The following is a 144179-nucleotide window of genomic DNA, read 5'->3' as shown; positions in this document are numbered from 1 at the left end:
GCCAGGATGGTCTCGATCTCCTGACCTCGTGATCCGCCCGTCTCGGCCTCCCAAAGTGCTGGGATTACAGGCTTGAGCCACCGTGCCCGGCCCTATTCTGATTATTATAAACCTCCTAAATCCAATGGTAAATGGAAGCAGTAACTAAACAAAGAAACAAATGATGATTTAGCAGAGACCAGGTCTTTTCTGGTTCTTTTGTAGAGAAGAAAAGGGATCTGTGAAGTCAGAGTTGGGGAAGTGAGGATGTACAGGTGAGGGGATAGCTTGCAGAGTCTAGAATCAGCAGGGAGCTGCCTCCCCTTCTCCTCTAGGCCATGGGGCAGAACCCTCCACATCCCCACTCTCCTCCATCAACTACATTATATAGTCCCACTGAAACACGCAGGTCTCTGGATAAGCTGCTGAAAGGGGACATAGACATTGGAAGTCAGAATGGAACTGATCTATTTGGATTTGGAAATATTCATGAGTACCAGACTTACAGATGATATTGTTTGGAGCATTATGGTGCAACATCCATAAGGTCTCTGGGAAAGCCTGCCTTATATTCCCACACAGAGGGTACAACAGCAGTAAACTCCATGACAGAATGATATGCCTATCCCTGCGGTCGGGGTCAATGTTATAAATAACTTTTGCCACTAGCATTGTCCTGACCTGAATCAGGATGTTAAGCATTAGTCTAGGGACAATGTGTGGCCAGATATAGCTTTGATTTGTTGGTGCATGTCTTGTAGGGCTATCTGAGGCATTTCCTGAATTCTTAATTATAAAGCAGTTTCCCCACTGCCAATCACAACCAGATATGATGACAGGTTGGCTAAGCATATATATTTAACAGACTACAGAGAGAGCTATGAATACTCAGGAAAGTAGTGATAAGCCCTGTCCAGTTCTTGAGACTGGATCAGCTTAAAGAGCTGTGTCTCATCCAGGAGGCGGCATTACAGATGGGCTAGGCCTCTTGCCTGTGATGGAGGCAAACAAATTTTTAATAAGAGGCATTTCTATGGAAACAGAAGAAAAACAAAGATTAATGTTGGGCACGATTTATTCAGATGTTAGACTCAAGTACCGTTAGTTATAGAGGAAGAAGGAAGAGGCAATCTGACACTTTTTTCTCACCTGTATTAGAAGGAATAAGCTTCAGTTTGCAGGGCTTCAGGAAAAAGGTAGTAGCAATTTCATTGAGTCCAAGTCAGAAAAGTAAAAGAAAAAATTGGAAAACATTAGCTTGGGGACTCATAGCCCAGAAATAATTTAGGACTCAGTCCAAATTGTAGAAAATAATAAAAACTCAACAACAGTGAACAACACTAGAATCTAACAATAAGTGTACTACATTTTTTTCCAAAACATATTTTTTCTCTCTCCAGTCCTTGTTTTTACTAAAGACAAATCATAGTAGGACAAACGTATTTGCAAAATAAATTTTAGTCTTAGTATTCTTGGCCTGAGTGTTTGCATAGTCAGCAAGAATAATTATTTGTCATAGAGGCTCTTTCTAAAATTGGCTTTGCTGGAACTTTATTCCATAAGGAATCTTGGATTAGACTTTCGAAGCCTTGAGCCCAGCCACGGATTCATCTGTGCCTGCAATACTTTTATGGTTTGGGTGAATTCCTCACCTCAGGTCTCAAGACACCTTGGGGCTCCTAGGCCTGTCAGAGAATAACATTCTTTGCTTACCACAGGTCAAAAATCCTATACAGGGACTGCATAGACAATGTATGAGGCCAGTTTTTCCAAGGGGCTTTTATGGGCTTTATAAGTCAACTTTGATTCCTTAAAGCAGTATGAAAGTGTGCCATTCCAACCAAAGCCTTGGTAAAGTAACCAGTATCTCCAGTTGTGTCTTGTTAGAAAAGAAAACAGATTCTTATTGAACTTAAGCAAATACCTTAAGTATACTAACAGTTTTCGAATTCTGAAGAAAGCAAGTAGAGAGAAAGAAATGTGTTTCAAGTTCTGCTCACAGGGGTGTACTTTATGCAATTGTTAAAAGCTGCAAATAGCTCAAAAGAAAAAGCTTTTCTGGACTCTGGAAAACAAGAGTTAGCAATGTTTTAAACAAAATGCCATAAAAAGATTTTGGTCTTCTGTTAGTTCAGCCTATGTAATCAACTCTTGTTCCACTCAATATTCATGAACACATTAGCTCTCTATGGGAGTCTTGGAAGTTTTTCCTCTATTCTGATGCCACAGTCTCTGAAGCTATCAGAAACCTGCATTCAAGAGCAGCTCTCAAAGTCCTATAGCTGATTATAAAATCATTTGAAAATAATCAAAGTAAAACAATTGTGGACGACAAAAGTTTTAGAATAACCATGATTAAAGTCTGAACATCTCTGTGGCATGCAGCAATTTAATATAACAATTATAATTATTACTTATAACATATATTGAGACATATCAGAATTGGAAGTATCTTATACAATTTTGGAACACATACCAATAACACATTTATATAAATATAGCCCAAAGAGAGCTGAAAACCATTTTGTATTTGACAATACTTCCTGTATGATTTTAATATACGGAACAAGCTGAATATGTCCCTATTGGACTTTAGGGGACCCAACATCTAAAAGTGTTAACCAGATCAGGAAAGGGGGCTTAATTTAGAATCTGACTGTGGAAAGTTTGTCAAATATCAAAGGTTTAAACACTTAGTATTATAAAATAAAATTCTAGGTCACCATTAATAAAAGGGAAAAATCTGTTCTGATGAATAGAGGGGAAACAGCTTTCCAAACAGGACCCAATAAAGATGCATGAAGCCAATTGAATCTGTCTTCTCTCCCCTCGCCTTTTTTCTGTCATTTATTCCAAAGGTAAACAAAAATATTTCACTATCGTTTAATATTACATGCAAATCTTGTTCAAAAAAGAAAGCTAAATTTCACCTTTGTTTGCATTAATGTACTATTAACGTTAAACCCAATTCTTAATAAAACCTTATAAACAAAATCTATCCAATCTTAATTAGTTTGACTATAAGGTAAAATTTCCAGAAACCTTTTATAACCCTTTACAGCTTTCTGTTAAACAGTAGATCATTTCTCTAAGAAAACCCTGTTACTCAGACACAGGGGCCCAGATTCTGGCCCTGCATCAGTGTGTTTTTATTTCAATGTTCAACCCACACAAAAACTAAATCATCCCCCTTTCAAATCTTAGGCAACTTGCTTATACCCATTGAACTTCCTTTATAAGATCCACCCTTCACAAATTCTTCACGACTTGCTTAAACTTTTAGTTTCGTCCCATTACTCCTTTAGGTTAGGACAATCTTAACCTCTGAACAAGACAAAATTACATTCCCTTTAACAAAAACCATGTTTCCATGCCTTCTTATAATCTTTTACCAAAAACACATTCTACTTTCCTTATACATCTTACCTGTAAAACTATTTTTCCAGTAGTCTCAAGTACATATTACAATGTTAACTCTTAGCAACTTTTATTGTTGGTGAAAAACCTGGCGAGTAAGCAATTTTGACCATTTATAAGATTGCAGAACACATGACTTTCCAGCCTAGCAAGGGGACCTGGCTAACTCCATATGTCCCCAGGCCTTACCTAGGATCTAATTGCTGTAAAACAGGCAAGTCAAACAATTACTAAAAGTCATAGAGGCAGTTTATGACCTTAAAACATCTAGCAAACAGTATCCGATCTGCCTAATTTAGACCAAATATCTAAATTTTGAAGATATTTTTGTTTTACTTTACCAATAATCTTTAAACTGTCTTTATTTTTCAAAGATTGTTAGAGACATTGTGACTTAAAAGGCATTAAAGTCTCTATTTTTCTGACAAAATATTTTATTTAAGTGCTTATCATTCTTAAGCCAATAAATTAGACCACTGTCATATATTCTGGTAGCAAAATATCACACACATCATATATAAATACACAGATATGGAGACGATTTGGTAGGGTGACAAAAGATTAGATGCAAGAGGAAGGAGGAACAGACAGGAGCAGGTGCAGAATTCAACAGATATCCATCAACTGAGGAGGTTTTAGAGGCAGAGCAGGAGATTTAAAACAATATCTGTGCACATATAGTCCAAATAGCAGCCTTAATTAAGTTGATTTCGAACTACAGATCTCTCCAAAGGAAAATCATTTTAAAATCTTTTATTACTAGATTTTAGCCAAGAGAAATGGCCATTATTTCTGGCTTTTGAATTCTTTTACCTCCTACATGAAATCAATAAGCCTTAACTAACGGTATGACTTTACCACAGGTGCATGAAGTATCTTCAACGAGACAGCAAGCCGTTTTTACAAGATCTAGAATTGCTGCAAAGGTAGCTCAGAGAAAAGAAAATTTCAAGACAGGAAATCAGAAGCTGTCCATGGAAGGAAAAAGAACCAATAAATGGCAAAAAGTCACACACACAATGAACGGGAAAGGACTAATTACCTAAGCTGGGAATTGAACCCAGGCTGCCAGTGTAAAAGAGCGAAAAATCTTAGCTACTGAGCTATTGCACAAGGTGACCACTACTGCTTCTTCCCAGGAGTCTAGAGCAGTCATTTTTGAGTTTGCAAATGATTTTAACCATTCAAGAAAATTAAGACTAGATATAACACAATCATGTGTCCTTTTTAGACTCAAGAGTCAAAGCACTGTAACTTAATAGCGCAAGGACTTTAAAGACAATACAGAAAGTTACATGGATACAATAACCTTTTCAAGTCCATACTTTGAATTAGCTTTTAAATAACTTTTGAATGAGACAAAATTTTTTTTTGTCAATAAGAACATATTTTCCTTGTCACATTTTCTATAAAACTAGGAAGCAAGAAATTCTTTTTTTGAAAAAGTGAAAGCAATTTTATTAAGAAAGTAAAGGAATAAAGAATGGCTACTTCATGGGTAGAGCAGTGGTATGGGCTGCTTGATTGAGTATATTTATAGTTATTTTTTGATTATATGCTGTATTAGTCCATTTTCACACTGCTATAAAAGAACTTCCCTGAGACTGGGTAATTTATAAAGGAAAGAGGTTTGATTGACTCATAGTTTTGCATGGCTGGAGAGGCCTCAGGAAATGTATAATTATGGCAGAGGGGGAAGCAGGCACCTTCTTCACAAGGTGTCATGAGAGAAAAGAGCAGGGGAAACCGTCACTTACAGAACCATCAGATCTTGGGAGAACTATCACAAGAACAGCATGGGGGAAACTGCCCCCATGATCCTGTCACCTCCCACCAGGTCCCTCCCTTGACAGGTGGGGATTATGGCGATTACAATTCGAGATAAAATTTGGGTGGAGACACAGAGCCAAACCATATCATATGCTAAACACGGGGTGGATTATTCATGAGTTTTCTGGGAAAGGGGTGGGGATTTCCCAGAACTGAGGGTTCCTCCTCTTTTTAGACCATATAGGGTAACTTCCAGACATTGCCATGGCATTTGTAAACTGCCAAGGCACTGGTGGAAGTGTTTTTTAGAACGCTAATGCATTATAATTAGCATATAATGAACACTGAGGATTACCAGAGGTCACTTTCGCTGCCCATCTTGGTTTAGGTGGGTTTTGACTGGGTTTTTTACCTTATGCTGTTTTATCAGCAGGGTCTTTGTGATCTGAATCTTGTGTGGACATTTTATCTCATCCTGTGAGATAAGAATGCCTAACCTCCTGGGAATGCAGCCCAGTAGGTCTCAGCCTTATTTTACCCAGCTCCTATTCAAGATGGAGTTACTCTGGTTCAAACGCCTCTAATGTATTTCCCCCCTCTCTTTTACAAGGGAACCCTTAATCCTAGCAGTTGTAGAGGGACAAAAATCCATTTTCTGTAATTTTCAGGCCAAATGGGGCGATGACATTCCCGCCTAACTACTGGGGTGTCTTGTATCCAGGGTAGAGAGGAGCTCAGTGAGAAAACATCATTACGCTGAGGGCCATTCATAACTCTGAGTTCTGACAAAAGGTGATATCTGGAAGATTAATATGTGATCAATTTAAGAAAACATTGAGTAAGTTTACCTACCCAGCAATTCTACACAGAGTACAGCAGGAATATATTCCACAACAGTGAAGTAAAATAAGCAAAATTATTCTAAGTAAACTAAAAATATAAGGCATTCAATGAACTGGGCAACTGTTGGGACCATACTGATATGGGGTTGCTAGCCAATTCCAGTATGTGCCCAGAATTAGAATATTGATCCAGATTTTTATAGTACCCATCCCTCTTGTTTCTTCTGAGCTCCAGTCAAAGATCACTGGTTGATTCACAGGAATAAGCAGGGTTAGTCTAAATTGCAGGAAAAAAAAAAAAAAACACTGATGAGACTAGAATCTAATAACAGGTGTGCCATAGTTCCTGAAACATAATTTTTCTCTTTCCAGTCCTCATTTTTATTAAAAACAAATCATAATAGGGCTAATTTGTTTATAAAATAAACTTTAGTCTCATACTTGGCCTGTTCATTTGTATAAAGTGCAGCAAGAATAATTATTTTCACATAGGCTTTTTAAAAATTGGCTTTGATGAAACTTCGTTCCATAAAGAATCTCAGATAAGACCTTTTTTAAAGCTGAGCCCCAGCCATGGGTTTGTACTGTGAAATGCCTATATGAGTCAGGTAAATTCCTCTCTTCTTGAGGTCCCATAATTTTGGAACACATATCAATAACATATTTATACAAATAAAACCTTTACACATTAATATAGGGAAGACTTAGTTTTCCAAACAACATGTTTCTTTTCTTTCACCTCTTTTTACTATAATTTATTCAAAAGGCAAACAAAAATCTTTCATCATTTTTAATATAACATGAAAATCTTGTTCAAGAGAGAAAGCCAAATTTCACCCTTTGCATTGGTGTACTATTAATGTCAACCCCAATTCTTAATAAAACCTTATAGACAAATCTATCCAATTTTCATGCCTGACCATAAGGTAAGATTCTCATAAACTTTTTATAACCCTTTACAGATTTTTGTTAAAGAACAGATCAGTGCTCTAAGAAAAACCTATTGTGCTTTTATTCCAATGTTTAACTTATGAAAAAACTGAATACCCCTTTAACTTTAGCCAATGTTCACACATAGAATTTATTTTACAAGATTAATCTTTCATAAACCTTCCATACGTTGCTTAAAAGTTTGTTTTCTCCTATCAAACTTAAAACAAGACTTTAACCCTTTAATCTAGGCAAAAAAAAAAAAAAAAAAATCCACATTCCCATGCCTTCTTACAATCTTTTACCAAAAACACATTTTACTTTCCTTACACACCTTGCATGTAAGACTGTTTCCTCAGTAGTTTCAATTACATGTTACAATATTAACTCTTAGTAACTTTTATTTTTGGTGAAAAACTTAGTAAGTAAGCAATTTTAATTATGTACTAGGTGTGGGGCTTAGGACACCAGACAGAAGTGCAGATAAAGTCTGACTCTTTTCAGCATTGCTAGGGGTCATGGCTAACTCCACATGTCCCCAGGCCTTATGTAGAATCTAATGGCTCTAAAGTAGTTAAGTTGAGCAATTTTCAAAAGTCAAAGAAATAATTTATGACCTTAAAGCATTTACCAAACCTAATATCTGACCAGCCTAATTTAGACCAAATGTCTAAATTTTGAAGACATTTTTATTTTACCAATAATCTTTAAAACTGTCTTTATTTCTCAAAGATTACTAAAGTTATGTGAACTAAAAGGCATTACATTTTTTATTTTTCTGACAAAATATTTGATCACACATCACACACACACATACAACACATATAAATACACAAACAGTCAGAAGATTCTGTAGTTGTAAGATTTTTCATTTGCCCGTTTTTGTTTCTCAACTGGATTACTGGCTTCAGGGTAGAGCCCTTTGAGGAACAAGGCCAGGAAACCATTCGGTTTCTAGGGTCTAATAAGCAGGCACAGCTGGAAGGCAAAACAGATCCCCCAAAATTAAGGGTCCCATTTTTATATCAGATCTTAGATCCCAAAAAGGAGAGAATCGGCCCATCTCCCATAAAAGCCCATAACTGCCATTAGCCAGCCCTAAAAGTATATTTCCTACTTAGTAATTAGACACCAAAGTTCTCTCACAATGCAAAGTAATTTCTGATACCCCCAAATGTCAAAAACATCAGATAACACAATGTAAAACAGAACAGGGCCTCAGATTTTGAGAGAGATCTATCCACTTTCAACTCTTGGGGTTTCATGAGGAAAACAGAGATCTCTCCCCAAACAGGGTGTGTGGCACCTCTTCTGTTTTCCCCAAGGAGTCCCAGGCTGTTAGAAATTTTCTTAGGTCCTCTCATGTGTACATCAAGAGGGGCAAGAAAACAAAATGGAGAAAAATGACTTTTCAATTGACTGAAAAGAAAAACTTTTTCTCAAGAAAAACAAGATTTGAGGAAAAAACATAAAGGCCTTTTTAATATACCCATAGCTTGAATATCCACTTTTAATTAAGCTGACTTTTAACCATAGTGCTCTTTTTTAAAAAGCCTTTTAAAATTTCTTATTATTCGACTTTTAGCCAGGTAGAATGGTCAATATTTCTGGCTCTTGAACTTTACCAAAGGTAACCTCCCAGGTGCTCAGAGAAAGGAAAATTCAAGAAGGGAAGTCAGAAGTTGTTCATGGAGTGGAAGAGAATCAACAAATGGCAAAAGTCACACAGATATCAACCAAAAAGACTCATTCCCTAGACTGGGAATTGAGAGCCTAGGCTACCATTGTAAAACGGCAAAGCCTTAACTGCTGAGCTACAGCATGGAGCAGTTTCCATTGCTCTTCCCAGGGGTCTAGAGGCAGCCAGTTTTGAGCTTGCAAAGGTTTTTAACTGCTCCAGATATTTTTAGGGCTAACTATAACATGAACTCCAAAATTCCTCTTCCCTGGATGGTGGAGACTAAGAGAAAGTACCACCCACCTGGTTACAAAGTCAAGCTCCCAAGAACATAAAACAAGATGAGAGGGAAACTTCATCCAGTTTTTTTTTGTTTGTTTCAGGGGCCACCAACCAGGAGTTTCAATATGTGGTCTTTGGGCAAAATGGCTGCTCTGAGTAACAGAAAATATAGGAAAGGGAAAGGAGAGAAAGAGAGAGAAGGCCGGGTGTGGTGGCTCACACCTGTAATCCCAGTACTTTGGGAGGTCGAGGTGGGTGGATCATGAGGTCAAGAGATCAAGACCATCCTGGCCAACATGGTGAAACCCCATCTCTACTAAAAATACAAAAAATTAGCTGGGCATGATGGCACACACCTGTAGTCCCAGCTACTCGGGAGGCTGAAGCAGGAGAATCGCTTGAACCCGGGAGGCAGAGGTTGCAGTGAGCCGAGATTGCGCCATTGCACTCCAGTCTGGTGACAGAGCGAGATTCTGTCCCAAAAAAAAAAAAAAAAAAAAAAAAAAAGAGAGAGCGAGAGAAGCATTCTCTGCTGCAGGGTGGGGAAGGTGAAGAGCTCAGGGAGGCCAGAAAAAGACCTACTCATTGCAGCAACACTGAATCAAAAGTTCAAATGGCCACTTGTCAGTTGTGAGGGGATCTTTTCCAGCAGTCCCATCAGCTCTCAAGTTTTCCCTTTTGGGAAGGAAAAGTTCCCCATGTTCCATGATCTTGTATATGCCTAATCCTGTCACCCACAGTCGTCAGCAAAGAGTATAAGACAGATTAATCCAAAGAGAATAGTGGTTAACATCCCATAATGCCAAATTCATTTTTAAAAAAGAGGGACTTTACTGAGAGGGGCCTTTAATTCTCTAAATCTTAGGAAGGACTCTAACCTTCCTAAGTTGGGCGTCGGACCCAAGTTTGGTCAAGAAGCCTTGCCTTTTATTAAGACGGGCCTTTAACCCTCTCTATCTTAGGAGAAACTATCCTAAGTTGGGCCTCTAACTCAGCCCCACCCTTTACCCAGGTAAAATGAACCCCACCGCTTACCCAAAATCAGCCAGTTGGTGCTGCAGTCTATTTCCTTTGGATCAGGGGGTCTCCTCAGTATAGTCCCTTTGTGGTTTGCCAGGAAGATATTACTGGAAAGGGGTCCCAATCCAGACCCCAAAAGAGGGTTCTTGGATCTCACACAAGAAAGAATTCAGGTCGAGTCCACAGGGTAAAGCGAAAGTTTATTGAGAAAATAAAGGGATAAAGAATGGCTGCTCCATTGGCACAGCAGCCAGAAGCAAGAAGTTCTGAACTGCCTATCAGATATTACCATTTTATAGATGAGAACCAGTCCATAATTTTGGAACATGTTTCCCATATAATAACCCTTTCTTAATTGGAAATGACCCAGACATTCAACAAGCATCTACAATGATTTTAAGATCTTAAATCATACAAAAAAGTTTTACTTAGAGGCACTTATCTCATTTATATGCATATAATTCTCCCATTTTTAACCGTTTACTTAGATTACTTCTGAAAACTGAGGTCTTACACAGACGTAGTCATTATTGAAAGTCAATTCCCTGTTAACCATTTTAAAGCTTGTGAACATCAGGTGTTCATCTAAGTAAAAACCTTAAAGTTAAAACACATAGGCATTTTGTTAACTCAGAAGGTTCAGCTATTTTCCTCAATATTAAATGTCTTATTTATCAAAAATTACACAAAGATCATTCTGTCTTGGGCTGGGTTTATAGTTTTATAACTCTTATGCCAAATTTTGGCACCTAATGATATCTGGCAGAGATAAATATGAAACCGCTTGATCAATAAACTCAAACGAAAATGTATGTTGACAATTCTTAAGATATTTATATTATTTTTACCAATAATTTAAAGCCAGCTTATTTATTAAAGATTTTACTTAGTTTATGAGTACTTCTTAACTCTAAGCCAGTTTGGTTCTTTGTGACCACAATACATAACAAAATACATGTACATATGCATAAACATACACATACACACTCATATAAAGCAGGCTTAAAATAAACAGAGAAGATACCACCTGGCTGCCTTCTGCAAGGGTGGTATGAGGTAGGGGGAGAGAGGGGAAGAAACAGATGAGAGAATAAAGCAATGGAAAGGGAGCTCAAGAGCCCTCCTGCAGCCATTGAGTGGTGTGGGGTTGATACCTCCACCACCGTCATTTATCTCCCATCAGGAAGAGTCTCAACACCCTAAGTCTGCACAGTGTGGGATGGTTCCTCCTACTTCTGCAAGTCACTGGTCAGGCAAACAGTTTCCAGCCAGAGGGAGCTAGAGCTGCCTGCAGCTGAGAAGAGTAAAGCTGTAAGTGGCTCTCCAAAGATAGAAGGGTGATGTTGGAGGTAGAGAGGAAAGAAAGAAATCAGGGCCCATACACAAAGCCATATATTCATATATGCAAACAGACAGCATGCTTCCAAACGAGTTCCCAACCAAGGGGGCTGGGTGAGGTCCTGAATCCCTCTCCCCAGTTCCAAATGACTCCATGGGCTGTTAAGTTCAGTCCAAGCACATGTCCCATGGTGTCACACATACAAATAAATACAAATACATTAAAATGCTCAAATGGTGTCACTAACAGCCAGGTCTTAAGTAGAGCAGGGCTTCAGTGACACCCCAAAAGAGACAGAGGGCCGTCAGGTGCACTCCCAACCAAATTACCCAGTTCCAAAGTTTGTCAGCTCTTTCTCTTTTTCCCCCAGAATTCACTTCCCTTGCACAGGCAATGCATTGAAGGCAGCAAATGTTGTGCTGGGAGTGGGGAGCAAAAGGGAAATTTCCCCCAAAAGAAAGCATGTTTTGCAGCTGCTGGGAAGCTCCCTAATGCTCTCATCATGGGATCTGATAGCCATGAGCAGCTGGCACTCACAGGTGACCCCATGTCTCACCCGATAGCGAAACCGGGTGGTCAGGCACAGGTCTACCTGGAGCACAGAGCATGTCCCTGTATCGGCCACCAAAAATTGTAACCAAAAAGTGGGTTAGTCGCTTGCTGCATGTAGAGTCCAATGAACAAGAGTGAGTCCTAGTACTTTCCAGAAAAGTGAATTGATTTCCAAAGCTAGCTTGGGGGAGTGCACAAAGTGTCCAGCTTTAAATGTACTGCTTCACCTTTGGAGCAAAAAGTGGGCATTTCTATAACGTAGGGGAGGAAATGAGCAAGGGCTTGCAAGGCTCTTCTGCTAGCCTTATCTGTACCTTATCTAATGGGCAGCTGAGTTGCCACCTTCCTGGGCAGAAGTAAGTTGTAAAAGTGGCTAAGTGGGCATGCTTTGGGCATGTCCTCCTGAGGTAACACCCTGGAGATGGGAGTTCCCTCTTGGAGCACATAGATGAACTTGCCCTGTAGGAAATGTCTGGAGAGGGGGAGGTGAGAGGTTATTTTGCACTTGAAAAAGGGCTAAATGGGAAGTAGGAGGAAAGGGGAAAGGAGAAAAGAGAAAAGAGAAAAAAACTGTTGCTTAGAAAAACAGGAGTACTCAGTTACAGTTGTGAAACTGCCTTTACAAAAACTATATCAGTGAAAAAATTATGACAGTGAAAGAGATCTGATCTAGCCCACCACCCATCTTGCCTTTTCCTTAGTTATTCCTGGGCCTTGGGGCTGAACTAACTTTGGAAGACATTTAGGTTATAGTTTAAATGATAATAGCTCTTCCTCAAAACTCAATCATTGTAAAGCTAATGGAAGGCCATCAGACTAGGGGTTAGAGAGGGACCTGATTCTGCTAAGGTTTAGACATACATTGCCAGCCATTCCTGCAGATAACACCACTACTGTAGATTGACCTTTTGAGATATCTTTTCAGGTTTTTTGCATGTCTGACACCCATGGCTCAACCTAGACCCACCAATCCCATTCCTGTGGTTCCACCCTGAGGCAATTCAGCATGCAGGAGGACAGCTTTCACCTCCTATGATTTCATCTCTGCCCCAACCAAGTAGCAGCAAGCCTAGCCACCCCCACTGCTTCCCCCAAACTGCCTTTGAAAAACCCCCAACCTACAAGTTTTGGAGGAGATTGATTTGAGTACTATAATAACTCTGTCTATCATATGGCGTGGCCCACCTTTTGACTATTAAACTCTTTCTTTCTTTTTTTTTTGTGACAGAGTTTTGCCCTGTCGCCCAGGCTGGAGTGCAATGGTGCAATCTCAGCTCACTGCAACCTCTGCCTCCCGGGTTGAAGCGATTCGCCTGCCTCAGCCTCCCGAGTAGCTGGGACTACAGGCGCGTGCCACCATGCCCAGCTAATTTTTGCATTTTTAGTCGAGACGGGGCTTCACCATGTTGGCCAGGATGATCTCGATCTTCTGACCTCGTGATCTGCCTGCCTCAGCCTCCCAAAGTGCTGGGATTATAGGTGTGAGTCACCATGCCTAGCCTAAATTCTTTCTTTACTGCAATACTGTGGTCTTTCTTTGTGCAGTGGGCAGGAAGAACCCCTCAGGTGGCTACAGTTGCACAACAATGTGAATATACTTAACACTACTGAACTATAAACCTAGAAATGGTTATAAGATGGTAAATTTTATGTTATGCATTTTTTACAATAAAAAATGGGATGTTACAATAAAAAGTGGGATGCAACATATGCACACCTTTGGGTGGTCCCCAGGCGTGCATACATTGTGACTGTACATGCTAGTATATATGTTACATGTCTTACATCTCCACCCAGGGGTGTGTATGTGTATATATATATATAACTATTAAAATGAGCAAAACGTTACCTTTAGGGCAAGCCAAGTTGAAGTGCACGTGCTTACTGCTGGAGAAAGTCCCTACTGAAGTTATGTCCTGCCAGGGCCAGATAAGCCTAACTGCAAGTCCAGATACGGCCATTGTTTTTTTCTGATTGCTAGTGGGATAAGGTTTCCAGGACTTCCTTACTTTGAGGCTGCCTTTCCTGCTCATGTCTGTCTGTCTGTCTGTCCTGTCTGCCTATCTATTCTAACGTCTGTCTGTCTGTCTATCTATCTATCTATCTACTCTAACATCTGGAGGTTTTTTTTCTGTCTTGTAGATGGAAAGATCTTAAATAAAATTTTAGCAGATTGAATCCAGCAAGTATGAAAAGAAAAATTTACCCCATGACCAAACTGGATTTTCCAGTAAGGCTGTTGATGGTGATTGTGAGTCCTCAGTTCTTGTCTTCTTGGTTTAAAGAATTTAAGCAAGAGACACACAGCAAGGGAGATACAGCCATAAAGCAGTTTACTGCAAAAGTGAAAGAGAACTCTGAGAGCTGAGTCAGAGTGGGCTGCTCAAGAGTGAGACAGCCCTGTCTGACACTAGGGAAGCTCCCTTTATGGGAGTTTTACATGATTATTCATAAGAGGGTGGGAAAGGGCCTTGCTAGTAAGTATGTTATGGGTGGTCCTCTAGGTGCACATGTTCAGTAGCTGTACATGCTTGTTCATACACCACATCTCATTAGCATCTTAAATCTCCACCCAGTAGTGTGTTTTTCACTAGTATAATGAGCAAAAAGTCAGTCCAAGGACAAGTAAAATTAAAGTGCATGCTTTCTACAGGCTGAAGTCCTGACTGAAGTTAGTTCTTGCCTAAGCCAGAGGAGCATGACCACAAAGCAAGCATTGTGCTAACACATCCTGATAGACATGGCTACTTTCTTGACTACGTCTCCTACTTCAAGGCAAAGATGATTAATGTTAGTACATCTATCCATTTATTTCACTACACCAAGAAATAAAGGAGAAAATGACAAAATCACATCAATGGATACTAAAAAAGCATTTGACACAATTTGGCAGTATTCTCAAACTAAAACCAGACTAAAATGGGAATATGAAAATTCAGAAAAGATTACAGACTGAAAATCACCCGGAAGCCTATTACTAAAAGGTAAAATGCTGAAGTTGCTACCAATAAAACTAGTAACAACATACAGTTGTTCCTATCACAGCAGTGTTTTGAAAAAAAGCTCTAGCTAATGCAATGAAATATGAAGATAAAATAAACTGATTATATATTAAGAAAAGAGAGAGAATCATTTTTATTTGCAGATGATATCATTGGAAGGGTGTTCATGCTATACAGTAAAAGAAGTTGTGGCTTCCCACCTCATAGAGCAGAACAGTGGTGCTTCCCTGGGAAGAAATGGCCTACCCTGCTGTTAGAGTAGGTAGATAAGCAGATATGAGCAGAAGAGGATAGGGCCCCAAAGAATGTCAAGTGACTCTCAGTTGACTGTCAGGTGGTTGTCAGGTGGCTGATGACAGGGAGGGGAAAATTTCCTAACAAACAAGAGACATCTTGAGCTTATGGGCAACAATTTCCCAATAAGAACTTAAAATGGCCAAGCTTGATCTTCCTCTGGGAACATGTCCAGGCATGCACAGTAAGGGGCAAAATGGTGGAGTCTGACCTGTATATGATCTTCCTCCAGGGGCACTAGACCAGTAAGTGAAAATTGCCCTAAGACAGCATGCACATAACTTCAATCATCAAATGGCTCACGCCGTCCCTCCCAGATACTGGCAAGTCACTGTGCCTGTGGTGATTAGCCAATGGCCTGTCCAAGGGGAAGGATGAGACTGGGAAGAATCAGGAAATGGTAACTCTATATTATAATTATTACATAAGAGCCCTGAACCAACAATCAGGTGGGGCATTCCATCTTTTGAGTTGCTTGCTTGGTTCCTTTCAAGTGTACTTTGCTTCAATAAACTCTCATTTCTGCCTTAAAGCTACTTCTGTCTCTCGGCTGAATTCTTTCTCTCAAGAAGACAAGAATTGAGGACTGTAGACCCGGCCCAGACTCACTGCCAGTAACACTTCTTTGGGTAGACTTCCTGGTGGACAGATTCATCCTCTCCTGGGTGATACTACTGGATGTGAAAGGATGCAGTGGGAGTGGTACAGTCCCCATCTAGGAGATACCATGAGGAGAGAGGGGAGATAAATCAGAGTGGTAATGTCCAGTCCCACTGTGTTGGTGATGGGAGGAGAGGGATGGGGTTGAAGTGAGAACCCAAACATCCTCATAATCTCCATCAGCCCCACCGCAAGCCATCTTAACTGAAATAATAATAGGTATCAATTAAATAAGTCTCAAGTTGATATGGCTACTAGTTGTTTTCTTTAATATGAGTCAATGAAAACATCTTTTAGAAAATTCTGTTGTTATAATTCCTATGGAAGCATAGTGTTAAGACACATTTCTGACCCTGCCCCAAAACCAGTTTGCTTCCTCTTAGCACCTCAAATAGAAAATTATGGAGATGCCAGTGCCTCTCTGGGAGATGTCAGAGGGGCAGAGGTAAGAAGAATCCATATATCCCCTCAGTGGATGAACTGCTACACATTCTGCAAACCCAGTTCAAGTACCTCCTATGAGAAGCCCTCCCTGACTGTGGTAGGAGACTCTATGCTAGCTGAAGGACCCTTTGACCCAGCAAGTAGGGAAGACTTTTTTAAAGGGCCTGTTTCTAAGCGCTGGTGTCCTCTATCTTTGTGCCCTCAGATCAGTCACACCCTTTTTGGAGCCCAGTTCAACATTCTGGACATTAGAGGGTTAGAGTCTAATTATCACATAGTTCTCTGTCTTTCCTATAGCCCTGGACTGGATAATTTTTTGTTTGGTGAATGATATGGTTTGACTGTGTCCCCACCCAAATCTCATCTTGAATTGTAGCTCCCATAATTCCTATGTGCTGTGGGAAGGACCTGGTGGGAGATAATTGAATCACAGGGGCAGTTTCCCCCATATGGTTCTCATGGTAGTGAATAAGTCTCACGAGAGCTGATGATTTTATAAGGGGTTTCCCCTTTGCTTGTCTCTCATTCTCTCTCGTCTGCCACCATGTAAGATGTGTCTTTTGCATTCTGCCTTCCACCATGATTGTGAGGCCTCCCCAGCCCCATGGAACTGTAAGTCCATGAAACCTCTTTTTCTTTATAAATTACCCAGTCTCAGGTATGTCTTTATCAGCAGCATGAAAACAGACTAATATAGTTAACAAATAAAAGAAGAAATTGAATCAGTGGAAGCTTGCTAGCACACATACACATATCTAAAAATGTTTCACGCACAGGAGAGAAAGAGGAGAAAAAGAAAAGGAAAGTGATCTAGTGTTATGTTAAAGGTTTATACTGAAGTGTATGGATGAAATGATATGAAGTCTGGTATTGACTTTAAAATACTCAACCAATGGGGCTGTTTAACTAGGGGTGGAGAAGTGATGAAATAAAATAGAATGTTGATAACTGTTGCAGCTGAGTTTCGGGTACATAGGAAGTCACTATTCTATTTGCTCTACTTTGGTGTATAGATACATAAAGTTTACAGTGAAAAGGTTTTAAATGAAGAAAAGGATGGAGATATTCACAAGTAACAATATTAACATTAGACAAAACAGATTTTGAAGTATAGAATTTTAAAAGGGATAAACAGAGGGAGTTCTTAATTTAAAACCATGCAAGCCACCAATAAGATGCACCAATCGTGAGCATTTATATGTGTGTGCATGTGTGTGTGTGTGTGTGTGTGTACTTTTGAAATACATAAAACAAAAACTGACACAATGGGGAAAATTTTACGAGTATTCAGTTACAATGGAAGAATAATATATCTCAGACTCTTGTCAGAAACTGACAAGATCAAATAGATGAAATATACAAGACACAAAGACTGGAATAATACAATCAATAAACTTGGTATTTGATATAGCTATATTCAATCTTTATTTTGTACTCAAGAGAATGCACATGTTTTAAACATGAATGAGACACTCTTAAACATCCTTGCACTAGACTACAAAATAATAAATCTTTAAAATGATATCACAAGGCAATATTCATAACCCACAATGAAATAAAAATGGAGATAAAAGCAAAGAGACGATAAATATTTCAAATACCTGGACATTAAAAACACTCACATACAATTAATACTTGGGTTAAGGAGGAAATTAAAATGGATTACCAACTACCTAGTACTATGAGAGCACTACATATAACATCTCTGGGCTGGGAAGATTAATATACTTAAGATTATATCATAAAATGCATTTATTAGTAAACAAGAAATTCTGAAGATGAATTATCTAAACTTTCAGTACACACTGTAGGAAAGGAAAATGAAATATCCACAAAGGGGGTAAATAAATGTTAAAAACAGAAATTAATAAAATAATGAGCAGAACATTACTAATCAAGGAATTGCCTATTCAGAACATACTGAAATACTCTCTTATATCCATTCATTTGGTAAAAATAAAGCAGTTGGGCAAAATTAAATGTTGGTGAGGATCTCTTATACACTTTTGGTGGGAATATAAATTAGGGAAACCACTTTGGAAAGAAGTTTAGCATTTCCTTCTATAACTGGACATTCACATACCTCATCACACAGCAAGTCCACTCCCAGGAATAGCCCCAAGAGAAGCTCTTGCCCAGGTGCCCCACAAAATATGTAAAAGGACATTCATGAAAGCCTATTAAGGACATAAAAACCTGGACACAAACCAGATGCTCACCAAAGGAGTAAAAATTAACAAACTACAGTAATAGTTAACATGAAGGGATGCTAAGTGAAAAAGTGTAAATTGCCAAAAGATTATATAAAGTATGATGTATTCATTACAATATTTTATTATGAACATTTTGGGACATAAAGAAAAGTTAAAAGAATTTAAAAGTGAGTATGCACAAAACCACAACCTAAAAATCCATAACCAATATTTCAGTATATTTGCTTTATCTCATATCTATTCATATACATATCTTTCTTTTCATTCGTCAACCCATCTTCTTTTTTTGATGTATTTCAAATTATGTTACAGTCAGCAGCACACAACACCCCTAAAATTTCAACATGCATATCATAAACTAGAGTTTAGTATTTGTTTATATTCTAAGGCGAAATTTACATACAGTAAAACACACAACTCCTATGTGCACTATTTGATGAGATTTAACAAGTGAACACAAACTTCTGGTTTCAGCTCTGACATGTTAAGAGCTTGGAAGTAATCACTCCCATCCTTGCAACAATAATAAAGGCTGAACAAACTGAAACTCAGTGACTTTTCATAGGCCCTCAGAGAGTTTAGGTCACAAGGCAAACTGCCACCCCCAAATCTGGAGAGACAGACAAATACAGAGAATCACAGCTGAGATCAGCTTACTTTACCTGGAGCAGAAGCTGCTGGATCCCTAAGCAGATAGGAACACTTCACTGGTGATTTTGACAAATTGCTGGAGGCTGAGTATGAATTAGCTTGAGAATGAGAAATCTCTTACAGAGGTCTCACGCTTTCCTGGGTTTTACCTCCAGGAAGCCAAAAAGGTCCTCAGGTGACGATCTAAAGACAATCCCCTCAGGTTTCTGCCAAGAGGAGGGTAGGAGGGTAAGAGGGTTCAAGTTGCCATTTTGAAACACACTGAGAGCTTTCTCTCTAACAAAGGACTGCTCTCTAGGGGAAGAAATTTTTCCAGAAACTTGTCTACCTGGGTGAAGGGCACCCAGTCAAAAATGTCCTGTATAATCTAAGGGGAGAAAAAAAGGCTAAGAAATACTTCTGAAGGTCACAGCCCAGGGACTAAGGCCCACAAAAAGAGTGAGATTTAATCATAAGATAATGGAACTTTCCTCTCTTTCACTCCTTACTACTGCAGTATAATAACAGCGAATTAAAACCGAAAGAGCTGCAAGACACAGACCCTATTTAATGAAGGAATTCTTAGGGAAACTCAAACACACCAGGGGAGGGAAGAAATAAGAAAGCTGGAGAAACCTGAAGCCTCTGGCATCTAGAACTACAGCAAACATTAAACACAGACCAGCTCTTAGATTAACATAAAACCTCATATTAAACATCTGTATTTGTTAGATACCTAATACATCATGTCTGGCATTCAACAAAAAATGATAAAACCATGCTAAAAGGCAAGAAAAAATATAGTCTGAAGAGGCAAAGCAAGCATCAGAACCAGACTCAGATATGACACAGATTTTGAAATTATCATGTAGGGCATTTAAGAGAACTATGATTAATATGTTAGAGGCTCTAATGTAAAATGTGGACAACATGTGAAAACAAATGGGTAATTTAAGAAGAGAGATAGGAACTCTAAGAAAATCAAGAGGAAATGCTAGAAATAAAAAACACTATAACAGAAATGAAAGAAAGGCTTTCGTGGGCTCATAAGTAGCCTGGACACAGCAGAGGAAAGAATCAGTGAGCTTGAACAAAGGTCAATAGAAATGTCTTAGACTGAAAAGCAAGGATAAGAAAAAATGAAAAAAAAGCACAACCGAATATCCAAGAACTGTGGGATAATTACAAAGAGTGTAAAATATGCACAATTGGAAAGCAAAAAGAACAGAAAGGAGCAGAAGAGAAATATTTGAATAACTAATGGCAAGAATTCTACAAAATTAATGGCAGGCACTAAACTGCAGATCCAGTAAGCAGGATGTCTTAGTCCATTTAGTGTTGTTATAAAGGAATACCTGAGGCTGGGTTATTTATAAAGAAAAAAAGATTTATTTGGCTCATGACTTGGATGATTGGAAAGTTCAAGATTGGGCATCTACAGCTGGTGAGGGTCTCAGGGTGCCTCTACTCATAGTGGGAAGCTGGCATGTGCAGAAATCACATGGTGAGAGAAGAAGCAAGGGAGAGTGGGTAGGTGCCAGACTCTTTTTAACAACCAGCTCTTCTGGAAACTAATAGAGTGAGAATTCACTGATCACTGAGAGAGAACATTAATCTATTCACAAGGGATCCACCTCCATGACCCAAACACCTCCCGTAAGGCCCCTCCCCCAACACTGGGGATCAAATTTCAACATGAGGTTTGGAGGGAACAAACATTCAAACCATAGCACGGGATAAATACCAAAACAATCTACACTAGTCATATGATAGTCACACTGAAGAAAACCAACAACAGAAAATATTGAAATAATCCAGAGGATGGGGAATCTTACCACTAGAAGAACAAGATTAAGAATTACATTGGAGTACCTGTTGGAAACCATGAAAACAGTAAGAGAGTGGAAAGGCACACTTAAAGTGTCAAAATAAAAAACCCAACAACCTAAATTCTAGATCCAGTGAAATTATCCTTTGAAAATGAAGGAGAAATAAAGACTTTCTCAGATAAATAAACACTGAAGAAATTCATTGCCAGTAGATCTGCCTTGCAAGAAATGTTGAAAGGGGTTCCTCAGAAAGAAGGAAAATAATATAGGTCAGAAACTCAGATCTACTAGGAAGAGTGTCAGAGGAAGAATAAAGTTAAAATAAAGTATTTTATTTTTCTTATTCTTAATTGATCTAATAGACAACTGTTCAAAGTAATGTATTATATGATTATAGCATATTTATAAGTGAAATAAATGACAGCAATGTTATAAAGGATGAGAGGAAGGAATTGGGAATACTCAGCTATAAAATACCTGTACTACCCATGAAGCAATACAGTGTTAGTTGAAAGTGGACTTAGATTAGTTGTAAATGTATATTGAAAAGTCTACGGCAACTGCTAAAAAATTCTTTTTTTAAAGTGTAATTGACAGAGGAGAGAGGAGAGATGATGGAATCATATAAAATGATTAATTAAAACCAAAGAAGGCAGAAAAAAGGGGAAGATAAAAAAGGAAAAAGTATAAGTACAATAAATAGAAAACAGTTTAAAAGATGGTAGATAATTAAACTACATCAATCATCACCTTAAATGTTGTATTAGTCTGTTTTCACACTGCTATAAAGAACTGCCCAACACTGTGTAATTTATAAAGGAAAGAGGTTTAATTGATTCACAGTTCAGCATGGTTGGGGAGGCCTCAGGAAACTTACAATTATGGCAGAAGGTGAAGCGGGAGCAAGGCACCTTCTTTGCAAGGTGCCAGGAAGGAGAATGAACACAGGAGGAACTACCACACACTTATAAAACCATCAGATCTTGTGAGAACTCACTCACTATCACCAGAACAGCATGGGGGGAACCATCCCCATGATTCAATTGCCTCCACCTGGTCTCTCCCTTGACATGTGGGGATTATGGGGACTACAATTCAAGATGAGATTTTGGGTGGGGGACACAGCCAAACCATATCAAATGTGAATCATATAAATACACCAATTAAAAAACAGGGAGTGTCAGAGTGTATAAAAAACCAAGACCCAACTATATGCCAATCTATAAGAAGCCCACTTTACATATAAATATACAGATAGTTTAAAAGTAAGGCGATAAAGAAAGGTATATCATGCTAACACTAAGTTTAGAGCATTCTAATTTAGGAACATTAAACAAAAACATTCCTAAATGAAATATTAGCAAATAGATTCCAATAGTACATTAAAATAATAATAATATATCTGTACATCTATTACGTATCAATAATTTTTTTAAAGAATAATACATCATAACTAAGTAGGACTATATTAGGATTAAAGGGGAGTTTTAAAATTTGGCAGTATATTAATGTCATATTAACTGAATTAAACATAGGCAAAATTCATTGAGAGAAAAACCAATACACAGGAATTTAATAACATGAAAGCATGCTCAACCATCCTCATACTAAGACAAAAGTAAATTAAAACGACACTTGAGATGTCATTTCCCACCTCCCAGACTGGCAAAATCTAAAAGCTTAACAACCCATTCTTTTGGTGAAATTATTAGAAAACTAATACTCTTATCTATTGCTGGGATAAGTCAAAACAATACAATCCTATGGAGATGAATGTGGCAATATTCAATAGTTCAGGTGTTTCTCAGTAGAGCTCAAATAAATCAATGAAATCAAGTCATCAGCATGATTCCAGTCACTAGAATCAAGAAGCATGAAGATATTAGATTAGAAGTAAGAAAAAAATGTGCTTTCAGAGCCAAGATAAAGATCTGAGGACCAGTATATCTGACATACTGCAATTGGGGAAGAAAACTGGAATTGATGAGTATAGATTATGTGTCCAGGAGTTCTAGTAGAATATTATAGCAGTACTTATTTATGCAGCCAACAGACACATGAAAAAAATGCTTATCATCACTGGCCATCAGAGAAATGCAAATCAAAACCACAATGAGATACCATCTCACACCAGTTAGAATGGCGATCATTAAAAAGTCAGGAAACAACAGGTGCTAGAGAGGATGTGGAGAAATAGGAACACTTTTACACTGTTGGTGGGATTGTAAACTAGTTCAACCATTGTGGAAGACAGTGTGGTGATTCCTCAAGGATCTAGAACTAGAAATACCATTTGACCCAGCCATCCCATTACTGGGTATATACCCAAAGGATTATAAATCATACTGCTATAAAGACACATGCACACGTATGTTTACTGTGGCACTATTCACAATAGCAAAGACTTGGAACCAACTCAAATGTCCATCAATGACAGACTGGATTAAGAAAATGTGGCACATATACACCATGGAATACTATGCAGCCATAAAAAAGGATGAGTTCATGTCCTTTGTAGGTACATGGATGCAGCTGGAAACCATCATTCTCAGCAAACTACTGCAAGAACAGAAAACCAAATACCACATGTTCTCACTCATAGGTGGGAACTGAACAATGAGATCACTTGGACTCGGGAAGGGGAACATCACACACTGGGGCCTGTTGTGAGGTGGGGGGAGAGGGGAGGGATAGCATTAGGAGATATACCTAATGTAAATGATGAGTTAATGTGTGCAGCACACCAACATGGCGCACGTATACATATGTAACAAACCTGCGCATTGTGCACATGTACCCTAGAACATAAAGTATATATATGTATATATATATAAAGATTAAAGCACACACACTAAAAAAAAAAAAAAAAAAAGAAAAAGAAAAAAAGATAAGTAGGCTGGGTAAAATCTTACAGCTTAGTCATTTTTAAGCTACTTATGAATATTTGGTTAGAGTCACTGTGTTTTGGCTATTCATATTTGAATGCATGAAGAAATGTTAATTCTGTGTTAAAACTGAAAATTAAAATTTATTCAAAAAAAGAATATTTTAGCAAGCATTCATCATTTATTCATTGCACTGATATTTCTTAAGCACTAATTGTGTGTTATGCAATGTATCTGCAAACAGAAAAGCAGTAAATCTGATGCTGGGACATGACTATAATTATTCTCAAAAAAATCCCCTACATGGACAGGTAGGGAAAACTCTTTAACAAAAAATGCCAGCTAATACGGAAAAATAATAGAATTAGAGAAGCACATTTTGCCACCCTAAAGTTAATAATTATTTTAGGCAAAGATCATCAATGGACCCAAATTAAGGCTGTTGAGGTAGAAATAATTTGGAAAAGGTTTACTGGAAGCCAAATGTGAGAATCAACCCAGGAAGACACACCAACAGAGTTGATCATGTTCAAGTTTGCTATAGGCTGAAAAGCTTTTATGGGAAAATTTAGAAGAAGGGAGAAGGACTCTTCATGTCAGAGTTGTCCTTTTTATTGGAGGGTATAATATAGAGGTTATAATCATTAACTATAGATTAAAACACATAGGCTAAAATGTTCTACACGTAAGACAAGCAGTAAAACTTTATGACTTAGCAAAAAATTTGTAAAACATCATGATTTAGACACAAATTAGTGTCCTTTGTAGAGTCAGTAAGTTATGTATTAATCAGTTTGTCAATAGCTTGAGGAACTCATACGATTTTTTACTCCAGGGACAGGAAGTAAGCCATGAATTCTAAGACTTCCCCAGGTGGGTTAATTTGGAAGCCTGCTAAATGTGACCTGTTGGTTGTAAGTGCTAAAACCATTTTTGCGAATGCTTCTTGGGGAACAGATTACTCACAGGGTTCCCAAAGAATGACCCTACAGCTAAATACAAAGGGCAGAGGTGGCTTTTTTTACAATGGAGAGATTTGGTGGACCATCCCTTAACCAAGAAGTCAAACTTAGTATAATATTACCAACAGAGTGAACTGACACATGCCTCCAGATATGACTTACCAAGAGGGACACAGCACCCATGTAGTTTTCTTTTCCAAGTCATTTGGCCTGAATCTGTTTTTGAGAAAACAGTTAGAAATGCAGAACCATCTGTAACTGTAACCATCTGTAACAATTGACATCAGCCCTTCAAAAATATTAACAATGTGACAGACAAAAAAGGCTGGGAAACTATTATAGGTTAAGACTAAAGAAGAGATTAGAGACTAAGGAGATATGACAACCAAATGCAATGCATGAACCCTGTTTGGATACAGGATGTTTTTTTTAAAGTTGTAAAAAAAAAAAATTGGAGCTAACTAGAAAGAAATGGAATTTGGACTGTATAATATTTCTGTATCATTGTTAAATTTCTTAGGTGTGATGAGATTTTTTTGCTGGGGAGGTGTCATGGAACTGTTCTGTATGCAGGTGGTGGCGATGGTTACACAAATCTACACATGAATTAAAATTTATGAAACTGGGCTGGGTGTGGTGGCTCATGCCTGTAATCCCAGAACTTTGGGAGGGCAAGGCAGGAGGATTGCTTGAGGCCAGGGGTTTGAAGCTGCAGTGAGCCATGATCGTGCTACTGAACTTTAGCTTGGGCAAGAGAGCAAGACCTCCACTCAAAAATAAATTAATTAGGCTGGGCATGGTGGTTTATGCCTGTAATCCCAGTACTTTAGGAGGCTGAGGCAGGAGGATCACTTGAGGTTAGGAGTTCATGACCAGCCTGGCCAACATGGTGAAACTCCATCTCTACTAAAAAAATACAAAAGTTAGCTGGGCATGGTGGTGGGCACCTATAATTCCAGCTACTCAGGTGGCTGAGGCAGGAGAATGGCTTGAACCTGGGAGGTGGACGTTGCAGTGAGCTGAGATCAGGCCACTATACTCCAGCTTGGGTGGCAGAGCCAGACTCCATCTCAAAAATAAATAAATAAGGTAATTAATTAATTAAAATGTACACCAAAAAGTCAATTTTACTGTATGATAATTAAAAAATAAAAATTTAAATAGTTTTAAAAAGCCTCTCAAATTTCTTAGGGGTGAGAATGGGCTTGTGGCTATGAAAGAAAATGTCGTTATTCTTAGGAGAGTGGAAATATACACAGATGATCCAAATGAGAAAAAGCAGAGACTTTTCAGAGCTTACTGTAGTAAGGTATTGGGCCATTATCACTTGGCATTTGTCAAAGACTCAAAGGCAGGCAGGAGAATAAGAAAGCTTAATACATAGTAGAAAAAGGGGAAGGCTTCAGGTGTGTCCTGATTGGAGGGTGTTGGAGTGCACAAGCTGGAGGTGGACTGACTGAAGTGGGGCATTCTATGCGATTGATTTGGGAGGTAGATTCGGCTTTTTCTGGTTGGTCCTGAGTTGGAAATTGGGTTAAAAAAAATGAGAAGCTGGATGTCATCAACCAAATCCTGACCATCTGGGCTGACTGCTACTGAGGTTGTGGTTTGGCTTCCCAGGCTTATTGCTGCAGAGGTTGTAGGTCAGGATTCTATTGTTATATATGGTCTGGTCATTGCCTGTTTGTATATTCATTCCCTCAGGAGATACATGCTGAGGATATATCCTTGAAGGAGCATGATGTCTGCAGCTTACTGTACAAAGGTATTGTAAAACAAACACGGGGGAGTCCTCAGTTTCTCTGTTGCCTTCTACCTTGCACCTTCATCCTTTTTTGCTATCTCTCCCCTGCCCCCATGAGTTCTGACTAGCAGATAAACCACAATGTTTACAAAAATAATACTCTGAAAATACTGTTCTGAAGGGTTCTGACTGAGCAAGGGGCACAAAAACAGGAACGACCCTGCCACCAACTACGAGTTTCACTTAAAGTCAAAAACTGCTACCCAGGCCAGGCATGGTAGCTCACAACTATAATCCTAGCACTTTGGGAGGCTGAGGCAGGAGGATCGCTTGAGGACAGGAGTTTGATACCAGCCTGGGCAACATAGCGAGACCCCGTCTCTCTCTAGCATGTGTGTGTGTGTGTGTGTGTGTGTGTGTGTGTGTGTACACACACACACAGCTACCTAAGCCAAAAGCAAGAACGCATACTCCACTTTCCCTCATAAAAACCCTGACCCTGCTTCAATCAGGACATTACCTGATGCACCTCAGCTGAATAAAGCCTTTAAGCTCTATAGCAGTCACTTCAATCATTTTCTTTTGACTCTGTTTTTAAATGATGGGGCCTGTATATATGCATACAGAAATATAAGGCAAATATGACATAGATGAACAGTTGTTACTCCTAGGTGGAGGGTATTTGAATATTCATAGTGCAATTCTTTCAACTTTTGTGTAGGTGTGAAAATTTTCCAATAAAAAGCTGGGTGTAAAATAAATAAGGTATTATTGCTTGCTATCTACTGAAGTATGTAAATGGTTGTGGCTATTGGTCCTGAGGTCACTGCTCAGCCATTGAACCTGATACTTTTCACAAAGTTATCTTTGACTTCTGTCTGTGGAAAACTTTGTAAAATGTTTTCCCCTACTAAAGGGAGGCACATAAGACAAGAGTGACCAGGAGACCTTGCCTGTGGATTAATTCTTGCATCCGCTCTAGGACACAGGTGCTCATCATTATGTCCTTAGCTGCAGATATAAAAATACTCAGATTTTGCATTCTTTTTGGTTTTCAACTGGGTACCCACATAAATGTAAAGAATGCCGACTGACCTCTCTATTTAAAGTGGCAGTTCTGTAAATCAGTATATGGAAGAAATATCTGCACTCCTATGTTTGTTGCAGCACTGTTTACAATAGCTAAGATTTGGAACCCACCTAAAGGTCCATCAGCAGATGAATGGATAAAGAAAACATGGTACTTATACATAATGGAGTACTATTTAGCCATAAAAGGAATGAGATCCAGTCTTTGCAACAACATGGATGGAACTGGAGATCATTATGTTAAGTGAAATAAGCAAGGCACAGAACGACAAACATCGCATGTTCTCACTTATTTGTGGGAGCTATAAATCAAAACAATTACACTTACGGAGATAGAGAGTAGAAGGATGGTTACCAGAGGCTGGGAAGGATAATGGGGAGTTGGTGGGGAGGTGGGGACAGTTAGCAGGTACGAGAAATATAGTTAGAAAAAATGAATAAGATCTACTATTTGATAGCACAATAGGGTGACTATAGTCAATAATCACTTAATCGTACATTTTAAAATAACTTAAAAGAGTGTAATTGGGCCGGGCGCAGTGGCTCACGCCTGTAATCCCAGCACTTTGGGAGGCCGAGGCGGGCGGATCGCGAGTTCAGGAGATTGAGACCATCCTGGCTAACACGGTGAAACCCCGTTTCTACTAAAAATACAAAAAAAAACAAAATTAGCTGGGCGTGGTGGCGGGCACCTGTAGTCCCAGCTACTACGGAGGCTGAGGCAGGAGAATGGTGTGAACCCGGGAGGTGGAGCTTGCAGTGAGCCGAGATCGTGCCACTGCATTCCAGCCTGGGCGACAGAGCGAGACTCCATCTCAAAAAAAAAAAAAAAAAAAGAGTGTAATTGGATTGTTTGTAACTCAAAGGATAAATGCTTCCTGGGATGGATATCCCATTCCCCATGATGTGCTTATTTCACATTGCATGCCTGTATCAAAATATCTTGTGTGCCCTATAAATATATACACCTACTATGTACCCACAAAAATTTAAAACATAATTTTTTTTTGAGATGGAGTCTTACTCTGTCACCCAGGTTGGAGTGCAGTGTCAGAATCTTGACTCACTGCAACCTCCACCTCCAGGGTTCAAGCAATTATCTGCCTTAGCTTCCCGAGTAGCTGGGATTACAGGTGCCTGCGACCATACCTGGTTAATTTTTGTATTTTTAGTAGAGACGGGGTTTCACCATTTGGCCAGGCTGGTCTTGAACTCCTGACCTCATGATCCACCCGCCTTGGCCTCCCAAAGTGCTGGGATTACAGGTGTGAGCCACTGCACCCAGCCAATTTTTTTTTTTTTTAAATAAAAACTAAAAACATAAAGTAGCAGTTCTCCCAGCATTTCCAACTCATATCACTCCCCTATAACATCCCCTCTTTAGCAGTTATCACCTTTGTAATTTGCTCTTTTAAAATGCTCATTGCCTCTATTCCCTGCTAGGATGTTAACTCCATGAAGTTAGGGATTTGGGGACTGTTTTGTTGCACCAAACATCAAGTACCAAGAACAGTGCCTGATGGTCAATTCATCAAGTATATATAAGTTCTCCATCTCTTTGTTATTTCATGCATTACTTATACCAAATTAATTTTATTATAGCAGTCATGTCATGCAGAGATGCCTGCAGAGTCTTTTGGGGAAATCATTAATATTTTAAGAAAATGACTCTGATGTGTGTATTTTGCTGCCCTCTACATTGTATAATAAAGGTACTAGAAATAAAGCAGTTGATTACTCCATATATGTAAGAAGCAGAAATCACTGCGGTATATCAGCATGAACAAGTAAATGAACAAACAGTAAACAAATAAAATAATTTCTGATACAAAGGAAGGCTATGAAGAAAATTGAAGCCTGGTGAAGAGCTCGAGTGTTGGGATAGACCAGGGAAGAAAGACCTCTGAAGAAGAGACATTTGAGCAGGTAAGTGACTCGGTAGAGTGACCCATGGAGCCAGGGGCAGCAGTAAATGTCAAGGCCACGGAGCGCCTGCCTCCCTGTTCATCCCACCACTAGGTGGCATCTCTGGGCTGGAGCCAAATGTTTTCTTGCCCCATTAAAGGGAGAGATGCCACTTTTCTCCATACAGATTTTTTCTTTTTATCATTTAGATATTTATCTGTATTAGTCAGGGTTCTCTAGAGGGACAGAACTAGTAGGTGAGATATATATATACACATATATATATACATATATATATGTGTGTGTGTGTATATATATGAGTTTATTAAGTAGTATTAACTCACACAATCACAAGGTCCCACAATAGGCCATCTGCAAGCTGAGGAGCAAGGAAGCCAGTCTGAGTCCCAAAGTTGAAGAACTTGGAGTCTGATGTTCGAGGGCAGGAAGCATCCAGCAGGGGAGAAAGATATAGACTAGGAAGCTAAGCCAGTCTAACCTCTTCACGTTTTTCTGCCTGCTTTATATCCTGGCTGTGCTGGCAGCTCATTAGTGGTGCCCACCCAGATTAAGGGTGGGTCGGCCTTCTCCAGCCCACTGACTCAAATGTTAATCTCCTTTGGCAACACCCTCACAGACACACCCAGGATCAATACTTTGCATCCTTCAATCCAGTCAAGTTGACACTCAATATTAACTATCACATTATATAACATATTAGTTTTCCCAATTAATTTAAATATTTAGTTACTTTTAATTATCTAATTAGCTATGATCGTGCCACTGCATCCCACCCTGGGCAACAGAATGAGACTCAGTCTCTAAAATGAATGAGTGAATGAATGAACATATGCACCTACCACCCAGAAGAAAAGGTACAGACTTGATGATAACCTCTACCTATCCATGGAGTCCCCCGGTTCGTTGCCTTGCCCCCACCCTCAACTGAGGTAAATATCATCCTGAATCCCAAGTTCATCATTTTAAAATTTCTTTTAAATGTAATTTTATTGCAACTACACAAAATCCTAAATAGTTCATATCCTTTATATTAGTAGCTTTTCTTTTTTAAGAGACAGGGTCTTGCTCTGTCACCCAGGTTGGAGTGCAGTGGCACTATCATAGCTCACTGCAGCCTTGAACTCCTCAAGAGGCTCAAGCGATCCTCCCACCTCAGCCTCCTGAGTAGCTGTGATTACAGGAACACACCACCACACCTGGCTAATTTTTAAAATTTTTGTAGTGACGGGGATCTCACTTTATTGCCCATGCTGGTCTTGAACTCCTGGCTTCAAGAGATCATCCCATGTTGGCCTCCCAAAGTGCTGGGATTACAGGCATGAGCCACTGTGCCCAGCCTATATTAGTAGCTTTTAAGTTTATAAAAGTGTGTTAAGCTTTATATAATCTTTTGGGATTATAGTTCCTCCCCCTTAATATTCATTCATATTGTTGGGTGTTGTTCTAGTTCATTCATTATGACTCCTGTTGATGAGCATCATTTTTGTTTCCAGGTTTTCCTGTTGTGAACAGGATGCCACGCTGGTATGGTTTGAATATTTGTCCCCTCCAAAACTCATGTTGAAATTTAATCCCCAATGTAGCCGTATTGAGAGGTGGGGCCTTCAAGAGGTGACTGAGTGTTGAGGTCTCTGCCCTGCCCTCATGAATGGATTAATCCATTAATGAGTTAGTGGACTAATGGGTTATCATGGGAGTGGAACTAGTGACTTTATAAGAAAGGGAAGAGAGGCCGGATGCAGTGGCTCACGCCTGTAATCCCAGCACTTTGGGAGACTGAGGTGGGCAGATCACAAGGTCAGGAGTTCAAGACCAGCCTGACCAACATGGTGAAACCCCGTCTCTACTAAAAATACAAAAATTAGCCGGGCATGGTGGCACATGCCTATAATCCCAAGTACTCAGGAGGCTCAGGCAGAAGAATCGCTTGAACCCGGGAGGCAGAGGTTGCAGTCCGCTGAGATCGCACCACTGGACTCCAGCCTGGGCGACAGAGAGAATCCGTCTCAAAAAAAAAAAAAGAAAGAAGAGGAAGAGAGACCTTAGCTAGCATGCTCAGCCCCTTCCCTGTGCTACCTTGGGACTCTGCAGACTCCCTACCAGAAAGAAGGCCCTCACCAGTTACAGCCCTTCAATCTTGGACTTCTCAGCCTCCAGAACTGTAAGAAATAAATTCCTTTTCTTTAGAAATTACCCAGTTTCAGGTATTCTGTTGTAAGCAACAGAAAACAGACTAAGAAACATACATATCCTAGGTTTCTTGTGCAAGTGTTTCTCTTGGCTACATTCATGAGAGTGGACTCACTGGATTGTAAGGTATGTATATATTCACTGTAGGAGAAAATGCAAAAATATTTTCTAAAGTGGTTGCACTGATTTACATTCCTTCAACAGGGCAAAAAGATCCTGTTGGCCCACATACTCTCCAACTCTTGGTATTATCAGACTTTTACGTTTTTGCAATTTGAATGGGTATAAAATGTCATTTTATCAGATCTTGATTTGTATTTCCCTAATCACAAATAACTTTGAACATCTCTTTATATGTTTGCTGGCTCTATATTTCCTTCTTCTCTGAAGTGGTCTAACAGAACTTTTTCTTGGTACCATTATGACATCCAAGAACACTAACAGTGATTCTTGGCACTCTATTAGAAGTGCATGCATGCCAAATATGCTTCCACTGATTCCATTTCTTCTTTCATTTATTCATTCAACAAACATTTGCCCAGACCAGGGATGCAAGGGCAGAATGACAAGCTGGGATAATCAAAGTTCAACTGCTATGGTTCGAATGTTTGCCTCCTCTGAAACTCATATTGAAATTGTAACAGTATTAGGAGGTGGGGCCTTTAAAAAGTGAATAGGTCATGGAGGCTCCATTCTCATAAACTGATTAATGCTGTCACTGAGGGAGAGGGTTAGTCGCCTCAAGAGTGGGTTGTTATAAAGTGAGCCCAGTCCCTTGTGCTTTCTCTTTGTTCATACACTTGCTTGTCCTCTTGTTCTCTGCCATGGAATAATGCAGCAATAAGGCCCTCATCAGATGCTGGCACGACGTTTGACTTCCCAGTCTCCAGAACTATGAGCCAAATAAGCTTCTTTTCTTTATAAATTACCCAATCTGTGATATTCTGTTATAGTAGCAGAAAATGGACAAAGATACCAACTCTCTATGGACTATAAAAATCTGCCTTGCTATTCATCAGGATGGAAGAACAGACACATATAAAGCCAAATGCAAAATTCACAAGAAACATTTCTTCTAAGGACATGCTGCAGTTGTAATGCCATAAAGAACCCCTACTTTAAATGCCTATTGCTTTCTTAGTCAATGAGAAACTTTGTTCTCTACAATCATAGACTATCAGAAACTTTGCTGTTTGAAATGATATCAGTAAGAGTGAAACATCTGACTCATGGGAGATTCTAAGTCACTATCAGACAGAGAAGCAAGATTCAATTTTCAACCCAGGTGCAAAGCTTTAGGCAAGAGTTATCTGGGGACACAAAATTCTACATCTAAATTGTTCCCAAGGAAACAGCACTCTGGGTTCACTTCACAGTTGAGACCTATCAATGACCCTTTACATACAGCCCTGCTTTACTTTGAACCCACTAAAACACTGCTTCATTTAAATTTCATCTGAACTCCACTATTCCTCAAAATCCTGTAAGAAATCTATCTTTTCCTTTGCTTACTGAGCTGCCCATGGTGCCCCTGGTGTGCAGTCTCCCTTATTGATTGCTGGATCTGTCAGACTACAAATTAGTTTGAGGCTAACTGGACTAGGACACCTCTAACCTTCAAGATTATTAAACCGAGGACCAGAGGGGATAAGACTGGATTGAGAGCCCCCAGCAAGTCCACACTTCAGCCTACACCAGGTCCTCTCAAAATATTTTTTTCACCTGAGGATTCAGAAAGGCTTTCAGGAGGGCACACACACTTCTAGCTGTCAGGAGGATTCTCTGGAGGAGGAGATATTTGAACTTGGTTTTGAAGGATAAATAGGCATTCTTAGGTGAAGGGCTGCACGACTTCTTCCCCTTCTGCTCCAGTGACATCTCCCAGAGGGCAGTCGCATCTCCAGAATTTACACATTGGAGGTGGTATGGGGCAGCAAACTGGTTGAAGGGTATAAGCAGAGCCTTGTATTAAAGCTACATTTCCAAAGTAAGGGCACCATGACCGCATATATTTTACTTCATGAGGAAATAAAAATAATAAAGTTTCCTAAATATTTCTATTGACATATTGCATTGGACTAAGGACACATTAAAAATTATTAGTATTGATACATAGTCCCTTTTTAGTTGGGGTAGATGGAGTGGGAGATAAGGTAGATTGCTGGAGCATTCAAACCCCGCATCCAAGCCCCACAGGCACAGCAGGAGGGGAACCCAGCACTCTGAGTTCTCCCCTTTTCCCACCTCATGGCATATCCTAGGAAGGCTTGCACAGCCCTGATTTCTCCTCCTCCTTCCCTTGTGGTATGTCCTAGGAAAAGCCTGTAACCAGCCTGACGTCTCCACGCTTCTCATCGTGTGGTATCTGCCAGGAGATAGCCGCAGCCGCCCCTGATTCTTTCCAAGAGGCCCTTCAGTGTCTCGGAACGGTATGCCACAGATTCGTAGACTACAGATCCAAAGACCCCTCCTCCAGTTAGCCCGCCCAGAGAAACGTCCCCATCCCTGCTCCCCGCCACCAAAGGGACAGCTCCACCTGAGTTTAGAGCAGACAGCCTACTCTGTGAGTTTAGAGGTGTCCTCATCCTCAATACGGAATGGACACTCCTCCAACATGGTGTACCCCATGGGGAAGCGCGACGTGGGCGCGGCCATGTTCCCCACCTGACCACGCCGCCGAGGGTCACCCAACGACCCAAAGCACCACTTCCGTAACTTCTCCATGTTGACTCCTGGCTAACAGCAGCTTCAAAGGTGGTTTTGCGCACGCGCGGACCCCCCTCCCTTTCCCTCACCCATGCGAAGTCCCAAACCCCGAAAAAGGGCGGTGCTAGGGGTAGTGACCGGAAGCGGCTGCGGTTCTCGCCGGTTCTCAGCCGGGGTTTGATAGTTGTCAGGAGGATTCGACGTTCAGTGCCCAGGGATGTGGAGGTGATGGGGGGCCGGGGAGGGTGAGTGCTGGGCGATTCTGTGTGGTCAGTGATGGAATCGTTTATCTAACTTGAGTTAGATGATTCGCTCATCATTTTGCAGGCTTTTTTCTAGTATCACCGTTAAGGTCTTAAAGTTCATTCTAAGCCCCATGGGGTTTGGAGCATTATGTTTTTTAAGAGTGTTAACTTGTATTCATTTGTCTTTTACCCAGGAGTTATTCAAAAGTGGGGTTTCAGTGTGCAAAAGTTTATCGTTGTAATGGATTTCTAACCTTAGTTTTCTGTGTTAGAAAAATATCTACGTGAAGCTCATTCCTTGAAATATAAGGAGACTTATGGCCTAGTCGTGATGAATTTTTAGAAACGTTCTGTATATAACTTGAAAATAATATTTAATTATTTAGTCGTCAGTTGTGTGATAGAAAATCTAATCTATCCTTTTTTGTCTGCTGCTTCTATTACTTTGAGGAGAGAGAAATTCTCCACTGTGATGGTGATTTGTCTATGTCTCCTTACTGCTGTCTGTGATCCACTGTGAGTTACTTTTATATAAAGTATGAGACTTAGGTCGAGGTGCATTAATTTGCTTATGGATGTCCAGACTCGAGCACCATTTGTTGAAAAGACTATCTTTCCTCCATTGACTTGTCTTTCACAATTGTCAAAAATAAGTTGGCCATACTTGTGTGTGGGCTCTTTCTGGGTTTGCTCTTCAGTTCATTGTCTATGTGTCTATCCCTCTGCCAGTACTACCATGCTGTCTTGAATTGGATAGAGTGATTCTTCTCACTTTATTCTTTTTCAAAATTGTTTTAATGCCTTTGGTTCCCTTGCCTTTCCTATATGCATTTTAGAAAATCTTGTCTCTATCTACAAAGCATCTTGCTTGGATTTTGATAGGAATTACATTAAACTGGTATACCAACTCGGGAAGAAGTTAAGTCTTAACTGTGTCAAGTGTTCTAATCCCGTACATAGTATGTCTCTCTATTTATTTCGATCTTTTAAAATTTCTGTAAATGGTGTATTTTAATTCTCATCACCCAAGTTCTATACATCTTATTAAATTTATACCTAAGTATTTAATTTTTTTTGCAGTGGTTGTAAATGGTGTTATCTTTCAAATTGCTGCTTATATATAGGAATATAATTGAGTTTTGTCTGTTGGTCTTGTATCCTGCAATCTTGCTGAGCTCACTTATTAGGTTTTACTCCTTTTTTGGTAGATTCCTTGGGTTTTCTGCATGAGCAATCATGTCATATACAAACAGGGATAGTTTTATTTCTTTCTTTGCAATCTCTATACCTCTGCTTTTCTTCCCTTACTACACTGGCAAGAAGTTCCAGTACTATGCTGAATAAGAGTGGTGAGAGTGGACATCTTTGCTTTGTTTTCAGCCTTAGGGGGAAAATATTCAACCTTTTACCACTAAGTATGATTTTAGCTGCAGGGCTTTCTTTTTTTGGACCCTCTTTTTTGAGCTGAGGAAGTTCCCCTCTATTCTTAATTTCAAAAGTAGTTTTTATCATGAATGGGTGTTGAATTTCATCAACACTGTATGAATTTTTATGATCTTGTGATTTTTTTTTCTTTTTTAGCTTGTCAGTATGGAGGGTTACGCTGATTGATTTTTGAATATTGAACTAGTCTTACATTCCTGGAATAAACCCTACTTGGTTGTGATGTATAATTCTTTGGATATATTGAAGGAATTGATTAGCTAATGCTTTTTTGAGGATTTTTGCATCTAAGTTCATAGGAAATATTTGTCTATAGTTTTCTTTTTTATACTATCTTCATCTGGTTTTATTTTTTATTTTTGAGACAGGCTCTCACTCTGTTCCTCAGGCTGGAGTGCAGTGGTGTGATCATGGCTCACTGCAACCTTGACTTCCCAGCCTCAAGTGATCCTTCTGCCTCAGCCCCCTGAGTAGCTGGGACTGCAGGCACATGCCACCACACCCAGCTAATTTTATTATTTTTTGTAAATGGGGTCTCACCATGTTGCCCAGGCTGGTCTCAATCTTCTGGGCCCAAACAGTCCTTCTGTCTCAGCCTCCCAAAGTGCTGGGATTACAGGTGTTAGCCACTGCTCTTGGCCTTGTCTGGTTTTAGTATTAGGGTAATACTGGCCTCATTGAATGAGTTGGGGACTATTTTCTCCTCTTCTGTTTTCTGGAAGAGATTGTGTAGAATAAGTACTAATTTTTATTTAAATGTTTAAATATTTGGTAGACTTCTCCGGTGAAGCCATCTGGGCCTGGAAACTTCCATTTGGAAGCTTTTTGATCATGGCTTCAATGTCTGAAATAGTTATGTCACTATTCAGATTATCTATTTAATATCATTTTAGACTATCTACAGGTTAAGCATCCCTAATTCAAAAATCTGAAATTCAAAATGCTTCAAAATCCAAAACTTTCTGAGTGCCGACATAGTGCCACAAGCAAAATTTCACACCTGATTTTGTGACAGGTCACAGTCAAAATGCAGTGAAAACTTTGTTTCATGCACAAAATTATTAAACATGTTATATAAAATTACCTTCAGGCTATGTTATAAGGTAACATAGTGTACATGAAACATAAATGAATTCTGTATGTATACTTGAATCCCATTCTACAAGATACTTTGTTATGTATATGCATATATTCCAAAATTTAAAAAAAATCTGAAATCTGAAACACTTCTGTTCCCAAGCATTTTGGATAAGAGACATTCAACCTGCATTTAATAGTGGGTTAATTGTGGTACTTTGAGTTTTACAAGGAATTGGACTGTTTCATCCAAGTTGTTGAATTTATGTGCACAAAATTGTTGTGGTATTCCCTTACTATCCTTTTAATGCAAGCTTGTCCAGCCCGCGGTCCGTGGGCCACATGTGGCTCAGGGCAGTTTGGAATGCAGCCCAACACAAATTTGTAAACTTTCTTAAAATATTATTGAGAGGTTTTTTTTTTGCAATTTTTTTTAAGCTCATCAGCTATCGTTAGTGTTACTGTATATTATGTGTGGCGAAAGACAATTATTCTTCTTCCAGTGGGGCCCAGGGAAGCCAAAAGATTAGATACCCCTGTTTTAATGGCTGTAGGATCTGTAGTTACATCTCTGTGTTTCATTTCTAATATTGGTAATTTGTGTCTTCGTGTCTTCTCTCTCTCTCTCTCTCTTTTTTTTTTTTTTCACAGAGACAAGTGAACATTTATTTTTGTGCCTTTCTTCCTATGTGTATTCCAAGTCTTTTTCAAAACAAGGCTGCAGAAATCTCCAGATTCAATTATGTCCCTGGGCTTGGTCGACTGCTGTAGGAGTCTTAGGAAGCCTTATACAAATGCTAGAGTTACTCATTAACCAACATTAAACCCTAGGATAGAAGATGCAGCAAAGCAGGACTCCTTCCTCCGTGTAATGTGCTGATTTCAGATGAGGCGGCAGTCAATGTAGAAAATGCTGGAATTTTTCCTTGGAACTGGACTGTGATGAGAGGTGCTTGCCATGAACATAAGCTACTGTCTTTTCTTTTCTTTCTTTCTTTTTTTTTTTTTTTGAGACGGAGTTTTGCTGTTGTTGCCCAGGCTGGAGTGTAATGGCACAATCTTGGCTCACCGCAACCTCCGCCTCCTAGGCAGGTTCAAGCAATTCTCCTGCCTCAGCCTCCTGAGTAGCTGGGATTATAGGCATGCGCCACCATGCCTGGCTAATTTTTGTATTTTTAGTAGAGACAGGGTTTCTCCATGTTGATCAGTCTGGTCTCGAACTCCCGACCTCAGGTGATCCGCCCGCCTTGGCCTCCCAAAGTGCTGGGATTACAGGCATGAGCTACTGTCTTTTCTTTGACCCTTCCTTTCCAGTTTTTGAAGGTAAAGCGGGAAAGAAACTTCTCTGAAGATACTTGATAAAAATTCCCCCCCCAAAATAAAAACACATGCTTCTACTTCACTGATACAAATTTACTGCAGTTTGACACCTGGGTCTAGTTCAGCTGGCGGCTGAGCTGATTGATGTGTTCACCCAGATAGCCAGGTGTGCCCATCTCCTTGAGGAAGCCCACTCTGTTTTTGGTAGCATGATGGGCCACTGAGAGGTGGAAAGGGCTCAAGAACCATGAGATCTGGAAATGCTTCCCTGGGAAGCCAATTTCATGAATGAGGTCTTCCAAGCAAATAACACCAAACTTCCCCAGGTGCTCCTCAATCACTGTGTTGTCTGTCAGAGGGATGATCTTATTCTTGACCTTGGCTTGTCCACGTTTAAAAATGAGTTCGCGAACAGACTTCAGATTTGGAAATGCCCAGGTCACGTAAGTTTCCACTGTATGCAACATTTTTATGTTCTGGGAGGTAACTTTTACAAAGACACCACTAAAAATTTTCTTTAGGCAAAGTCTTGCAATGGTTGTCTGCACCAATAAACTCACGCCATCAATCCTTTCGATGCGTACAGCAAAAGCCAAGGAATGTTTATCTGGCAATTCCAAGGCATGAGGTTTCACTTCTAGTCGTCTGAGACACACCTTGTCACCTTTCTGCCACCAGGAATCATGTAGGAATGATTCCAGTCACTGAAACCTGAGCCCTTTTCCTTTTCTCTGCTCCTTCTTTGCCAAAAGTGCCTGCTTTGCCTGGGTGGCTTTGAGGGCTTGATGAGCCTTCCTCTTTTTCAGGAGATTTTCTGGAACCAAAGGGATTTTTCTTTGCTCTTGCTCTGCCATCTTTCAAGTCGTGTCTTCTCTTTTTCAATCTTTGTCAATCTTGCTGGAGGATTACAAGTTTTATTGTTCTTTTCAAGAGACCAGCTGTTGGATTTATTTTTTTCTATTGTTTTTCTGTTTTCAATTTCGTTGATTTCTGCTCTTGTATTTATTACTTCCTTCTGCTTAGTTTGAGTTTTCTCTTCTTTTTCTAGTTTCTTGAGGTGGGAGCTTAGATTATTGATTTAAGACCTTTCCTCTTTTCTCATATAAACATTTAGTGCTATAATGTTCCCTCTCAACAGTGCTTTATCTGTACCCCACAAATTTTGATGTGTTACATTTTTCATTTTCATTCATCATGTTTTAATTTCCCTTGGGACTTCATCTTTGATCCATGGATCATATAGAAATATATTATTTAATTTTAAAGTATCTGGAGATTTTCCTGTTATCTTTCTGTTATTGACTGATAGTTCTATGCTGTTACAATCAGAGAACATACTCTGTATGACTTCAATTTGTGGAGGTGTTTTATGACCCCTGGTATGGTCTATTTGCAGAATGTTCAACAGGTGATTGAAAGGAATGTGCATTCCATTAGTGTTTGGCTGGGGAAGGCTGGGTATCTTCAAAAAGGTTTTCTGTTCAGTGAGGTCACCTTTTTCCTGGTCCTTTAACAGGAATGGCTTTTCTTGGAGCCATTTTTTTTTTTTTTTTTTTTTTTTGGCGGGGGGAAGCTGTTCCTGTTGATGGTTCTGAGTTGTAAGTTTCTCCAGTACCTTTTGATGATGTGTGGGAGGATAAAGGAAAACCCAGGGAACTCAACCACTGTGCTGTTCAAGTCCTGAGGTCTGTAAGCTGTCCTCCTTACCTTTCTACCTTTCAGAGTCTTCCGATTTGTGTTTGTTGTTTCACTTAATTTTTTTTCTGGTCTCTTCTACATGTACTAGTCTCTTCTTTCTTTTCTATTTTTTTGCTTTGTTTTGTTTTTTGATAGAGTCTCACTCTGTCACCCAGGCTGGAGTGCAGTTTGTGCGATCTCAACTCACTGCAACCTCTGCCTCCTGGGTTCAAGCGATTCTCCTGCCTCAGCCTCCCAAGTAGCTGAAATTACAGGTGCGTGCCACCATGCCCGTCTAATTTTTGTACTTTTAGTAGAGATGGGGTTTCACCATGTTGGCTAAGCTGGTCTTGAACTCCTGGCCTCAATTGATATCAGCCAGCCTTGGCTTCCCAAAGTTCTGGGATTACAGGTGTGAGCCACCACACCAGGTCTCTTTTCTTTTCTTATATTAACTTTATTAATTTGCATTTTACTAGGGAAGCGCTTGTTTTATGGCAGTATTAAAATGCATTGCTATACAGTTTGCATAATGTTCTGCAATAACTGCTTTAAACACCTTCCTATCTGGGAAAGATTTTCCTCTCATTTCAAATACATGTATATGCGTGTGTGTGTGTGTGTGGTTTCTATGGTTTCAAGGCTCTTCCATGTTGTAGTAGGTATCCATACTTCTTTAGTACCAAATAATAATATTCTATTGCATATATATATATGGCAAATTTTGTTTATCCATTCATCAGTTGATGGACAGATTATTTCCACTTTTTGGCTATTATGAGTAATGCTATTGTGACTATTTGTGTATAAGTTTTGGAATGGACATATGTTTTCATTTATCTTGCACAGACATGCTCTCCTAATCAAATGGAAGATTTGGGTTTTGATTTATATTTTCCTAATGACTGATGATGATAATTATGTTATTCCTATATCTATCTACACACACACACACACACACACACACACACACACACACACACACATTCTTGACTCCTTTATCTGATTTGCTAGAGAGTTTTTTAAATGACATTGGTCATTTCCATTTGTTTATTTATTTTTTTGAGACAGGGTCTCACTCTGTCATCCAGGCTGGAGTGCAGTGGTGCAATTGGGGCTCATTGCAGCCTCAACTTCCCAGGCTCAAGCAATCCTCCCACCTCAGTCTTCCTGAATAGCTGGAACTCCAGGTGCACACAACCATGCCTGGCTAATTTTTCTATTTTTTTTTTTGTAGAGATGAGGTTTCACCATGTTGCCCAGGTTGGGCTCAAATTCCTGGGCTCAAGTGATCCTCCCACCTTGGCCTCCCAAAGTGCTGAGATTATAGGCATGAGCCACTGCGCCCGGCTACATTGGTCATTTCATTTCTTTTTTTTCTTTAAGCCTCCTATATTTATTTGATTTAGTTAAGGTTTTATTTTTATTAATTACTTCCTGGTTTTGGTTTTTGTTTTGCTTAATTTTGTTTTTTCTAATTCTAATGTTTTAGGTTGAATATATAGCTCATTTTGGGGTTGTATTTATTTTTAATTAAAAACAACGCTATTTAAAGCAGTAAATTTCACTCCAAATACAATGCTGTATTCCGTAACTTCTGGTAAAATTTGTATAGCTTCTGTATTGATTTCCCACTTTGATCCTGGGTTATTTAGGAAAAAGTTTCTTTTCTTCCCCTTTTAAAAAGATTTATTTAGGTATATTCCAATACCATAAAATTCACCCACTTAAAGTATGCAGCTCAGTGGTTTTTAGTATATTAACAGAGTTGCACAGCCATCACCACAATCTAATTTTAGGACCTTTTCAACACCCCCAAAAGAAATCCTGTCCTCATTAGTAGACATTCACCATTCATGCCAGCCACCTCATACTCCCAGCCCTAGGCAACCACTAATCTATTTCTCTCTGTGGATTTGCCTATTCTGGATATTTCACATGAATGGAATCACAAATATGTGGTCTTTTGTGACTGGCTTCTTTCACTTAGGGTAGAGTTTTCAGGGTTCATCCATGTTGTAGTATTAGTACTTCTTTTGTATTACCAAATGTTATAATATTCCATTGTGTATATATGCCAAATTTTGTTTATCCATTCATCAATTGACATCAAACATTTGGATTGTTTCTACTTTTTGGCTGCTATAAATAATGCTGCTGTGAATATTTGTATACAAGTTTTGGAATGGACGTGGGTTTTTAAAAATTTCTCTTGCATAGATACCTATGAGTGGAATTTCTGGGTTATATGGTGACTTTATGGTTGATATTTTGAGAAACTGCCAAACTGTTTTTCAGAATGAGTGTACCATTTTACAATCCAACCAGCAATGTATGAGAGCCCCAATTTATTCACAGCTCACCAACACTTGTTATTGTCTTTTCTTCTTATGTTAGCCATTTTAGTGGATATGACATGGTTTCCTAATACATGAAAGATTTTGGTTTTGATTTGCATTTTCCTAATGACTGATGTTGTTGAACATCTTATGTTACGATCAGAGAATGTAAGCCTGTCAATTCCCAACATTAAAACATTTATCAGATTTTTTGGTGGCCAAGTTATTTGAAGGAATTTTGTAAAAGTTCCATTACTATAAGAGAAGAAAGTATATTTTTCCCTCTTGTTTTGGTATAACATCCTTTTTATGTTTTTAAAATTTAACTTGTTCATGCCTTTTATTTTATTTTACTCTTTATTTATTTTACTTTCACTTTTCCTCTTCATCCCATTCTTACTTCTGTTGTCTTAAGTTCCTCTTCTTTTTAAGTAGATATTTTTCATTTCTTAACAAGAATGACTAAATCTACAGTGCCTGTACTAATTGATCAGAATAAAATTGTACCTCAACTTGGACACAGAGACACTAGTTCCCTCAATGAGGAAACAGTTTTGCCTCTGGATATTTTTGAGTTAATTAAAAAATTTTAGTCCCAGGCTATTAATATTTTTCTTATAGCGTGTCTCTTCTGTCTCAAGAAATTTTACTTAACTTTTTTATTCTGAACTCAGGGTCATATTTTCACCATCTGTTAAACAGAACCACATTTATTTTGAACCTACCATGGAAAAGGTATCATGTGATATAACCTTGACAACGTGAACTTTGGAGCCTGGTAGACTCCGAAGTCTTAACACCACTAAACCTCTAATTCTGTATGCATAAAATGAAATAATAATGATTTTAACAACACATAGATGAAAGGTTTGTTGTGCAAGTTACCTGCTTCTGCACATTGCATGCTTCCTTATAACAATACTTGCTAACATGTATTAAGTGTTTACCTGGGGCCAGTTCAGTGCTAAGTACCATTGAAACATAATCTCATCTAATTTTCATAGCCACTTGAGATAAATATTTCAAATTCATTTTGAAAAATAAACCTGAAGAAGCTTTTTCATGTTCTCATAGCTAAAACTTGGCAGAGCTAGAATTTAAACCTTTATTACTTTTAGTCCAAATCTCATGCTCTTGCTCATATTCTATTTTAATTGGTAAGCAGAATATGTGTTTCTTGGACTTTATCTACCTCACAGTATCCAGTGCAGTGAACTGTACTTTGGTTCCCCCAGGAGATGTCTGTGTAGTGAGTGCTATCTGCCTCTGATCATATGGACGCTGTCTTTCCAGGGTTCTTGGAGTCTCTGCAGAGTCCCTGGGCCAGATCTCATAGTGAAGGCTGCAGGATCTTCCTTCTGACCCCAGCAGTCCCCATTGAGTCCACTGATTCCACTGGAATTACAGAGTTATCAGCAAGAAAGCCCCAGGGCTGACGTCCAAGTCCGTCGGGAACATGCCAGCTAACGAGGACGCTCCCCAGCCAGGGGAACATGGCAGTGCCTGTGAGGTGAGGAGGAGGAAGAGGTGCCCAGGGGTTGGAATTCATCCAGAGCCCTGAAGGAAAGATACTATCTCATAGTTTTCATTTCTAGTACTTTTTTTTACCAGGCAGGAAAATTTCCTCCACCCCCATTTGTATTGGTCATTTATTTCCCTTTTGTGAATTTCCTTTTCCTGTCCATGGCTGATTTATTTATCTTAGCTTATGGATTTTAAAAGAGGCTTTTGAAAATACTCAGGTTAATAGCCCTTTATCATTCTTGCATATTTTTATGAATATTTGTCGCCACTTGGTAATTTGCAATTAGCTCTTAGTTTCATTTAATCAAAAAGTTCTCTAAGTCTTGTTTAAAAAAAAAAAACAAAACCTCTTCCATGCTTTGTTTTCTGCCAGATTCCAGCTCCCCAGAAGCAAGCACCTTTACTCTTTTTGATAGATAGTTTTAAAGAATGTTTGGGTGTTATCTATTGGCTTTCCACTATGGAAGATAGAGATTGAGCTTTTCTTTTCTTTTTTTTTTTTTTTTTTGAGATGGAGTCTCGCTCTGTGGCCCAGGCTGGAGTGCAGTGGCCGGATCTTAGCTCACAGCAAGCTCCGCCTCCCGGGTTTACGCCATTCTCCTCCTCAGCCTCCCGAGTAGCTGGGACTACAGGCGCCTGCCACCACGCCTGGCTAGTTTTTTGTATTTTTTTAGTAGAGATGGGATTTCACCGTGTTAGCCAGGATGGTCTCGATCTCCTGACCTCGTGATCCACCTGTCTCGGCCTCCCAAAGTGCTGGGATTACAGGCTTGAGCCACCGCGCCCAGCGAGATTGAGCTTTTCTTTACTCCCCCACTCACATACCCGTTTCCTAACCCCACCTCCCTAAGATAGGTATATCATTGTTTTGGTGAGATTCATGGTCGGTGTTGATCATTGAATCCCATGGTATCCATGCTGTGATGACTATTTCTGCACAACTTTTTTCTTTTCCCTGGAATTAACAATTTTCTGTCTCAGTCATTTGTTTGCATTACTATATACATATCAATCATTCAACTCCAAATTCTTCCCTGGTGTTTAGATCTCCTTTCTATATATTCAAACACATTAGGTGATAATCACAGTGATAATAATTAAAAGCAGTCATACAACATTTACTGCATGCCAAGCACTGTTACACGTACTCTACGTGTGTTCACCCATCTTCACAACAACCTCATGAAGTAGGTGCCATTGTTATTATTATCTTTAGAGACAGAGTCTCACTCTGTTGCCCAGGCTGAAGTGCAGTGGCACAATCATAGCTCACTGCAACCTCGAACTCCTGAGCTCAAGTGATCCTCCTACCTCAGCCTCCCAAGTAGCTGGGACTACAGGTCCGAGCCACCATGCCCAGTAAGTGCCATTATTATCCCCATGTCACAGAGGGGAAAAGTGGGGCATAGGAGAAAACTGGGGCACAGAGAAAAACCATTTGGCCCAGGTTTACACAGTAAATAGCCAGTAAAAAGTAGGGCTGCTCTCACTTCTGGGCATCATTGTCTTCTCTTTGAAGAAATCTCTCCTGGAGCTTGACTTGCTAAAGTCTGGACTGGTGACTTTCTTAGTTTGATACAGAGCTGTTACCTTGGTGTCTTCTCTTTATCATCTCCCAGGAAATCCCCTTGACTTCTCTCTTGGGTCAGATCTGTTTCCTGGAGCTTGTGTCTTCCTCTTTCTTGGCTTGCCCCTTCATTTTGTGGGGAGCACATCCTGCAGTATATCCTTGAAAATGGATGCCCGACAGGTACATTTTATGAAACTTTGCATGTCTGAAAATGTCATGCAGAAATATATTTACTGAATACATATAACTGTATAAATTTATGTGTAGAAATATAAATATGAATGCCATGGAAATATACCTATTTGATCCTGACACTAAACTTGTCTTTTTGGCTGAGAATAGAATTCTAGATTGGAAGTAATTTTTTTGTTTGTTTTGAGATGGAGTCTCACCCTGTCGCCCAGGCTGGAGTGCAGTGGTGTAATCTCGGCTCACTGCAACCTCCGCCTCCTGGGTTCACACCATTCTCCTGCCTCAGCCTCCCGAGTAGCTGGGACTACAGGCGCCCGCCACCACACCCGGCTAATTTTTTTGTATTTTTAGTAGAGACAGGGTTTCATCATGTTAGCCAGGATGGTCTCGATCTCCTGACCTTGTGATCTACCCACCTCAGCCTCCCAAAGTGCTGGGATTACAGGAGTGAGCCACCGTGCCCAGCCTAGAAATCATTTTTATGCCCTGTTTGAAAGCCCGTCCAAAGTCTTCCTAGGCCTTTTCTACTCACACGCACATTTTCTCTGCTTTTCTAAAACTCTTTTTATTTGGTTTTCGATGCTGCTTTGTAAAAATTATTTGCTTTACTGATATCCATTTCTATCTCTTTTGCTGTCCCTTTAGTAGTATTTTTTTAAAAACTTTATCTTCCAAACCTTCTTTTCTATCTCTTATTAATGCTGTTATATTTTTTAAGTAGCTCTTTTTGTCTTCAGAATATTCCCATGCTATTTTTGTTTTATGGATGCAGCATCATATCATTCTAAAGATATTAGTAGTAGTTTTTTAAAAAACGTAATTTTTTGAATAGTAATATAGAAAAATGACTCAAAAAATTAAAGACATATAAAAAGCTATACAGGTTAAGTATCCCTAATCCAAAAATACAAAATCCAAAATGCTCCAAAATCCAAAACTTTTTGAGGACTGACATGACATTCAAAGGAAATGCCCATTTGGATTTTGGATTTTCAGATTAGGGATGTCCAACCTAAGTATAATGCAGATATTCTAAAATCTGAAAAAAATCCAAAATCCCAAACACTTCTAATCCCAAGCATTTTGGATAAGGGCTACTCAAGCTCTATGGTCTAAATTCTCTTATCCATCTTTCTCCTGTCTGCTCAGCTCTCTCTAATACATATAACCAGGTTAGTTAGTTTTTCTTTGTATGATTAGGGTTTCTTTATGCAAATAACAGCAGCTGAGAACACATTCTTTTCTCCTTTTTGTCACAGAAGGTAGCCAATTAAAGAATTTTTTTTTTTTTTTTTTTTTGAGACGGAGTCTTGCTCTGTCGCCCAGGCTGGAGTGCAGTGGCCGGATCTCAGCTCACTGCAAGCTCCGCCTCCCGGGTTTACGCCATTCTCCTGCCTCAGCCTCCCGAGTAGCTGGGACTACAGGCGCCCGCTACCTCGCCTGGCTAGTTTTTTTGTATTTTTTTTAGTAGAGATGGGGTTTCATCGTGTTAACCAGGATGGTCTCGATCTCCTGACCTCGTGATCCACCCGTCTCGGCCTCCCAAAGTGCTGGGATTACAGGCTTGAGCCACCACGCCCGGCCAAAGAAATTTTTATCAATTTTTGTTAATTTAAAATATTTCCGTGAAATATAATATGAATTATAAGCAATGCTGCTAGGAACATTCTTCATCATGTCTCCGTGCACATGTGTACACCCTCTCTTAAATATATACAGGGGGGTGAAGTTAATGGATCATAGTTACACTTAAAAACGTCTTTATTGTGAAATATTACATACCTACAGAAAAGCACACAGGACAGACGTGTATGGCCGAGTGAGTTATCCTTCCATAGGCCTAGAAAGAGTCCATAGTTAGCATTCCACAATCCCTCTACTCCCAGAGCTAACTACTACCCTGACTTTTATGATAATCACTTCCCCAAGGAAAATCACACCTGGGCGCGGTGGCTCACACCTGTAATCCCAGCACTTCAGGAGGCTGAGGTGGGTGGATCACCTGAGATCAGTCAGGAGTTCAAGACTAGCCTGTCCAACATGGTGAAACCCTGTCTGTACTAAAAATACAAATATTAGCCGGGCATGGTGGCAGGCGGCTGTAATCTCAGCTACTTGGGAGGCTGAGGCAGGAGAATTGTTTGAACCCAGGAGGCAGAGGTTGCAGTGAGCTAAGATCGCGCCATTGCACTCTAGTCTAGGTGAGAAAAGTGAGACTCTGTCTCAAAAAAAAAAAAAAAAAAAAAAAAAAAAGAAGAAAATCGCAATCCACAGAGTGGGAGAAGATATAAACAACAGAGGACTTATACCCAGAATATATAAAGAACAACAAAACAACAAGAAAAAGCAGAATACCCACTAGTCAGAGGCCTTCTTGAACAGATATGTAACAGATGAAGATATTCAGATGGCTATTAGACACGTGAGACAGTGCTCAATCTCATTTTTCATCAGGGAAATGCAAATTTAAACCACAATGTAATACAACTACCCCTTACCACCACCACCAGAATGGCTATAATTTAGAACAGTGACAATGACAAGTGTTAGTGAGGAGGAGGAGCACTGCTGATGAGAATGTAAATCGGTACAATCTCTGGGGACCTTTTAGCCTTATTCATCCATGCATATGTAGACCATATGAGGAAACAGTTCTAGGAAAACACCCACCAGAAATCCTTGGCTGATGCACCAGGACCCATGTATAAATGCTCACTGTAGCATTACTTGTAATAGCCAGAAACTGGAAATAATGCAAATGCCCATCAATAATAGAGTGGGGCCAGGTGTGACAGCTCATACTCATAATCCCAACACTTTGAGAGGCTGAGGCAGGAAGATCATTAGAGGCCAGGAGTTCAAGACCAGCCTGGGCAACATAGTGAGACCCCATCTCTACCAAAAAAAAAAAAAAAGAAAAATTTTAAAACATAGAATGGATAAATAAATTGAACATAATGTTGAGTGAAAGAAGGTAGACACCAAAGAATTTATTGTGTTTCAATTTATATGAAGTTTTAAGACAGGAAAAGCAAAAGCATATAGTATAGAGGGGTACATTTGTAGGTGATAAAACTTGAAAGCAAAGTGAGGAAGTGCTCACCATCTGAGGCAGAATAGTGGCTTTCTTGACCAGGGGCGTTGCAGGGAGGGAGGGAAAGAGGCATGAGAAAGGCTTCCGGCCAAGGAGCTGGCCATGTTCTATTTTCAGATTGTGGTGGTAATTAAGTTGGTATTTGCTTTGAATGATTAGTTAAGGTGAATATTTGTTTCATATGTTTTTCTACATGAATATTATGTTTAATAATAATAATCTTTTGAAAAGAAAAAATGTACCCTCCAATTTTGACCCCAGTAGCCCATATATTCTTTCCCAAGGCAGATACAGATAGTCTGTCCACACAAACATGTGCAATAAACTGAAATATTAGCATACAAAATTTCCAGCACTTGCTTTTCTCCCTTAACAATAAAGCTTGGTGATTATTCAGTGTCACTACATGTAATGAGTTACCTCATTCCTTTACTAAGGCTACGTCTTATTCTATTATATGAATATATCAAAATATGCTAACCAGTTTTCTATTAATAGACATTTAAAGGGTTTCTGATCTTTTGCAATTGTACACAACACTGCAGTGAATATCCTTATACAAATCTTAGTTAGCACAAGAGAGAGTATGTTTAAAGAGAAATTTCTCCAAGTAGAATTCCCAGGACAGATGATATATACATTTTACTCTTTTCATTTTGTTTTGTTTACACATTTTTATTCTTAATAGATATGGAAAAATTGCCTGCCTTGTGGGTTGTGTCAGTTGTATGAGTGTCTGTTTTCACCATACCCAAGCAACACAGTGTCTTGTCATACTCATTTTTTTTTGGCCAGTCTGGTAGGTTACAACACAGTATCTCAGTATAGATTTAATTTGCATTTCTCTTATGGCCAAGGTTGAATATATGTGACTGTGTTTAAAGAGCCATTTATATGATTTTTTTCTGAGACATTTTAAAATTTCCTTTTCCCATTTTCTTCTATTAGGTTGTTGCTATTTATGGAAGGATGTTACATGTGTCCCATTTGTCTTTTAAATGAAAATGTTAGTGTTTTCTCTGTGCATTGAGTTTATGAATCTTTTCTGTTCTCCAAGTTTTGTATCATAACTAGAAACGCCTTCCTCATTGTTCCCCGTTGCTCAGCGGTATTTGGGGAAAAAAAACCTCTTGTATTTTCTATTTAATACTTAATTGTTTTTATTTTTTACTTTTACAGCTGCGACTAGCTGGATTCTTTTTGCTATTGTTGTAAAGCCTTAGCCAGGGATCTATCTTAATTTTTCTTCAAAATGCCTACACATTTGTCCCAACACCATTTATTGAATAATCTATATTTCCCCCCCAACATGCAATACTACATTAGCATATACAGGCATACCTTGGAGATATTGCAGGTTTTATTCCAGACCACTGCAATAAAGCGAGTATCTCAGTAAAGAGTCATACAAATTTTGTGGCTTCCCACATAAAATTTATGTTTATAGTATGCTATAGTCTATTAAGTGTACAATAGCATTATGTCTAAAAACAGCGTATATACCTTAATTAAAAAATACTACTACAAAATGCTAACAATCACGTGAGCCTTTGGTGGGTCATAATCTTTTTGCTGGTGAAAGGTCTTGCCTTGATGCTGATGACTGCTGACCGATCAGGGTGGTGGTTGCTGAACATTGGGGTGGCTATAGCAATTTAAAAAAATAAGACAACAATGAAGTTTGCCGCATCAATTAACACTTTCCTTCCTGAAAGATTTCTCTGTAGTATACAACACTGTTTGATAGCATTTTATCCACAGTAGAAATCCTTTCAAAATTGGAGTCAGTCCTCTCAAACCCTGCCCCTGCTTTCTTTCAGTTTATGTAATATTCTAAATCACTTGCTGTCATTTCAACACTGTCCACAGCATCTTCACTAGGAGTAGATTCTGTCTCAAGAAATCATGTTCTTTGCTTATCCATAAGAAAAAACTCCTCATCCATTGAAGTTTTATCATGAGATGGCAGCAGTTTAGTCATCTTCAGGCTTCACTTTTAGTTCTCTCGCTATTTCCAGCATCTCTGTAGCTATTTCCTCTAGTAACGTCTGAATCCCTGAAAGTCATCCATGAGAGTTAGAATCAAGTCTTTCCAGACTTCTGTTATTGCTGATATTTTAACCTCCTCCCATGAATCATGAGTGTTCTTAATGGCTTCTAGAATGATGAACTGTTTACAGGAGGTTTTCAATTTACTTTGCCCAGATTCATCCAAGGAATCACCATCTATGGCAGCTATAGTCTTACAAAACATATTTCTTAAATAACACTTGAAAGTTGAAATTACTCTTTGATCTATGGGCTCCAGAATCATGTTGTGTTAACAGGCATGAAAACAACATGAATCTCCTTGTACATCTCCATCAGAGCTCTTTGGTGACCAGGTGCATTGTCAGTGAGCAGTGATATTTTGTAAAAAATCTTTTTTGTCTAGCAATAGGTGTCAAGAGTGGTCTTAAAATATTCAGTAAGCTGTGCTGTAAACAGATGTGTTATCATCCAGGCTTTGTTGTTCCATAATTCTTTTTTTTTTTGAGATGGAGTCTCGCTATGTTGCCAGGCTGGAGTGCAGTGGTGTGATCTTGGCTCACTGCAACCTTGCCTCTGCCTCCTGGGTTCAAGCAATTCTCCTGCCTCAGCCTCCCAAGTAGCTAGGACTACAGGCACATGCCACCATGCCCAGCTAATTTTTGTATTTTTAGTAGAAACAGGATTTCACCATGTTGGCCAGGATGGTCTCAATCTCTTGACCTCGTGATCCGCCCACCTCGGCCCCCCAAAGTGCTGGGATTATAGGCATGAACCACCGCCCGCCTCGGCCCCTCGAAGTGCTGGGATTACAGGTGTGAGCCACCGCGCCCGGCCGATTTGGCATAATTCTTAAGGATCTTAGGATTTACAGAATGGTAAATGAGCATTGGCTTCACCATTTTTGTTGTTGTTTGTTTGTTTGAGACAGGGTCTCACTCTGTCAGTCAAGCTGGAGTGCAGTGATGTTATCATAGCTCACTGTAACCTTGAGCTCCTGGGCTCAAGGAATCCTGCCTTAGCCTCCTGAGTAGCTGGGACTACAGGCATGTGCCACCATGCCTGGCTAATTTAAATTTTTTTTTTTTTTTAAAAGAGATGGGGTCTTGCTGTGTTGCCAGGACTGATCTCAAATTCCTGATCTCAAGCAGTCCTCCCACCTCAACCTCCCAAAGTGCCGGGATTACTGGTGTGAGCCACCATGGCTGGCTGGCTTCAACTTAAAGTCACCAGCTACATTAGTCCCTAACAAGAGAGTCAGCCTGTCCTGTGAAGGTTTGAAGCCAGGCATTTACTTCTCTTCTATAGTTGTGAAAGTCCTAGCTGGCATGTTCTTCCAATATAAGGCTGTTTAATCTGCACTGAAAATCTGTTGTTTAGTGTAGCCACCTTCATCAATTATTTTAGCTAGCTCTTCTGGATAACTTGCTGCATACAGCTTCTATGTTAGCACTCGAGCACTTGCTACTTCACCTTGTGCTTTTTATGTTATGGAGATGGCTTCTTACCTTAAGCCTCATGAACCAACCTCTGCTAGCTTCAAACTTTGCTTCAGCAGCTTCCTTACCTCTCTCAACCTTCGCAGAATTGAAGAGTTCAGGCCTTGTGCTGGAGTAGGTTTGGTTTAATTAAGGGAATGTTGTGGCTGGTTTGGTCTCCTTTCCAGACCACTCAAACTTTCTTCATATCAGCAATAAGTCTATTTCACTTTCTTATCTTTCATGTGTTCACTGGAGTAGGACTTTTAATTTCCTTCAAGAATTTTTCTTTTGCATTCACAACTTGTCTGATTGGTGCAAGAAGCCTTGCTTTTCAGCCTAGCTTGGCTTTCAACATGCCTTCCTCAGTAAGCTCAATCATGTCTAGCTTTTGATTTAAAGGGAGAGACATGTGACTCTTCCTTTCACTCGAACACTTAGAGACCATTGAGGGTTATTAATTGGCCTAATTTCAATATTGTTGTGTCTTAGGGAGTAGGGAGGCCCAAGGAGAGGGAGAGACAGGGAATAGGCCAGTAGGTGGAGCAGTCAGATCACACACAGCATTTATCAATTCAGCTCACCGTCTTCTATGGGCATGGTTTGTGGTGCCCCGAAACAATGACAATAGTAACATCTAAGATCACTGATCACAGATTATCATAACAGATATAATAATAGGCCGGGTGCAGTGGCTTACACCTGTAGTCCTAGCACTTTGGGAGGCGAAGGTGGGCGTATCACGAGGTCAGGAGTTCAAGACCAGCCTGGTCAAGATGGTGAAACCCTGTCTCTACTAAAAATACAAAAAAATTAGCCAGGCATGGTGGTGGGTGCCTATAATCCTAGCTACTCAGGAGGCTGAGGCAGAGAATTGCTTGAACCCAGGAGGCAGAGGTTGCAGTGAGCCGAGATCACGCCACTGCACTCCAGCATGGGTGACAGAGTGAGACTCTGTCTCAAATAAAAAATAAACAAATAAATAAATAATTAAAAATAAAAAATAACCACATCTTCCACCTTAAAAAAAAGAGAAGAAACAGATATAATAATAATGAAAATGTTTGCAATATTGTGAGGATTACCAAAATCTGGCATAGAGACACGAAGTGAGCACATGCTGTTGTACAAATGGTTCCAATAGACTTGCTCTATCAGGGTTGCCACAAACCTGCAATTTACAAAAAACACAATAATCTCTGAAGTGCAGTAAAGTGCAATGAAACCATGTATGCCTGTACATACATTCCAAGATATAACTCTGAGTATATTGGGTATATTTCTGAACCTTATCCTGTTCCACTGAGCTAATAGTCATAATCTTTATTATTCTAATTCCTCTATATTCGTAATTTCTTCTAATAGATGATAGGGCTGTCTCTGATTACCCTTTTTTTCAGGAATTTACTGCTTTCTTGATTGTTTTCTTTTTTGTACACAATTTATAATTCACTTACCAAATTTAAAAATAATTATATTGCCATCGTAAATGAACTTGCATTAAATAGGGCCATTTGCTTCTTTATGATAATTCAGATTTCCTACTAAAGAATTGAGTATGGGCAGTGTGTTGTGGCCCATGCCTGTAATCCCAGCACTTAGAGAAGCCGAGGCAGGTGGATCACTTGAGGTCAGGAGTTTGAGACCAGCCTGGCCAACACAGTGAAACTCTGTCTCTACTAAAAATACAAAAATTAGCCAGCCATGATGGTGCACACCTGTAATCCCAGCTACCCAGGAGGGTGAGGTACAAGAATTGCTTGAATCCAGGAGGTGGAGGTTGCAGTAAGCTGAGATCACGCCACTGCACTCCAGCCTGGGAAAAAAAAAAAAAAAAAAAGAATTGAGTATGTTTGCTTTTTTTCAAGTAATCTTTGCATTTCCCGTTAATGTGTTAACATTTTCTTCAAGCAGGTTTTGACATCAGTTTTTGTTTTTATTTTCTAAATGGAAAAAATGCAAATATATATGAATGTATAGCATTATAAACTGAAACTAAAATTACAATTATTCCCATAGAAGAGAGAGTTGAAAGAAAGTAAGTGAAAGGAAAAGCAAATAATCCTATGATTCTCTAATTCTTTTTCAGAAGAATATAGATATTGGTAGATCTTGGGAGAGAAACATGCATATAATTTTGGTCTTATGTTGGGATGAGTGATAAGACGAAATGTAGAATGAATAGTAATTTTCAAATGAGCATTAAGGGGGAAAACACCAAAAATTTTATGTGCCAAGGAAATTAAAGGAAACCAAAAGAAATATTTAAATAGCAGAAATCCATCCTAGTGTTCCAATAATTACATATGGGTTAAAATCATTCATTAAAAGAAAAACATCATCTGATAGGAAAAAACAACTGAAAATTCCCCAAGGTCCAGCATTATTTTATAAATGTGAGTTACATTTGAAATTAAAAGACCCAGCCAGGCGCGGTGGCTCATGCCTGTAATCTCAGCACTTTGGGAGGCCGAGGCGGGCGGATCACCTGAGGTGATCTAGACCAGACTGGCCAACATGGCGAAACCTCATCTCTACTAAAAATACAAATATTAGCCAGTGCTCACCTGTAATCCCAGCTACTTGGGAGGCTGAGGCAGAAGAATTGCTTGAACCTGGGAGGCAGAGGTTGGCAGAGGTTGCAGTGAGCCGAGATCACGCCACTGCACTCCAGCCTGTGTGACAGAGTGAGACTCCTTCTCGAAAAAAAAAAAAAAAAAAGACCCCAGAAAATATGAAAACAAAGGGGGATAGAAAATGATAGACTTGGACAAAAAACACCAATAGAAGCCTGTGGCTGCAATTTTAAAACCTGAGCAGAGGGAATATAAGGTGAAAAACATCACAAGGTATGAAAGTAGATGGTTCTTCAAACTGTGAAATATCAAGAATTATAACATTTATCAACACATATATAGCTAATGATATATCCTTAAACTATGTAAAATTAAAACTAGGCGAAATAGTTAATTCGACCACTAGCCACTTTAACCCACCCTTTTCAGAAACTAGATGATGAAGCAAAGAAAAAAAGCTTTTAAAGCTTTGCTGTAATATGGATCATCACACAGAGCATGAAAGCATGATAAAAATAAAAAGTAAGCAGCTAGTGAAAAATAAATATTCTCTATACACATTAAAATATTTTACATAAATATGTTTAAAGAGAAAGCATAAATCATCTTACAAAATACATACAAGTAAACATCAGGAGGCACATTTCAAGGTTTATGCAGTAAAGCTAAACTTACAGGTGGATGGAAAATTATAGACTTGAATGTCCATTTATTCCTTTCCTATACCCATGAACTTTCCTTCCTGTTAGAAAGAAATGATCTTTCCACTGAACCCTTTCCCCTCCCTTCCAGTTATCTCCTCTCTTTCCTATCACATCACTTTTCCCCTTCTATGCTGGGCCATTCTCACAAGCATGCAACATGCAGAAATATTTTCCATCTGAAAAAATCTGCCCTTGATCCCTCATCCACTCCCAGCCAAGGTGTTTCACCAGAGGAATAAGTAATTCCTGCAAGCTTACTGACAAAACCTGTGACTTGCAAAAAAGTTTAATGTCTTCTCCTTTAGGTGGGTTTTGGGCCAGGGACATGTTTCCTCAAACTCGGGCGAGGCTGGGGATTACTCCCCTATAATCTCTGTGATACACTTCTTTGCAGGTCCTGGGAATCTCAATTATGCAAACCCCTGACCCTCAATTCCTCCCCTTTTATTCTGTAAGCTGCCATTCTTACTACCAAGGGTCTCTCATAGTTTCTGCCTAATGTTGTGGTATAACAGCCTGTCAAAGAGAACATCAGCAGTTACTTAATTACTTAATTACATTAAGCCTTACTTGTGAATAGTGATGGAACAGTTATAAATGAAATACCACCAAGTAGAATCCATCAATTCCTTTAAAAGTCACTCATTCTGACTATGTGGTCCAATATTATAAAATCTATAATCCACCATATTAACATGTCATCAGAGAAAAGCAATGTCACAAAATTCAACATCCATTCTTGATTTTAAAAAGTATCAAAGTTGAGCATCCCACACTTCCAGTTCCTTCCCCAAACTCACCCTAGGGATTGTCACTGAAGTAGTGAAGGCTGATTAAGAACATCCAGAACTCTTCATTTGGGATTGAGTCCTTTATAAGTCGTCTTCCTTTGTCTTATCTTACACTTTTCCAGAATTTGTCTCTGGCTGATTAAGATGGAGACCATGCCTCCTTTCTTTTGGGACTCCCTTACACACTGATGATGTTCAGAATGTTTTATTTTAGATTGAGTCTTTTATCTTTATAAAATGTCTTCCTTTGTCTTGTTTCATTCTTTTGTGCCAGAATTCTACTCTGGTTGATATTAAGATGGAAGCCTTGCCTCCCTTCTTTTGGCTTTTTCTGATACACCTTTGCTTATCCTTTTACCATCATTCTGAATCTTTGCTCATTTTTCTCTATGATATGTGAAAGATGTGGTTTATATTATACTTTCTAATTTTAATGTTCCTTTTTAATATGTTTCATTATATACTCTATTTTGCTTTGTTTTTTGTTCTTTCTAATAATCTGAAAGGGTCGGCCGGGCGTGGTGGCTCACGCCTGTAATCCCAGCACTTTGGGAGGCCGAGGCAGGCGGATCACCTGAGGTCGGGAGTTTGAGACCAGCCTGACCAACATGGTGAAACCCTGTCTCTACTAAAAATACAAAATTAGCCGGGTGTGGTGGCGCATGCCTGTAATCCCAGCTACTTGGGGGGCTGAGGCAGGAGAATTGCTTGAACCCGGGAGGCAGAAGTTGTGGTGAGGCGAGATCGTGCCATTGCACTCCAGCCTGGGCAACAGGAGCCAAACTCCATCTCAAAAACAAAAAAATAGAAAAGAAAAGAAAAGAAAGGTTTAAATTCTTTTTTTTTTTCTTTAAGTGGTTCCCTTTATAACATTAATTTTATAAATTATAATTAATATTCTTATTATTGTAACAGTATGTATTAACTGTCCACCTTGAGTAGTGACAAGATTTGTATATGTTATTTCAAGAATTCTTTTATTAGTTTTCCTTCAGCCTTGTATTTGAAGGCTTATCAGTTCAACTTACCTGGGTCAACTTTTTAAGAACAAATTACATACTGATTTTCCTCTCTTCCATATTTCTGTCATTTTTTCCTATTATATTTTGAAGTATTTGTTGATTTGTACTTCATTTTGTTTACTGGCCATAATCCTTTCTTTGTTCCTACCTATTTTGACAGGAACTGTTAAAGACATTCATATCTGTATTGATTTTTTTTTTTTATCACTTCAAATGGTCATGTCAATGTCTTTTCAAAGTTGATGACTTCAAATCAGAATCCAAATAAGGTCCACACATTTGTTCCTATGTCTCTGTCAAGAACTGTGAAGAGTCTGAGATTTTTACCCTACTTGTGAGCTAATGAGTTAGCCTGCCACAGTGTCCTGGATGCTGGCAAAAGAGATATGAAACTCTGGGCTAGAGTAAAGGACTTTATTACTCATGGCAGTCGTGGTAGCTAGAGTCTTAACATTTGTGCCAGCTCCCCAAGTCCCGATTCCTCCAGGGTGATGTGAAGAGAGCCAGGTGATGCACAGTGGATCGCTTAGGTATCCTGAGTCTTTTATACTGAATAGTAAGCAAACTTGTCCTTTGCTCTGGAGGGAGACACAATATATTTCCAAGGCTGTTTGCTCTGGAAACATCCTCGAAAAGATGGCCTGGAACAAAAGGCAGTGTGGCATAATAAAAAATATATATTTGGTCTCTGCTGCTGGTTCCTAGCACAGAGCTCTGAAAACTCTTGTAATTTCCTGAGTGGATAGGGGTGCTAGGAACATCTGTTGTTCTAATATTTGGTCTTTGACCCTGGTTCTTGACACAGAGCTCCTAATCCCATGTAATTTCCTGGTGATAGGAGCATCTTTTGTTCTAATGAGATGACTCTTGATGGGTTCCTGGATAGCTTCAGGAGCGGGGCTGATCACCAGAAAGACCAAGCTGTGATTAGAAACTTGGAACTTTCAGCCTCACCCTCGTCCTCTGGGGAGGGAAGAGGGGCTGCAGATTGAGATAATCATCATGCCTATGTGATGATGTATCCATAAAAATTCCTATAAACCAATCCCTGATTTATAGCCAGTTGGCCAGAAGTACGGAGGCCTGGACTTGTGATTGGTGTCTGAAGTGGGACAGTCTTGTGGGACTGAACCTTAACTTGTGGGCGTGTTAAATTATAGAACACCTGTTGGAGTCTACAAAAGATGTGGTTTGGAGAGCTTCAGCGTTGGTGAACACATGGAGGTGCTGGGTGGGTGGCACGCCCGGAGAGGACGTAGAAGCTCCACACCCCTTCCCACATACCTTGCCCTATGTATGTGGATAGGGGTGCTAGAAACATCTGGTGTTCTAATATTTGGTCTTTGACCCTGGTTCTTGACACAGAGCTCCTAATCCCATGCAGTTTCCTGGGTGATAGAAGCATCTTTTGTTCTAATCAGGCCGTTAATCTGGCTGTTCATCTGTGTCTTTTGTAATATTCTTTATAATAAACCGGTAAATGTAAAGTGTTTTACTGAGTTCTATGAGCTATTCTAGCAATTATTGAACCCGAGGAGGAGTTTGTGGGAATCCCCAATTTATAGCCAGTTAGTGGGAAGTACGGGAGACCTGGACTTCTGATTGGTGTCTGAAGTGGGGACAGTCTTGTGTGACTGGGCCTTAACCTGTGGGCGTCTGTTCCAACACTGGGTAGTTAGTTCAGTATTAAAGTGTGGAACATCTGTTAGAGTCTGCAAAGAATTGCTTGGTGTGGAAAACCCCACACATTTGGTGTCAGAAATGTTCTGTGTGAGTGGAAGGAAAAACAGTTGTTTTTTTTTCCCTTTTTCAGGCAGTCAGTGCCTGTCCTCACAAGATCTGCAGAAATGTGAGAGCCCCGTAGAGAACTATCTCACAATATCTCCCCCTTGTTTCTACACTGTCTTTGATTCTGCACATGTTCCCATGAGTACACTACACTACTCCACTGGCTACTTTAATTATTCTGACAGTCAGAGGCTGGGGCCAAATCTGTGCAATTTGTCTCATGCAGCACTTAATTAAGGGTTTATCAGCAGTGCTTCAAGCAGCAGTCTGGCCAATACTGGGTCAATACCAGCAATACTGGGCCAATCCCCAGTATTTTCCTCAACCGTAACCCTTAGGGTCCCAGGCCCAACCAGCTGAACAAATCCCATAAACCACTAAGGTCTGTCTCCCTGATAAAACCAGGTGTTTTTCTCCTTAACTTTCTAGCTTGACCTTTCTACTTGGCCTCAGGCACAAATCCAGGTAACAGGATGTATTAATATTAGCAATTGCACAAAATCTGTCTTGGCCCCAAAGGGCAATTTTGTCATCCATAACGACCTTGGACAGCAAGTTGAGGCTGACCAGAATGTTTCCATGGCCAAGGTAGCATTATTGATCACCTCGGCTAAAATCAGGGACAGATTTGCTACCACCTTTTCTAACTGGATGATTCCTGTCATGGGAATAACTGCTGGCAGGGTACACATAAATAACAAGCCAGTTTATCCCTCTAGGAAGTTCTTCCTAGCAACAATGGGTAGCCTTGTTTTGATGAGGTCTCAAGAGTCATTTGAGGGTTTCGTGAACCCCTGGTAGTGATTCCTTACACACTTGCAGGTCTCTAATGAGCCCCACTCAAGGTGCAAATCACCATATTTTGGGAGGAAACAAGTTAATGTCTGACTTCCACACAAAGAGTACAATCTCAGCTGGGCGCGGTGGCTCATGCCTGTAGTCCCAGCACTTTGGGAGGCCCGAGGCAGGTGGATCAGCAGTTCGAGACCAGCCTGGCCAACATAGTGAAACCCATCTCTACTAAAAATACCAAAAAAATTTAGCCGGGCGTGGTGGTGGGTGCCTATCATCCCAGCTACCCGGGAGACTGAGGCAGGCGAACCACATGAACCTGGGAGGCAGAGGTTGCAGTGAGCCAAGATCACGCCATTGCATTCCAGCCTGGGTGACAGTGCGAGACTCCGTCTCAAAAAAAAAAAAAAAAAAAAAAAAAGAAAGAAACTACAATCTCAGGGTGACCCTGGGAAGGAAGTGTTGTTTAAAACTGATGGGGCTCCCTAAATGGGAACCAGGGCAGTCCAGGGACACAGGGTGAGAGTACCTCCAACGTGATCTCACAGCCCACGGATAGTCTTTAATTATTTAAGATAAAAACCAAGAAATGTAAGAAATTGAATGTATTCAGGCTACTGCAATAAGGAGAGTGCCTTAGATCTGGAGATCAGAGTGTCTGAGAGGGGTGGTTTTGAATTTTACTTTTATAGGGAAGAGTAGACAGGTTTGAGTGGGGAGAGTTCCAGTGTGGAGGTGGGTTGTTGTTTTTGCATTCAGGGGAAGTCCTAGTCAGCTGAACAGGGAAATGTTTATCTTTGTGGCCAGCTAGTTTCAGGAAAACAAGCTTCCAATCTCAGTTAATCATTCATGAGACACAGAACAGGACGTTGGAGGGTCTGTCTCAGGCGTTTTGGCAGGTTCAGGCAGAAGGAGAGTGGTCTGTTTGGCTTTTTCACAGGTAAACCCAGGAGTCATGAGAAAGAGTGGACAGCAAGCCTTATCTAAGCCACGTGGGGGAGAGGGGTCTTTTGCAGTCAGTTTCCAGAACATGAAACGGGGAGGGGTGGTTCTTAACTGTTGCTATTTTCAGGGCTCAGGTGGAATTCAACGTTGTCAGACCCCTTGTTCAAGGCAGCTATAAGGTTGTCCTTGAACAACTGTCTGGAAATTAGGCTACTGGGGATACCAGTTCTACACCATTGTCAGTCTAGATTTGAACTCCACAGGTAACTTTGTTGGCTCAGATTTGGCCTCTGGGCACGAAGTCAGTTGGCAGTGCAGTTGTTGTCAGGTCTGCTGGATTGTGATATATTGAATCATTTGTTGAGATTGGCTGCAGAGTGGCACTAAGACTCTGGGCAGGCTGCATCCCCAATTGCAAAGTGTAAGATTATACATAGGAGAAGGATTAGTAATCCCTGCCATCTACCTCAAAGCTAAGATCTTCTACTTCCAAATTCTGGCCAGGAGAACATGCCCCATAGGCTGTTCATATGAACCTTAGAGAGTAAGTAGCCTTTCCCTGGAGTTTAGTGATTGACTACTCTACAAGGCCTGTGGTGTTCATCCAAGTAGAGCAAGAGGTGTTGGCTATGGTGCAGACACCTCCTTGACCAGCTAGGAGAAAGGCAAGAGCTACATGATTGTACTAATTTGAGCCAGTGAGTTTCAACTTATTTGCTATGTTATAGGGCAGAGGTGGTATCATATCATTTATTACTTCTGCAAGGGTTTAGGAGAGATTTGGAGCTACTTTTTCTAATTGCGTAATTCCTTGAATGGGTAAAATCCTTATAGTGTGCATAAAGAGAAAACTGTTGATTCCCCTGGGGGGTTCTCCTGAATACCCTTTAGTTGTGTCATTTTGGAATGATTAAGTCTCCAGAGGGACATGTGGTTGACAGGTGAGGTGGTAGTTTTCAATATTTGGAGGTCCTGGACAAGGATTCCAAAGACACTGAAAAGATTAATGTCAGGAAGGCAGGTGTAGACTGGCTGGCCATATACAAAGTAGTACCATGGGGTCACAGACAGTGTTTATGGTTTGGGAATTCTTCATAATGGTTGCAGTTAGTCAAGGGGTGGACCCCTCTGGAGGGCACAGTCTTTGTGTAAAATTGAACAAAGTCTATGAGGCTGATTGAGAAGTGGTGGAGGAGAAAATGGTGGATAAAAGCTCTGCTGTGTTTTTTTTTTTTTCCTTTGACTGATTCTGAGGAAGTGGAGTCTATTATAAATAATGTACTGGGATATTTTCTCTTTTCCCCTACCCTATTTGGTTACAAATTATTGCTGGAGATTTCAAGAGAAGCATTAATTATGTTAGCAGATACAGCGTCATTACTATGTGGTGAAAGGTTGGGGGTGGTGAGGTGAGATGGTTTAAATACCCATATGAACCATTAAGGGGAAATGGGATATGCTGAGGGGAATGGTGATCAAATGTTGGTGCTGAAAGTGAAGTGAGGGTTGACACATCCAACAACTGGCAAGACTGCGAGTGGTAGCAATAGTTGAAAACAAACAAGGGGCTGGGTGTGGTGGCTCACACCTATAATCCCAGCACTTTGGGAGGCCAAGGTGGGTAGATTACTTGAGGTCAGGAGTTCGAGACCAACCTGGCCAACATGGTGAAGCCCTCTTTCTATTAAAAAAAATACAAAAATTAGCTGGGTGTGGTGGTGTTCCCTTGTAATCCCAGCTACTGGGGAGGCTGAGGCAGGAGAATCAATTGAACCCAGGAGGCGGAGGTTGCAGTGAGCCGAGATCGCGCCATTGCACTCCAGCCTGGGCGACAGTGCAAGACTCTGTCTCAAAAAAAAAAAAAAAAAAAAAAAGAAAGAAAGAAAGAAAGGGAACCAAACAAGGGAACATCATTCCCTCTTTGTACAGTGGGAATATAAAGGAGGGAGAGGACAGAAGGTACTGTGAGGGGCAAAGCCATCTTAGAGTACAAGATCATAAGGGGATGGTTGGGTCAGAGGTCAATGGAAAAGAAGGAAAAATATGACAAAGAGCAGACAAAGAAGCAAGATGGCACGGGCTAAATAATTTTAACAGAGCAGAAACCAAATTCTAGTTTCATATCAGTATAATATTTGATATGAAAACTCATTTTGAAACTCTTACAAACAAACTCACTAAACCTTAGCAAACTTTGTCCACAACAAATAAAATTCTTTCTGTGGACCTTCTACAACTTTCTGTATTCATTCAAGTTTTGCTCTGTATTTTTCTCTTTCTCATTCTGGAACAACCAGTCATTTTACTTTAGGACAAAACTACTTACTTTTTCCTCAACAAAAGCATATCCTGCGTAGCTCACATACAGAGTTATTCCTTTCTGCCACTGTTCCTCCTAGTACGCTCATTGACATATATAGATTGCAACTTTTAACCACAGTAACTTCTATTTCACAGAGAAAACTATGAACTGTGAATAAATGTGAATTGTCTGTCATACACCAGCATTTTGTAGCAGACTAGCAGAGTTTATGAATATACATCTCCCAATTTTTTATAGCCATACACATACTTTATAGTACAACTTCTCAAAATGACAAAGCTGAACATGTTCATTAACAGACCCAAATATGTATAGCCTCTCTGTACCGTATAAAAATAAGACACAGGCCAGGCGTGGTGGCTCATGCCTGTAATCCCAGCACTTTGGGAGGCCAAGGTGGGCGGATCATCAGGTCAGGAGTTTGAGACCAGTCTGGCCAACATAGTGAAACCCTGTCTCTACTAAAAATCCAAAAAATTAGCCGGGCGTGGTGGTATGCACCTGTAATCCCAGCTACTGGGAGGCTGAGGCAGGAGAATTGCGTGAACCAAGGAGGAAGAGGTTACAGTGAGTTGAGATCGCGCCACTGCACTCTAGCCTGGGCGACAGTGTGAGACTCTGTCTCAAAAAATAAAATAAAATAAAAAAGACACAAAGGTTACATAAACTTAAAATTATGCTTAATGTTTTAGTTTTCTTTCTTATTTAAAAATAACTAGGTATCTGGTGAATAATGATTAACTTACTCTGACATAAATCTAAGGCTTTAAGTTACCTAAAAATATTGGCACCTGTCTTCACACTGACATACTGACATGTAATTACTATAGAAATAAAGTTTGTCAGAATAATGATTCTATTTGGTCAAATATATATTTACATTTTTCATAATCTTGAACATCTAGTAGATGTAATGATAGTGTATTCAACCAGTAAACCTGTATAAATGTAGAAAGAATATATCCAACTGGAATAGAAATGTATGTGTCTGTTCAGTTTCAATTTTTGATGTAGAAAATCACCCTAAAGGAAGTTTTTACATCACTGTGGATTTCAGTCTTTTATGCCACGGCCCTGTCTACTCTTACCTGGAATAATCCAGAATTGGTTAGCCTCCAGGGGAATGCAGTGAAGTCAGTAATCTAGTGATGGATGGTATTTTGGAATAAAAAGCAAGATGGTTATTGTCCATGAAGCACTAACGTGATGAACAGCTCCCCATTATGCTGCTTGATGGATAGAGGGAGATGCTGACTCTGTAGGCTTCAACCAGACATTCTAGATTCTTCAGGCAAATATTTTATCTAATGGAAAATGACATTGCAGCCTGTTGCTTTGCTTGTCCTTTAAGGTAAGCTAGCAAATAGAGCAGAGGCTTTCAAACATTTTTTTAAAAAGTTTCATTGAATTTTTTTCCAAACGTGTTTTACTGTGATGCACAGTGAGAAGTACATTTTACATGGTGATCTGTTTGTATGTGTACACATACACACACATCCATCTACACACCATATGCATACACCATATATATACACCATATATATAAAATATATATGTATGTATATATGTGTGTGTGTGTATAAAACCTCCCCACTGTGCATTCACATATGCAGGCAGATGTGCACGCGCGCGCGCACACACACACACGCACAAATGCGATAGAAAAAAAAAGTTTAGAAGCAATACTCTTCACAAATAATATACTGGAATATTTTCTTTTCCTCTACCCTATTTTGTTACAAATTTATGCTGGTTGCAATAAAAAAAAATGCTTGTATTGTACTTCATACTGATAATGCAAAAGACATGGCTATTTTTATTAACTAACAACATTAAGCTAGTCTTGTTTGGCAAAGATTTACCTCAATTATGTGAACTTGAATTCTGAAAACATTTGAATTGGCCTCTATAAGTAGTGCCCCCTTATCTGCAGTTTTGCTTTCTGCAGTTTTAGTTACCCGCAGTGAACCAGGGCCTGAAAATATTAAATGGAAAATTCCAGAAATAAACAATTTCTGTTTTAAATTGCATGCTGTTCTGACAAGCATGATGAAGTCTCGTGCCATCCCATTCTGTCCCACGTGGGATGTGAGTTATCCCTCCATGCAGCACATCCATGCTGTCTGCTTTCCTAGCTGTTAGTTGCTTAGTAGCCATTTCAGTTATCAGGTGGAAAAACTTAGTATATACAGTGTTTGGTAGTGTCTAAATTTCAGACATCCACTGAGGGTCTTTCTTGGAACATATCTCCTGTGGATAAGGGGGAACTACTGTACTTTTAAAAAAGCATATTAAGGCCAGGCATGGTGGCTCATGCCTGTAGTCCCAGCACTTTGGGAGGTCGAGGCGGGCGGATCATGAGGTCAGGAGTTCAAGACCAGCCTGGCCAACATGGTGAAACCCCGACTATACTGAAAATACAAAAATTAGCTGGGCGTGGTGGAGCGTGCCTGTAATCCCAGCTACTTGGGAGGCTGAGGCAGGAGAATTGCTTGAACCCGGGAGGCGGAGGTTGTGGTGAGCTGAGATCGTGCCACTGCACTCCAGCCTGGGCGACAGAGCAAGACTCCATCTCAAAGAAAAAAAAAAGAGGCATATTAAAAGTATTAGAAGTTCAAGTTATTGGGGGCAAATTTTAGGAATATTCATTTTTTCTCAGAGATAGGAAAATATTACTTACTCACAGACACATAAACATACAGACAGACACAAATAGAGAGATTATAGCTTACTGGTTCACGTAAAAGGGCTGTTCTCTTCCCCGTGGGCTTACTGGGGCAGTGGAGCCGAGCAGAAAGCTCTGCTGGGTTTTGAGAGGTCCTAGTGAGACAGAAGTCTGGAGGAAGGCAGGTCATGTAGTATATTATCAAGTTCCACCACACATTGGTTTGTATGCTCTGAGGGAGGATGGTGGGAAAATAAGAGGCATTAATGGTGGAAAGTGTTGGCCTTGTGTCCGCTGGGAAGGTGGTAGGATGTCCATGCTGGGGATGATTTTCTCCCCTTGCAAACTGAGTCAGTTGTGGGCACAAGGGCAAGGGTTCCTCCAAGGAAAGTCACTAGGGAGGTGGATTTTTGGATTCTTGTTCCGTTTTGTGTTTTAGAGCTTGGAATTCCAAGTCCAGTGTCCCCACTCTATCTCTGGGGGTTGTGGGGAGAGCAGATTGCTCTGGCTTGTTCTCTTCTTAATGTTTGAGTTGTAAAGCCATGGGTTTGCGTTGTGTTGATTTGGTCTTTTCTGTAGTGAAGCCCTTATGGTGTTGAACTAGTGTGCACATTTAGAAGAGAAGAGTATTTCACCAATTTACATTATGTTTTTGAATCATGTCTCTAATTTCTGGTTGTAAGCTATTAACGAAGTTAATGACCAAGGCAGATGTGGTTTAATCTTCAAGAACAAGACCAGAGTAGTCCTTCCAAACACATTCTAATCTCTGTCCGTACTTAGAGATGTATTTATCTCTTTGTTGTGTACAATCTTGTGTCTTTAATACATTTCTGAGAGGGAAAACAGTGGGAGTAGATTCTAAAAGCCTCTCCCCTATGGTTTTAACTTGCATATAAGCCTCAGGGTATTTTCCCATCCAGGTACTAACCAGTCCTGATCCTGCTTAGTTTCTGAGATCAGATGAGACAGGGTGTGCAGGGAGGTATGGCTGTAGATTGCTTCAAGATATCCTGATTTCTTTGAAGGTCCACCTGCAGGGCCACTAGCAGTAGCACAAGTTGAAAAGAGTTAGAGAGCCCAGGAAAATATGCCCCGAGGAACACTCTGAATTGATTACAGAATTCTTCTTCATTCTTATAGGGGTTTAGAAAGTCCTTAAGAGTCGCATGTATATATGAGCAAGACCAAGGCCAAAAGAATACTTGGTTCACATGGGGGCTTAGGTCATTGACCTTCCATCACAGGTGGAGAAAGGCCAATAATACACATTAGGATGGGGACTTGGTAGCAGGAGAGTTTAATAGACCCAGAGAGGAGGAGTAGGGGGAATCCACAGGAGTAGGGAAAGGGCTCAGTGGCACACATGGAGGGTTCCAGATGAGAAGAGAGTTTTGAGGTTTAGTTGTGGGTGAAGGAGGAGCAGGAGGAGTGGACTGGTGGTTGAGAGACAGTTCTTAAGGGATTATGTAGTTCGAGATACATTGAAGACATTTTCTCATTTTTCAGCATCCTCATAGAAAACAAAACAAGCTGACTATTGGTGAGAAGAGACTGTAGAGCTCTAAGGTTTGGGAGCATTTCACAGATAAGTAAGTTTAGGGAGATCCCGAGGGCCTCAAGGGGCCACTGGAGTTCTAAGTTATCCTTAGTACAATTATGGCATTTTTTGAGATCATGAACTGATTTGTTGCCATAGTAGTGAAGCATTTAATTGCCAAGAGTTTTTTGAAGGCGTTGATAATTGGATCAAGAGTTTCCAATGAGTACCAAGGTTAAACAAAAGCCAGCAATAAAACAAAACCAAAGGAGCACTCAAAGAGTGAAAACCACATGCTTACTGTGCTACCATAGACAGTGTCCAGAGCACAGGGATCAGGGTCTGGACTTACCCAGATCCCTGAATCACCAGTCAGGGAGGAGCACAGTGGGCTGGAGGCCTCGGTACCTGGTGGAGGAGGCGGCCAGGAAGTGGGCTTCCAGTCCTCTTCAAGTCATGGCACCAAACTGTCCAAGACAAAAACCGAGCAAGTAAGAAAGTGGATTTGATTCAAGCTATTGCAATAGGGAGAGCACCCTAGATCCAAATAGTAGAGTCTCAGCCTGGTGGTTTTGCCTTATACTTTTGTAGGGAGGATAGACAAGTTGTAAGTGGAGAGATTTCCAGGGGAGATTGTTTTTGCCATGAGGGGAAGTCTCAGTCATTCAGCTGACCAGGAAATGTTGATCTTTGTATCTAGCTAGTTTCAGAAGGATAACAGTTTGGTTGATCATTCATGAGAAAAGAATGGGGAGTTAGAGGTCTGTGTCAGGCTTTGTGCACAGGTTCAAGCAAAAGGGGAAAGGTGTGTGTTTGGCCTCATCACAGGTAAACAATGGAGTCATCTGCAAGTCTTATAGGAGTTATGACAGAGAGGGGACAGCAAGCCTTAGCTCAGGTATATAGGGAAGAATGGCTCTTAGTGGTAAGTCGTTTCTCAAGAAGGAACTTAAACAGGTGGGGGGATTTCTTAACTCACTGTTTTCAGGGCTCAGGTGAAGTTCAGTGTTGTTGAGTGTTCTCAGTTCTGTTTGAAAACTTGAGTCCAGTTCTTGTTATTGGAGAGACTGCCTCAGGGCAGTCATTCCTACTGGTCCTGCATGCCCATGCCACCAGCCCCATGACATTCTTCTGCCCACAGAATGACTTAGTGACAGCTGGGGGAAGGGCTTGGGGAAGACATTTGGAGATGTTAATAGTTGTTCTGCATGTGAGATGCAGGAGCTGGGTGGAGGGAGGGTGGGGATTGGCCTCAGCTGACAGTTATTTTTTTTTTTTCACTTTTAAAAAGTTAAAAAAAAATTTTTTTGAAACAGCATCTCATTCTGTTGCCCAGGCTGGAGCGCAGTGGTGCGATCACGGTTCACTGAAGCCTTGACCTCCTAGGCTCAAGTGATCCTCCCACCTCAGCCTCCCAGGTAACTGGGATTACAGGCATGTGCCACCACGCCCGGATAATTTTTGTATTTTTGTAGAAACTGGGTTTCACCATGTTGCCCAGGCTGGTCTTGAACTCCTGGGCTCAAGCAATCCACCTGCCTTGGCCTCCCAAAGTGCTGGGATTACAGGCGGGAGCCAGCGTGCCCAGCCAACAGTCAGTTAAATTGAAGGCTCTTGCAACAGTTTGGGAGAGATTTATGAGGGAATTTTCCTTTTTGAGGAAGGCTCTAGGGGTAGTCCAGAAGACAAAGATCATTACGGTTCTTCCCTGTCTTGTGCCTCGTGGGGTTGAAGGTGTTTCCTCTTCAGATGCTGAGTTCTTGCTCTCCCTCTACTGATGCAAAATCTTTGTGACCCTTTCTAGTAGCTATCAGTCATTCCCTAGTAGTTCCTAGACCTTTCATCTGAATGGATCAGGTGCAAGTGGGACAAGGACATTTTTAAGAATTTACAGAGGTCCATTATGTTCTTCCCTTTGGCCCATGTGGATTACTGTAGGGGGACACAGTGAGCAGTGTACTGAACCAATGGTACCTATCCTTATGATCTAAGACAATGTCAGTCCAACCAGAGAATCCAGGTGGCTGAACCAGAATTAAACTTAAATCCCTTCAGTTCCCTTCTGGCTAGGCTGCCACCAGAGGGTTACCAAACACTCTAGTCAGGGTTTGCTGTTAGGGGAAAGAAAGAAGATAATACCCAGGAATGTTCAAGACAGAATCTCAGATTTTCAAAACATGTTTATATGTCCCTCAACACTTTTTGTTCTGATCATTACCCAGGGAAAAGCTGAAAGAAAATGATCCCTTTCTGGGGTCAGGCATATTCATGACCAAACTGCCAAACTGCCTTACTGCCTCCTGGTTTGTGGACCAGGAAGAGGAAAGGGAGGTAGAATCTGAAGTCCTTTTGAGTTAGTTTTTGAGGAGGCTTTTCCAATGCTTAACGATACCAGATGCCTGTGGACAGTAGAGAATATGGAAGTCTATTGAATACCTTGACATCAGCCCATTGTCACATGGCTTTTGCAATAAAAGGTACACCATTTTCAGGCTGCAAATAGTCCAGAAAACTGAAAATAGCCACAATTATGAGGCCAGAATTGGCTGAGAAGATTGAAATAGCACCACTTTTACCTAAGAAGACATCAACAGTGGTGCAACCTCAGTGAAAGCTCTTAGAACGGGCTTGAGGAATTATGCCATCAATTTGCCAGGAGTAAGTGGGGCCACACCTCACGTGATGTGACCTTTCTCATCACAATGGGTAATCTTTTAGAAGGAGTCAGAAGTTTGGCATGCACTGGTAGCTTCTGCGTCAGAAACTTAAGAATCTTGTAATTTGTGCCCAGTCTGTGACAATGGATTCATTGCCATCACCAATGGATGATGGATCCAGGCAGCAGTGGCAGTAGTATGAATAGTGTGGAATCAGCAGCTTGATTTCACTCAGTTTCATCAGAGAGCAGACCCTTACCATAGGCATCTATGGGGTGACCTGGACCACTCAACTAGTAGCTACAATTTGTTTCTACAGTCCATGGTTCCAAAAAGAGCTGAGTGATCTCAGTCTGTAGTCTTCCAAGTGGGAGACTGAAAAGCTATGCCATTGGCAATAGCTCAAGAGTTAAGAAATATCAGAGAGAATATTGAGCAGAATTACAACAGTGGCCTTGCATTCTGCCTGCTGAGCAGAGCACCCACATCCATTCTCAGTTCTGCTGAGGCTGAACAGCCACAAGGCCCATTGGAAACAATCAGGTTTCATCTTAGCCAGACCATTAGTGGATCAGGTCCAGGCTTTTAGGGGAGCCTTTGTGAATTGAGGGCCCCATTAAGCCCAGCAGCCTTGCTCTAGTTGGCAGAGTGAGAAATAAATTTACCCCCAAAGGGATAGTTGTCCCGTTTTCATGTAAAACAGATGCCACTGGGGGCAGGCCAGTTGTACTCTTGAATATACTATTGGGCCTTTCCTACCTTGTTAGTCATCAAGTCTGAATCAGCCGACCCCAAAGTGGGAATGTCAGTCAGACTGCAGAGTCACAAGGCCTCCACTGGTCAGGTGTTCAGTTTTGACAAGGGCCCAGTAGCAAGCTAATAGCTATCTCTCATAAGGGGTGTTGCTAGTGACTCTGTAAGGACAATGAAAAATGCAAAACCCAAAGGGCTCTTCTGGGTGGAGGTTGCGTCCCTTTGTTAGAGATCCCATTAGGCAAAATCACCAGTTACAAAGACTAGTAGCTCAACAGGGTCATTTAGGCTTTGGGGACCCTGAAGGTAAGGAGCAGAGAATGTGCCACACCTTGCTGGACAGCATCCTCCACTGCCTGTTGGGTTGGACCCCGCTCAAAGGACATTGGTTTGCAGTTTATCCAATATAAAGGATCTAGTAGAATGTCCAAGTGAGGCATATAATGTCTCCCATACCTAAAGCATCCAGAATGGTCTCTTTTGGGGCTTCCTTTTAGGTGTGAGATTCAAAGAGATGGAAATTTTTCCTTGACTGAAAGAGAGACAGAGCATTGTGAATCCACCCAGAGGTCCCGGATGCTTTACTTGATGAGCAGGCCCCTGAATTTTGTCAGAATTTACCAGCCACCTCTGATGGCAAAGGTGTGCTAATACCACCGTCAGAGCCACTGAGATGGAAGTTTCTGACTTGGCAACCAAGAGGACTGATCTCGATAGTGAAAATTTTGTACATCAGAGGGTAGAGGGGGTCACACTAAAGCCTAGCCTACTCACTGGTGTTAAATGACAAAGTACTCATTGCCCCTGGGAGAGTACTGCAAACCTGTATTGAAGACCTTTGCCGCATGAATGAAAATTGATCTTGACCCTTGGTGTTAAGACCTGAGATTTTTACCCTACTTATAAGCTAATAACCGGGCTTGCCACAGTTGCAAGTGTGCTGGCAGAAGTCACCAGATTCCTGAGTCAGCAATAAAAGACCATTACTCAGAGAAAAAGACATGGCCAGCATCAGCTTGGCTGCATGTTGGAGAAAAGATTAAAAATAAAATCTCCTGGCAACCCAGGAAATCCTTTCCACAAATATAGAATAGAAAGAAAAGAGTTTTATTATTGAATATGTACTAAACCACACTGCAGTGTGCATCACAAGAAATCTGCTAATGAAATTGCAAAGACAGAAGGAAATCTCACTCTTGTATGTAGCTGAGCAGATTCATGTTCTCAAGATAAATAACTTGTCTCATGTAAGAGGAAGTGATAGCACCATTTGCTGTATATTCTTTCATAATTCATGCTAAGTTTATCTAGTAATTGGAGTTGCCATCTATGCTAGTTAATTGCCTGTATCCAAAGGCAAAAATCAAACTTCTATCTATGACATGCAGGTAGTTACAGACTAGAGCCAGGCACCTAGGCTAAACTCCCAGGGTGACAGGGAGATAGGATCCTTGATGTTTATATATCAAAGAGATGGTTCCTAAGCGCTTAAGAAAAACATTCTTGGTACATGCATGCGTGTGTTCATTGCAACACTATTCACAACAGCAAAGATGAGGAATAAACCCAAATGACCATCAATGATAGACTAGATAAAGAAAATGTGGTACATATATACCATAGAATACCATGCAGCCATAAAAAGGGACAAGATCATGTCCTTTGCAGGGACATGGATGGAACTGTAAATCATTATCCTCAGCAAACTAACACAAGAACAGAAAACAAAATACCTCATGTTTTCATTTATAAGTGGGAGCTGAACAGTGAGAACACATGGACACAGGGAGGGGAACAACACATACTGGAGCCTGCGGGGGGATAGGGGGAGGGAGAGAATCAGAATAAATAGCTAATGCATGCTGGGCTTAATACCTAGGTGATGGATTGATAGGTGCAGCAAACCATCATGGCACACATTTCCCTATGTAACAAACCTGCACATCCTGCGCAAGTATGCTGGAACTTAAAATAAAAACATTCTTGGTTTGTAATACAGGCAGAAGACTTGTTTAGCTTTTTAAAATTCATATACATATCAAAGGGGCAGAGGAAAGATTTACAAATACAAGTTTTTTCAGGAAATGCTGTAAGAAAAGGGAAGAGGAAGGAAGGTCTCTTTCCCTTTTGGCAATAAGGAAAATGTAAATTTTTTTCTCCTTATGATTTCCCCTTCTTTTATAATAACACTACAGTTTTCTAATTTTCTCCATCACTCACCATTTCTACCTTTCTCTGGGCAGTTAGACATCTAAAGATCCAGCAAATCCATAGTAAGATGCAAAGCAAAGCAATTATGAAAATTACCATAAGATGAATTTAAAATGTCAGTGCAACATTTGCATTGGGGGAAAATCCTTTAAGTATGTCTTACCAGTGGTGAATGGTTAAAGCACATTCTTGATTAGCAATGTGCAAAAATTCTCATTTCCTGATATATTACTTTTACAGATTGCTGGTGTTGTCCTTATCTCTTGTTCTTTAACATGATTGTTTAAGTATTGTTTTGTAGTTCTTTAGGAAGTCTTACCCAATCCAAACCTAAAGAGTAGCTTTCCAGGGACCTGATATTCTAATTTTTAATTAAGAGTTTTATAACATCCAATAAATTTCTCCTGAGTTCCTGTCAATAAGTAACACCACATTTACAAAACATAACCCTATAGTACTTGTTCCATCTTCCCAAATCATATTTCCAAGATGCAGAACACAAAGATACCCCTGGCTATTATCGAGTATATTATTATGAGGCATTCTTTGAAGGGTACAGATTGAACTTCCATTGTTTAATGTGCTTGGCTCTAATTAAGTCTTGAGGAAAACCCCCATCTGTGGGTCATTGCTTGCATTAATCTAAATCAATAGTAATACCAGGCATGTCAGTCCCCATGAGTAACAGGCATCCACCTGTGTTTATCTGTCCTAGTTTATCTCTGGAACTAGAGAGAATTTGCATTCTAAATTGTGACATTAAACCTATTTTCTGCAGTCTCTATCTGTGAGTGCCAGATTTGTTTGTCTATTAAGTAGATGCTTTTTTATACTATTCTTCTGTCTCTTCTGGTATAGTCATAGTCTAATACCTATCTATTTCCTTAAAGATGAACAGCCCTCTGATTCTGAACTAGTGATGGTATCTGGGACTATTTTATAACCAATTGCCTTGGACTGTGCAAATGAGCCTCTGAGACCTTCGTGGTGATTTTTGGTTCCATCATTAAATTACTCCAAATAGTTTGATTCTATACTGTTCTCCATTTCCATTCCTATTGAGTTCCCCTTACTTTTAAAATATCTTACATGATGTGATTCATCCAGTTTGTGATTGTATTATGTGTTTTTGTCATTGTCCCAAAGCAGTATGTTTATTATTCAAAGTCTCAATATCAAAAGAATTAGGTATATCTGTGCCTAGCCCTATTCTTCCCAGGACTGTATTCTAATAAGTCTCCTTTTGCCCTTGGCTGTCCACAAACAGGCCCGTTAATAAATTTTACATTGGGAAGACTCAAGGGATACATGTCTAGCTGTGAAGACTGATAGCAGCCTCAGATAGTTCAAGAAAAATCATCTACCTATAATCCTGAGGGCTATTAAAATAGGCTTAGGGCATTGCCATGTTCCAAACATAGTGGCGGGGGGTGGGGGTGGGGGGTATCTCTATTATATACATCTTGAGGAGTCTGTTGAAAGGATTCCCACCAGTACGGATGTAATTTACCATTGCTGTCTTTACAACTGTCAGTAGTTTTATTGAAACAAACCTCTACCATAGTAACGGTGAGAGAATAAATCCCAAGGCTTACTCCTATAGGTATTTCGATTGTGGTATAGTTAACAGATTCCTTTTTTTCCTCTAAGGATCCTTCCAATCAAACCAATTAACAGACATTTTTGTATCAAATTTAGGGCTTGAGTATCTGGATGCATATAAGTTACTTTAGTGTTATCAAACATTACTAGTGAAGATGACTCTACCTTTACTCTGCCAATAATTTGACTGTTGGACTTAAAAGTCCAGATCGTGTGTATTCCAAGGATATAATATGGAGTTCCTCAGGAAAAACAGGACATGGCATGGGCACAGGACATGGTCTGTGTAATTGTGGAGACCATTACTGGGAGTACAAAAAAAAGCAGCATAACAAATAACAGATTTGTTTTCTAGTAAAATGAGATGCTTAAGTAATCAAAATAAGCCTATTAAGAAGAGGACAGCAAGGCAGTCTCTGAGGATAGTAGTAATACATTTTCCAGAATACCTCTTTTTAGCCGAATCTCAATACCAGTATAAGTTACTTTGGAAAACTTAAGTTTCAAGTCTTTTGTCAGTACTGGCTTCACAAGGAAAGCATGGATCCAACTGCATTTTTCATGTTTGTTTGTTTTTTCTTTTTTTGAGATGGAGTCTCGCTCTGTTGCCCAGGCTGAAATGCAGTGGTGTGATCTCGGCTCACTGCAATCTCCGCCTCCCGGGTTCAAGTGATTCTTGTGCCTCAGCTTCCCGAGTAGCTGGAATTATGGATGTGCACCACTGCACCCAGCTAATTTTTGTATTTTTAGTAGAGACAGCGTTTTGCCATGTTGTCCAGGCTGGTCTGAAACTCCTGGACTCAAGTGATTGCCTGCCTCGGCCTCCCAAAGTGCTGGGATTATAAGACTGAGCCACCACACCTGACCCAACTGCATTTTTCTTTTACTTTGATAGCAGAGTGGGTGATCAGCAGCACTTGAAAAGGTCAGCGACAGCCCGTCTTTCCCCAGGAACACTTTCACGTAGATGAAATCTCCTGGTTGATAGAGGTGGCAGACTTCTTCCAGCAGGTCCATCCAGGTCTTTATGACTTTATATCTTAGGGTTCCTAAGGAAGAGAGGAACTCTTTTAAATATTGAATATGATTATAAGAAGATTCAATTAAGTTAGGCACAGGACATGGTCTCAGACCCACATCATAGGTCTGCCAAACATAAGTTCAAAGGGAGTGATACCATGCTTGCTAGCAGGGGTTGCTCTAATTTTTAACAAGGCTGGTGGTAAAGCCATTGGCCATTTTAATCCAGGAAGTCAGTGAATCTTGGCCAATGGGTTTTTTTAGACTTTGATTCATTTGCTCCACTTGTCCAGAGGACTGAAGATGATTGGTAGAGCATATAATAGATTATAGGATTCTGCAAACATTTGCATAATTCCTGAATAACAGAAGATAAAAGGTCTTACTATGATTCAATCTGCTTTTGTATCCCCAAAGTGAGAATTACGTTTATTAAGGAAAACTTTACTACTGCCCGAACAATGACTTTTGAAGAGGGCAAAACTTCAGGGCATTCATACACATCATAACTAGACAAACATCTCTTACCTTCTGCAGGCATTGATTCTATGAAATCCAGCTGCCACCAGGTTCCTGGTGTGTTGATTGGGGAAAACTTCCTGTGCTTACCCTGGGAGTGGTCCTTGAAGACTTTTGCTGACAAATAGCACATCTCTTTACTACGTTTTGAATAAATTCATCGTTTTGGTAGGCATAGTGAGAGTCTGATGCCTTTAAAATCCATCTTTATGTAGCTAATTTTGTTGCTGACACAATACTAACCAAGTAAATAAAGACCAGGGAGTAGGAATTATATTGTTAGCTAATTCCCATAGTACAGCCCCTTCCTTGATCCATTTGCCCATTTTCTTTTCTTTTTTTTTTTTTTTTTAGTAGAGACGGGGTTTCACCGTGTTAGCCAGGATGGTCTCGATCTCCTGACCTCGTGATCCGCCCGTCTCGGCCTCCCAAAGTGCTGGGATTACAGGCTTGAGCCACCGCGCCCGGCCATTTGCCCATTTTCTTTTGGAATGCTTATTTTTGAAAATAAATGGAAGTTTCTTGTATTTGAATTGGGGCTTCTGAGCTGGGTGTTGGCCGTGTGTTAACCGTAGTTTTTACAGCTCTATCAGCAGAATCATTGCCTTTAGAAATTTTGTTGTTCTGCACTATGTGGTCTCTACAGTGGATTATTGCTATCTTACTCAGCCATTGTGAAGCCTCTCACAAATTGGATATTAATTTTCCATGAGATATTTTAGTTCCCATGATGTCAAGAATCCCCTGTTTTTTCAAATTTCCCATTATATGACAGATACCAAACACATGTTTATTGTCAGTATATAGATTCACTTTAAGTCCTGAACCAAGAGTTGTAGATCCCTAGTAGCTGCTATTAGCTTGGCTGCTTGTGCTGATTTAATTCCAGGCAAAACATAAGCATTCAAGATTTCCTGAGCAGTCACCACAGCATAAAAACCCTGAAGGTGGCCCTTCTCATCCCAGGTATATGCCCCTCATATATGATCAAATATGCATTTTGAACAGGAATATCAGAAAAATCAGGTTGCTGCCTAGTATCTTCTATTACTGTTGTACACTCATGATCATCTATTTGACCAGGATCTGGTAAAACAGTAGCTGGTGTTTGAAGATTGCATCTTCAAGCACAAGATTAGGATTGGGTAATAATGCTGATCCATAATTAATCAGATGGTACACCGATAAATGCTGGGTCTTATCCACTTATATGATAGTTGTCATAGCATGAAGGGTATGCAGAAGAGTCAGGTGACCCAAGGTAAGGGTTTGAGCCTTTTCACTAAGTGTGGCAGCTGTTGCTACTGCTCAGGGGCATCCAGACATTCCCAACAGCATCCAGAAGAACTGGGAAATGAGCTGTCGGTCTATAGCCTAACCCTGCCTTGTGAGTTAAAATTCTACTAGCAGCACTTTTATTTTCATGATAAAACAAGTGGAAAGGTTTTAAAAATTTTGGAATCCCCAAAGCTAAGGGAGAGACCATAGCCAATCTTAGTTATTCAAAAGCCTCTTCGGATTCTAGGGACCAAATCAGAACATTTGGAGAATTAACATGTAGTTGCTCCATCCGAGGTTTTCTGCTCTTTGCAGAAGCTGGAATCCCCTGTTCTCTAGTCCCCTAGCAGTTCCCAAAATGGTCTCAGTTGTTTTATTGTAGTAGGCCCTTTCATCTGCAAAATTGCAGCCTTTACCTGACAACAGATTCCCTAAATATTTTACTTCAGTTTGGCAGTATTAGAGTTTGTTTAGTGAGGCCACATGTCCCAGCCAAGCAAGGAATTGTGACAAAGTCAAAGTATCAGTTTTGCATTGTTCTTCAGTTTTAGAGGCTACCAGCAAATAATCTACATGTTGAGTAATTACACATCCCTCCAGTGAGACAGATTTCCCTAAGTTTTCCTGTGAATGGCTTGAGAAAAAGAGTAGGAGAGTCCTGAAACCCTTGAGAGACCATTTGCCATAAATGTTGGACTTCATCATAAGTAAAACCAAGCTAGAATTTAGACTCATTAGCTAGAGGAACAGAAAAAAATGCAGAACACAGATAAACTACACAGGAAAAATTTGCAGACAATGGCACTGAAGTCAGAGTAGTTGCAGGGTTAGGAAATAATGGGGTTAATGGAGCAACAAATGTATTTACTTCCCTAAGGTCTTGTATAAATCTATATAGTGGTTGTCAATCTTTATCAAATGTACCTTTCTTGACTAGAAGTCTGGGACTATTACGGGGTGAGTGTCCTTTTAAAATTATTCCTGATTTTTCTAATTCTTTTATACATGGTTTTATTCCTTCTGATTGAGCTTTCAACAAAAGTTATTGTGTTATACATGGCCATAGCTTATCTTTTTGGTAAGCTATTTTTATTGATTTGATATCTTGAATTAAACCAGTGTCATTATTCTATGGGTCCCATTGATTTGTTTCAGTTTGGGGTACTTTTCCAGCACAGTGTGAGACTGCTACCCTCTGCCATCCCCTTTTCTTTCTAAAGGCACCTAGTAACCAGATCAGGTGCCTTTTCCTCTAGGCATCTCCATAAGCACTCCATCTGGAGTAGAGAATATGGTAGCCTTTATTTTGCACAGCAAATCTGCAAGGAAGTGTCTCTTCAATAGCTTTACAGGAGGATCAGGAGAAAGTAAGAAAGCATGTTCATTATCAGAGGACCTATCTTTATGGGAACTGTGGAGGGAAAGAAACAAGTAGAAGGCTGACCTGAAATGTCAACAGCCTGTATTAACCTGTCGCCAGATGGCAAGTGAGAAATTTGAGGCAATTGCAGAATAAGTAGCACCAGTATCTAACAGAAAAGGCAAGCATAGGTTAGCCTGAGGGGAAGTTATTGACACTTGCCGTTCTCTAGTTTCCACCCCTGAAACTCCCTCAGTCTGCCAGTTTTGAGCCAATTGCCAGTTGTTCCTTAGTGGAGGGTTTTCTCCGGGGCTTTCCTGATGTCTCTCTGTTCCTGGAATTTCTGCATCCTCTGGGATCTCTACAATCCCTCTTCCAATATTCTGGCTTCTTACTCTAATGACAGTTTTCTCATTGTCCTTGACTCCCTTTATATATTGTCCAGGGTAGTGTGATTCCTTTGGAAAATAGTTGTAACTGAACAGTTAACACAGTGGAGTTTTTTTGTTTTGTTTTGTTTTGACACAGAGTCTTGTTGTGTCACCCAGGCTGGAATGCAGTGGCACAATCTCAGCTCACTGAAACCTCCACCTCCTGAGTACAGTTAACACAGTGGAGTTTGTTTGTTTTGTTTTGTTTTGTTTTGACACAGAGTCTTGCTGTGTCACCCAGGCTGGAATGCAGTGGCACAATCTCGGCTCACTGAAACCTCCACCTCCTGGGTACAAGTGATTCTCCTGCCTCAGCCTCCCAAGTAGCTGGGACTACAGGCACGTGCCACCATGCCTGGCTAATTTTTGTATTTTTAGTACAGACAGGATTTCGCCATGTTGCTCAGGCTCATCTTGAAGTCTTTGGCTTCAAGCAATTTGCCCGTCTCAGCCTCCCAAAGTGCTGGGATTACAGGCGTGAGCCAGCATGCCTGGCCTCACAGTGGGTTTTAATTGCTTCTCTTCTTCATCTTTCTCTAGCTTGTCCCAAAACTAAGTAGCTGCTGCTAAGATTTGAGTAATAATCTGTCCTTGGCTGAGACAAAGGTAGACAGGATCAGAGAGTATTTTTGATCCGTCCCTAGATTTGTACTGGTAAATTTTGAGAAAGCCTCAACAAACTGCTGAGAGAAATCAACAAGGAGCACACTCATCTTCTAGGTTCACTGCTGTAATTTCTGCCAGCTCACTTTTAGCAGAAAGGGGTTCAAGTATGGGCATTAGCAACCCTTTTTAATGGGTCCCTAAAGCCCTTGTTCTTCCATGGCCATGGGGGATGGCAGATAGTAGCAGTCTTTTGGCCACTATTCCTCCTATTGTGACAGGTCATCTTCCAATCCCTAACATGCCTGTTCCATCAAACAAGCACAGCCTGCTGGTTGCAGAATTCCATGTAGGAGCCAGTGTACATCCCCATATTCAGGGTTATAAACTGGAAACACACAACCAAGTTCTTGTGCAAACTTCTGTGGCTCTTGCCTGGGCACAGGAAAGGAAGTCCTTATGTGAGTAATATTGGCTGAGTTGAAGGCATAGATTCTTACCATTTCAGGTTCCACTTATGGAGGTCTGGGGTAGCTTTGTGATGGCATCAGCCTTATTGGTGATGCAGATAGGAAGGGCTGCTGTCCTGTTCATTGAGTCAAGAAAGATGTAGAATTAGATAGCACTTGGGATTTCTTTTCCATGTTGGTATGTATCAGCCTAACACACCTTTTTTGTTTGTATTTTCCAAGTAACTACTGCAACTGCTCTCCATCTTATCACCTGCATATGGGGACAGTCTTGTATCTCAGTTATTCTGACTGTTGGAGGTGCCATGTAGGCTAAGCATGAAATGGAATCAGGGCACACAAACCTCACACAGGGCAGATAATTCATTGCTGGTGAAAACAGTTGGGCTTTTGTCCCTCTTTGCAGGGAAACCCCCTAAGGGAACCACCCATCTCAAAGATTATGGCTTTCTTCTTACCAGGAGTCAATTTGAGGCCACAGGGGTAGGGGTGGGTAGAGATAAAGAGGTCAATGCAAGGGGAACAGAGTGAATGGGGACAGCAGAGCAAGGAGGAGCAGGAGGGTTTGGTGAAAAAGAAAGTACCTTTCATTATCTCATTTGCTCTTGTGTTTTCCTCAATCCTTCCAAATAATTTTTAACTTTCTTCTTAGAATGACATTCATCCCATAAACATGAGTAATACATTTGCTTGCAATGGGGTCCTTTTAAGAATCACCACAAATAAGTTAATTCACCCAAATGAAAAGAATCATCCTCAGGTCACACTATAAGGCTGGATTCTCATTCCAAATGTTATATACAGATATGTTAGCCCTTTAAGAGAAAGCCCTGCAGGCTTTCCCATAGTTTTCTACCATCAAAGCTAGTGGTGATCCTGATGGAGTTATAGGTTCTGCATTACACATGCTTCTCAGTCATAAAATCTGGAATTTGGAAAAGATGATTTGTCTGGCTTAGTATTTGAAAATAGCACAGAGCTAGAAGGGAGACATTTTATAATTCACCTTCAGCTGGTCTGCTCAATTCAGGAACTTCCAGGCCATCCTGTCCTCATCAGCAGATTGCTAGGGGAAAATTAAACGTAAAATCTGGCAACCCAGGAAATCCTGACTACAAATGTAGGGAAGAAAGAAAACAGTTTTATTATTGAATAAGCATTAAGCCCACTGATTTGCATCACAGGCAATCTGCTAATGAGATTGCAAAGGTAGCAGAAAATCTCACCCTTTTATATAGCCAAGCAGATACAATCCATTACATACATGTTCTCAGGATAAACGATAACTCATCCTCATGTGAGATGACTTGACAGCACCATTTGTTATATATTCTTTTATAGTTTATCCTGTTTACCTGGTAATTGGAGCAGCCACACATGCTAGTTAATTGCCTTTATACAAAGGCAAAAGTCAAACTCTGTCTCTATGAAAAGCAGGTAGTTACAGCTTAGAGCCTGGTGCCTAAGCTAAACTCCAGGGTTACAGGGAAATAGGAGATAAGATTCTTGATATCTGTATTCAAAGAGATGGCTCATAAGCTCTTAAGAAAAACATTCCTGCATTGTAATGCTGACAGAAAGCTTATTTAGCTTTTAAAAAGATTTGTGCCTGTAATCCCAGCACTTTGGGAGGCCAAGGCGGGCGGATCACGAGGTCGGGAGATTGAGACCATCCTGGCTAACATGGTGAAACCCCGTCTTTACTAAAAATACAAAAAACAATTAGCCGGGTGTGGTGGTGGGCGCCTGTAGTCCCAGCTACTTAGGAGACTGAGGCAGGAAAATGATATAACCCAGGAGGCGGAGCTTCCAGTGAGCTGAGATCACACCACTGCACTCCAGCCTGGGCAACAGAGCAAGACTCCGTCTCAAAAAAAAGAAAAAAAAGATTGATGTACATATTGAAGAGAATATAAATCTTCTCAAGGAAATGCTCTAGAAAAGGGAAGAAGAGAAAAGGCATTTTTTCCCCCCTTGGCAACAGTGAAAATTCAACTCTTTTTTAACCTTATAGACTAGGGGTTCTCCAAATCCTAGCTCCCACAGAGGTGGCTCAGATTGTCCTTGATGAGTGCCTGCACATGCAGTGAGTGAGGTGCACTACAGGAAATAAACACAGCCCAGGGAACCTGCTGCTGAACAGCCTCCTGTAGGCAAGGTTCAAACTTGCTTGATGCAGATATAAGCCTGAGACGTGTCCAGGTCAAGAGCAGTCCAGGCCTTGCTGTCTAGTCATACCCAGCAAGATGTGTAGGAGCACAAGAGACCCATGGAAGTGTCTTCCAACTCCAGTGGGGTAGAAAAGAAAGCATAGGCAATGTCCAACACAGTGTCCCAAATGCCATTCGCTTGTGCAGTGTATTCAGTTGTAGTCACTATGTTTGTAACAGCCAGGACTATGGGAGCAACAACTGAATTCAGTTGGCAGTAATCCCCTGTCAGCCTCCAGCTCCTGCTAATCTTTTTCACTGGCCATATAGGGCTGTTGTATTGACGTCTTACATATCTCACTATATCTGCTGCCTTTCTGTCCTTAATTGAAGCTGTGATTGCTCTTTGTCCTCCAGGGATTCTTTCTCTCCTTTTTGTTGGACCACCTGGGAGAGGAAGGTAGGTGGGTTGGGGAGTGGCTTGCATGTCTCACTACCATGTGTCTACATATGGCAGTCCCTGAACAGGAGAATCCCCTTTGGACTGAATGAGCATTCATAGCACAGGCATGTAAAACATCATGCCAGTGATATACTCAGTCATGTAAGCCCCAATAACAGTACATTGAATTGGCCCAAAGGGCCCTACCCACAAGGTCACTTTAGTTTCCCTTCCTCACTAATCCCTGCCTAAACCCCATCAGTTGAATTGGGTTCTCCCTTCCGCACCTTGAGATCAGATAGGATGGTCCCTTGGGCGACTGTATCCAACCAAGCCTTAGAAGTCCGAGTCCCTCCCTTCCCTGAAGTTCTCCAACACACTCAGAGGGACGTGTATGGTGGCCTTTGGTCCCTCTAGGAAACAGGAAGGCCTCTGTCCCCTGTCTAATCATTTATTAAAAACAGCTGATTTCAGGGTAGAAGGGGACAGAGGGACCAAGCATGGAGTGAGAGGACGCAGCGCCATGCCAGTAAGCAAGTCTTCCCATTTACTTTCAGTTTCAAGCAATGCAGCAGCTGCTCAGGACTCAACCTAGTGAACCTCTCATGTTTTTAGTATGCCCAGAACTCTGTATCGGGCGGCAAGGTCAGCCTTATTGACACCATCTATTTCGACTTTGGGGATGCCTCAGTTCTACAGCCATGGCCACATTGCTTTCTAGTCATGCCCATTGGTAAACTCAGGCTTTACTAGCACAGTAGCAACTTCTTACTTCCAAGATGTCAACTTTAAGCTGGTGCGTTTGCTGCCCATTTTCCTGATAGCATACCTTAAGTTCTTGCTTAGTTTTAAACATAAAAATGAGGGGAGTTTTCCAGGACAATGTGAGGTGACCTAAAAAACATCTTGAATTCTTTGGGTCAGTTTCTTATTTCCTAGCATTATAGATCCAATACAGGGCAGTAAGAGCCCAATGCTAGTCAATGCCTCATCTGTGATTTCCCACAAGAGTTCATCTCAGGCAGCTTACCAAGAGGGCTAACTATAGGCCTAATGACAGCAGCCGGAATCTACTGCAAAAAACCTCTGAGACCTTTTCCTGTTGCTTCTGAAGGGCTCTAAGGTTGGCATGATAGACTGCAGGAGGGGCCGAGCTGTGAACACTCCAGCTGTTGCCATTCTTCCTTAACAAGCTTTACATCCCCTCCTGCCTGTCGTGCAACCAGACCAGCCAAAGTTCTGACCATTTTCCTGGTTTCTGTGCCTACCAGTCACGAACTTTCCTCTTTTTCTGTCTTGGGTTTAGATGCTCTTTTCTGTAACTATTGTCTGCAAAAGGGTTGGGAACTGCATCTCCACCCCTCCCACCAATGATCCTTAGTACTGGTCGTTACTAAGGGTAGAAGGGGACAGAGGGACCAGGCATGGAGTGAGAGGGAGCGGCGCTATGCCAGTAAGCAAGTCTTCCCATTTACTTTCAGTTTCAAGCAATGAAGCAGCCTCTCAGGACTCAACCTACTGAACCTCTCATGTTTTCAGTATGCGCAGACCTCTGTATCGGGTGGCATTCCCCTCAATGGCATCCCCCCATTGGGGGGAACCTGAGACTGACCATCAGATTGGTGAGGAAGTCCCCCACCTGGATGAGAGTTTGGAATAACTAGGAGACTCTTTAAACCTTCTTCCTGTCACTTAGTGTGTAATAATTTCTCCAGTTCCTCCTCATTGACAAGCAGTAAAGTGGAGGACCATTTATTACACAGTTGACCATACAATTTAGTCAACATATTCACTGCTGATTCACCTTAAATCCTCTTAATTGCCCCATATATTAGTTTTCTATCACTGCTGTAACAAACTGCCACAAACTTAGTGGCTTAAAATAACAGAAGTTTGTTATCCTATAGTTCTGTAGTTCAGAAGTCCAAAATGGTTCTCACTGGTCTAAATTAATCAAGATGGCAAAGCTCATTCCTTCCTCAGGGCTCTAAGGAAAATTCCATTTCTTTGCCCTTTCCAACCTCTAGAGGCCACCCATATTCCTTGGCTTGTGGCTGCTTCCTCCATCTTCAAAGCCAGCAACAGTGAGTTCAGTTCTTCTCACATTGGATCACTCTAACCTTCTCTTCTTCCTCACTCTTCTTCTTCTTCTTTTTTTTTTTTTTTTTTTTTTTTTTGAGACAAAGTCTTACTCTGTTGCCCAGGCTGGAGTGCAGTGGTGTGATCTTGGCTCACTGCAACCTCCACCTCCTGGGTTCAAGCGATTCTCCTGCCTCCGCCTCCCGAGTAGTTGGCATTACAGGTGTGTACCACCACGCCTGGCTAATTTTTGTATTTTTAGTAGAGATGGGGTTTCACCATGTTGGTCAGGCGGTCTTGAACTCCTGACCTCGTGATCCGCCCACCTCAGCCCCCCAAAGTGCTGGGATTACAGGCGTGAGCCACCGCGCCTGGCCACTCTTCTTTTAAAGATCCTTGTGGTTACATTGGCCCCACCTGGATGATACATGATAATTTCCATATTTTAGGTCTGCTAATTTAAAACCTTAATACCATATGCAACCTTAATTTCCTTTTGCTATGTAGTATAATATATTCACAGGTTCCAGGGATTAGACAATAGACATCCATGGCAGGGAGTTGGGGGGATTATTTTTTCCTTCCAGGGGTCTACAGGGCCCTCATCTTTCCTTTTCCAGAAAGCTACATCTCTGTGAGTGGCCAATCCTAATCACCAGAACTTTCAAGAACTGTGAAGGGTCTGAGATTTTACCATACTTGCAAGATAAAAACCCAGCACAGTATCATGGTTGCTGGCAAAAAAATACAAGACTCCTCAGTAAGAGATAAAAGACTTTATAATACTTGTGGCAATAGTGGTAGCTGGAGTGTTAGCATTTGTGCTGCTTCTCTGAGCCTCAGTTTCCACAAGGCAATGCAGAGGGCTAGATGATACCTGCACATACAGTGGGTTCCATTATAGGAGAGAAAGCCTAAATTTACGGACTCCAGATCTTTTATAATGGGCAGTAAGTCTGCCTCTCCTTTGTTCTGAAGGGAGAAATTACATTTAGTATAATTTCTAGTATGACCTGCCGTTTGTTCTGGAGGGAGACTCTGTCTTCCAGGGCTGCTTGCTATATTAACAGCCTTGAAAAGATAAGTTGGAAAAAAGGCAGTCAGTGAGTCTGCTTTCAAGATGTGCAGAGACCTGTGGAAAACCATCTCTCAACAGCCTCTCAAGTCCCTTTTAATCTATGGCAAATCTCCCAGATTCTCCTCTCTCTCGTTTTTCTCCTTGCTATTTGTTGAAGAAACTGGGCCATTTGCCCTGTGCTATATCCCACATTTTGGAATTTGCTAATTGTATTCTTGTGGTGTTATTAATGTGTTCCTGTATCTTTATTTTAATATGAACTGATGAATCTAGAGGCTTGATCAATTCAGATTTAATTTTTTTTTGGCAAGAATACTTCATAGGTGGTGTTGAACACACTTGCTGATTCATCCTTCTGGGAGGCGCATAATACTTAAGTACGTCTGTGTGTTCAGGGATTGTCAGCCTGGTTCATACATTATAAAATTTCTTCAGTCTTTCATTCAATGGTTTCAGCAGCCATTGATGATCAGTGCTTTTTTATTTGAGGCAGGGTCTTGCTCTGTCATCCAGGCTGGAGCACAGTGGTGCATCACAGCTCATTGCAGTCTTGACCTCCCAAGCTCAGGTTATTCTCCCACCTCAGCCTCCCAAGTAGCTGGGACTACAGGTGCGCTACCATGCCTGGTTAATTTTTTGTATTTTTTGTACAGACGGGGTTTTGCCATGTTGCCCAGGTTGGTCTCAAATGCCTGGGCTGAAGTGATCTGCCAGCCTTGGCCTCCCAAAGTGCTGGAATTACAGGCGTGAGTCACTGCACCTGGCCTCGTGATCATTGCTTTTATTAGCATTTCTCGGCTGGAATTCTTCTGTAAAGAATAAATTTCCAAAATCAACTATTTGTGTACCCTGAAATGAAGTAGTTGTGGATGGGATAATAATTTTAGTATAAAACTCAGTAATGCCTCTTTCTTGATATATAAAACACTTCACTGGCAATCTGTTACTTAAAAGAATTCGTGCTATTTCCATGATCAGACTCCAGCATGCTTACTTGAATGTTTTTCTCATAATCACCTCCCTAATTGTTTAACTTCCATTTTCTGTTGCTTATAACAGAATACCTGAAACTGGGTAACTTATAAAGAAAAGGAATTTATTTCTTACAGTTATGGAGGCTGAGAAGTCCCAGGTCAAGGGACCACATCTGGTGAGGGCCTTCTCTTTGGTGGGGACTCTGCAGGGTCCTGAGGTGGTACAGGGTATCACATGGCAAGGGGGGGTGCTGAGCATGCTAGCTCAGGTCTCTCTTCCTCTTCTTATAAAGCCACAAGTTCCACTTCTGTGATAACCCATTAATCTATGAATGGATTAATCCATTTTGGAGGGTGTGGAGTCCTAATTAGGGAAAAGGAGTTGGGCTAGTGGGACTGAAGGAAAGCAAAAAGAGAAAGCAGATAAGCTACAAGTCTGCCTTTCTTCATGGTCCAGGACACATAGCCCTCCTGCACAAATAACTCACAATCTTCCTGCGCCCAACTATCACCAGACCTTCAGCTGGTGTTATCAGTACTGCACAAAGCCCTTTTCAGCATACATCATTAACACCATTCTATAAAATCTCCAGCAAGCCTTTCTTTCCGTGCAGTTAGCTCATCTCTTGCTGGTCTGCCCATTGCACCCTTGCAACATATTTTCCTACTCTCTCTAATAAATCTGCCTTTCTTCACCTACAACTGTCTTGGTAAATTCTTCTTACCCCTGTGCCACCGGCCCCAGATAGTTGCTGCTTATTTATGATAGAGGGGACAAATATTCAGACCATAGCACTGACATATAAATAGTCTTCTCTCTTTTTTACAGAGCTGTTTGCTCTTTACTTAATTCACCATGTATTTCCTGTTTCCACACTATTCTTGTCTCTTCTGGAAAGTATTTCCCCCACTTATCTTCTCAATTATTTTTTTTTCCAAGAGTCAGTTTAAACTGCACCAACTTTATGGAACCTAAACCTACATCCCCAGTAGAATTGACTGTCTTCTATTTGGGGCCCACAGTGTACCCTGAATATATTTCAATATATTTATTTTATTTTATTTTATTTTTAGAGTCAGGTTCTCACTCTGTCACTCAGGCTGGAGTGCAGTGATGCATCCATCGCTCACTGTAACCTCAAACTCCTGGGCTCAAACGATCCTCCTTCCTCAGCCTTCCAGGCAATTGGGACTACAGGCTTATACCACCATGCCTGGCTAATTTTTAAATTTTTTTAGAGATGGGGTCTCACTGTGTTGCCCAGCCTAGTCTTGAGCTTCTGGCCTCAAGCGATCCTCCCAAAGTGCTGGGATTATAGGCATGAGCTACCACACCCAGTCTCTTGAATATGTTTCTAACATGTCCTTTTGTTTTTTGTGGTTTTTGAAATTGAGTTATATTTGAAATATACTGAATTGCCCAGATCTTAAATGTATAGTTTGATGAGTTTTGACAAGTATATGTGGGTGTGTTTATATATGTACATATATATACACACACACCCATATACACACATATATGTACATATATATACATACCCATGTAGCCAGCATACAAATTAAAATATAGAAAGTTCCCTCTTGACCAGTCACTATTCTCCCCTTGAGGCAACAACCATTGTTAAGGTTTAACCCCTGTAGATTAAAATCCCTGTAGATTAATGTTAATCCCTGTAGATTAAAATTCTTGATTGTCCTGTCTTTGTAATGGAATCCTACCATCTGTATCTGACTTCAGTGTTTGGCTTCTGTTTGTAAAGTAGCATAATGCTTTTGAGATTAATCCAGGTTGTTGTGTCTATCCGCGGATTTTTCCTTTTTTGTTGCTGAGTATTCCATTGCATGAAGACACCACAATTTGTGTAGATATTCATGTGTTGATGAACATTTGGAATGTGTCTAGTTTCTGATTATCATGAATCAAGCCTGCTATGGGCATTCTTATAGAAGTTTTCTGAGGATGTATGTTTTCATTTCTTTTTAGTAACTACTAAGAAATGGAATTGCTAAATTATATGGTAGGTATATGTTTAACTTTATTAGAAACTGTCAAACAAGGTCCGGCACAGTGGCTCAGGCCTGTGATCCCACACTTTGGGAGGCTGAGGTGAGCGGATCACTTGAGGCCAGGAGTTCCAAACCAGCCTGGTCAACATGACAAAATTCTGTCTCTACTAAAACTACAAAAATTACCTGGGTGTGTTGGCACACGCCTGTAATCCCAGCTACTAGGGAGGTTGAGGCATGAGAATCCCTTGAACCTGGGAGGCAGAGGTTGCAGTGAGCCAAGATTGCACCACTGCCTCCAGCCTGGGTGACAGAGCAAGACTCTGTCTCAAAAAACAAAAAAAGAAATTGTCAAACAAGTTTCCAAAGTGATGGCTTGGTTTTACATTCCCACCAGCAATTTTTGAGTTTCTTTTTAATTTTAGCTTTTCTAGTGAGTGTCTAGTGCTTTCTCAATATAGCTTAAATTGCATTTCCCTTACAACTAATGATGGTGAATATATTTTTGTGTGCTTTGTTGGCCATTTGTATATCTTTTTTGTGTCTACTCAAGTATTTTGCTCATTAAAAAGAATTGGGCTATATGTCTTTTTCTTATTACTTTCTAGGAGTTCCTTCTACATTCTTAATATGGGTGTTTTGTATATGTGGCTTGACTTTTCATTTTCTCAATAGTGTCTTTTGATGAGCATAAGTTTTAATTTTGATAAGGTCCAGTTTTTGAAGATTTTCTGTTATGGCTGGGGTTTTTTGTACTATGTCAAGAAATCCATGCTTACGTCAAGGTTGCAAAGATACATTTGCAACCTCTTACATTTCCTTGTAGGGCATTTTTAGTTTCAGCTTTTATGTTTAGGTCTATAATCTAGCTCAAGTTAATTTTTTGTTAACTTTTTCTATGATTTGTTTTCTATTTCTGTTCTTTAGTATTTCCTTTCTTTTACTTCCTTTAGGTTTATTTGGTCCTTCATTTTCTATTGGCTAATGGCTCCTTGAGGGTAAATTTTAGGACACTGATTTAGACTTTTGTAATATAAGTGTTTAAAGCTATAAATTTCCTTCTAAATTTGTCTTTTATCTGCTTCTCACAAATTCTGATACATTGTAGTAAGCAGCCTTCTAAAATGGCTCTCAGTGATCCCCACTACCCAGTATTCACACCTTTGTGTAATCCACTTCCCTTTGTGTATGGGCTGGACCTGGTGACTTGCTTCTAATAAATAGAATATGGCAAAAGTGATGGGATGGCCCTTCTGAGGTTAGGTTATAAGAGATTGTGGCTGGGCGTGGTGGCTCACGCCTGTAATCCCAGCACTTTGGGAGGCCAAGGCGGGTGGATCATGAGGTCAGGAGTTCAAGACCAGCCTGGCCAAGATGGTGAAACCCCATCTTTACTAAAAATACAAAAATTAACTGGGCGTGGTGGCGGGCGCCTGTGATCCCAGGTGCTTGGGAGGCTGAGGCAGAGAATTGCCTGAACCCGGGAGGCGCAGGTTGCAGTGAGCTGAGATCACACCACTGCACTCCAGCCTGGGTGACAGAGCGAAAAAAAAAAAAAAAAAGAGAGATTGTAAGATAGCTTGCTGGCATATTCTCTCTGGCTCTTCTCGCTTGCTCTGATGAAGGAAGCTGCCGTGTTGTGAGCTGCCCTCATCTATTACCTCACAGTTTCTGTGGGTCAGGAATCCAGTTGTGGCTTACATGGGTCCTCTCACTCAGGGTCTCTCACAAGGCTGCAGTCCATGTTGGCTGGGGCTACATTCATCTTGAAGATTGACTAGGGAAGGATCCACTTCCAAGCTTACTCAAGTGATTGTTGGTAAGATTCAGTTTCTTGCAGGCTGTTGTGCTGAGTGATTCAGTTGTTTTAACTTACTAAGTTTTAGAGTGATTTAACACAGATTTTGGTACTGGGAATGGGGCAGCCTGAAAATGCAGGAGTGTCCTTCAAACTGAGAAGTTGGTGGAGGCTGGAAAAGATTTTAAGGAGAATGTTAGAGAAATCCTAAATTTAAATTTCAGAGAGATCTATGGGTACAGCTTTTATCTAATGGAGTGAACCCAGTGAGATTCCCAGAAAATAAAATTTTAGAGCAAACTGTATTAGCAGAAATACTACCACTTTGGACTGAAAGGGATATAAATAATAAAAAATGTGAAAACATGTTAGCCCCCCAAAATTCTTCTGACAGGAAGCAGGTTGAGCAAATTCTTTTGTTGCCTTTCATGAAAAAGGAAGGATGACTCAGATGGTGATGCCAAGAACCTAGAGTGTGGAGCCAAAAGCCATGAAGAATTATTCCTAGGCCTTGAGACCTAATCAAAGAACTCCTAACATTTAACCAGCCAGATAATACTTTATTTTCTTCAGCATTTTAAAAGTACCATCCAACTGTATTTTAGCCTCCACTTCTTCTGTTGAGCAGTAAGTGGTCACTTGTATCACCATTTCTCTGTGTGTAATATTTGTGGGGGGTTTTTGTTTGTTTTTTGCTTTTCCAGCTGCTTTTAAAATCTTGTCTTCTTTGGTTCTCAATAGTTTGACTATGATGCTCCTAGGAATGGTTTTATGTGTATTATTCTGTTTGGAATTTGCAAAACTTATTGAATCTATAAATGTATGTCTTTCACCAAATTTGAGAAATTTCTGCACATTATTTTTAAAAATGTCTTTTCTGCCCTTCTCCCCTTCTGGGTCTTAAATTGCATGTATGTTAGATCTTTTGATTTTTTGTCTTACTCATCTGTCTTAGTCTGTTTGTCCTACTGTAACAACATCCCTGAGATTGGGTATCTTATAAACAATAGAAATGTATTTCTCACAGTTCTGGAGGCTGAAAAGTCCAAGATAAAGGCACCAGCAGCTTAGGTGTCCAGTGAGGGCTGCTCTCTGCTTCCAAGATGGCACCTTGTTGCTGTGTCCTCCAGAGGGGGTGAATTCTGTGTCCTCATATGGTGGAAAGGGTGGAAGGTCAAAAAGAAAGGATGTAGCTAGTTCCCTCCAGCCCTTTTAAAAGAACACTAACCCATTCATGAGCCCTCATGACCTAAATACCTCCTAAGGCCATACCTCTTAATACTGTTGCATTGGGATTAAGTTTCAACATAAATTTCAGAGGGATAACAAACATTCAAACCATAGCATCATCCCTGAGACTCTGTTTGTTTTTATTTTCAATTTTGTTCTCTCTGCTTTTCAGATTGGATAATTTGTTGTTCTATCTTTAAGTTAATTACCTCTTCCTTCAGTTATCCATATTCTTCTGTCAAGCCCATCCAGTGAACTTTTTAGTTTCAGATTGTATTTTTCAGTTTTTTTAATAGTTTATATTTCTCAGTTGGCCTATCCTATGTATTTGTTCATTATGAACATATTTGTATGTTTTTGAGCATAATTATAACTAACTGATTTAAAGTGGTTTTCTGCTAATTCTAGCATCTGGATCACCTCAGGTCAGTCTCTGAGTGCATTTTCTCTTGAGCCTCTTCCCTTTCTCTCCACACCTTTCTGTGTCTCTCTGTTGAGTTGTTTTGGATTATATCTTTGTTGCGAAACATATATTAGAGATGCTTGATTCTATTTAATTCCTCTGACTATTGTTGATTATTTTTTGTTTTGCTTTGTGTAGGGAGCACTTAACTTGGCTAGACTCAAACTAGGAAATGTTTTCTCTGTGGTATGTGGTAGCTCAAATTTCAGTTCATTTAGCTGGTCAACCAGAGATCTGGGCAGAGTTCATCACAGAATTTAGGCACCTTTCTCTCTTTCAATGCCTTTCTGGATTCCCCCTTGATTTTCCAATGATAGTGATGACTGCAGAACTCCCCTTCGATTCTTCAAATCAGTAACACTGGTAGTTTTCTTTTCTTCTCTGTTTTTTTTTTTTTTTTTTTTTTTTTTGAGACAGGGTCTTGCTCTGTCCCCCAGGCTGGAGTGCAGTGGTGCAATCATAGCTCACTGCAGCCTTGACCTCTCAGGTTTAATCAGTCCTCCCGCCTCAGCCTCCCAAGTAGCTGGGACCACAAGCATGTACCACTTCTCTTGGAATTTTAGTTGTCCCACATGGCACTGACTGGGCCTATTCACAAGCTAAAGTGCCAGCCTTTCTTCGAAGTGTCAGCTGTCCTCCCATAGATGCCTGATTTGGGTTGCTCCTTAGTATCTTAATATTTTTTGTTCAGAGTTTATAGTTGTTATGTGTATGAAGGTTGGTCTGATAAAAGCAGTGCAGTCATACTGAAACTTAATTTTTGTTAATTTTTGTATATGGTTTGAGGGGTGGGTCAAGGTTTGTGTTTTTTTCCTAATACTGATATCTATCTCTTTCAACACAATTTGTTGAAAAGACTTCCCTTTTGCCCATTGAATCACATTGGCACTTTTGTCAAAAAACAATTGTCCATATATGTGTGGGTCTGTTTCTGGACTTTATTCTGTTCTAATGATATATCTGTCTGTGCTTACATCGTCCCATACTGCCAGAATTACTGTAGCTTTATAGTAAATCTTAACATTAGGGGGTATAAATCCTTCATACTTCTTCTTGCTTTTGGGTATTCTGGGTCCTTCACATAGCCATATAAACTTTAACATTTGTCAGTTTTTACCAAAATCTTGACAAATAAGTGATTAAACAAGTAGAAAACAAATCAGTAATGCGATAGGAAATTTCAACAACACTCAACCAACTTGATTTATATATTACAGAAGACTACAGCCATCAATAGCCAAATATATATTCTTTTCAGGGAGACATGGACCATTATCCTAGATAGACCATATGTTGAAATCATACGGAGTATACTTTCTGAGCACCACAGAATTAAATTAGAAATGAGCAATAAAAGGGCATCAAGAGAAAAAGGCAGTATTTTTGAAGAGTAAATGAAAGCAACAGGAGAGGGAGCTATGTGAAATTGTTAAAAATTGGGATGGAGGGGATATATGTGCTTCCCTCTAAAAGTTATAGAGCACAAATTTCTCATAAAAATGAGCAACAAAATAGGATCAAGGTCAAATCCTTACTAAAAATTATAATTTTTAATAAATGAAAGACTAAATGTCATACATAATGAATAGCAGGAATTTATGATTAGATTTTTATATTCTACACAATATTGTGTGTGTGTGTGTGTGTATATATATACACACTAAGTATTTAATGGGCATACCATATGGTATATTATGATGAAAAAGTATTAAAAAGAACTTCCTATCTGTCTTCTCTCCATCCTCCAGTGCTGATCATGTTGCCTTGAACAAGATTGTGTTGTTACAGGTATCAGTGTCATTTGAGGATGTGACTGTGGACTTCAGCAGAGAGGAGTGGCAGCAACTGGACTCTACACAAAGACGCCTGTACCAGGATGTAATGTTGGAGAACTACAGCCACCTGCTCTCAGTAGGTAAGGACAACCATCCTGTGAAGTTGTGAGGAGCCTGTTACGGGTTAAATTGTGTCCCCCAAATAAAATATATTGAAGTCCTAATCTCTCAGTCCCCCAGAATGTGACCTTATTTGGAAATAGAGTCTTTACAGAAGTAATCAAGCTAAAATGAGATCATTAGGGTAGGCTTTAATCTAATATAATTGGTGTCCTTATAAAAAGGAGAAAACTAGACACAGACACGTGCGCACACATACATACACACACACACACACAGAGGGAAGACAATATGAAGATACACAGGGAGAAGATGGAATGTGACTAGAATGATACATCTGTAAGCCAAGAAACACTTGAGGCCACCAGAATCTCAGAGAGGCCTGGAACAGTTCCTTTCCTAGCACCTTCAAAGAGAGTATGGCCGTGCTAACACCTTGGTTTTGGAGTTCTGGCCTCCAGAACTGTGAGACAATAAATTTCTGTTGTTTTGAGCCCCCTAGTTTGTGGTACTTTGTTATAACAGCCCTAGGAAACTAATACAGAGTTTTATACTTGGAAATGGGGTGCAGCTGTGATAAATACCTTAAAAACGTGAAAGTGGCTTTGGAATTGGGTAATGGGTAGAGGCTGAAGCTAGGGGCTGGGATTTGATATGCTTGACAGAAAAAGCCTAGATTGCCTTAACGAGACTATTGGTAGAAACATGAATATTAAAGGTACTTTTAGTGAGATCTCAGATAGAAATAAGGAACATATTATTGCAAACTCGAAGAAAAGCGACCCTTGTTATAAAGTACCAGAGAACATGGCTGAATTGCATTCTGTTGGGTGAAAAGTAGAACTTGTATGTGATGAACCTGAATATTTAGCTGAGAAGATTTCCAAGCAGTGTTGAAAGCACAGCCTGGTTTCTCTGTGCTGCTTATAGTAAAATGTGAGAAGAAAGAGATAAATTGAAGAAAGAATTGTTAGGAAAAAGGTACCAGAACTTGAAGATATAGAAAATTTTCAGCCTATCCGTATGGCAAAAATTCAGAAAGTGTGCTCTGGAAAGAACACACCAAGGGTGTGTCTGGACAACCAATTACTGAAGAGATTAGGTATGTGACTTGTGGATCCAATCAACTGTCTCACTAGAAATGCCTCCAGGTTGGACTGAAGGGGACAGAGACAGGAGAAAATGAAGGAAGGCTCTTGGACTTCTGGGATTCTATAAGCAGGAAATGTGATGGTAAAGCTGTTTTGACTGTGATCATGTGTTATCCTTCAAGAAAAGGGAAGAATGACTTTGAGGATAGTTCAGAAACTAGTAGGGCTGTAGCTGCCACCACAGGCCCTAAAGGCATAGGCTGAGGAGATGGGGGGACCCATTGCCTCCTTAGTTTCAGAGAACAGGACCATCTCTTTGTTTTCAGGGCTGAGGGGGCAGGGCCAAGGTTATCATGTGTGATCTGAGGTTACACCATGTATTAGTCCGTTTGTTCTCACATTGCTATAAAGAAATGCCTGAGACTGGGTAATTTATAAAGAAAAGAGCTTTAATTGGCTCATGGTTCTGCAGGCTGTAAAGGAAGCATAGTGGCTCCTGCTTCTGAGGAGGCCTCAGGAAGCTTCCAATCATGGCAGAAGGCAAAGGGGAAGCAAGCATATTACATGGTGGGAGCAAGAGTAAGAGTGAGGGGGAGGTGCTGCATACCTTTAAACAACCAGATCTCATGAGAACTCACTCACTCTCATGAGAACAGCACCAAGGGGATGGTGCTAACCCATTCATGAGAAATCTGCCCCATGTTCCAGTCACCTCCCACCAGGCCCCATCTCCAACACTGGGGATTACAATTTGACATGAGATTTATAGGGGACACAGATCCAAACCATATCAGGTGATGAAGACCAAATATATATATCTTTTTAACTTTCCCTTATGGTTCTTGTTGACTGTCAATTTTGTACAGGTATTTAGCCTTAGTAGATGGAGTTTACTACCCACTTTGGGGTACATTCTCAAGCAACATGGCCCCAATAATGCCCAGGCCCAGTGCACCAGAGCCTGCTGCTGGCCTCAGACCATCAACAGGTTGGGCCTCAATCAGAAGGACTTGGGTGCTATGAGCAGCAGTGGGGAGTGGGTCTTCTCTATGCCACATTTCCAGCACCCCCACTGTGGGGCAGAGGTTCAGCACTGAGCTCTTCCATGTTCACTTGCTGTTACTGAGGAAATCCTTGTTAAGTTTCTTCTCCACTAACTGATATGCTTAAATTCAGTGGATGAGTAAATTCTGGCCCGATAGCAGGCCAAAAAGTGTTTCTCAAAAGGAGAGTAGTTATCCACTACTAGAGGATGGCAGGACTTTGTTCCCAAATCCTAAAGATCTGCACCGTGATTCACCTATAAGGGATTGCCAAAGGCTCCAAACAGCATCCCCATCTGCCACTGTCACTTCAAGCACCATTGGATCTGCTGGATCCTATTGTCCAAGTGGCAGAGCAGCTTGCACAGCAGCCTGGATCTGTTGTAGAGTCTTCTCTTGTTCTGGGCCCCGTTGAAAACTAGCTACTTTTTGGATAACTTGGTAAATGGACCAGAGTAGCTTTACCCAAATCAGGAATGTGTTACCTCCAAAATCCAAAGAGGCCCAGTAGGCATTGTGCCTTTTTTTTTTCCTTATAGGAAGGTACAATAGCTTTTGCTTCACCTTAGAAGGGATATCTTGACATGCCCTGTACCACTGAACCCCGAGAAATTTCCCTGAGGTGTAAGGCCCTTAAATTTTTTTCAGATTTATTTCCCACTCTGATATGTAAATATCTTACCCATAAGTCTAGCATAGGTTGCTACTTCTTGCTCACTAGGTCCAATCAGCATTATCTCATTAATGTCATGGACCAGTGTGATATCTTGTGGAAGGGAAAGGTGATCAAGATGCCTGCAGACTAAATAATGACATAGGTCTGGAGAGTTGATATACCTCTGAGGTAGGACAGTACAGGTGTATAGCTGGCCTTGCCAGCCAAAAACAAACTGCTTCTAGTGGTCTTTACTAACAAGTATCACAAAAAAAAATTTGCCAGATCAATAGCTGCATACTGGGTACCAGGGAATATGTTAATTTGCTCAAGCAATGAAACCACATTTTGAAGAGCAAGTGTAATTAGAGTCACCACTTGGTGACATTTACAGTAATGTGTCATTCTTCAAAAGCTGTCTATTTTCTGCACAGGCCAAATAGGAAAGGTGAATGGGGATGTGGTGGGAATCACCATACCTGCATCCCTCATATCCCTGATGGTAGCATTGATTTCCGCAGTCCCTCCAGGAATGTGGTGTTGCTTTTGGTTTACGATTTTCCTAGGCAGAGGCAGCTCTAGTGGCTTCCACTTGGCCTTCCCCACCATAGTAACCCTCATTCCACAGGTCAGGGAACCAATGTGGGGATTCTGCCAGTTACTGAATATGTCCTTCCAATTATGTATTCAGGAACTGGGGAAATAACCACAGGATAGGTTCAGGGACCCACTGGACGCACTGTGAGATGGACCTCAACTAAAACTCCATTAACCACTACACTTCTGTAAGCTCCTACCCTGACTGGTGGACCATAGTGGTGTTTGGGGTCTCCTGGAATTAGTGGCAGTTCAGAGCCAGTGTCCAGTAATTCCCAAAATGTCTGATTGTTCTTTTTTCCCAATACCTAGTTATCTTGATAAAAAGGCCATAGGTCCCTTTGGGGAACACTGGGAGAAAGATTTCATAGTATAAGTTTTTGGCAGTGTACCAGGGTCCTTCCCTAAGGGAACCTGGCTTCCCCTTCATTCAAGGGGTTCTAGGTCTGAGTCTGTAAATCGGCTCAAGTCTGGGAATTGATTGAAGGGCTGTGACTTTGTGCTTTTATGATTCAAGTTAGAGTTTTGTTCATTTGACCTAGAACTCCTCTGCTTATACAGATCAACTTATTATTGTGTAGACTGCCTGTCTGTTTCTTTTCTCAGGACACCACGATCAACTAGCCAATGCCATAGGTCTCTGTGAATCAGACTATTCTGATTGTTGCTTTGACTCTGCTGTCTATTGTGGTAGCCATGTTCACCTTCCATTTGGCGATTAAGTACCTCCCTTTAACCCCTGCCACCCCAGGATCCAACTATCCCCATTGCACTTAGGTTTCCCTACTCAGTGGCTGCAGTTCCCACTGTAAGTTCCAGCCTACAGACAAGAGCACTCAGAGCTCTTCAAGGATGCTTGAGCTCCCCTTACAAATGTGTTTCGCACAGTGGTGACAGGTGTGTCCTCTGGACCCTCCCAGAGTAGATGGACAGGTCTCACATGATAAATCCCCTCCAACAGTCCAATTCTTTGGATACCTTCCTCTGCAGAATACCCCGGCAGTTCTGGCATTTCAACTTCATTTAGTGTAGACCCCCTTTTGGTCCATGTTTAGCCAGCCAGCCAACCAAACTGTTAGAGCCCTTTCTAATCCCTCCAGCAGCAATATCAAATTCAGAATCTCTGCTTAGTGAGCCCATATCAATCAATTCAACCTGATCCAACTTTTTGTGGGCCCATATCAATCAATTCAGCCTGATCCAACTTTTTGTTTCTTCCACCTTTATCATACACCCTTGATATCCATATCCATGTATAGTCTCTAGATCTGTCTGCATAAATTAAATGAATCATGCCGTTCTTTTGGTGTACGCACATCCTCATGGGTCATTCTTTGTGCTTCACCTTTTAGGACCTGCTTTGACTTGAGTCCAGTTATATGTCTAAAAGCAAAGAAGGATGGTGAGCATAGGCTCTTAAGGGAATCGGCAGTGCCTGTCAAGGCAAGTACCCCAGGAGAAGCCACTGAAAGTGCTTCAGGAACAGTAGGGTTAATCTTCTCAGATGGGGTAGAAGGGCTGCTTCTACTGGCAAAGGAAACTCAAGAATTTAAAGGTTCAATGTCCAGTCTATTTCCAATTAGTTTTTTTTTCTCTTTTAGTCTCAGGTGGTTGCTTTCAGGGTTCCCTCAGTCTCTTGAGAGCCCCTGATGGGAGGAGGGTTCCCAAAGTTCAAGTGATTATAGGGAGTTAAGAGACTGAAGTAGGAAGGGAATGGTCTGGCAGGAATAGATAGAGGGGTGGAAGAGGTAGGGGTTTGAAGAGGGACCTATGAAAGGATTCAAGAGAGCTTAAAGGGAAGATCAAAGGTGGTAAAAGGAAGAAGGAGCAGAAGCAATGAGAAGGGAGAGGTTTTGGAGGAGACAGTTGGGGGAGATGTAAATTTTCCCAAGGAAACCCTTGAAGTTCCAAACTATCCTTAGTAATATCATGCCAACAAGACAGGAAACAGGTAGAGTTGGTGGAGCATATAGCCAGCAGGGGTTCAAAAAGGGATATTTTGGCAGACTGAGAAGTTCCCATGTTTTTAAACTAATAGTACTTTTATGGTTATAAATAGAGAAACTTGGGACTCTGATGCAGCTTCTGTGCCATACAGAACCCAGCCTCTTACAAAGAGAGAAGTCTAGGAGACTAACCCAGCCTTTCCTTGCATGAGATTGTAACTTATTTTCTTGTAAACAGCTGCTTACCTGGAACTTTAACCTACCTTCTAGCATGAGAATCACTTGAACCTGGGAGGCAGAAGTTTCAGTGAGCTGAGATGGTACCACTGCACTCCAGCCTGGGTGACAGAGCGAGACTCTGTCTCAAAAAAAAAAAAAAAAAAAAAATATATATATATATATATATGTATATATATATATATATATAAATAAATCTGTCCTTACTGAGCTTCAGTGGACTGTCATCCAGAGGCCAGGAGTCGGACTCATCAATGGGTCCCCGATTAGTCAGGAGTGAAGACAAAGGCTTCAAAGGTGCATACTTCAGATTCTGGGTGAGAAGTCTGGGGTCCAGTGATCAATGATCTTATCCGAGTTGTGGCACCAAAACTGTCAAAGAAAACCAGAGCTGGAGAATAGTTAAAGCGGTGAAAATAGATTTTATTCAGAATTATTACAATAGGGGAAAAGATACTTTGGTATAGAACTGGGCTCAATTCCAAATACATCATAGATGAGTGGGGATTTATAAATATAGCCCAGGAGCAGAGTGGGGCAAGTAGATGGAAAATGACTAAGAGGAAACATCAGGGGTAAAGGGGGATTGTTACTAAACTGACCTGACAAGATTCTTGGAGAAGGCAGGTGAGGGTGATCGAATATTATGTGGGGGATAGGTCAGGAATTTGATCAGATATCAAATGTGATTTGATATTGAGGTTGGGGGATTCTAGCTAAACTGACTTAACAGGAATCTTGCTAAAATTGGGCAATGTAAGGATTCCCCTTGGTAATCATGATCAGTTACCCCAGCCAAAACCGTAACTCCCTTGTTTGCCAGTTGATTCAAGAGCACGAGGGACCCGAAGTGGTCAGGTGGGAGTTTTAACTTTTAGTTTAGTGGAATCATTGTGTGTCTCCTGGTGGAAGCATTTCTCCCTTTGGAATTAAGACCTCTAGAACAGCAGAGCATAAGGTCACAGAGACAGGTAGCAAAAATTTTGCTAGTGGTAATAGTGGTAATATTAGGGGTAATAGTGAAGGGCGTCATTCCTGGCTCAGGGCTGCCTGCCACCCAGCGGGCTCAGAGGACAGATCATGGAGCCAATGAGATTATTCACAAGTCTTAAAATCTAATCAAATTTTCCCTGCTAGGTTTCAGACTTGGGTCCCATGATCTCTTTTTTCATTCCAGTTTCTCCCTTTTGGAATGGGAATATCTATCCTATGCCTGTCCCACCATTGTATTTTGGAAGCAGATAACTTGTGGTCTGAGTTCATAGGTTCACAGATAGAGAGGAATTTTTCCCCAGGGTGAATTATATCCTGTCTCATCCATAACTGATTTAGATGAATTAGATGATGAGATTTGAGACTTTTAGTTGACGATGTCGAGATGTGATTTTTGACTTACGAGTTGATGTTAGAATGACTAAGGCTTTGGAGGATGTTGGGATGGGGTGAATGTATTTTGCATGTGAGAAGGACATGAATTTTGGGGAACTAGAGGGAAGACTCTTGTGGGTAGAATTTTGTCTTCCCCAAAAACTGTGTGGAAATCCTACCCCTCGATACTTCAGAATGTGACCATATTTGAAAATAGAGTCTTTACAGAGGTAATCAAGTTAAAGCGAGGTCATTAAGGTGGCCCTACTGTAATCTGACTGGTGTCCTTATAAAAAGGGGAAATTTGGACACAGGGAGAATGCCATATGAAGGTGAAGGCAGAAATTGGGGTATTGCTGCTACAAGCATGCGTAGAGGGAAGACAATGAGAAGATACGCAGGTAAAAGACAGCCATGTCACTGGGGTGATGTATTCACAAGCCAAGGAATGCCAAAGAGTGCTGACAAACACTAGAAGCTAGAAGATGCTAGAAAGGGTTCTGTCCGAGATCCATCAGAGAGAGCATGACCCTGCTGACACCTTGATTTTGGATTTCTAGCCTTTAGACATGAGAGACAATAAATTTCTATTGTAAGCCACCAGGTTTTGGTACTGTGTCACAGCAGCCTTAGGACACCAATATAGAGCCTCGTTGTGTTTCCCTTCACCACCACTGAGCTATCTGGGACATCTGAACTGTATTATGGTGTCCTCCTTGATTTGTCTGAGATTCTTCAGTCCCTTTTCACCTCTGTGATTATTACTCAGTTCCCAATGAAATGTGGTTACTTCTCCAAAGAACAAATGGAAAGCAATTTACTGGACCCAATTCTCTATCATGTCCTGTTAACAGGGTTTGAAGTTCCCAAACCAGAGGTCATCTTCAAGTTGGAGCAAGGAGAAGGGCCATGGACATTGGAAGGGGAAGCCCCACATCAGAGCTGTTCAGGTGAGTGGGTGTGACCCAGGCAGATGGGGACACGAAATAATTTTTTTTTTTCCCCTAAGGAAGACTGATGCCTTTAAAATGCTGTTATTGCTTAAAGGTTGGAAACTTTAGAAATTGCTTGAGGATAGGTAGCATTGGCCTCTCGGGTGCCAAATTGTTCTCTTCCTTTATTTCTCTTACTGTTATCACCTGTCTTCTTTGCTTGGCTTTCTTCCAGGAGAATTGCCCCAATTCCTGTACTCTGGATCATATGCCAGGCTTCCTCACTAGAGGTCTTGCTTTCTTGGATATTCTTTCCTTCCATCCCATTTTTATGTGTAATTCCTTAAACCGCACCCCAGAGTCTTAGATTATTATCACATACATTTCGGTTTTACTGGATTTGACTTTTTGAAAATCTGTTGGTTGCCTGGCTTCTGTTCTTCCTAGTACTCTTGCACTTTATTCTTTCTTTTGTTCTCACCTTCTCACTCTAAGGTACCAACAAACTCTCATCTACAACCAGCCTTACCTCCCGTTGCCTTTATAAGTGTCACCTTCAGATTCCTCACTCCTCTCTACCTTCCCATGGCCTAGTGCCTCTCTCCCATCTTCTGACTTTATGGTCACTATCACTTAGCATTTCTTCTTTTAAAATCCATTTTATTAAGGGAGAATTTACACAGAATGAAGTGTATCTATTTTAAGTGGACAGTTTGATGAGTTTTGATAAAGGTATACACCAGTGTAACCACCACCCCTATTGTGATATGTAACATTCCTTCACACAGAATGCTCCCTCATGCCCCTTGTAGTCAATACATACAGCCCCAGGCAACCACTGACATGCTTTTTGTCACTCTAGATTCGATTTGTCTTTATTAGGGTTTTATATAAATGGAATAATACCTTACATACTCTTTTGGGTCTGGCTTCATTTGTTCAGCATAATCATTTTGCAATTCATCCATGTTATTAAGTATATCTCTGGTTTATTCCTTTTGAATGATGAATAGTATTTCATGGAATGAATATATTACTATTTGTTAATCTCTACATCTATAGGTGGTTAATATTTGGTTATTATGAATGAAGCTGCAGTGAACATTCTGGTCTGTCTTTGTGTGAACATACGTTTACATTTTTCTTGGGTAGATACCTAAGATTGGAACTGTTAGGTCATATAATAAGTGTATACTTACCTTTGTAAGAAATTGTCAAACTGTATTCCAAATTGGCTGTACCATTTTACATTCCCAGCAGCAATGCATAAAGATTCCTGTTGCTCCACATCCTCGTCAACACTTGTTATCATCAAACTCTTTTATTTTTGCTATTATAGTGGATGTTATCATTTAAAGTTGCATTTATCTTATGAGAATAATGATGTTAAGCATCTTTTTATGTGCTTATTGACCATAAACATTTTTTGGTGTGAAATATCTACTCATATGTTTCTCATTTTTTAATCAGGTTGTTTGTCTTCTTATTCATGATTTTTAATATATTTACTGGATACAACTCCTTTGCCAGCTATATGTATTGCTAATATTTTGTTCCAATCTGTGGCTTGAAATTTCATTTTCTTTTTGGTGCCCATCAAAGAGCAAACATTTTAATTTTGATGAAGTCCAATTTATCATCTGTTTTATTGTTAGTACCTTTTGCGATCTGTTTAAGAAATCTGGCTGGACGCTGTGGCTCAAGCCTGTAATCCCAGCACTTTGGGAGGCCGAGACGGGCGGATCATGAGGTCAGGAGATCGAGACCATCCTGGCTAACACGGTGAAACCCCGTGTCTACTAAAAAATACAAAAAAACTAGCCAGGCGAGGTGGTGGGCGCCTGTAGTCCCAGCTACTCGGGAGGCTGAGGCAGGAGAATGGTGTAAACCGGTGAGGTGGAGCTTGCAGTGAGTCGAGATCCGGCCACTGCACTCTAGCCTGGGCGACAGAGTGAGACTCCGTCTCAAAAAAAAAAGAAAAGAAAAAAGAAATCTTTGCCTACCACAAGGCACAAAGATTTTCTCATACTTTCTTCTATAAGCTTTATCATTGTAACTTTTTCAGTTAGGTCTGTGATTCATTTTTCAATACTGTTATCTAATTGTTCCAGAAACATTTGTCGAAGAGGCTTTCTTTTTCCTATTGAATTTCCTTGGTATGTTTATCAAAATCAGTTCACTTTATGTGTATGAGCCTGTATCTGGTCTCTCTTTTCTGTTCAATTTTAATCTTTTTGTCTGTCTGCTTTAAAAGATAGGTTTTATTATTATTTAGGTTTCATGAAGCCAACAGATTAGGAGACAACTGCCACTGGAAAGATAGTTTGTTACAGTTCCCAAGAGGCGGAGGCATACCACGCCATACAGGGCCATACATATCACACATGTGGAAACACCAAGGTCAGTTGGGATCTAGAAGGAGTGAGGGGAAAGCATGGGCCAGAGCCTTTATTTAGGTTTTGTGGGAAGGAATGGACTAGGCAGGGCCAGAAGGCTAGGCAGATTTAAGATTGGCTAGTTTGAATAATTCCACTGGGCTCTAGGGTATAGGGACTGTCCCCAGTTGCTTGGTACCTGGCCCTGGAGTGATTAGAGCAGGGGGATAGTGGCTCAACCTGTGAAAGCTCAGTAAAAGAGGTAGTTGTGGATATGGGCTGTGTATTGGCTGTTTTGCATATGAAAGGCATCCTCAAGTTCAAGTTATTTCCTAATCTCTAGAATTAGCTATCATGGGGAGGGGGCAGTCTCTCCAGGATCAGTTAAGCCCCAGTTGCCAGAACATCAAGGGTACAGAAAATAAGAAAATATAGTTAATACATTATCCTTTTAGCAAACCCATACTATCTTTATTACTGTAGTTTTTACAGTAAATCTTCAATCGGGTAGTATAAGTTCTTCAACTTTGCTTTTTAAAAATTACTTTGCTCTTCTAGGTCATTTGCATTTTCATATACATTTTATAATCAGTTTGTAATTTTTACAAAAAAGCCTACTGGGATTTTGTTTGGAGTTCAGTTGACTCTGTAGATCAATTTTAGGAGAACTGACATCTTAACAATAGTGAGCCTTCTAACCCATGAACATGGCATATTTCTGCAGTTACTTAGATCTTTAATTTCATTTAGCAGAATTGTATAGTTTTCAGCATAGAGGTCATAGGAATCCTTCATTAAGTTTATCCCTAAGTACTCGATGTTTTTTATTCTGTTTTACATGACATTGTTTTAGTTTTATTTTTTGATTTTCATTGCTAATATAAAGTTTTTTAAATTTTATTTTTAGATTGTTTATTGCTAGTATAAGTTGCTAGTGGTTGATTTTCGTGCATTAACTTTGTATCCTGAGGCACTGCTAAATCTACCTATTAGTTTTCTTTTAAGTTTCTCAGGGTTTTTCATATAAGTAATGATTATCACCTAAAAATAGGGACACTTTTACATCTTCCTTTCCAAGCTCATGTTTTAATTTATTTTCCTTCTTTTACTGTCTAAGACTTTCGGTTCAATGTTGAATGGAAGGGGTGAGTTAGGCTGTTTGTCTTGGTTCTGATATTGTGGGTAAAAACTTCAGTCTTTCACCATTAATTATGATATTAGCTGTAGATTTTCTGTACCTACCCTTTAGCAGGTTATGTAAGTTCCTTTCTAATCCTAGCTTGTTTCATAGTTGTTTTTTTTTTAATCATGATTGAGTGTTGAATTTTGTCAAATGCTTTTTCTGCATCTATTGGAGTGATATCAAATACATGAGCATTTTTTGTTCTGTAATTGTGGTGAATTCATTGATTTTTAAATGTTGAATTAACCTTGCATTTCTGAGATAAATACTAATTGATTATGATGTATTAGCTTTATTATATATTGTTGGACTCTACTTACTGATATTTGACTTAAACGTGCCTTTTTCATGAGTGATTTGCTTCATGGTTTTCTTTTTTTTCAATGTCTTTGTCATGTTTTGATATTATGGTTATACTGGCTACTAAAATGAGTTGTGAAGTGTTCCCTTCTCTATTTTCTGAAATACTTTGTGTGAGATTATTATTTCTTTTAATGTTTCATGGAATTAACCAAGAAAGCCATTTGGACCTAGAGTTTTCTTGACAGGAAGGATTTAATGACAAACCCAATTTTTAAAATAGACATAGGGCTATTCAGATTTTTTGTTTCATCTTTTGCCAGGCATAGTAAGTTGTACTTTTCAAGGAATTTTGTTTATTTCCTCTGTGTTGTCCAATTTGATCCTGTTGTGGTCTGAGAGCATACCCTTTATGATTTCAGCATATGGTCTACCTAGGGGAATGTTTTGTGTGTCCCTGCAAAGAATGTATGTTCAGCTGTTGATGGGTACGTTGTTCTATAATCTATAACTCAGGTTGGTTCCATGTTGTTGAAATCTTCTAATGCCTTACTAACTTGTCTTCTACTTGTTCATTCAATTATTGTAATTTGGGGGGGTTAAAACTGACAAAGAGATTTAAAAATGTATATGGATATGCAAAAGACCTAGAATGATCAACACAGTCTTGAGGAAGAAGAAAAAGTATGGAGGATTGACACTACCGAATGTTAAGATTTACTTTAAAGCTATAGCAATCTGGACAGTATGGTATTGGTGTAAAGACAGACTAATATATAAATGGAACAGAAGGGAGAGACTAAAAATAGACCCATTAATATACAGACAACTGATTTTTGACCAAGGTGCCAATGTAATTTGAAGGGAGAAATGAAAGTCTTTTCAAGTTGTGCTGGAACAAATGGATGTCAGTATTAGGGAGAAAAATTCATACTTTGACCCATACTTCACATCCTATACAAAAATGAACTCAAGTTCTACTATTATAGAATTGTTTATATTGAAGTAATCTGCCAGACAGACAAAAATTGTTAATGCTGGAAAACATATTTTTAAAACTAACTACTAAAGATGCTGGAGACTAATCAAAAGAACATTTTTTGGCTCCATCATATTTTGGTAATTTTGGATTGTGTCCTGAACATTATCAGTGTTATGGTAACATGGTATTCTGTTATATCGTTCTGAAGAATGCCAGTGTTCTTATCACAGCAGGCAATTAACTAGGTTAAATTGACACTGGAAATGCTGTCTCACCTAAGGCGAGTGGCAACTCAGGTCGCAGTTCAGTCCTGCTTTCAGTTTGCTCTACCCATGCAAGGTTGAGGGGTCAGCCAGAGACTTAGGCAGATTTTATACACAGAATTAGGAATTTGCTTTTTTTGATTCTTTCTTTTGGAGTTGCCCCCTTACTCTCTAGTGGCCCTGGGTACCCAGACCACCTTTTCCTGATTCCTCTTGCAAAAGGATGACAAGCTTTTATGAGAATTTTAGCTGCTCCACATTGCTGCTAGGAGTGCAGCTACTCTCAACAGAAACCCGAGAAAGGGGGAACTCACTACATGCTAGTCACTTCCTCTAACTTTTGACTCCCCTCCAAAATCTGCCTGCTTTTGTTTGGTTTTTTATTTTTGTTTATTTTTCAAGAGGTTACATTTACTATCTGTAGAAGGGTCTTTTTCAGAAGCTTACTTCTCCATACTGGAAGTAGAACTCTTACCATCGATTCTTGTACATTGACCTTGTATTCCGAGACTTTGCTAAATTTTGCTTATTAATTCTAGTAGGTCTTTTTGTGAATAAATACCATAAAACTTTCTGCAAACATTATCATGCCTGTCATTCATTTTCTTTTTGGTCTATATGCTCTTTATTTTTATTTTATCTTGTTCCCAATCTGAAGGCAAAAACTTTCAGTCTTTCACCATTAGGTGTATTAGCTGTGATTTTTCTTAGATGCCCTTTATTAATTTGTGACAATTTCTTTCTATTCCTAGTTTGATGAGAGTCTTAAACATGAATTGATGTTGAATTTTCTAAATGCCAAATGCTTTTTATGTATTTTTTGAAAAGTGCATTTTGTTCTACTAATATGGTGAATTTTATTGGTTTTTAGATGTCAAATTAAACTTCCATTCCTGAGATAAGCCTTACTTCATCATGGTGTATTATCTTTTCATGTATTTCTCGATTTGATTTGCTAATATTTGGTAAAGATCTTAATCTCCATGTCTTTGAGAGACATTGGTCTTTAGTTTTGTGTGTGTGTGTCGGGGAGGGGGGTTCCCTTATAATATTATATCTTTGATTTCGGTATCATGTTAATTCTAGCTTCATAAAATGAATTTGGAAATTTCATACCTGTTCTGTTTTCTGAAAGAGTTTGCTATATTTGCTGGAATTTTTCAGTGTTCACGCCTCTTGTGATTTTGTATAAGATTACTTTAAATTTCTTTTCGTTAAATATGTGATAAAATTCACCAGTGAACTCATTTGGGTCATCTGAAGTTTTCTTTGTGGGACTGTCTTTAATTTCAAATTCAGTTTCTTTAATATAGGAATATTCAGATTTTTTATTTCTTCTTGTTTTAATAATTTGTTCTTTCAAGGAGTTTGTGTATTCCATCTAAGATGTCAATTTTTTGGCATAAGTTTTTTTATTGTATTGTCACTTTAATGTCTTATATCTTTGCCAATATGCCCTCTCTCTCTGAAGTTGATAAAAGTTCAATTCAACAGGAATATATATATATAGAAACCTAATTTTCTATGTACTTAATATCATAGCCTCAAAATATATAGTAAACATTGTATTAAAAAGAGTATTAAAAAAAGTATTAAAAGGAGAAGTAGACAAAATGCACAATCATAGTTGGAGATTTTAACATACCTATTTTTCCAACTGTTGAAACAAGCACACAAAATCTCTAAAGAGGTAGAAGACTAGAACATGATAAACCAATATGATGTAATCGACATACATAGGTTACTACATCCAACAACTACAGAATACACATTCTTTTCAAGTATACATGGTGCATTCACCAGAATAGACTATTTTGGGACATAAAGCTGTTTGCATCAAATTTCAAAGGATTGAAGTCATAGACTGTATGTTCTCTAACCACTGTTAAATTAAAACTCTAAACAGAAAAACAACTAAAAAATATCTAAATGTTTGAAAAGTAAGCAACACACATCCAAATATCCCATAAGTCAAAAAAGATATCACAATGAAAATATATTGAGTGAAATGATAGTGAAAATATGACACATCAGAATTTGTGGGGCTGGGCGCAGTGGCTCACACCTGTAATCAGCACTTTGGGAGGCCGAGGCAGGTGGATCACCTAAGGTCAGGAGTTTGAGACCAGCCTGGCCAACATGGCAAACCCCATCTCTACTAAAAATACACAAATTAGCTGGGCGTGGTGGCAGATGCCTGTAATCCCAACCACTCGGGAGGCTGAGGCAGGACAATTGCTTGAACCCAGGAGGCAGAGGATGCAGTGAGCCAAGATGGCACCACTGCACTCCAGGCTGGGCAACAGAGTGAGACTCCATCTCAAAAAAAAAAAAAAAAAAAAAGAACTTGTGAGATGAAACTGAAGCACTATGATGAAAGTTTTTTATTTTGTATATCTCTACCAGAAAATTTAAAAGATTAAAAATTGGCCATCTAAGTTTGCACCTCAGGACATGCAAAAGTGAAAACTACCAAAGCCAAAATTTGCTTCTTTGAAAGATTAATACAGTTGATAAATTTAGCAAGATCAATCAAGGAGGAGAAAGAGAAAACATAGATTATCAATGCCATGAATGAGAAAAGAAACATCATTACAAATCTTACAGGCCTTAAAAGGATACTAAGAAGATATTATGACCAACTTTATCCCCCAAAATTTGATAACCAAAATGAAATGAACAGTCTTAGAAAAACAGAAATTACAAGAAATGTCACAAGAAAAAAGGTCAAAATCATAGTAGTATTTTTATGTATTAAAGAAATTGAACTTATAATTTAAAACCTATCCACAAACAAAGCTCTCAACCCACATGGCTTCATTGGTGAACTCTGGTCATTTAGAGAAGAAATAACACCAATATTATTCATGTTCTTTTGAAGGAAAAAAAGAGAGAACACTTTATATCTTATTTGATAGTAAATTGAACTATATTAGAATACAGAATTACTCTTTGAAAGATATCATTAAGAAAGTTAATAGGGAAGCCACAAGCTGGGAGAAGATATTTGCAATACATATATTTGACAAATGACTTTATATTCAGAATATATAAAGAACTCTCACAAATCAACAGAGAAAAAAATTGGTAAAAGACACAGGCATTTGGAAAAAGAGGTATTCAAATGGGCATTATATATATGAAAAGATACTAAAGATCATTACTCATCAGAGAAATGTAAATTAAAACCACAATGTGGCAGCCCTACGCACATACATACATACAAAAAAGGGCTAAAATTTAAGACTGACAATTATCAAATGTTGATGAGTATTTAGAGCAACTGGAATTCACATTCATCGATGGTAGGAGTGTAAATTATTTCAACCACTTTGGAAGATAGGCATTACCTACACTAAATGTATAACAATTCTGTGGCCCAGTAGTGCCGCTCCTAGGCATATATTTAAGAGAAACGAGCACTTATATTCACTAAAAGAAATGTACAAGAATGCTTATACCAGTTTTAGCGTAATTGCTGAAAATTTGAAACCACTCAAGTGTCCATCAGTAGGAGAATAGATGAGCATTATGCTACATTCTTACAACGTGATACTACACAACAATGAAAAGAATGAACTACTGTTACCAGAACTTGGGCGAACCTCAAAAAATTTGTTGAACAAAAGAAGCCAGACGTGAAAATGGGTATATGCTATGTGATTCAATGTATATAAAGTTCAAGCAAGGCCAAGCAAAACTAATTTGTGATTGTGATAATATTGATGATAAGTGATTGGCAATCTATGGTCAAAATGATGGTTACCTCAGAGAGTCAATTATTGATGGGAAAGGGCCACCAGGGAATTTTCTGGGATAATTAAAATGTTTTCTACTTTCATCTAAGTTTTGGTTACATGGGTGTATACATATGAGTACTGGAGTTCAGCTTTACAGCTAAGATCTATACTATATAGCTTTGCATACATTCATTGAGCTTTACAGTTAATATCTACACTTTACTATATATAAATTATACCTCAATAAAAAATAATTAGCCTATGAGATTATTCCTCAGGAATGTTTATATAGAATTGGTGTTGCTTGATCATTGGAGTATATGTGCAATCCACAAGTGTGCCTATTTTACCACATTTATGCCAACACTCAGCATCATTCAGATTTCTTATCTTGTGGCCAATATAATGGATGTAAAGTGGTATTGTGTTATTTTTCCCCCTTTTATTATCTGCTATCCATTTAGGTTTCCCCTCTGTTAATTGCTTGATCCTATTTTATCTTTTCTTTTCTTTTTTTTTTCTGAGGACACGTTCCACATTTTATTTACATTTTAAGACTAACTTTAATCTCCAAATCACATATCCATACACCTATTTCCTTTTTGTTGACTTCACTTAAACTTAAATGCATGGTTAAACAAAGACTGTCAACAAATATTTACCGTGTCTGTTACATGTAACACACAAGAACAGCTTTTAACAGAAATTCATCAACTCCCCCCAACATTTTTTATTATAAATACAGGTATCAAAACAATCCTGAACATATTTTTGATACTACTAGTAGTCAGCACCCACACCGCTTCAAAAATTAACACATCTGTGACAATATTCGTTGTACCTGCTACTTTTTAAACAATTTCAACTGCAGCTCTCTTTCACTAAGCAGGATGGGTAAAGCATGCCATTTCTGTTTTCTTTCTTGAGATTTTCACTTTTTAGAAACACACATGCTTCCACTGCCATCTGACACTTCTCCACACGCTTTCATCTTGTAAACCTGAGTTCTACTTTGAGTACTCCAGGTTTATGTTTAAATGACAGTGCCTTAACAAGAGAAAAAAAATTGTGCTGCATTTTTCCTCCTGTTACCTGAAAACATAATGGGTGTACATGTATTAAATATATTCTTACAAATGTCCAGGTCATGTTTACCAGCTGGAATTCTTTTACTTAATGTGTGGGTATTTTTCATTGTGATATTTAATCAAGACATAAACATGAGTAGAAGGTTGTTGATTTAAGACAAGTTTGAGATCCACTAAAATTAATTGTTGTATGTTTGTCCTTCTGGTGGCTGTGGAAGCTTCATATTTTCTTTGGACATCATTAGACGTCTTAGCTCTTGAAGTACAACTTTAATGCTATATGAATTTTGCCATTTTGCTAACACTGGTATGCTCCGGGCATCCACCATCCCACTGGAATTATTTATTCCATTCATATTAGTTTTTGTTACAAATCTAACTGACGGAGGAGCTTCTGGGTATTTAGGTCCACATTCTACTTTCAGGCTATATATTCTGTTTTCATAATTTGTCCTTGGTGGCCCAATAATCATGCCTGTCCACCTTGTAAGTGTCATATCTTCATCTTCAAGGCCCCAGCTAACCGTACCATCGCCTACTCCTTTTTGTCCTTCTTCAAGTTCTTCCAACAAGCGAAAATTACGAGGAACTTTAACTCCTGTGGAGACCGCCATCTTCTCCTGCAGCCCCTATTTTATCTTTTCTAACCATACAGTTTTTTCTCTTCCTTCTTTATTTGTACCTAATTGTCTCATTTACTTTTCATAGAGGCTTTTTTCCCCCACTAAGATGCACTAGTTAGGAGTACCATTTACTGTCTTCAGGATATCTGTTCCAATAGTAATTAACTCAAAGGGGTCTTCCATTTGGAACACTTAAGGCTTTTATTTGTATTCTGATGACTTCCATGTTGACACCACTAGGTGCTGTATTATAATTGTGCTCTAGTACTTACTTACCTGCATACCACACAATTCCCATTGAATAGTCTACTTTATTCATCCTCAATATGGGAGGAATTGGCGTCATCATTACCCAAATCAGAAATCCTCACATTGCAAATTTTGTCAGATTCTGCTGTTTCTTGTTTCTTCCCTCTTAGCTGTCTTCTCTTACTAATTACTCTGCAATTCCTATTTTTTCTTTTTTAAAGAATACTAATTCGCCTCTCATCTTAGTTCCAGTAACATCACTCCAAAACAGGTCTGTATTATCTTATGCTTGGATTATTCTGTTCCAAATGGAAGCTGCAGATTCCATTCTTGTTTCCAGTTAATCTTTGAAATGCTACTGATAGATTTCATTACCTAAGACATTGCATTTATCTTTGTCATTACCTTTATGAAGTAATCTTACAGTTATTCCATATTATATAACACATGACCAATAACTTTTCTCTCAGTGCCATCTATAAGATTACCATTATTCCCAATTTAAAATTTTATCTGTACAGTTTCCTTAATTTATGCTTACTTCAAATCGTTCGCCTTGTTTTTAATGCCTGGCATATATGAAGTGTATCTGTGTTTCTGGGCTTTTTATTATTTTGTGCTCTGCCTGTCCAGGTAATAGACATTTTTCTTTTGTGTTCAGGCTTTCATCTATTCCATGAAAAGGCCCTTACCTACTCCAGATTTATTACTCCATTATTTATTATTATTCCCCATTTCTGTTTCCCCATGTCCCAGATGCTTTTGCCCCCAGTAATTTTTGAAAATCTCTGAAAATAGGAGCTTATATCTTATTTTCATTATTCAAATGCTAAGCATGAAGAAAATACTTACCAATATAAACTAATTGAATTTGTGGGTGATAAGAAGAGAATTTTGCTGTGTTTTAGAGGGATTTAAAAAAAAATTCTACTGAGAGGAATTCAACAAAGATTGTTATTGGGAAGTAAACACAATGGCACCAAATATTTAAAAGTTTACCCTCTTACACATTGTGTTTCTGTTATAATTAGGAGTCTATTACAAGGATTAGCAAAATGAGTAGCATAGAGAGTGCCTGCTTTTGACATTCAGAAGAAGAAAATTTACTAGCAATATGATTAGATTAATTTTCCAAGTAAAAAATTCTTAAACTGCTTTATGAAGCACACACACCTTTTTTAATGGCACAAAAGAAAATGCTAAGCTGATTTGAAAATAAACTGCATGCTTTTTTGAGGCATCTTTGTGTGTGACAAGTAGAATGTAAGCTCGCATGAGCAGCTCTTTTTTCTAGACTGATGACTCTTCATTTATGTACTGTTCATAGAATCGGGTACTCAGGAGAGGTATAGAGAAGCTATTTATTGCAGGAACAAATTTTTTACGATGAACATTGGTACTAGTGATGTAATAAATAATTGTCTGGTACAGCAAGGGATTTATAATTTAAATAAAGTAAAAAGTAGAACTGCTTCTAAAACCATGCCTAGGAATCCAGTGCTTAGTATTTCCAGAATAAATTAAATCCAGATGTGTGAGAATACAAATGCAACCTAAGAATAGGTGGATGAGATTTTGGATGGGACATGTGTCTGAAGTACAGTATCAAACCGACTAAAAGGGGACAAGTGGGTTTGATGACTCAGAGCATTCTCAGTATCTAAAAATCTCTTACTGAAAAAGCCAGTGGTATAATTTATTCATGTTAAAATTATTTATCAATAATCTAATATGTCTCATGTATTGTACTAGGAATGGAAACATCTATAATTCCTACCCTGGGCAAGAATAATGTCTGAATTATGCTAACGCTAACTTGTAGCAATAGATTGTCAAATATAGTGACTAAAATAGTAAAGAATTGCATTTCCCTCTTATAGGAAACCTCATTGCTCATGATTGTTCAGGAATCCAACCTCCTTCCAACACACATTACTCCACCATCTCTTAGGATTTTTGTGGGATCTGCGTGCTTGACTCTGTGTTTCTGCCAAGTCCAGGTTTTAGTAAGCAAGAAGGTAGAAGTGGGTGTGGAGAAAACATGCCTGTGGTCTCGATGCTCCCATCTGAAAGTGGCACCGTCATTTTCTCTCACATTCTCTTGATGAGAACGTTGTCACATGGCCACACTAATTTCAAAGGAGACTGAGAAATGCTCTATGACTGGGCATCCGTATGCCTGGATGCTACTCTGTTAAATGCAAAAGAATGGGGGAACAGATTCTAGTGGATAGCTTTCAGTCTCTACCACAGATGACTTGTCTTCTCTGCTATTTTTTTGTTATATATATATAATGTAGGTCCAAGAAAACAATTATACCTGGATGGAGAGTTGGAGTATAGACATCTATTTATTGTTTGTATAGGTTAGGATGGCTATGACTACAATATTTTTATAGACATGAATAAATTATTTTTATCACATGAATTTTGTATTTTTACTGATAAGCAAAATTAATGAGGATTTAGAATTGAAAGCTAATGAGTACTTAAACTCCAAGCGTAGGCCCTCCTAGATCTTTCTCCTGAAAACTTTTGTATTATCAATCTTCTGTCCACCCTACCTAATAGCCAAGCTTCCTACCAAAATAGAACTAGACTGCTTATGTTGAACGCCGGCCTCCAACTCTTAATAACCATGTTTTATAGCAAATTATGTAACTGTCATGAGCTTCACTTTTCTTATCTACAGAAGGTGAATAGTAGTAGTAGATACCTCATAGGACCTCTGAAAGGATTAAATGAGTTCATATGTACAGTCATGGACCACATAATGATATTGAGTGCCTTAAGATTGTAATGAAATTGAAAAACGCCTATCACCTAGTTACATCACGGCCATTGCTGCATTGTAGTGCAATGCATTACCTTTTCTATGTTTAGATATGTTTAAACATACAAATACTTACTATTGTATTATAGTTGCCTACAGTAGTCAGTACAGTCACATGCTATATGGGTTTGTAGCCTAGGAGCAATATTCTATACCATATAGCCTAGATGTGTAGTAGGTTATACCATCTGGGTTTTTATAAGTACTATATACTCTATGATGTTTGCACAACAACAAAATCGCCTAATGACAGCTTTCTCAGACAGTATCCCTGTTGTCAAGCAATGCGTGACTGCATATATTTCTTAGAACGGTGCCTGGAATGTTGTAAGTGTCAAGTAAGAGCTTGGCACATAAAAGTGCTATATATGTATTTCCTGTCATCATTGTCATCATGAGATTTACTGATTTCCATGTGTTCAGCTTGTATTAGCTTATGTGTACCTTTTAATCTCTTGCGGTCTATTGTTTGTGTCAATTTTACTTTTTCTTTCTCTTTTTAGATGGGAAATTTGGAATTAAGCCTTCCCAGAAAAGAATTTCTGGAAAATCTACACTTCATAGTGAAATGGAGGGTGAAGATACAAGAGATGATTCATTATACTCCATTTTAGAAGAATTGTGGCAAGATGCTGAACAGATAAAGAGATGTCAGGAAAAACAAAACAAACTTCTGAGTCACACCTCTTTCCTCAATAAGAAAATATTGAATACAGAGTGGGATTATGAATATAAAGACATTGGAAAATTTGTTCATCCAAGCCCAAACCTCATTCTTTCACAGAAAAGACCCCATAAACGTGATTCATTTGGGAAGAGTTTTAAGCATAATTTAGACTTACATATTCATAATAAAAGCAATGCAGCAAAGAACCTGGATAAAACTATTGGGCATGGTCAGGTTTTCACCCAGAGCTCTTCTTATAATCACCACGAAAATACACATACAGGAGTGAAGTTCTGTGAACGTAATCAATGTGGAAAAGTCCTCAGCCTCAAACGCTCACTCAGTCAAAATGTGCAATTTCCCATTGGAGAGAAAGCAAACGCATGTACTGAATTTGAGAAGATCTTCACCCAGAGGTCACACTTCTTTGCTCCTCAGAAAATTCATACTGTGGAAAAACCTCATGAGCTTAGCAAATGTGTAAATGTTTTTACACAGAAGCCACTACTCAGTATATATCTGAGAGTTCATAGAGATGAAAAACTCTACATATGTACTAAATGTGGGAAGGCCTTCATCCAGAATTCAGAATTAATTATGCATGAGAAAACTCATACTAGAGAGAAACCCTATAAATGCAATGAATGTGGGAAATCATTTTTCCAGGTGTCATCTCTACTCAGGCATCAGACAACTCATACTGGAGAAAAACTCTTTGCATGCAGTGAATGTGGTAAAGGCTTCTCCCTGAACTCAGCCCTCAATATACATCAGAAAATTCACACTGGAGAGAGACATCACAAATGCAGTGAGTGTGGGAAAGCCTTTACCCAAAAATCAACACTCAGGATGCATCAGAGAATTCATACAGGAGAGAGGTCCTATATCTGTACTCAATGTGGGCAGGCCTTCATCCAGAAGGCACACTTGATTGCACATCAAAGAATTCATACTGGAGAGAAGCCTTATGAATGCAGTGACTGTGGGAAATCTTTCCCTTCTAAGTCACAACTCCAGATGCATAAGCGAATTCACACAGGAGAGAAACCCTATATATGCACTGAATGTGGGAAGGCTTTCACCAACAGGTCAAATCTCAATACTCACCAGAAGTCTCATACTGGAGAAAAGTCTTATATATGTGCTGAATGTGGGAAGGCCTTCACCGACAGGTCAAATTTCAATAAACACCAGACCATTCACACTGGAGAGAAACCCTATGTTTGTGCTGATTGTGGGAGGGCCTTCATCCAGAAGTCAGAGCTGATTACACATCAGAGAATTCATACTACAGAGAAGCCTTATAAATGTCCTGACTGTGAGAAATCCTTCTCCAAGAAACCACATCTCAAAGTACATCAACGAATTCACACAGGGGAGAAACCATATATATGTGCAGAATGTGGGAAAGCCTTCACTGATAGGTCAAATTTCAATAAACATCAGACAATTCATACTGGAGATAAACCGTATAAATGTAGTGACTGTGGAAAGGGCTTCACCCAGAAATCAGTTCTCAGTATGCATCGCAATATTCATACATGAAAGTAATCCTGTTTCTTGAAAATGAGAGCCTTATAAGGCTGACAAAGGTCAGGTCTAACTATATATTACAAAATTCATCCAAGACAGATCCTATATGAATATGTTGTATAAGGAAAAGCATCAGGCTATCTAACTTCAGATGGAAAAAATTATTCAGAAGAAACTCTCTTAAAAATGCATTGACGGAGAGAGAATTTGCACAGCCTCATGAAATATAGTAGAAGTCATACTGAGAAAACGTTGTCAGGAAAAGCCTTCCTATAGAAAGTATTATAAGTCAAATTGTTACCAAATTATTTATAGGAAGGATAATGCAAAATTATGTAAATGATGGCCATATTTACTGTGTTATATTAAGCAATTTAAAGTGATAACAAAATGAAAGGTAGTGCAGCAAAATAATATAACTGATTAGACCTACTGTCAGTTCTATAGGGTGTTTGTGGCAGAACACAGTGCATAACAGGAGGAATATTAAATTTTTTTTCAAATTTATGTCCATCATAAATTATGATGGACATATTTATGTCCATCACATGTTTCTTATTGAATATGTCTATCAAATATGTTTCTTACTGAATATTTCTATCAAGTGAATCCACAATTTAAAAGTCACTTTGGTTTTATATATACACACATCTGCAGATATAATTTTACAGGAATACACAAATATAATCCTATCATTTGTACTGGTTTCCATGACTTAGTATTCTTGTTTGTTTTCATTGTGGTACAATGTAAAGTAGCCACAGATTCCTCCCATCCCAAGTAGCGTCTCTTTGTCTATTACTTGACTTTGAACTTAGCCATGTGACTTTCTTTGGCCAATGGAAATTAGCAAAGAGAATCAATAAGAAGCTTGAGAAGTGTGCAAAGCCGCCTTGAAGCTTACCCTCTCTTGCTGCTCTTTCCAAACCTGAAAAATCTCAAATTGCCCTACTGGGGGGTGAGGAACCACCACATGGAGCAGTGGTGAGCCAGCCTTGCTGAGGCCCCTTAGACCAAGTAGCCTGCCAATTGTCAGAATTGGGAGTGAGGTTTTCCAAGACCTCTAGTTCCAGCTGAGCCAGCCTAGTCCAGAAGAGCCATACCAGTTATTCCAGCCAATTTACAGAATTGTGAGATAAATAAAATGAGTATAGTTTTAAGCAACATAAGTTTTGGGGGTAGTTTGTTGTACAGAAAATGCTAAGTAATATTTGAAAGTATATGTTTGCGGGAGGGGGCATAGTGGACCAAAACGTGACATGTGGCATTGGCTTTGGGTCTGAGTGGCAGGTAGAAACTGGAAAAACAGTGAGGAAAACTGTTTTTCCTCAAATAACAAAGGTTGGATAGGTGACAACCCATGTTATTTAGTAGGGAAAAATATAGAAAAACAGTTATCACCATACTCTGTGGGAAGATAGAGAATGGACCAAACGAACTTATGGATCTGGCTAAGGAGATTTGCAGCAGAATATGGGAAGTATCAGCTTGCTTCTTTTAGCTGCATATGATAAGATACAGAAAGAGAGAAATGAACTAAAGAAATAACTGTTTCTTTGGCAAGCAGAATTCAGAATACGGAAAAGCCAAGGATTGCTGGGTTGAAAAATAACGGTTTCACATCGCTAGTTTCTCCAGCTATCTAAATATTCTCAAGGTAGATAATAGCCTCAGGGTAAAGATCAAATCATGGTTGTATCTGTAAGATTCTTTATTACAATGTGTGAAATAGTTCAGTTGGTGCTTAGGAGACCATCTCAGCTAAATTTAAGGGCTTCTAAAAATCATGACATTGTCCCATAGAAGCCTGACATACTGCTCAAAGTGGAGAGAGACCTATCTTAAAAAGAATTGCTGATGTGGCATTTGGGAAAAGGAGTAGATCCAAACCAGATTCATAGGAAACTCACAAAGTTTTTAATAGAGTTTTACTAGTAAAACCACCTCCAGGTTGGACTTCCAGGGACTGCAACAGTTCAAAATAAAAAGTGGCCTCTGGATTCCCCTCCCTAACTTCTATGAATAGGATACAAGCTGAGAAAGTTACTCAGATGCAAACATGGTCCATTTCTTATGGAAAATGAAGGACATCTCAGAGGGAAGACCCAAGAACAATATATTAAAATGGACTGGGGAGCCATCCCAGGGAGAACTGTGCCCTAATCAAGAAACATTATCTGCCCCTGGAGCCAAGGGAACTGACAACATTTGCTCTGTGGGATTTCAGAATTGTTATGGAACAGTGACTGATATGTGCCTCTTGGTCTTCCTCTTTTTGAATGGGAGTGTCTATTATAGTTATCCTGTACCTATCCCACCATTGTATATATTGGGTGTGTGTTGGGGGACATATAACTTGTCATTTAGCTCACAGGTATCTGGATCAAGAAACTGAAAAACTGTACCCAAGGAACCTCAGCCACAACTGAACCTGTTATAGAAGACTTAAGATCCTGGATTGGAACTTGATGCCACAATTTTGGATGAGAAATTTGGAGGTCCTGGAATAGGGGTGAACATATTTTGCATGGGGTGGTAATGTGAATAATTTGTGACCAGAAGACACACTGTGTTAGGTAGAAAAATGCTACAGATATCTTCATCCCTATATATGTATCCTTCTTCAGTCTTTATTTCTCTTTGTGTTTCAGTTAGGATAATTTCTGTTGATCTATCTTCAAATCCACTGATGTTTTTTCCCTTACCCTGGCTCTGTCAAGTCTACTGATGAGCCCATTGAAGGCATTCTTCAACTCAGTTATGTTTTATTTTTATTTCTAATATTTCCATTTGATTCTTACAGTTTTCATATATCTGCCAAAATTCCCCATCTTTTCATTCATGTTCATGTTTTCCACTATATCCTTTGTCTTAGTCAGTTTGAGCTGCTATAATAAAGCACCATAGACTTGGTGGCTTATAAACAACAGAAATTTATTCCTCACAGTTCTGGAGCCTGGAAGTCTGAGATCAGAATCTAGCATGGTTAGGTCTTGGTGACGGCCCTCTTCAAGGTTGCAAACTGCTGACTTCTCCTTGTATTTTCCCATGTCTACAGCTAGAGAACTCTTTGGGATCCCTTTTATAAGGGCACCAATCCCATTTATGAGGTCTCCACCCACATTACCTAATTACCTCCCAAAGGCTTCACCTCCTAATACCATCACATTGAGGATTAGGATTTTAACATATGAATTTTGGGGAGGATGCAAACACTCAGCCCATAATATCCTCTAACATATTAATCAGTTATTTTAAACTCCCTGTCTGATAGTTCCAACTACTAGGTCAACTGAGTCTAGGTCTATTGATTGCTTTGTCTCTTGATGGTGAGTTGTCTTCTCTTGCTCTTTTGCATCTAATAATTTTTGGCTGAATGTCAGATGTTGTATGTAGGATAGTAGAAACTGAGGTAAACAGTAGTTATTCCTGGAAATAGCCATGGTTGCCCTTTTGATAGGCCATTAGCATGGGGAGATTGAATCCATCTAATCAGGAGTTGGGCTGAGTTTGTGTTTCTTTGTTGCCAGTGTTACCTTTGCTGTACCATAGACTTAAAATTCCTCTAATGTTATCTTATGCTTGAGGTAGGCACTGGTTTGCCCAGAGAATTTTTATTTTTCCCAGACCACACTTGCCTTTAGGCCTGTAGGCCTTTCCTGTGTGCCTGCATCTCAGGGAGGGTCTCGCTCCATGTTATTGCCTCTACGTTAGTAGTAGACAACTGTTATTACTTGGTTCTTGCTGACCTGGTGAGTTGGGGGCAGGGGTTTTCCTGGGCCAGCCTTGGTTTTTGTCAGGCCCCGAATCCCTGGGTCTTGAGGGTGGGATATTTTAGTGATCCTGCCCTCTTCCACTGGTAGAAGGCCTTTAATCATCTGGGCCCAGGATGATTTCCTGCCTTTTTATCATGGGTGGAATTTTTTTTTTTCCATTTCCCTCACTCTAGTCACAATGAATCTTCACCTGTGTCCTGAGGGCAACAGGGTTTGCTGCACTTCTTTTAGTGGCTTAAGGATTTTGTTCTGTAGGGGAGTAGGGTTCCATTGGAGCTTTGTGCCATTTCTATATTAGCAGCAGCCCTCTTGCAGGCCTACCCCATGGAGGTAGACTTTCTCCAGTCTTCTTCCTTGCCCCCGTGTTTCTTGAGAGCACTCAGTGGATGTCTGTGGAGAAGTGCCTGCAAGTAGAGACCAACTACCCTTAGGTCTATAGCTTTCATGAGTCTCCCGCACTCAGCCTTTAGCAATTCATTAAAAATTCTTGTTGAATTCTTACTGCTTATATAGTGGCCTCATCTTCCGTCCTGCTGTACCACAGATGACCGAGGAGAGGCACTTGTCTTTTATTATATTTCAAGCTAGTTGGTTGCTCTGTAATCTTAGCTCTCTGATGGGTTCAAGAAAACTTATGTTTTTGCAGATTACCCAGCTTTATTCTTGTTATAGAGATGGGAGCAGTGTTCTTTCCAGAGGTCTACATGCTAGGCAGAAACTAGAAGTCTGGACAGTCTCCATTGTCTCCTACTATCCGAATATATGCCCCTTTTCAGTGTGACTTTGCCACTTCGCCCGTCAAGAGGTAGAATCTATTTCTTCAACCCCTGCACCTGGGCTTGGCTATTTTGTTGGCCAATAGGACATTAACAAATATGATACAAGCAGAGACTTGAGAAGTGCCTGCACAATGAGGCTTGCCCTCTTTTGCAGCTCTTTGGAATCCTGAGCCCATGTGTGGAAAAGCCGGAACTATACTGTTGGAAAATGAGAGAAATCACATGGAGCAGTAATGGAGCAAAGACCAGCCATCCCAGTTGAGATACCCTACACCAACCAGATTTTCAAATGCCGGACATGTGTGAATGAAGCTACCCTAGGCATCCAGTCTTGGTCAAGGCAATGTTGGCTGGCAGTCTCTGAGATGACCCTGAATGATCCCCACCTCCTGGTATTCACACTCTTACATAATCCCCTCCTCTTGAGTTTGGACTGGAATTAGTGTCTTGGTTCTAGTGAATAGAATGAGGCAGAGGTAATGGGATGTCATACCCAAGATTAGTTACAAAAAGACTGTGGCTTCCATTTTGGGTGCTTGGTTATGCTCTCAGATGGCTCATCATAGGGGAAACTGCTGCTACATCGTGAGATAGTCCTGTGGAAAGGCCCACATGTGTGAACTTTGAAGCATATCCTCCCCTACTTGAGCCTTTAGATGAGGACCACAGCCAGATAGCTTGACTGTAAGCTAGATAGCTTGATTCATGAGAGACCTTCAGCCAGAGGCATCTTTTGAGCCACACTTGAATTCTTGACCCACAGAAACTGCAAGATAATAAATGTTTTAAGCTGCTAAATTTTAAGTAATTTGTTACACAGTAGTAGGTTAATAATACACTGGCCCAGATTAGGAAGGTTCTGCCATTCGTCCCAGCCATCCCAAACAACCACCAGAATAATGGATTAAAACGTTAATTGTTTTAAGTCACTAAGTTTTGGGTGGTATGATAACAACCCAGCAAAAAGCTAACTGATACATTCATTATTTATTGCATTTCTTCCTCCACTATTCTTCCCTAACAGATAACCAATACTAATAAACTACTGTGAACACTTCACTTTCATGTTTTAATCTCTGCTCTGTGCTCATAATCATATGTAGACATACATATGTTCCCATGCCTGTAATCAGAAGTTATATAAGGATTGTTTCCTTTGATTTTCAAAAATCAGATCATAACATAAAACCATCTCTGCAGCTTGCTTTATTATTATTCAACTATTTCTTTTGAACGGTTGCATGATAGTTTATGGGGTGGATATACAGTAATGTATTAAACTATTTGCATTGTTAAAACTTATTCACTCCCATTTGCAACCCTTTTTAGTCACTGGGAACAATGCTGTTAAAAATATTAAAAGATAGTTTGCATAGTGGTTAGGTAGATAGGCTCAGGAAGCCATCTGCCAGGGTTTCAATCCTCACTCTACCAATTTACTAGCTTATGCGACGTTGGGAAGGTTAGTTAACTTCTCTGTCCTGATGATTTTCATCTATAAAAGATGTACACACTAGCACCTACCATAGATTTGACTAAGAAGCATATTTCTTTCCTAGGGCTGCTATAACAAAGTACCACAATTGGGCAGCCTAAAACAGCAGAAATTGTCTCATAGTTCTTGAGACGAGATCTGAATCACGGTGTCAGCAGGGCCATGCTCCCTCTGAAGGTGCTAGGGAAGGAACTGTTTTATGCCTCTCTCCTAGCTTTTGAGAGCCTCAGGTGTTATTTGGCTTATAGATGCGTTATTCCTATCAGATGGCTGTTTTCTCCCTGTGTTTCTTCACATCATGTTCCCTCTGCGTGTCTGGCTCTGTTTCCAAATTTCCCCTTTTATAAGGACACTAGTTATATTGGATTGGAGTTCACTTTAATGGCCCCATTTTAACTTAATTACCTCTGTACTCTATTTCCAAATAAAGTTATATTCTGAGGTTCTGGGGATTAGGATTTCCATGTATCTTTTTTGCAGGTACACAGTTCATTAACAAGAAGTTAATGCATATTGTGTAGAGCTCTTAGAACTATGCATGGAGAGGATTTCTTAATGGGTATTAGATACACCTCACTTCCTGAGCTCACATAGGTCCCCCTACAACTCTGTGTGCTTGGGACATTGAGGTGGGATTTGAGAGCTTGTTTCCGGCATCTTAGTGTCATCCAAATAAAGAAAATGTAGGGAGTAACAGGAAAAGCAGGCGTAAGACCGAAGCTTGTGCTTTGGGTTGAGAAGGATGTATCTATAGAAGATAATGAGAAGGAGCAGCTAGAGAGGTAAAAACATACCAGGTGAGCAAGGGGCTCATAGAAACAGTGTTTTAATGGAGGACTTGTCCAAATTGGATGTCAATTCATATGAGGATGGGAAAATTGGTTCTTGATTTTGTGACACACAGGTTGTTGGCTTTGATGAATGCTATTTTGGAAGTAAACAAAGCAATTGAGCAAACTCAGAGGAATTTCTGAATTCAGGTAGTGTTACTTCACCATAAAGCAATTTTTCTCATAGAAAAATATCAAGCTATTGGACTAGATTACACTGTCATTTGGGTTATACTGAGAAATGAGAGTTGGCTAAAGTAGAAATTACATGAGATTTGGAAGGTCAAAGGGAAGGAGCAACTATGGCTGTGAAAGTCTTTGAGATTAGAGACAGTGAAGGACAGATGCAGAGGTACCCAGCAGGTTCCAGTTTTTCCTATCTTCCACTCTATATCCAGCCCTTCTTTCCATCTTCCAGCCCTGCTGACCAACAGTAGCCCCAGGTCTACCACTAGATGCTTGGCTGCAGGCTCACAAAGGCTTCTCATGGACTTCTCCATCAGCTTCTCTTGGCAGTCCCACATCAGCAGCTAGATGTGCCTGGCTTTTCAGATTTTCCTGAAAGCTCTGATTTATCCACCTATGCTAATATCTCAAAAGGGCTGGTTTAGTGATTTCTCTAGTCTTCTAACTCCCGCTTCTAAACCTTCCCCAGCTACTTCTATAAATTTTGCATGCATCCCTTATTCCATAATACTCATAGTTATTATGCTTCCCTGATTGACATATTTATACTTTCTTTGCCTGAGAATTTGGTAGATGCTGCTCTTCTAAAATTGAGTGATATTATTGAGAAGTCTTAGACAAACTTGCTCCTTTTTTCTTGTACATAATGTGCCTTTCTGCCATATGATTCTTTTTTTATTCTTGAAGTTAAGGATCTATGGAAGCATATGCTTTGGTTCTGATCTTTGTGTATTAATTTTACCTAAGTTATAGTGAGCCATTCCAATCATTCATTTCAGGGAAGTTTTATTTTGCTTAACAATTTTTTTCTGATCCATTTCTTCTCTTCTTCAGGGACATCAATTATGCATATGTAAGATGTCTTTGCCATCTTCTACATTCATTTTCTGCCAATCAACATTCATTTCACATCATTATTCTTTTCAGTTTTGTGTGATTGACTCTAGCCTTCTCTTCAGAGACAATTCTCCTTGAATCTCATGTTCTTCATGTTTAGACATGAACAAGCAATTTGCTCAGATTTATTTACATTCCAGGATAGTAAAGATAGAGAATGTCTCCCTCCCTGGAGACTTTCCCAGAGAAGATTTGGTTGCATTTCAGGTTAATAAAGATTATATATATATGCCCAAAGAAGAGGACAGACAATAAAACAATGTAACATTATTTCCCCCACATCTTAATTATGTATATTTTCAATCATGTAGAAATATTGAAAACACAGTACAACCTATATGACATCCATCTAGATTTAACAATTTATATGTAATTTTTCCTGAAATATCAGTGATAAGTTATAGATATAACATATCCATAAATAATTGAGCATTCATCTCCTAAAAATAAGGACATTCTCCCACATACCTGGAATATCATTATCAGTCTAACTCTGATATCTTATACCTAGTCCACTTCCAAATTTCTCCCATTGTCCCCAAAACATATTTTACAGTTTTAATGAGGTAGAATTTGCATACAATAAGTGGAACTTGTTTAAAGTGTACAATTTGATGAGTTTTGACATGTGTGTACCTTTCCAACCATCACTGCAATACAAATAATGAACATATCCATCACCCCAAAAAAGTTTCCTTATGCCTTTTTGTCATCCAGCCCTCTTTCCCCACATCCTTCCCCCATCCACAGGTAATCACGGATTTATTTTCTATTGTTACAGATTAGTTTGCATTTCCTACAGTTTTATACACATGGAATAATACTATAAGCACTCTTGTTTGGCTCCTTCCATTCAGCATAATTAGTTTGAGATTCATTCATGTTGTTATATGCATCTATGTTCATTCCTTTTTATTGCTAAGTGTTATTTCATTATATGGACATATCAGAATTTGTTTATCCATTCATGTTTTGATGGAAATTTATATTTCTAGCTTTTGGCTATTACAAATAAAACTGATGTGAACATTTGTTTACAAGTCTGTGTGGACATAGTTTTCATTTCTCTTGAGTAAATGCCTAGGAGTGAATGGCTTAGTCATATGGTAGGTATATACTTAATTATTTAAGAAATTGTCAAACTGCTTTCCAAAGTGGTTGTACTATGTTACATTTTTACCAGCAGTATGTAAGTGCTACAGTTGCTTCATTGGGTATGATTATTATTTTTAATTTTAGTCATTTAATGGGGGTGTGGTGGTATTTCACTGTGGTTTTAAGTTACACTTCCCTAATAAGTAATGCTGTTGAGCATCTTTTCTTGTGTTTATTTACCATCTGTATACCATCTTGGTTGATGTATCTTTTTAAATATTTTGCCCATTTGTAAACTCAGTTATTTGTCTTATTATTGAGTTGTAAGTGTTCTTTATATATCCTAGATATATGCCCTTTGTTGGATGTATATTTTGCAAACAGTTTCTTCTAGGTTTGTCTTTTCATTTAAATAACATAAGACCAAAAGTTTTTAATGTTAACAAGTTCAATTCATTTTTATTTCCTTTTATAGTTCATGCTTTTTTGGTCATGGTTAAGAAATTTTTGCAAAGCTCAAGGTCATTAAGATAAAAGTTTTAAAAAGGATTTATCTTATGCTTTCTTCTAGAAGTTTTATAATATTGGGTCTTTTATTTGGTTACCTAATCATGATGTAAATCCTTTCCAAAGATAAGGATTTAGGTTGATTTTGTTTTGCATATGGCTGTCCAGTTGTTCCAGAACCATTTGTTGAAAATGATAATGCATTGGATTGCCTTGATATTTTTATAAAAAAATTAATTGGTTGGTTCTATTTCTGTTTTAGTTTTCTATTATGCCAGTACCACTACTGCCAGTACTTACACCATTACTGTAGATTCTGTATTACTGTAGCATTACTCTTTGCTGTAGCTTCATAAGTCTTGAAGTCAGATCATGTAAATCCTCTAACTTTATTCCTCTTTTTCACAGATGTTTTGGCTATTCTTGTTTTTCTTTGAATTTCCATATAAATTTTAGAATCAACTTGTCAGTTACTATTAAAAGCCTGCTGGGATTTTGAGATTGAACTGAATTCATAGATCTATATGGAGAGAATTGACATCTTAATTACATTGTTTTCATATCCATAAACAGGATATATGGTTCCATTTATTTAGATCTTTAATTTTTCTTAGAAGTGCTTTGTAGTGGCTGGGCGTGGTGGCTCATGCCTGCAATCCCAGCACTTTGGGAGGCTGAGGTGGGTGGATCACAAGGTCAGGAGATTGAGATTCAAACCATCCTAGGTAGCACGGTGAAACCCCATCTCTACTAAAAATACAAAAAAATAGCCAGGCATTGTGGTGGGCACCTGTAGCCCCAGCTACTCAGGAGGCTGAGGCAGAGTGGCGTGAACTGGTGAGATGGAGCTTGCAGTGAGCCGAGATTGCACAGCTGCACTCAAGCCTGGGCGACAGAGCGAGACTCCGTCTCAAAAAAAAAAAAGTTCTTTGTAGTTTTCAAGTATACAAGCCTTAGACATATCTTGTCAAATTCATCTCTAAATACTTCATATCTATGCTATTTTGAATGATACTAGTTATTTTTAATTTCAATTTCCACTATTTCTTTGCTAGTACATAGAAATATAATTCACTTTTATGTGTTGATCCTGTATACGATAACCTTGCTAAACTCACTTATTATTTCTAGTAATTTTGTAGATCCTGTAAGCTTTTCTACACAGACAATCGTGTCATCTGTGAAGTGTGATAGTTTCACTTCTCCCTTTCCATTATAGGTGCTCTTTCTTTTTTGGTCTTATTGCATTGACTAAAACCTACACTATAATGTTGAATAGAAGTGGTCAGAGTGTATATATTTGCCTTTTTCTTGGTCTTCAGAAGAAAACATTTAGTCTTTCACTATTGAGTATGATATTAGCTCTATGTTTTTCATACATGATCTTTATCAGGTTGATGAAGTTGCCTCTATTCCTAGTTTGTTGATAGTTTATCAGGAATAGGTGTTAGATTTTGTCAAATGTTTTTTCTCCATCGAGATGATCATATAGTTTTTCTTTTTTAGTTTGTTAATTTTTTGAATTTCATTGATTATTGATAGTTAAACAAATCTAGTATTCCTGGAATTAAACTCTTCTTGGTCATGATGTACTACCATTTTTATATTTCACTAGATTCACTTTGCTAAAAATTTTAAGAACTTTTGCATATATGTTTATGTGGGATACTGGTCTATAGTTTTCTTTTCTTATACTTTCTTTGTCCGCTCTTGGTATCAGGGTAATGCTGGGCTCACAGAATGAACTGGGAAGTGGTACCTCCTCTGAAAGAGTTAGTGTGGAAATGGTATTATGCCTGCTTTTAATGTTTGATACAATTTTCCAGTGAAGTCATTTGGTCCTAGAATTCTTTTGTGAAAAGGCTTTTAACTACAAATTCAATTTCCTTAATAGTTAGGAAACTATTCAGGTTGTCATATTCTTCTTCATTAAGCTTTGTTTGTATATTTCAAAAAACTTGTCTATTTTACATAAGTTGTCTAATTTAGGAACATGAAGTTGTCACATCCCCTTTTTATCTGTAGAATTGGAAGTGATGTCTCTTCTCTCATTCTTGATATCAGTAATTTGTGTCTTCTCTTTTTCTCTCCTTATCAGTCTGGCTAGCAGTTTCTCAATTTTATTGATTTTCTCAAGAAGCTTTTAGTGTCCTTGATTTTCTCTATTGTTTTTCTATTTTGGACTTTATTGATTTATGCTCTTTTCTTTATTATTTCCTTTTTCTGCTTATTTGACTTAAATATGCTCATTTTTGGCCAGACGTGGTGGCTCACGCCTGTAATTCCAACATTTTGGGAGGCCGAGGTGGGTGGATCATTTGAGGTCAGGAGTTCAAGACCAGCTGGGGCAACATGGTGAGACCCTGTCTCTACTAAAAATACAAAAATTAGCCGGGCGTGGTGGCGCATGCCTGTAATCCCAGCTACTCAGGAGGCTGAGGCAAGAGAATTGCTTGAACCCGGGAGGCGGAGGTTGCACTGAGCCGAGATCACGCCACTGCACTCCAGCCTGGGTGACATAGTGAGACTCCGTCTCAGAAAAAAAAAAAAAAAAAAAAAAAAAGTGCTCATTTTCTAGTTTCTATGGTTGAAGCTGCAGCCACCGGTTTGAGATTTTCCTTCTTTTGTAGTATAAAATTTTAGCGATATAAATTATCCTCTAAGCACTCATTTAGTAGCAACTCATGTACTTCGATGTTTTTACACTTTTACATTGATACTATATTGTAATGATATTTTTACATTGTTTTTACATTTTCATTCATTCAAAATACTTCCTAACTTACCTTAGGATTTCTTCTTTGTCCCATAGGTTATTTAGAAGTGTATTATTCACTATGCAAATATTTGAGTGTTTTTTACTTATCTTTCCCTATGATTTATAATTTGATTCCATTGTGGTCAGAGAACATACTTTATAGGACTTGGATACTTACACATTAACTGAGATTTCCTCTATGGCCCTGAATATGGTCTGTATTGTTAAAAAGTTCCATGCATACTTATAAAGAATATGTATTCTACTATCATTGTATGACATGATCGATAAATGTGAATTAAGTCAAGATTTTTGATAGTGTGGTTCAAGCCTTCTATAGACTTACAGATTTTCCTATACAGTAGTCCCCCTCTTATCCACGGGGGATATGTTTCAAGACTCCGAGTGGATGCCTGAAACCATGGATAGTACTGAACCCTATATACTATGTTTTTCTGATCTGATAACCAAGATGGCTACTAAGTGATTAGCAAGTGGATAGCATATTCAGCATGGAGATGCTGGAAAAATGGAGGATTCACTCCCAGGCAGGACAGAGTGGGACGGTGTAAGATTTTATCATGCTACTCAGAACTGTGCACAACTTAAAACTTACGAATTTTTAATTTCTGGAAATTTCCCTTAAAACTTACAAATTTTTAATTTCTGGAAATTTCCCTGTGATATTTTTGGACTGCAATTGACTGTGGGTAACTGAAACTGTGGAAAGCAAAATCACAGATAAGAGGGGACTACTATATTTATTCTATCAATTATTGAGGTAGAGTTATTGAAATCTCTAACTAAAATTATATTTTTTCTATTTCTCCTTTTAGTTATACTAGTTTATACTTTGTCTATTTTGAAGCTGTGTTATTGAGTACACAAGCATTTAGGATTGTGAAGTCCTCTTGTTAAGTAGACACTTTTATCACTATGGAATGACACTATTCTCGTAAAATTCTTGCATTACAATAGCCACTCCATTTTTCTTTTTCTCAGTTTTAGCAAGTATGTATTTTTCCACTACCTATCTACATATCTTCTTATTTTAAAATGATTTTATACTTACAGAAGATTTATAAAGGTAACAGAGTGTTCCCATATACCTATCAGTCATCTTCCCCTAATGTTAACATTATACAAAATCCTGATAGATTTTCTCAAAATTAATAATAGTATTAATTAAACTACATACTTCATTGAGATTTCCCTTGTTATTTTATTACTGACTGTGAGTTTGGAGGTCCCAAAGACCACCTTCAGATTCAATAATTCACTAGAAGGACTCACAGAACTCTGAAAAGCCACTATACTGACAGTTACAGTTCATTACAATGAAAGGATACACACTGAAATCAACAAGGGCTTCGAAGAGGCACATCAGGCAGAGTCAAGAGAGACCAGGCATAGAGTTTCTAGTTGTACTCTCCCAGTAGAGTAATGCAGATAGCACTTATTTCTACCAGCAATGATGTGTGACAATACATATGGAATATTGCCAACCAGGCAGATTACCTGAGCCATGTCTAGAGTTTTTATTGGGAGTTGGTTACATAGACATGACTGAGTGCCTGCATTGCTGACCTTAATTCTCCAGATCCTCCAGAGGTTAAGTGATACTGCATGGCTGAAGACCCCAGGTAACCAAGGATATTCTTATCAAGCAGGACATTCCGAGGGCTTAGAGGTTACCTCCTAGGAGCCAGGAACAAAAAGCCAAAACTTCTTTGAGCAAGATTAATCCTTTACTGCATACTGACCCTTTTCTGTTCCAGGATCCAATCCAGGATACCACATTGCACTTAGTTGTCATGTTTCCCTAGTCTCTTCCAATCTGTGACAGCTCTTGGTCTTTCTCTGTCTTTCATGACCTTCATGCTTTTGAGGAATAGTCATGAATATTGTAGAATGTTCCTCAATTTTGTTTTGTCTGACTTTTTTTATCATGAGCAGATTGAGGTTATGAATTTGAGGGATGGATATCACCAAATCTTGGTCCCCTTTTAATGAATTATTTCAGGAAACAGATGATATCAACATGATTTATTACTAGTGATGTTCATCTTGATCACTTTGTTATGGTGTTGTCTCCTGAGTTTTTCTGTTGCAAAGTTATTATTTTTCCTCTTTCCATACTTTTCATTAGAAGTGAGTCAAAGTCCCACTCATACTAAAGGGGAGTGGCATTAAGCTCCACCTTCTGGACAGAGGGGTATCAAAGACTTTGTGGTCATATCTTAAAACTACCACAGGGGAATTTCTTTGATGTCACACAGATAATCTGTTTCTTCTTAAAGTTTTGCCCAGTAATTTCAGCATTCATCAGTGAATCGTGCCTTCAGCAACTACTGTTTTTCTAATAGTGATTTTCTGTTTCCTTCATTGCTTTCACAATTGTTAATTGGGATTCTTCTGTAAGGAAGATACGTCCTGTCTCCCCTGCCTATTTGTTTATTCAGTCATTTACTTATGTCCGTATGGATGAAGGGACATTTATTTTATTCTTTGTGTTATAATCGAATACTACATTATTAATTATGTGGCACAAATTGTTACAGGTTTGGCTATTGTTAGATCTTTCAGGTTGGTTCTTGTGTTCCTTGTACATGACCCCATCCTTTTATTGGTAGTTGGGGGGCACTTTATTACTTCCTGGAACTATAAGGTGGTCCAGGCTCATCTTGTATTTTCGTTGTCCAAGACAAAGAATCTGCTATTTATTTCTCCAAGGAGATGTGGTTCCTTTTGCTGGAAAATGGCATTTGGAAATCAAGCTCTTAAGATTAGGTGTGTCCATTGTTACTGGTGTGTCACTGCTAGGAGTGTCACAGAGCTAGGAAATTCATGTATGTATTCTAATCTGTGTGTGCACATATACCTATTTTTATTTCTTTAGCTATTTATCTGTATACATTTAAACATAAACATAGCTAGGTGTGGTGGCTCATGCCTGTAATCCCAGCACTTTGGGAGGCCAAGGCGGGCAGATCACCTGAGGTCAGTTGTTAGAGACCAGCCTGGCCAACATGGTGAAACCCCATCTCTACTAAAAATACAAAAATTAGCCGGGCATGGTGGCGGCCGCCTGTAATCCCAGCTACTCGGGAGGCTGAGGCAGGGAATTGCCTGAACCCAAGAGGCAGAGGTTGCAGTGAGCCAAAATCATGCCACTGCACTCTAGCCTGGGCGACAGAGTGAGACTCCATCTCAAAAAACTAACTAACTAACCAAATAAATAAATAAATAAGAACATAAGTTCATACTGACATCTCCAACTCAAACCCAGCACTACAGGGTTCCTTCTAGCCTTCTCCCTGCCCTTGCTTATTTGTACTTCTTTCTCCATAAGTCAGGAAAGAAAGAAAGTTGACTACATTTGTATTGGCCTATTTGGGGGTTCTCTCTTCTGTTCTTTTGATCTTTATTTCTGGCTTTTTGTCAATACCACACTGTCTTCATTACTGTAGCTCTACAGTGAGTCTTGAAATTGGGTAGTTCGAGTTCTCCAACTTTTCTTTTTTCAGAATTGTTTTGGCTATTCTTGCTCCTTTATTTTATCATGTTAATTTTAAAATCAGCTTGTTGGTACCTCAAAAGGGCTTTCTGGGAATGTGATTGAGATTACGTTGCATCTATAGATCAAATTAGGGAGAACTGCTATTTCAACTATATTGAGTCTAACAATCCATGAGCATGGTCTGTCTTCCCATTTATTTAGATCAGGGGTGTCCAATCTTTTGGCTTCCCTGGGCCACATTGGAAGAATTGTACTGGGCCACACATAAAATACACTAACAATAATGATAGCTGATGAGCTAAAAAAAAAAAACAAATCACAAAAACATCTCACAATGTTTTAAGAAAGTTTACGAATTTGTGTTGGGCCACATTCAAAGCCATCCTGGGCTACATGTGGCCTGCAGGCTGTGGGTTGGACAAGCTTAATTTAGATGATCTTTTATTTTTCTTTTAAAAAATTTTCAGCATATAGATCTCACACATATTTATGTATATACACACACATCTCTAAGTACTTCATTTTTGGCAATATTGTAGATGTTTCAAAATTTCAAATTCTGATTGTTCATAGATAGTACATAGGATACAACTGACTTTTGTATATGACAATGTATCCTGTAACCTTCCTAGCTCACTTACTAGTTCTGGGTAATTTTTTTGTGGATTTGTACTATTTTCTACATAGACAATAATGTCTGGAAATAGAGTTATATTTCTTCTTTTCCAATCTGAATGCTTTTTATTTCTTTTCCTTATCTTATTGCACTATCTAGAACTTGTAGCATAATGTTGAATAAGAATGATCAAAGAGGACACCTTTGCCTTGCTTCTGATCTTAGAAAGAATGCATGCCATTTCTCTTCATTCAGTATGATGTAACTTGTAGGTTTTTGTAGATGCCACTTATTGGGTTAAATAATTTTCATTCTATTCCTAGTTTGCTATGAGTTTTTAAAAATCACAAACGGATATTCAGTTTTGTCAAATCCTTTCTCTGCATCTACTGAAATAATTATATGATTTGTCATATTTAGTCTGTTAATATGGTGAACTACAATGACTGATTTTCAAATGTTGAAACAGCCTTGCATTCCTGGCATGAACCCTTCTGTTGTGACATGTTTTTATATCTATATATAAAATCATATTTCCATATATCTATATATATAACGAATATCTTGGTGAAGATTTTTATGTCATACTCATGAGGGATATTGGTCTGCAGTTTTTTTCCTGTCATATCTTTTTCTGGTTGTGGTATTCGGGCAATGTTGGCCTAATAAAATGAATTGGGAAGTGTTCCCTCTTCTTTTTTCTGGAAGCGTTTATGTATTGTGAAATGTTGGCAAGGATGTGGAGAAATTGGAACTCTCATGCGTTGTTTATGGAAATGTAAAATGGTACAGCCTCTGAGGAAACAGTTTGGTGGTTCCTCAATAAATTAAATGTGTAGAATTATCATATGACTCATTAATTCTACTCCTAGGTATATACCCAAAATACAGATTCTCCTTGACTTATGATGGGGTTATGTCCCGATAAACCCGCTATAAGTTGAACTATCACAAGTCAAAAATGCATTTAAACATTTCTAACCTACTGAACGTCACAGCTTAGCCCAGCCTACCTTAAATATGCTCAGAACACTCACATTAGCCTACAGTTGGGCAAAATTATCTGGCAACACAGAACACAATAGAGTATTGGTTGTATATGTTGGGTTATTGTAAACCACAAAAATAACCAAATTTCTTTGTCAATTGTGTTTCTAATTGTATCCAAACTGGACATTTTGTTATTTACAGACAATTGTTATTTTGTTTTAATTCTCTTCAAAACATGGTTTATATTCAAGCTGTGGGACTTTAACAGGTACTCTCAAATGCAGATTTCCAACAACAACAACACACACACACAAAGTACAGAACTCATAAAATGCTAAAATGTTTATAAATATCAAGCAAAACAAAAGTTAATAAAATGGACTATAATAAAAAACAAAAACAAGTTTTTACCTTTTGCTTAGAACACTGCTAATCCTTATTTTACTTTTTGAAGTCAAGAAAACTTGTCTTGAGCTAGCTACAGCCTTTAACAACTAAGTAAATTATACTCTTGTAAATAGGATTTAAAGTGTGTTTCTCTCTACCTAGTTCCTCTAGAATTTGAAAACTAGTTATAAGTATTCTTAAATGACAATATAGTTGTTTGCATCAGTGCAATAAGAATCTGTTTTCTGGCCGGGCGCGGTGGCTCAAGCCTGTAATCCCAGCACTTTGGGAGGCCGAGACGGGCGGATCACGAGGTCAGGAGATCGAGACCATCCTGGCTAACACGGTGAAACCCCGTCTCTACTAAAAATACAAAAAACTAGCCGGGCGAGGTGGCGGGCGCCTGTAGTCCCAGCTACTCCGGAGGCTGAGGCAGGAGAATGGCGTAAACCCGGGAGGCGGAGCTTGCAGTGAGCTGAGATCCGGCCACTGCAGTCCAGCCCGGGCTACAGAGCAAGACTCCGTCTCAAAAAAAAAAAAAAAAGAATCTGTTTTCTTTTGTAACAGAACACAATTGGAAAAACTGGTTATTTTACCAAGGCTTTGACCAGAATGGTGTGTTCTCCTTTAAGGAATCAAACTTAACTTATGGATCCAATAAAGCCCTTGGAAAACTGACCTCATATTTTGTGTACATGGTCCCTGTACAGGGTTTCTGATCTGTAGTAAGTAAAGAATGTCACTTCCTAACGGGCCAGGAACCCCAAGTTATCTTCTTAAAACCTCAAGAGAAAAAGAATTTGCCTACCTCATAGGTATTTGATTGTACAAATCCATGGCTGGGCTCGCTTTAAAAAGTCTTATCCCAAATTCCTTCTATGGAACAAAGTTCCATCAAAGCCAATTTAAAAGGCCTATGTAGCAAATAATTATTCGTGCTGCACTGTATACAAATAATTAAGCCAAGTATAATAAAGCAAACCAGTCCTACCATAATTTGTCTTTTAATAAAAATGGGAAACTGGAGAATGAAAATTGTTTCAAAAACTGTAGCACACCTGTTGTTAAATTCTAGCCTTGCCTAAGGTTGTTCAATTTTTATCATTTGCTACAGTTTAAATTATATCTGTTACAAAAACCAACTCCTGGTTACATCACATTCAAGTCAAAGCCTAAAAAGCTAAGGAAGCAACCCCTAACAGCCCAGAGAAACATCCTAAATATCAATGTAAAGAAATAAGAAATCTTAAGCTGAAAATCATAAAAAATAAATAACTGAGTGAGAATTACTCATCTTACTCAGTCTCACCCCTACTTTCTACGTCTCCTTTTAAGCCAAATATTAAAACCTTTTTAATGTAAATGATTTACTGTGCCCTCCCGTTGTGGGAATTGCTTTACTCACTCTACTATTTGCAGTAGGACTCTATGCTGTAGCACCATCAGGGTGGAATATCAGAAAATCTCAATTACTGTAGCATTTTGCTTAATTATTAGCCTCATAGCAGGAATAACAGTTACTAACAAAAAAATAACACATGGGCCTTTCCAAACATGCGAATCTGCCTCATTGGGTGAGGAATGTTTCTATCTCAGCCAGTTGGGCATAGTAAAACATGCTGTTGAAAAACTAAAAATAATAATAATAAAAAAGGAGGAGCTAAAGAGCTAAGGAAATACCAAAATAACCAAATACATTATTGGTTTAAAAACAAAATCATAGCATGGGCCAACTCATTCCTGGGCCCTCTCCTAATAATATGCCTGGGACTAATGTTCTTGCCCTGCCTAAGTAACATTTTTCAAATATTTTTAACTGACAAGATCTGGCCATCTCACAGGCAAGTACCCAAAAACATCTACAGATGGTGTTGCTCCAGCAGTCAATCCGAGACCAAGAAACTCTCCACACACCCCCTCCCCCGCTCAACAGGAAGTAGCCAGAAAGAACACATCACCTGTCGTCCTTTTATAACTATAGGGTCTGCAGTGACAGAGCAGGAGCACCATCATCTCAGGCAAACAGCACCACTTTAAGTTCCAGCTCCCTTTCTAGCCTCATGCATTTCAAGGAAATCACTTCTCTTCTAACTACAAACAACCAGAAAACAGCAGACAGTAAAACACAGATAAGACAGCTCAGGCACTGAGCGGGGGTGGGGGCAGGGTGGGGGGTTGAGCTGGGGAGTCTCTTGGGTAACTGCCAAACTTCACCCTCATACAATGTGGGCCTTAATAAGCACATTCTTTTCCCTTCAGGTGCATTAAGATAGGGAAGCTAAAAGCAGACTCTCTTGGGGTGGTGGGGGGATGCCTGCAGCAGCAGGAAGATGTGTGGGAACAGACACACAACTCTCCCTCCCAGGTAAGCACAACAAAGAGACACAAAAGCAGTCCAAGCCTCTGATAAACTCTCCTGCCCTGAATCCTTAAAAACTCTTACCCCTCTCAGGTGTATTTCTCTAAAATGAACCTGTCTTTGACTGTCAAGCCACCTTTCATGTTTCTTTCCTCTTTCTTTAATTCTTACAGTATACCCTTGTGAACACAGTGGCTCACTGCCACTGCCCAGCATCGTGAGAGACTATCATACCACTTTCTACTCAGTGTGTCATGTTTACACCATTGTAAAATTGAAACGTTGTAAGTTGGGGACCATCTGTAATTGAAAACAGGTGTTCAAAGAAAAACTTGTACACTTACATTTGTAGAAGCACTAGTCACAATAACCAAAAGATAGAAATTACCCAGTGTCCATCAACCAATATATAAACAAAATGTTGTATATCTATACAATGGAATATTATTCAGTTATAAAAAGGATTGTGTCATGAATATGTGCCATGATATGGATAAACTTTAAAACTATGCTAAGTGAAAGAACCCAAACACAGAAGGCCACAGTATTTTATGCTTTAATTTATATGGAATATCCAGAATAGGCAAATCTGTAGAGACAGAAAGCAGTAGTGGTTGCCAAGGGTTGAGGTGAGAGGGGAGTGGGAAGTGATTGCTTAGTGGGTATAGAGTTTCCTTTTTGTAGTGATGAAAATATTCTGGAATTAGAAAGTGATGATAGTTGCTCAAATTTGTGAATATACCAAATGCTACTGAATTATACACCTTAAAATGGTTAGCATGGTGAATTTTATATGTATATTTGACCACAATAAAAAATGGATCATAGATCTAAATGTAAAATAAAAGTATAAAACTTCTAGAAGAAAACAAGGAAGAAAACCTCATGATCTTGGGTTTGCAAAGATTTCTTAGATATGACATGGAAAAGCACAATCATTAAAAAGTATTGATAAATTGGATTTTTAAATAAAAACCCTGTGCTATATTAAAAGAAAACAAGTCAAAGACTAGGGCAAAATAATTGCAACACATATATCTGACTCATATTAAGAATATATAGATCAGGCATGGTGGCTCATGCCTTTAATCCCAGCACTTTGGGAGGTCAAGGCAGGAGGACTGCTTGAGCCAGGAGTTTGAGACCAGCCTGGGCGACACAGTGAGACCTCATCTCTATAAGAATAAAAAACTAGCCAGGCACTGTGGTGCATTTCTGTAGTCCCAACTACTGGAGAGGCTGAGGCAAGCGGATCTCCTTGAGCCCAGGAGATCGAGGATACAGTGAACTATGAATGTGCCACTGCGTCCAGCATAGGCAACACAGCAAGACCCTGTCTGAAAAAAATATGTAAAACAACTCTCAAGATGCTATAAGTAAACAACCCATAAAAATGGGCAAAAATCTTGAGCAGATGCTTTACCAAAAAAATGACAAATAAACACATGAAAATGTGTTCAACATTATCTGTCATTAGGGGAATGCAAACTAAAACCACAATGAAATACCCCTACACACCTCTTAGAATGGCTAAAATGAGAAAGTCTGACCATACCAAGTGCTTCAAAGGATGTGGGCCAAGTGGAGCTCTTATACATTACACAGTTTCATATAAAATTAATCATACCACTCAGCAATCCCATTTTTAGGTATTCCACCCAAGATAAATAAAAACTTATATATGCACTAAAACCTGTGCATGAATGTTTTAAGCAGTCTCACAATTGTCAACCTGGAAAGAACTCATACGCCCTTCAACTAATGTATCATGACTGTGGTGATGGCTCCATGCATTTATCAAAACCTATAGAAATGTATACCACAAGAAGCAGATTTTACTATATGTAAAAATTTTAGGAAGGATTTGGGGGGAACCCAAAGTGGAACACAAACTTTAAAAAATGAACACAACTATCTTTGGCTGGGCACAGTGGCTTGCACCTGTAATCCCAGCACTTTGGGAGGCCGAGGCAAGCAAATCACTTGAGGTCAGGGGTTCAAGACCAGCCTGGCCCACATGGTGAAACCCCATCTCTAAATACAAAAATTAGCCGGGCATGGTGGCGCGTGCCTGTAGTCCCAGCTACTCGGGAGGCTGAGATGGGAGAATAGCTTGAACCTGGGAGGCAGAAGTTGCAGTGAGCCGAGATCATGCCACTGCACTGCAGCCTGGGTGACAGAACAAGACTCCATCTCAAAAAAAAAAAAAAAGAAAAATCTTATAAATTAATAACATTATACTGAAGGGCGTAGGGCAGAAAAGACAGAAATACATAACTTAGAAATAGTATTTTTACTGGATACTGTAAGGATATAGACAAAAATAACTGAACACAAATACTATTTTCTAGTTAGTAAATTTGTTGTTCCCAGGGGTATGAGTTAGCAATTCTGAAAGTTCTTTATGTTAATACTAGAGTTGAACAAATAAGTAAATATATCATAGTTAGTGAGAGCTAGATTTCTCACTGTTATAATTAAGGAAATGAGAAAGGCTAGAATGAATCCTGTGGTGTTGGATTGGAATCAGAGGCGGAGAGAGACAGAGAGAGAGAGAGAGACAGAGAGAGAGAGAGAATGAGAATGAATATATGTGCATGCATAGGTTACTATATATACATATATTTCCAAGCTTTCAAGTTAGCTGAGAGGGTCTAGAAGCAATAATAACTCAGTACCAATGAGCACATATAGCAGTCAGATCTTCGTTTCTAAATATCATTCTCTAATAAAAGGAACCAGGGTTCCATGAAAAAGTAGTTGAATTGGAGCACCTTGTAGTCTGAGAAGGTAATGAAGTGCTTTTTAAAAAAGATGGAGGCATATCAAAAGAGCACCATAAACTAAACAGAAAGAGCTTGCAGTGGCCAAAGCTGGAATAATTTGAGACAGAAAATAAATAATGATAGATTACAATCCATAGATTAAAATAAATATGTGAGTCTAAATTGTTATAAATAAATAATTGAATAAATAAATAAATGGGGGTAAAAGGGACAACTCTTCCTTACTGAATAATTCTAATTAACAAATGTAGAAAGAGTGAGGGAAGTAGAAAATTGCTATTAGAATACTACAGTAATAATTGTTGCAGGGAAGATCCACCTATGAGTGCTAAAATGAGTGGGTAAAACCTTGATGAGAAAGTGTATTTGCATAGTTTCAAAGTACCTTCCCAAGATATTTATTAATTACAAAGGAAAAAATAGTAACTGTATGGTGAAGGAACCTAGTAGATACCACTGGGTTAATCAAGTGATCTAAGTTAATATCGCCAGTAAGATGATGTAGCCATTAGGTGACCACTGATATAATGCACTGAGAAGGACACATTGCTTCTGTAGTATTCTTGCCAAAAATGTGTAACCTCAATCTAATAATAAGAAGACAGGCCAGGCGTGGTGGCTCACACCTGTAATCCCAGCACTTTAGGAGGCCGAGAAGGGTGGATCATCTGAGGTCAGGAGTTTAAGACCAGCATGGCTAACATGGTGAAAACCCATCTCTACTAAAAATACAATAATTAGGTGGGTGTAGTGGTGTGCACCTGTAACCCCAGCTACTCTGGAGGCTGAAGCAGGAGAATCGCTTGAACCCAGGAGGCAGAGGTTGCAGTGAGCTGAGATCGCACCATTGCACTCCAGCCTGGGCGACAAGAGCAAAACTCAGTCTCAAAAAAAAAAAAAAAAAAAGACATAAGATAAACTCAAATTACAGGACATTCTGCAAAACAGCTGACCAGTACTCTTCAAAAGTGTCAAGGTCATGAAAGATAAAGAAAGAGGAAGGGCCTGCCACAGATTGGTGGAGACTAAAGTGACATGAAAACTAAATTCCATGTGGTATCTTGAATTGGATCCTGGATCTGAATAAGGGCATTAGTGGAAGAACTGGTGAGGTAGGAATAAAGTGTGTAAGTCAGTTAATAATATTGTTCTAATGTCAATTTCTACTTTTTATCATTACATCGCAGTTATGAAACATGTTAACATGAAGGGAAACTTGGTGAAGGGAATATAAGAACTCTGTACTATTTTTTCAACTTTTCTGTAAGTCTAAAAGTATTTAAAAATAAACAGTTAAATAAAAGTTCATGAATGATCATGATTTAAGAAATCTAGGTGTGGAATTGTTGGTCATATGGTAAGTATATGCTTAACTTTACAAGAAACTGTTGAACTATTGAACTGTTGACCTTTACAAGAAACTGCTGAACCGAGGTGGTTATACCATTTCATACTCCCATCAGAAATTTATGGGAGTTCTAGTTGCTGTACATCTTCACCAACATGTGGTAGATTAATGTGTATTATGGTAGTCAGCTTCTAAGATGGCCACAATGATACTCATCTCCTCATATTCACTCTCTCATGTAATCCCTTCTCCTGAGTATAGACTGGACTTACTGATTAACTTTCAATGAAGAGAATACAGCAAAGATTAAGTTATGAAAAGATTGTGGCTTCTGTCTTGGGTACTCTCTCTAGCTTGGATGACTTGCACTGGCAAAAGAAAGATCCCATGTTTTGAATAGCCCTATTAAGAGGCCCACGTGGTATAGCAAGGACCAAGGTCCTTAGTTCATCAGCCCACAGAGAACTGAGGCCCTCCGTTCAGGACCCATGTGAATGAGCTTAAAAGTGTCTCCTCCAGGTCCAGTCAATCGTTCAGATGACTGTATCCCCAGGTGACATCTTGACTGCAGTCTTGTGAGAGACCTTGAGTCAGAAGCACCCAGCCATACCACTCACAGATTCGTAACCCACAGAAACTGTGACATAATTACTATTTGTTATTTTAAACTGCTAAGTTTTGGGGTAATTTGTTACTCAGTGCAACCACACTGAGATATTATCCTTTACCTATAACGTTGGCAAAAAACAAACAAACAAACAAACAAAAACACACATTTTATGAGAGAGGGGGGCACATGCAGTCTCATACAGTGATGTTGGAAGTGCAAAATAAAAATAGTACAGCTCTTTTGGGGCTAATTTAGCACTTCTAACAAAATCAGAAAATTATTTACCTTTGACCAAGCAGTCCCACTTCTGGAAATTTATCCTACAGGTGTACAATGTAAAAAAATAAAATAAAACGTATCAAGAGAAGAAAAAGACAAGCCACAGATTCTGAGAAAACATTTGCAAAAGATATATTATTCAAAAGATACAAAGAACTCTTAAAACTCAACAATAAGAAAACAAACAACCCAATTTAAAAATAGGCAAAAGACCTCAACAGATACCTCACCAGAAAAGATATACGGATGGCAAACAAATAAGCATATGAAAAGATGTTCTACATCATATGTCACTAGGGAATTGCAAATTAAAACAACAATTAGATGCCATCACACCTGTTAGAATGACCAAAACCAGAACACTGATAACACCAAATGCTGGCAAGAATGTGGAGCAACTCTCATTCATTGCTTGTGGGACAGCAAAATGGTACAGTAACTTTAGAAGACAGTTTGGCAGTGTCTTACAACACTAACACACTCTTATATGATTCAGAAATTGTACTCCTTAGTATTTATGCAAAAGATTTGAAAATTTGTGTCCATACAAAAACCTGCACATGGATGTTTGTAGCAGTTTTATTCATAATTCCCCAACTTGGAATGAATAAATTGGGGTATATCCAGACAATGGAATATTATTCAGCACTAAAAAGAAAGATGCTATTAAAGCCATGAAAATGCAAGGCTGAAACTTAAGTGCATATTACTAAGTGAAAA

The 144179-nt window shown here is 39.4% G+C and overlaps 2 protein-coding genes and 2 pseudogenes across 6 annotated transcripts; 1 reads left to right on the top strand and 3 right to left on the bottom strand.

Moving 5' to 3' along the window:
* Positions 1 to 33690: 33690 nt before the first annotated feature.
* Positions 33691 to 34401, bottom strand: LOC103231901 (uncharacterized; annotated as a pseudogene).
* Positions 34402 to 34522: 121 nt separating this feature from the next.
* ZNF81 (zinc finger protein 81) lies at positions 34523 to 127244 on the top strand. 5 transcript variants are annotated; one of them, XM_007991559.3, is made up of 5 exons: positions 34523 to 34608; positions 43778 to 43994; positions 94430 to 94556; positions 102328 to 102423; positions 116545 to 127244. In XM_007991559.3, the coding sequence occupies exons 2-5, from the start codon at positions 43941 to 43943 to the stop codon at positions 118251 to 118253; spliced, it is 1986 nt and encodes a 661-aa protein (XP_007989750.3). In that variant the 5' UTR covers positions 34523 to 34608; positions 43778 to 43940; the 3' UTR covers positions 118254 to 127244. The 5 variants fall into 5 exon arrangements, with proteins under 5 accessions (XP_007989750.3, XP_007989751.3, XP_007989753.3 ...); XM_007991560.3 differs by having other exon boundaries at positions 34523 to 34628; XM_007991562.3 differs by lacking the exon at positions 34523 to 34608 and adding an exon at positions 39153 to 40153.
* Positions 38573 to 39328, bottom strand: LOC103231910 (ribosomal protein uL30-like; annotated as a pseudogene).
* On the bottom strand, positions 111954 to 113032 carry LOC103231908 (ubiquitin-conjugating enzyme E2 variant 2). The gene has a single exon (XM_037992921.2). It carries the CDS (start codon positions 112948 to 112950, stop codon positions 112516 to 112518), a length of 435 nt encoding a protein of 144 aa, XP_037848849.1. The 5' UTR covers positions 112951 to 113032; the 3' UTR covers positions 111954 to 112515.
* Positions 127245 to 144179: the final 16935 nt, after the last annotated feature.

This window comes from Chlorocebus sabaeus, chromosome X, assembly GCF_047675955.1.
Source record: "Chlorocebus sabaeus isolate Y175 chromosome X, mChlSab1.0.hap1, whole genome shotgun sequence".
Lineage (NCBI taxonomy): Eukaryota > Metazoa > Chordata > Mammalia > Primates > Cercopithecidae > Chlorocebus > Chlorocebus sabaeus.
Note: the sequence above shows the minus strand (reverse complement) of the source record. Positions and strands in the feature narration are given on the sequence as shown.

Bases quoted from the DNA above. Each gene is read 5' to 3' on its own strand.
- ZNF81 (XM_007991559.3), top strand. From the start codon at position 43,941: ATGCCAGCTAACGAGGACGCTCCCCAGCCAGGGGAACATGGCAGTGCC. The intron at 43,995-94,429 runs GTGAGGAGGAGG...GTGTTGTTACAG, and splicing joins AACATGGCAGTGCCTGTGAG to GTATCAGTGTCATTTGAGGA. The intron at 94,557-102,327 runs GTAAGGACAACC...TCCTGTTAACAG, and splicing joins CAGCCACCTGCTCTCAGTAG to GGTTTGAAGTTCCCAAACCA.
- LOC103231908 (XM_037992921.2), bottom strand. From the start codon at position 112,950: ATGGCGGTCTCCACAGGAGTTAAAGTTCCTCGTAATTTTCGCTTGTTG.